At 41.2% G+C, this 144,179-nt stretch overlaps 1 protein-coding gene and 1 long non-coding RNA gene across 19 annotated transcripts in view; both read right to left on the bottom strand.

The window, feature by feature from the left end:
* Nucleotides 1–3,854, bottom strand: part of LOC115656880 — a 14,876-nt gene extending 11,022 nt beyond the window's left edge. Inside the window, exon 1 of the long non-coding RNA XR_004001777.1 lies at nucleotides 3,240–3,854. This is a non-coding gene — a long non-coding RNA (uncharacterized LOC115656880). The remainder of the gene's footprint in view (nucleotides 1–3,239) is intronic.
* Nucleotides 3,855–38,995: 35,141 nt separating this feature from the next.
* On the bottom strand, nucleotides 38,996–113,847 carry ZNF644 (zinc finger protein 644). Of its 18 annotated transcripts, XM_030574113.1 has the most exons (9): nucleotides 113,084–113,266; nucleotides 111,108–111,986; nucleotides 84,786–84,835; nucleotides 83,775–83,850; nucleotides 54,710–57,753; nucleotides 53,903–54,508; nucleotides 51,267–51,389; nucleotides 41,297–41,399; nucleotides 38,996–40,714 (listed from the first exon to the last, which is right to left on the bottom strand). In XM_030574113.1, the coding sequence occupies exons 5-9, from the start codon at nucleotides 57,720–57,722 to the stop codon at nucleotides 40,522–40,524; spliced, it is 4,038 nt and encodes a 1,345-aa protein (XP_030429973.1). In that variant the 5' UTR covers nucleotides 57,723–57,753; nucleotides 83,775–83,850; nucleotides 84,786–84,835; nucleotides 111,108–111,986; nucleotides 113,084–113,266; the 3' UTR covers nucleotides 38,996–40,521. The 18 variants fall into 18 exon arrangements, with proteins under 18 accessions (XP_030429973.1, XP_030429965.1, XP_030429971.1 ...); XM_030574105.1 differs by lacking the exons at nucleotides 83,775–83,850; nucleotides 113,084–113,266 and adding an exon at nucleotides 113,652–113,846; XM_030574111.1 differs by lacking the exons at nucleotides 83,775–83,850; nucleotides 113,084–113,266 and adding an exon at nucleotides 113,652–113,846 and having other exon boundaries at nucleotides 111,108–111,244.
* Nucleotides 113,848–144,179: the final 30,332 nt, after the last annotated feature.

The raw sequence follows: 144,179 nt of genomic DNA, 5'->3' as shown, positions 1-144,179 counted from the left end.
CAAGACAAGAGAAGTTGTTTTGGGTAATGGGCCCAGCCATCTACCTTTTCCACTTTGAGCCCTAGCAGAGCCATTCAGCCCCAATTGTCATTATCATATTGATTAAGTTCATCAGAGTGCAATTTTAGGTTTAACGCCAATGGATTGGGAAAGGGGGCAGAGAATTATCTAAGAAAAGCACAACATTCTCACCGCAGGGACGTTTCCCTGTTCCAGTTCATTGATGGAGTTGATTAAGTTTAAATGAAGCAGACACTGGATAAAAGTAAGGGTATTGACCACTGGGCAGGGCGGGCTGTGCTTGAAAAGGTCTGATACATGCAGAAAAGCAAGATTTGCTAAATGCTCTAATCTTCAATCAAATCTAACATCAATACAGACAAAGTTTGGTAATGAGAGATTCAATGAAGCATGCCGGAGAAAGAATTAATCCTCTTGGTCTAAACTGGGTTCAACTTTGAAGCCTGCTCCGAAGGAAAGACAGTTATCTAAATGCTAAATAAGAAACTTATTGTACTTTTCATGGCATGCTAATCTTTTGTCTATTTCATCTCTATTATTTGTACGCTCATAGATTGCAGTTGTCATGGTGATTATATCAAACCACTTGGAGCGGATGGCTGCGAGGACTCAGGGCCTCTATATAACCTTCAACCACACACACAAAAACAAAAAAACAAGGCATAGCAATTAAGCCCCTTCTGTCCGGCCAGCCAGACCCCCAATATTGCCCTGCGGGTACACGTCAGGAAATTCTTTACGCTACCAGCCGGGTAGCTAGCAGTCAGCCGGGCCCTGGCCACTAGCTTTCTTCAGTACAGCGATTTAATCTGCTGTGGCAGTCATACCCTTTTAAGCACCCCTGCTACCCCACCCCTTGGGAAGGGAGACCATCCAAACCAGCGAGATCGCTCCCCTCCACGCTCAGCCCAGCCTACGCTAGGTGCTTTCTGTAGGCTTGTCTTGATAAGCTTTTGATGTCACAAATCAAACACTCGCCAGGAGGTAGATAATGGGGAGTGTGATCTCCTCGATTTGTACATAGCTAGCGCTTTGCATCGGCTCTGCCTTGAACTTTTGGAAGGGAGAGTAAAACAAAGGAGCGGAATTTGACAATTGCCACTGAAAGTGGGGAAAGCGCCCGGACCAGCGGGGGCTGCAGGGCCGGTCAGTCGCATGGAGCACCACCTGGAGGGACGCAGGCTCCAGGCTCTCTAGGCCGGGCAGCCATGGACAAGAGGAATTAGGATTCATATATGCAAATACCTAGGGGCCGGCAGACACTTTAATTGAGAAAGATTGGAAGGCAGGGGGAGGAGGAAGCGGTGCGAGCAGGAAAGGGAGCTCGGTGAACGGCACTTGGTTCTCATCTGCAGACAGGCTGCTCGGGACAGCCGCAGGAAGCGCCGCGTAGTTTGTTGGCAAACAGCAAGCTCGCCTCTTCCCTCCGATCGCCGGGCGGGGCCGCGGCCGTGACAGACAAGCAAGCGACACCTTGCTGCTGCTATTGCAACTCCTGCGTCTTGCGGGCCTGATACAGACCCCCCTCGGGGAGGGGACCTGACCCGCAGGCCCACAGCTGCCACTGGCCACATAGGTGAAACACTGGAGAGATAAAATAGACCAGGGAGGACAGATCCGCTACATAAAAGATTGGCTAGGTGGGCAGGCCAGACAGGAGCCAGGCAACCCTAATCAGTCAGTCTGCACAGACAGATCGCCGAGAGGGATACACAGACAGGCAGATGCCTGGAGAGAAAGACCAGCCCTTGTCCAGGGGCACCTGCTCCCTATCTGCCCAGAAAACTCCGAGTCCAATGTCTCCCTAGGAATTTGAGGGAGTAATCAGGATTTCACTGCCAATGGAGGGGCGGGAGTAGAGCGACCAGCAGAAGGGCACGAGTCGTCCAGGAACTTCCCTTTGGTTTGTTTCACTATTATATAACCATTTGAGCGCACAAAAGGTAGTACCCCAGCTTTTATGTGTTTTACAAAAGTTACCAAATTAAGGTCGGATTAGGGCTCCCTCCAGGATTGGAGGAAGCTTTGAGGCTGGGAGCGGCAGACATAGCCAGGATGTGTTTATGAAAAGCTTAAAAAGTAATAAAAGGGGGGGGAGAGATTCGGAGAGAAAGTAACATATATAACTCTTATTAAAAGGAGCAGCGAGCAGGGCTGTGAACTTGAATAACTGTTTGAACTTTAATTTGTTCATTAACAGGATTTACCCCTGACTGTGAATGTTATTACTTCTCTAAAGGCGAGGTGCAAATGCAAAGCCATAATGAAAGAGCCTGGCAAAAAGTTAAATGCCTAGTAATTACACGTGTCTCATTGAAAACTTAAAATAATACAAAAGTGATGAAAAATGGAAGCTGGCCTGATATTCTCCCACTGTCCCAACCTTTAAACAATAGAAACGGAAAGCTTAAGGCTTCCATTGAACTTCCTCTCAATTCGAGAGCAACACACTAAGCTTGTGCGAATATAACAAGAGACCCACTGATCCTGCTGAACTCTAGGTATATTTAAAACGGTTATGTTTAAAAAAGTAAAAAAACAAAACCTTGGTCTTGGATTTTTGTTTTATTTTCCTTTTCCTCAGTGGGGGAAGTCTGTTTTATTCCTCTGTTTTAAGTCTTGAGTGAAACATGGTGTCAGAAGTCTGATCTAATCTGCATGTTTGTATCCTAAACAGGGCACATTAGCTCCTCTCTCCCCCATCACACCGACAGTAGATAAAACTCTGGAGATCTGGAATAAAACAAACTACTGCTCCTCTCAGAAGGTATGTGACTTTGTACTGATGCCTTTGCCTGTTAGCTCCGCATTGACTGTCTTTTCATCTGTCAGTTCTCTCTTTCCTGTTTTTGTCAACTGTTTTTGATATATTCACTTGTCATCTGCATCCTTCCTCAACAGGAACATGCAGCCAGGTCGCAATTAAATATACAGATACACGAGGTGTTAGCAAGATTTCACCCTCCCATCCGAATCAGAAAGCAGCAAAGTTGGCGGAGGTGATTGCCATGTCACTTTTTCTTTACACTTAAAATGTCTTAAAACTCGCCGGCAGAGCGCTGTGTTTGTTCTTCAGACACTTTCTTTTGTTAGTGTCCCTTTCGCTACCGAAAATCTTTGAAGTATTGACTTAAACGGCTGCTTTTTGGTTTTTAAACTCCAATGTATACAAGAGAGAGGGAGCGTCCCCAAAGAGATTGTCTACCAGCTACTCTTACCCATTCGCTTCTTCACAATTTTCTCCTCATCACAATCACTATTTGGAGAAGAAATAGTGGAGTCAGGTGGGTTTGAGGCTCTGTTCTCCTGATATTCTCCCCCTGGATATTATCGCTTGTCTTTACGCGCGTTGGAGGGGGATCAGCCGACGTGCTTCTGTTGTGCCTGGGAAACATTCATACAAAGTGTCAGAGGGGAACCCGCGCTTGCCTGATCTTAGCCCTCTCCTGCCATCACCCCCTGCGGGACTGGGGGGGGGGGGGGCTCTGCAAAGGGAAACCCGACTCAATGGCCCGTAACGTCTCCCTGCCCCGGCCCTTGGAAAACCTCAGGCCCGCCCCCGCCCCCGCCCCCGCCGAGCGGGCGAGTTAACACAGCTGTGGGGCCCGGGTCCCATAGCTACGGGTGGGAGGAGACACCCTCGCCCCCCCAGCGGGGCAGTTGCAATGGCTGGGCCTGGCCTGCAGCTCGCAGCAGAGGCCTGGGAGGGATGCCCGGGAGTAGAGACGGAGCCTCAGCGGCAGGGCTGCGTCCTGCAGCAGCTCAGCTCCTCCCCGAGGCTGGCGAGCCGCCCAGTCTGACGGAGCTCGAGCCCGCAGGCTCCCCCCCGCCGGCCCCAGGAGAAAGGGAAGGGCCCCGCCCCGCCCTGACGGAGGCCGCTCCCGGCCAGCTGAGGGAGCGAGGGAGGAGCAGGCCCAGCTCTTGCACGCACGCCGCGCTGGCGGGGGGATTTGTTTACGCGGGAGCGGGGCGGGGAGAGAGGCCTGAATAATTGATGTGGCGGGGCCCGCGCGCCTCCCGAGCTCTTTTCAGGGGGCGGGGACTCGTGTTCCCACAACACGCACTGCACGGCCAAAAGGAAATGGTAATGGCGGGGCGGCCAATTACAGCAATTAGCTCCCACCAGCCTCTCTCCCCGCATCTCCGTTCAACTGGAAACGCTCAGAAAGCAGCTCCTCCCAGGGGCTCCCCTGCCAGCCCCACGCTGCACATGCTCCCTCAGGCGTGGGTGGGTGTCTGCTGTTCGCCTCCCCCTTCTCTGGGCATGGGCGCCAGCGGGCCAGGCAGAGCGAAGCCACCTCCACGTGCAATGGGGAGACTACGGGCCCCAGCCTTTCAGGAGCCGCGCTGAACTTAACAGGAGGGCCATTAGGCCACGCGATGGACCATTGCATGGTGGGACCTGTGGTCTCCCATCAACTCCATGTCAAAAACTAGGGTGCTGTGGGGGGGCTCCTGCCATGTGGGCTATTCTTTACACCTCCACCACCCCTTCCCTAGGTTGTAACCAGGTACCAGAGGACTCTGCTATGCAGCAGGTTTTTTCTCTTCACCCTCTTAGAGCTTTTTTTCTAAGTTGAATAATAAGCATCTAGATATTTTCAAGATGAGCTGTAAACACACCCAGAGTTTACCAAATTAAAGATGCTTTTGTGAGTGGATGTAAACTATTATTTCCAAAGAAATGCCATATGGGAAGTGATGTGTGACAACGGGAGAAACAGAGTCCTGTGCAGAGGGCCCCTAGGAAGCCAATGCACCTCTGTCAACAAGGCTCAGGTGGCTTTGAGCGATGCACTGCCCTGGTGGTGGTGGTCTGCACAGGTTAACTTCCTAAGGATGTCCTACCAGCCAGCTCAGGCCTTTTTCCTGAGAGGACATATAGTGTCCTGCAGGTTCTGCAGAGCTGTTTTTGGGGGAAGGAACAATTCTGGGTCTTCTGACAATCTGGCATCTCCACTGTTTGCATTTATTTAGAATCATCTACCACTGGGGGGCTACTTATATGTTTGTACTACCCAGTATGTCCTTCATGAGAGTGAAGATGAAGCACACTGGTGGTACAGGAGCAAGCAACTGTTTCAAAATAGCTTTAAGGGCCACAAGAAAAGCAAAATATGTGTCAGGTAGAGAGCAGTAAATATTCCTTTTCCTGTACAGGAACAGCTGTGCCCAACCTTTATACCCATATAACTGTCTACAGTAGGGTGATGGTAATGTATTAACTATACTGGTATAGCTTAAGTGGTACCACCTTGTGTAGAGAGGCCTTATTTTTGTATTTACAAAAAAGCAGCTCTAGGGCACCATTACAGTCATTAGAAGAACACTTTTTTGGGGGTCACTATCCAGAAAAAAAATCCTACCATCCACAAACAAATTCCTTTCCTTCAGCCCCTCTCTAATCCCCAGTCTGCCTGATCAACAATCCGGCCCCAGGGAAAGCCTGGATATATCGATAGGATTTGCCAGGTGAGCTGAATGGCAACAAATGCAGACTCTACTTGACCCTAGGGGAAAGGTGGGTACCATAGCTGAAGGCTCATCTATTGAAGCCACTGACAATCTCTGATTTAAATCAGGAGCTGTAAACTCCAGTGCTTTAGCTGATCATAACTGTTGCATTATCATATGAAAATAGAGGTAGTTTCTAAAATATCCAGAACACAAGACACTATGGGTGCTGGAAGTCAAAAAACACCTTACACTACACCAGGAAACTAAATGGAAGCCAGTGCAGATCACAGAGAATGGGTATAATTGGCTTTATGTGAGAAGTACCATGGAACTTATAGATGGCTACATTCTGCACCAGCTGAAATTTCTGAATGACCTCAGCTACTGTCTCACATATCAGTAACCCAGTCGTTAGGTGACCGGGATCGGTAACTAACAAGGTCCACATCCAAAAGAGAAAGTCCCAACATTTTTTCCAAGCAGAGATGAAAAATGTGTCCAGTCACACCAGTGCAACTATCTGGATAGCTAGAAACTGCTGGAGTCCAAGTTACATACTTGGCTGACAAATGGCAGGCAAGTGCCCACAAATGAGGGGTCAGACATAGGCCCCAATCTTGCAGTGAACTGTGCATGTGCTGCTCCTTGTGCCTGCATGGAGCCCCATTAATGTCATTGACTGCCTGCATAGAGCCTATTGTAAGTTCAAGGGGACAAACCATTCCTTCTGTTTTTTTTCACAGCCTATGAGCATTACTTAAATCTGATAAGGATTTAACTTTAGCCAGATAACCCTCATCCAAAGGATTGCCAAACATTGCACTGGCTGGATTGTTCAACTCCAGCACACAGGCTTATTAACTGGGTGTAACCTACTTATTGGAAGTAGATCAGCATAAAAAACCTCACTAACTGAGATCAGACATCCTGATATTATCGGGACCATCCCAACATAAGGGCAACTATACCACTCCCCCCAAAAGGGTCCCTGTTTTTCAGACTTGCTATCTGGTCACTTTAGGCAGACTAGAATGATCACAGTGGTCGCTTCTGGCCTTAGAATCTATGGACCAACTATCTCCCCCAGTAGTCTCATATATACATTGAACAGAAGTGACAAAATAGAAACTCATGAGAGAATATCTGGGGCAGAGGAGTACCGGAAGTCACTCAGAATAAAACACTCAAAAGCAAACTTCACCTGCTTCCATTTGAGGTATCAGCAACACCTCATGGGAAAAATGTTTGCAGCTGATGGGTTTAACTGGGAGCATTTGCCACTGAAAGAGGAAGAGTTCTGGCAGCCAAGTAAGGTGCTTGACAATGGAGTATGGGATTTGGTAGGATTCTGCACACTGAAAAGTGATTGGGCTCTGGGAGTCTTATGGGAGGGTATATGTGAGGGGCTTCTTACTGAGATGAAGGCTTCTCAGAGATTGCAGGAGAGGTGTCATTGAGAATGCACTCTCCAGTTTCTTCTCCTTTTATCTCTGCCAAACACCACATTTGATGGCAATGGGAGTTTTGCTTTAGTAATATTGCAGGATCAAGCCCTACATAGTCATAACCAATATATTTTAATCCTGAGATATGCTATATCATCTGTAAAATTTTAATAAATATGTACTTTATAGGATACATCAGATAAATCATATGCTGCATGGTAGGGCTACATCAGTTCATAAAACAGTCTTTGCCACAGCATCTCAATAAAGCATTTAAAGGTAGGATGTCAATCCATGGAGTTCTAATCTTAATCTAAATACAACTGGTAAACTACATTTTAAATGTTTATTTCACAAATATCCACATTTTTAAATATTGGTAACTTAGCAATAATAATTACATTTTTATACTAGAAATGGCCTACAGCATAGTGACAAATATTGGCCCCCACAGTTGTAATTGGAGTGAAATCTCCCCCAACCTTTTTTTAGTGAAAGTGCAATAAGTGCACAAAACTGAACAAAATAGTATTTACTTCTTCTGCAAATAAAAAGTAAATGATTTTATTAAAACTGTAAAAATACCTACAGCCAGATTTGTAAGTTGTTTCTGTTATTGCGGATATTATTTTTTGTATATAGCTACATAAAACTGATTGGTGCTTTACAGGCAAATAAAAACTGAAGTCCCTGCCCTGAAGATCTTACAATCTAGGTAAGGATCATCTCTGTTCAGCCTGACTTGTGTAATTGGAGAGGTATTTATGTACCTGGGCAATTGTTGTCACTTATTTACCTGACAGATGGTAAAAGCTCTTTTGAACCAGGTGTTAACACAAATAATGAAGTTAGTGCAGATTTTGTCTGAGTAAGAAATTCAAGAGTGGACCATAATATGGATTGCTTCTGTGTGCCATGTCAGAGATCCTATCTGTGCTTCCATTTATGTGCTAAGGATTGAAGGGAGATTCTGAGCACACTGTGAACTACATCCTGCAGTTCTCACTCAGGCAAAATTCTCAGGATGGGAGGCAAACTCCCACTGGTGCAAAGACGACAGGATCAGGCCCTTTGATCTTTGAAAGAGCTTTACTTAGAAGCAATTCTGAGGGAAGACGGAGGAGACGAGAGTCTTTCGGCGAGCCCTTTTTCTTATTTTTGTATTTTTCTTAAATCAAACTATTTCATTAGGCCAGAGCAAACCGGGGACAGAAATTCCCCTGCATCCTCACTGTGTATGAAACAGTCTCGTTCTAATATGTGGTCGAGCACGGAACATCAAATGTAACGTAATAAAGAAATGATGTATAAAATACAAATGGACAGATTTCAGCCTCTCTCACTGACAAGTGTCCCCACTTCACTCATGAGCTTGCCAGAACCGCTCAATTTCGCTCTTGATCAGCCCTGACCTTCTATAGTCTACCTCACCTACAGATGAGGGGATTGAAAAGAGTAGGTGAATTCCGGTACCATAAATACTGCAACATACAGATAGTGATTTACGAAGATAATTAAGAGCTCTTGAATTTCTGGGCTACTATGGGTTTACCTCAGGATTATTCACGGATTTTAGTGACTCTTTTGTATATTATGAGTTAGTTTATAGGATGATTTCTGCAACCTATAATCTATTAAAGGGCAAAAACTACAGAGAATAAAGGATACAGATACATGTAATCATACAAATAGTATCTGTAAGCATTTCCTGTGGGTATTTGATAGTGAATGTCAATACTTTAGTCCCTTCTTTTTTCCTTCTTCCTTTCCCTGCATTTGTGGTAACTTGAATCTTGGTCTTAAGTCATAAACTAATTAGTATAGCTTTTATTAATTTACAGCGGGGAGCGAGAGAAAAGACTGGAAGGGAAAAAATAAAACCAGTTTTTATCGAATAGTTTACGGTAGCCCAATGATAAGATCCACACACCCACTCTTATGATCAGACAATAAAGCTGTAATTCATAATGGGAGGGAAAAATCATGATCGTTCTCAAAAGTCTATGGCAAATATAAGTCCCTTTTAACTCTCGCTAACCTGGATGGTAGTAAAGGATATTCGGTACTTACTCTCTTGTAAGTCCAACTGGCCTTCTCCAAATGATTCAAAGCCTTTTAATTGTGAGGTTTCTGAGTCAAACCTTCTTACTCTTTGGCTGGTGTAAGCAGATCACGAGCCTAATCGTGGTAGAAGTATGCAAATAGAGCGGCCTCTAGTGTTCATTCTCAGATTTACATTTCTGACATGGAAACAGCTAGTAACAACAAAACAACACATGGGGCTAATGCAGCTACTGGGCAAAAGACGAACAAGAAGTGACACAGAAACCATTCTACCAAAATGAACCGTGATATCCTTTTGATGGCTATAATTTATTCCGCATAGTCCTGGACTGAAACGATCAATTAGCAGCCTGAAATGCACTGTGAAGTAAATTGTCACACTCCCTATTACAGAGTGGTTATCATATATTTATAAGGTGGGTTTTCTGCAATCAGAGCCAACAAGGTGTTGAGTGATCAGTCATAAACGTAATTCTTCAAAAAAAGAAAAGCCCAAGTATTGTGTACTGAAAAGAGAAATCTTTGTGACAGATATTACACCTTTCCTCCAAGAGTGTTAGATTTTATCTGCGGACTGCAACAATGCACTAAAAATGGGAACCATGCTATTGCTAAATTGGGAGATTTCTATACATGTATTTAAAGGGCAGCCTACTCTGGCCGATAGTAGGGAAGATCCGCTGTCTTCTCTAGGTTCATAAGAAGGAAGACTGAAATGGAGAGTTTAATCTGTTGACGTGCCTCTAGCTCGCCCAAACCGGGTGTGACAGCTCTCTCTCTCCCATGACATGTTCTGTGCTCGCCTTCTCCACTGGTTCCCTTTTCCAAGCAACTACTTAGTAATTTGTGCTTTTAATGAATTAGGCCACAGATTTCGCTCCTATTGTTTGTTTCCCTGTAGCACGATAGTTTCATTTGAAAATAAATTAGCTTTTAATTGGAGTTGACATCTCACATTGTGAGAGCCAGGGGCAGGAGTGAATGAGCTATCACTGCCTTTTAGGGACATTTTTCTTATTTGAAATAAGCCTCATAGAAACCAAAGAGACCCCTCTGATCCAGACGCTGGGTGTCCTGCCAGAAGATGGAACGCAGGCCTCTGTGCAGGGGGTTCTCTGGGCCGGGCGTCACCGGTGTGACGGGTTCAGTATTGCAGGAGTCAGTCTTTCAAATTTGGGATATAACCCGGCTACAGCGTCACCTTCTCTCCTGAGAGCTACAGGCCGGGTTTCTTCCCCCCTCCACTTCCCCATAATGCACCTTCCCTGGTGCTGCTGACCGCCTAGCGGCGCAGGAGGGCCTGAGAAAGGAGGTCAGATTGCGCCTGGAGGGATGAGGGGCAGCTGCTGGGTGACCAGCTCTCTGTCACACCTAGAGCTTTTTGTCTGGAGACGTTTTTAAGCGAGTGATCAGTGGGAAATAACGGCCTACCCAGAGGAGCCGCGAGCAGCCTCCCCCAGTGCTCTCCGACTGGGGAGCTGCACCGTATTAGCATATGTATACTTTTAAATAGCACTTCAGCCAGGGAAATTGGCTGCAGCCCACAGCAGCGCCGGCTTTGGCCGAGGAGGCAGGTTGCTGGGACCACTGGAGGGCAGAAGCAGCGGATACAGGAGGGGCTGGGTGGCAAAGGAGGAGGCCGCCCTCAGGAACGACATGCACCTGGGACAGCAGCTTCCCATGTTCAGTAGGACCCCAGCCCCACTCCCTTGCCGTGCAGAGCTGTGAACAGGGCACATCTCGCAGGTCTCCCAAGTCTAAGTCAGGCGAAGGAGGTGCAGACACGGAGGCAGAGGCCTTCTCAGCCCAGTGTGGCTCACCGGAGGTGGAATTTAGCTTCTTAATGGACTTCAGATTACCAGCATCGCTAAACTCTCCCCTAATAGACTCGTAAAGATCCTCACGCTACCTTTCCCCCTTGCATCTGGAATTCGTAATCAAGAGCCCAATTTTGTCATTTGGAAATACTAATTATCTAATCACGCCACGCGACAGAACGCACTTGTCTGCCCAATTAGCTAGGACAATTATTAAAATTCGGAGGCCTAATGATGTCTCAATTTAATGCTGGCAAACTCGCGTATGGAGCAGTAATTAAAAGCCGCTCTTTGCCTCTGCCTTTAGGGCAGTGGCTGATTAGGACCTGTCAGAGGCTGTACTGAACCAAACCAGTCAAGCGTATTGTGCAACATGACCCTGCATTGTTAAGTGTGTCAACATATTAACCTGAATTCCCTTCAGCCCCCATAATCACGTTTGGTAAGAGGAAGAAAGGAGGCTACAATATGAAGCATTTTATTAAAAACACATACATGCTTTTTAATTAATGCTACAAGAGATCTGACGCGTTTTGAGCTACCAAGTGCTGCAAGTCATAAGACCAGTTCTTCCTAATTACCAGTAAAGGAGGGTTTATTCTTTCCCTTTCCAAACGCCTCCCTTCTGCTCTCGTTTAAAGAAAATGATCGGTCTGATGGAGAGTGTATTTTTTAAAATCCAGCTAGTTGGCTCGCAGTGATAAGTTGATTGCCAGTTTTTCTGTTTGATGAGGGGAACGCAAGCGACTCTGGGCTTCTGCGCGAATCAAACGGAGGGCTGGAGGCACAAAGAAAGAGCGGTTGGAAATTAAAAATCCTAATATTGGGTTAATTGCTCGCTATTGATTTTCGTTCCGTTTCCCACTTCGGTGCCTGATCGGAATTCCGCCGGAACCCCGAGACCGCCAAGACCCGGGCTGAGCCCAGAGGCAGGCCAGGGACTCACTCCGCTGGCGTGGCTGGGGTTACACTGAGGCCGCGCTCCGGCAGGGAATCCGAATTGACAGGGGGGGAGCGTGGCTGCGCTCCACAGAGCCAGTGGCTGGGGAAGGCCCTGCAGTAGCGACGCACCCTCTGATCCAGGAAGTTGTCCAGGCTGTGTCTGTGCGCACAGTACCCTGAACGTCCAATGCCCTCCTGCTGAGGGAGCGGCGTTTGCCCTACATCTGGGAACAGGCCTTCCTCTGAGCCTCTCTAGACGGCAAGCCGAAGTGCAAAGCTGTGTTTCGACTTGTTCTAGTGGCTGTCAGCATGTCTGCCTCTTGTCAGCAGCAATTGACTGGTCAGGTTCACCCTTGCACAGCAATTGTCACAGCTCATTGACAGACCAGTGACCCAGCCGCACCCGATAATGGAAAACTATTGATTTTTTGTAGGCTCCACGAACCTAAAACAAACAAGCCCTGTAAAGTCATCAAGTGCCTTGGACCCTGGTAAAGAGACAAAGTTCCAAAGATCTGCTGCACATCATGACAATTCACGCGTAAAAAATTAGTGAATACAACAATGAAGTGGACCTTTATCAGCTTGTTTCCCAAATAAACAATGATCAATCAATCCCTCTTTAAACCCTAAGGCTGCACCACTACATGTGCTTGTAGGCCAGCTGCAGTGGGGATTCCAGCTACCTTTTAACTGAAGAGATCTGTGTCTGTCTCTTCGGCTGTTAACACTTGCAAAGGAAGAACAAGCATAAGGAGAATGATAATAAAAACTGCACCAACCCAGTCTAGAACAGAGACCAAGCAATGCCAGGGGAATGAACAAAGACAGCACAGTATCACCTCTGTAGCCAATACTATCAACTTATAGCTGTAATCAAGCAGAAAGCTAGAATAACCAGACCCAGCTGTGCAGACCACATCTCCTAGCTACGGAGTCTGGTAAGGCAACGTGAAACTTTTACTTATTAGGGAATTGGTTCAAATGTGACCCACCTCAGGTAAGGCTTGGTTTTCAGAAGAGATGAGCACCCACAGGTCCACCTGAAGTCAACGGGATATGTCTACACAGGGATAAAAGACCCTAGCACAGCCACTGGCTAGAGTTTGCCTTGAGAGGGTCTTCTGACAATTAGGCCCTTGGTGTCCAGCTGCTCTTTAATGAATTATTGTTCTTACTCCCTACTGGAGAAATACAGACTATACAAAACCTAGGAGCAGAGCTGACAGGAGTGAACAGTCAGGAACAAATTGCGGGGGCCTGGCAAAATTGTGCTAGCACATAGAACATTGTGTGATTACGTTATATCTTGCAGAGGTGGGGAAGTGGAAGACATAGATCTATGAAAAGTCTAGGGGGAAGGCAACTGCATCCCTATCGCATAACAAAAGGCATCCCTGCTTGTAGCCAGTCTCAGCAGAGAAGTCAAGGATTGACTGAGCATGGCAAGTGAGCTATTCTCAAACTTGTTCAGGGGCCCATCCCTCTTCCAGGTGACAGGAGAGACACCAATAGGGAAGCTCACACTGCTGTGGGACTGGAGCTTTGCTTTGACTGCTAGGTTCCATCCTGTAAGGCACTAACTAAATGACAGTTAAGGGTACTCAGCAGCTCGCAGAATTAAGCCATTAGGATCTGATCCTGCAAAACCATACTCATGTGAGTGCTCCTCCCTCAGAGGCAGGGAATATGTCTCACTCCTGCAAGCGCTGAAGATCAGGTGTAACTTTACTCAAGTGAGTAGCCCTATTGAGTAAATTAAGTGCTTGCTGAAGGGAATAGTGTCATATATAGCTATTAATAACAAAGGATTTCATTCATCAGTATTTTAGAGATAATCAATTTGGGGTTCTTTTTAGTTTCTTCCGTGATTCTATGAAGTCATTCATCAGTATTGTCCATCTAGCATCTTTCCTAAGAAATCATTACTTTGGGGAAAATCTGATAGTTTAACAATTATCTGGTTTAAGATTACCTTATTTTAAAATCACAGAAATCATAGTCTATTCCTTTATAAATGTTGAGTAAATCATTCCTTTTATGAAGGAATATAGAGTAATGAATCACCTTTAGTTTCTTGTAGGCAATTGGCTGAACACAGATCTTGCATACACTTGCATAAATCAGGAGTAAGTTAGTGGAGTTAAGACAGTGTAATGCATAGGGGAGATGAGAATCAGGCAGGTTCTGGCTGGAGGCTACTAAGTACATTTTTGCAGAAGGTGTTAAAAGGCCCTTGAAAGGAGATAGCCAGAACTCTACTTGTTTCTGCTAAATGAAGCTTCCTTTAAAAAGAGAGAGAGAGAGAGAAGGAAACAAATATTTATCTTGCAGATGACATGATAAACTTAATTCAACACCTAATAACAGTTGAGACTTGAATAGCTTTGTAATCCTGGTTAAAAAAAAGTTAAAGTACCTTTGCAGGAAGGAAGTTTCTTTTACACCTTAACTATTGACCAGCCCCTATCACCAACACAAAAATCCATTCTGCAATAATTTTTCACTCATCTACTGTAATTTCTCCTTGCTGGTGTCTCTCTCTCCTGCCTCGTTTCCATCCATGCAAAGGCAGCTCCGAATATCACCTTTATCTCCCACCTTTGTGACAATGGGCCTAACCCAGCAATCTGCGGACTGTCAGTCAAGCACAGTAAGTCAGCATCTTGCAGGAAGCACTCAGCCTCTCACAAGATGACTGTCTTGCCCCACTTTTGAATTCTTTCTTATCTTCTTTATATAGTATTAAAACTTCTTCTCACCTTCAGGCAACTCCATAACACTAGTTCTGCCAACACCTGAGCCCTGACTTCCCCCTTCATCTCCATCCTCTCCCTACATTCCTCTCAACCCTCTCTCCTTAGTGTTCCCTTTTGGGCCTGATACTGTGAGGGTAGGTATGCAGCACCTGAGAACTGCCGAGTGCCATCAACTCCCAATAAAGTCATTGAGAGTAGAGGGCATCCAGCCCCGCACATAAAGGTGCTCAGGACCACACCTTTTGTCATAGTCTCTTACTATGAATTCTGTCATACTGGTCCCCTAATCTTGCAACACCTTCCAATTAAATACTCAATGCCTCTTCCTTCTCCTTGCGTCTATTAAGCCAACCAGGGATCGCCTCTATTCACTGCTCTCTGTTTGACTGCAGCGTACCCACACAGGCCTTTAGATAGTAAGATTGTACATAAGAACATAAGAACAGCCGTACCGGGTCAGACCAAAGGTCCATCTAGCCCAGTATCTGTCTACCGACAGTGGCCAATGCCAGGTGCCCCAGAGGGAGTGAAGCTAACAGGCAATGATCAAGTGATCTCTCTCCTGCCATCCATCTCCATCTTCTGATGAACAGAGGCTAGGGACACCATTCTTTACCCTTCCTGGCTAATAGCCATTTATGGACTTAGCCACCATGAATTTATCCAGTTCCCTTTTAAACATTGTTATAGTCCCAGCCTTCACAACCTCCTCAGGTACCACAAGTTGACTGTGCGCTGTGTGAAGAACTTCCTTTAATTTGTTTTAAACCTGCTACCTATTAATTTCATTTGGTGACCCCTAGTTCTTGTATTATGGGAATAAGTAAATAACTTTTCCTTATCCACTTTCTCAACATCACTCATGATTTTATATACTTCTATCATATCCCCCCTTAGTCTCCTCTTTTCCAAGCTGAAGAGGCCTAGCCTCTTTAATCTTTCCTCATATGGGACCCTCCTCAAACCCCTAATCATTTTAGTTGCCCTTTTCTGAACCTTTTCTAGTGCTAGAATATCTTTTTTGAGGTGAGAAGACCACATCTGTACACAGTATTCGAGATGTGGGCGTACCGTGGATTTATATAAGGGCAATAATATATTCTCAGTCTTATTCTCTATCCCTTTTTTTAATGATTCCTAACATCCTGTTTGCTTTTTTGACCGCCTCTGCACACTGCATGGACATCTTCAGAGAACTATCCATGATGACGCCAAGATCTTTTTCCTGACTTCTTGTAGCTAAATTAGCCCCCATCATATTGTATGTATAGTTGGGGTTATTTTTTTCAATGTGCATCACTTTACATTTATCCACATTACATTTCATTTGCCATTTTGTTGCCCGATCACTTAGTTTTGTGAGATCTTTTTGAAGTTCTTCACAATCTGCTTTTGTCTTAACTATCTTGAGTAGTTTAGTATCAACTGCAAACTTTGCCACCTCACTGTTTACCCCTTTTCTCCAGATCATTTATGAATAAATTGAATAGGATTGGTCCTAGGACTGACCCTTGGGGAACACCACTAGTTACCCCTCTCCATTCTGAGAATTTACCATTAATTCCTACCCTTTGTTCCCTGTCTTTTAGCCAGTTCTCAGTCCATGAAAGGACCTTCCCTTTTATCCCATGACAGCTTAATTTACGTAAGAGCCTTTGGTGAAGGACCATGTCAAAGGCTTTCTGGAAATCTAAGTACACTATGTCCACTGGATCCCGCTTGTCCACATGTTTTTTGACCCCTTCAAAGAACTCTAATAGATTAGTAAGACACGATTTCCCTTTACAGAAACTATGTTGACTATTGCTCAACAGTTTATGTTTTTCTATGTGTCTGACAATTTTATTCTTAACTATTGTTTTGACTAATTTGCCTGGTACCGATGTTATTGCTGGGATCACCTCTAGAGCCCTTTTTAAATATTGGCGTTACATTAGGTAACCTCCAGTCACTGGGTACCGAAGCCGATTTAAAGGACAGGTTATAAACCTTAGTTAATAGGGCCATGGATTGTGGGCCATGGATATTGCTCATTATTACTGTTGTCATATTTTCCCTGCTGTAACGTTTTATGTACAATTATGGCACCTCATAAAAATATAATAAAGACATGTTGGAACACACATGGAAGCTGAAGAGAAAAATAAAAGTGGAGCAGCCATCTAAGTTTGTTATCTAAAACGATGATGTATCTGATGACATGTTGCCAACCACCAGATCTGAAAAGGAAATGAACTACAATTCTGCGTATTTCAAAATACAGCAAACTAAAAGGAGCCCAGGCCGTGATTCCCCTTCACTTAAATGGTGCATTCATTATGGTCTTCAGTAGTTCTTTGTCCCCTGGCTTTTGATCATCTCCTCCCTCAGCACACTTTTTCCTCATTCAAATGATTAAGTTTAATTTAGGCAGTAGTTTTTACTGCCACATGATAAATCCAGCAGCAATGAAAGTAACTAACCAACTAACTACAGTAATTATAAGAAGGAAAACATTGTGTATTCTTGTGTCCCATGTGTGTTCTTGTAGCATTTGACTTTTCCATGATGAAGCAAATCTTAACTCAAACAGTAATCTCTTTTCTAGTCACCTCACACACTATGGAGATAGAGAGAGGGAATTTAAAATGGCTCAGTTCAGAAACTGGCTGTAGCTGTCCCTCTGCAAACACCTGCTAAAATTAACCATTAAAAGGTTTGCTTCAAATCACCAGAACTTCTAAAGGCAAATCTGACTTGTAACTAAATCCCTCTCTGCAAAAGTTTTCAATATGAAATCAGTCACCTCCATCTTTTCCATAAGAAAGAAAGAAAATATAATACAATCATTCATTTGGCTTTAAATGAGTTTAAATAGATACCATACAGAATCCAATGTCTTGGGCAGTGGCTTGCCAAATCCAACATGACCTATACATTTGATAGACATAGGTCCCCACCGTGCAACTTCTCCCACGAAGACTCCTGTGCCTATGGAGAGCCCTACTGTAGTCAATGGGGATCCTTCCATTGGATACAATTGCAGGACTGAGGCCTAATTTGGGCTGTGATTTTTGTAGGGATCTTGCAAAGCCTAGAATTTTTCTTTGCAAGGGGCTACTAATACTACAAACCCAAATCCCACCCTATCTTTATAAGCACATTTTGCTGTTAATCTCAATTACTCCTCTGGCTAGTTGTTGTCTATCTAAACTTCCCAGGATTTTTAGTAGAATTTTCTAATGCTTAATAATTACATTATCTTTTCTATATGATATGTTACAAAAGACTAATTTACTTCATGATCAATTTATGTTAGATTTGGGACTAGCCTATTAATCTTAAATTCTACAGTGTTAAATATTAAACTAATATGATCTAATTCTATACTTTCTTTTTCAGTGGAAGGTAAACATGGTTTTCATTCCTGAATAGTAGAAGATCCAGAGGAAGGCCAGCTCATGTTATTTTGATTTCATAAATAGCTCTCTATGCCTATAAAGCTCATAAGTGTAAACACAGATTTAACAAAACCAGGTTTATTCAGGTTCCTGTGAATCCAAATGCACAGGTTTAGTTTCCACAAAGGCACAGTGGCTCAGAGAGGTTACGTGATTTATACACAGTCATCACAACTCAGTGGAAGAGCAAGAACCAAACTTAGAGGGACCGAAACCTCCCAACACTATGGCCTTTTTTGCACTACTCAGGCTGTGCAAAGTCCCATAAAGCTGGCTAAATCAGCCCCTTCAAGATTCTTCTTGAGCAAGGAGAAAACCCACATGATGAACAATCATGTGCCTCTGTACCAACACCCTTCTCAGTCCCTGGCATAGGTAGCATGGTTGGTGTGCCCCTGTCCTTTGGTAATTTCCAATTGCACAGCCCTTTGGTGCCGTTGGGCTCTGGACATAATTTAAAATAGCCTTGAGACTGCTTTAAGTTGCACCAGAGAACAAGCCTGGATGGGAAGGAAAGAGAAGGGTGTAAAGCTGACATTTTCCCCATCCAGAAACTTTCTGAATACAGCTCTGGCCTGGCTCAGGATCAGGGTCTAGGAGTCTAACTTCAAAACATGACACAATGAGTTACTGTGATCCGACTGGCATTCTTCTTTGAAGTGAAGTATAAAATACAAAAGCTTTCATTGGTTAGTTCAAATCCCTGCTAAGAACGCTCCTGTTTCTGACCCCTTATGGAGCACTCTTAATTTAGTCTCACTGGGAGCACCAGATGCTCTAATTACATCATCCTTGTCCTTTATAAGTTCTATTAGACAACAAATGGGAACATTTTAAATTTAACATTGACAAATATTTTTAAATCAGATCAGCAACATTTTTTATATTGCAGCTCAAGAATCCTCTCCAGTGGGACTATTTTATGTTTTAACACTACCCAAGAGCGTTAGTGAGGAATTTTTAGGATGCACACACTTGTATGTTTTGAAAAGACTCAGGCACATAAGGCCATGAATATATCTTGCCCATCTGCTCCATAACTTTTTCTGTAAGGCTTATTTGTAGAACACAGGAAATGAGTTTTCCTTGGTCAGCTGTTGCTTTCCATTTTTGCTGAAATCACTTAATATGTTGTAGATAAAGCTCATTTCTGCATCAGCCTGTTTGATTTCATTTAAATCTAAATTAAATGGTTAGGTTAAATCTGAATTACTGTTATCTTTATCATCTCTTAATTGCGTGGAAAGGACCCATGAAACCTTTACATGTTATTTTCCTATAATATTATACAAAAGTTTAGTTTCCCTCCAATCAGATGTCTCAAATACAGTATGGCAAAATTAAAAATCACAAGCAGTGTAGAATGATCATTGCATTCTTAACCAGAGTTTTCATCACTTATTGAAGCTGCCCTTCTTTTGTCTTCATGATTGAACGATGTTCTTTTCCTATTCCCTTCTACACCCTCTGAAGGTATGTGAGCAACTTTTGAAAGTTAGCCTTAAATAAGGATTTTGATTAAGTGTCATCAGGAATCGCAGACGACAGGATGCATGGCTGTTGTGAGATAAGCACACATCTCAGGTGTGTGCTAAAGTGTAAGACTGAATGCCAGGTACCTTCAGCATCTGAGAAGTGCAGATTTCTCACAACCATTGCAAATCATGGAATGTGGTTTTTTAGCTATGTGAAGAAATGTGTGTGTGTGTGTGGGGGGGGAGAGTGCTAAGCCCTAGTTCCAAGAAGTGCGGCTGTTGTCCCATATCACGTGGGCTGAGAGCTTAGCTAGCCAACCTAATGTCTCTCTTGGTCCTGCCCATTTTATAGTGTTCATTATGCTGGGGAACGGATATGAAAAACAATGAAATACACTGGGAGAACAGTGAAAGTATAACCTAAAGTCCAGGGAGCTAACTTGGGGGTCAGAATGGAGTCAGCACTTCCAGCCATCCCCTCACCATCATACGTGCAGACACCTACACTGAACAAAACATTTTATAAACTGGATTTGCGCAAATAAAAGGAAGAAGAAGGTCGTATGCCTTCTGCTCTACAAACATTGCCATCCTCTGAGGACTACGCCGCACTTGAGTGCTAAGTTGGAAAACCCTTCCTGTTATAGCATAGTCAGGATAGAAGAGGATCTCCTAGTGCTCTCTTCCCCCAGTAATTCATTTGCACAGCAGAAGATCTAGCCCTTACTGTATTTCTCTTAGCCTTTCTGCCAGAGATTTTTTTTTTGTTAATTTAAATGATTAATTTACTCTGAGTATCTTGCTCTGACCATTACTTGTAACCAATGCTCACCACTGTCATCAGGAAATTCATATGGTAAATCCTTTGCCCAACTGGGATCAGAAACATCTCTTTCTGCTAGGAGTAAGTGAAGGAAAACTCATAAAAAATTGAAAAATACTTGGCTTGTGCAAGCACTCTGAATTTTGGCTAGTATACAGGGTGAAGGATCATTTAAGTCTACTCTGGTGTCATGTTTTGGCATTTATCTTTCTGTTTAATTATTTCTGAAATGTTAATTTTCTGTAATTCACTGGTTTTACTCTTAAATTCTCCTTTCACTTCACTCCTGCACCAATGGTCAATCAGTGCAATCTTACTTATTGAAGACAAGGCTGCCAGAATCTAGCTATTTCTTTAATAATTTTCATAAAATATGTAGGGTTAAAGGGTCCAAATATTCACAGAATGGCTTTGGTTAAGGCATTTTGCAACTACTAAAAACAGTATGACAAAATGAGTAATGAAAAGAAGTCCAGATCCTGGGAGACTGGAGTTCAAGTCCAGGTTTTGCCACAGATATTCTGCATCAATGATTCTCAATCGGTATGTGTACCCCGGTGGTACACAGAGGTCTTCCAGAGGGTACATCAACTTATTTAGATATTTGCCTAGTTTTACAACGAGCGACAGAAAGAGCACTAGCAAAGTCAGTGTGAACTAAAATTTCATACAATGACTTGTTTAGACTGCTCTATATACTATACACTGTAGTATAAGTACACTATTTATATTGCACATGATTTATTTTATAATTACATGGCAAATATGAGAAAGTAAAGCAATTTTTCAGTACTGTGCTGTGACACTTTTATATTTTTATATCTGATTTTGTGAGCAAGTAGTTTTTAAGTGATGGTAAACTTGGGGGTATGCAAGATAAATCAGACTCCTGAAAGTTACCATAGTCTGGAAAGGTTGAGTCACTGTCTTATGTTACCTTGAGTAAGTCATTTGGTCTCTCTATGCCTTAGTTCCCCATCTGTAAAATGGGGATCTTTCTTTACCTCACAGGGGTGATGTGAGGATAAATACATTAAAGATTGTGAAGCACTCAGATATTACAGTAATGGGGCCAGATCAGTATCTTAGAAAGATAGCAAGAAAAGAATGTCAACTACAGGCTTGATCCAAACAACTGTGGCACACTCACTTTCTTGGAATTAAGCATAGGTAGTTGGGGTGAGATTTCTGAGAGAGGAGATTGCTGTTTGGGATCATCTCTGTTCAAGGACTGGTGTACAGTATGTAAATAAACCCATTGTGCGCACGCGTGCACACACACACACACACACACACACACACACACCCTCCCTCCCCCCTGCCCTCTTCCACACAAAATACCCAGACTCCGCATTTGAAAGGCATTCAGATGGATGGTGGGTGAGGTTAAGATTGAACACAACTAAAACACCTCTGCAACCCATTAATGAATTAATAGTTTGGGTAGTGGGGATGGTCAGAACCTGAGGAATTACCCTTAATTTGATTTTATTCAACATGTGGTATACAGGGAAATCTTGAGTTTATGAAGCTATTGATATCTTTTCAAAAAGCTAGACTGGAAGTTACCTTTCTAAAAGAAATCAGTGCAGAAATAGAACATTTGATCTATGCCCTCTTTTTGTGTTTAAGCCCTATGAAGCCTGAATTCATAACATACCTTTACCAACTTCCTCATAAGAGCAAAACCCTTCTATGTGATCTACATAATCTAGTAAATGTTTTGTTCTCAATTATATCTGTAAACAAGTAAGTTTTAAAAAGCATGCATCCAAGATACTTTCTTTTGTTTTTATTTTTTTCACGACGTATTCCCACATAATATAAAATTAGGGCCATATTCAAGCTTTTGTTATGAGAAGATGATGAGCCTATGTTTAAGCAAATTTGGTAAGTCCCCTTGGGTTGTGTGTCATTCACCGAGCTGTGCTTACAGTCTGAGCCAGATGGCTGATGCAGAAGTCTTTTGGAAGAACACATCTCTACAGAGGATGATGTCGCACTGTACATGGTGGCCAGGCTGTCACTGAATGCAACTCCGTCACGGTATTTAAATCACATTAAAGCTTTCTTTTATTTATACACCCCCATGTGATTTTGTCTGGCTACATTCTAATTGCTAGCCTCACTGCAGTGCATTGATGTGCCACAACTAGCTATCTCTTTTTATTCTAGGGAATATGACCTCCATCTTCTGCATAGAGTATTCACAATCCTGTTGAAAATACTGTGACGAAGTAACTCACTCTTCTGTAGAGAGGTCAAGGTTTCAAAAACAAATGCACTATCTATTCTCCCTCAGCAATGGAAAATATAATGTATTAACTAGAAGAATTGTTGAAAATAAGATGTTTCACTGACTTCTGATGACTGATTTTATAAGAAAAAAAAGTCCAGCAAAAGTTAAAGGTGATAAGTAGTGTAGCGCTCTTCCATCTATTACCCACTCGCCTGCAGTCTGGATAGGGAAGGACTCACTGGAGTTTAAAAGAAAAGTAGAGAATGTAATAATCATGAAAGCAAAGGATGTAAATCAGTAGTCCAGTCCTTCATACATCTCTGCCATTGCTCTTCAATCATAGCCTGGAACAACCCTTGCCATTCCAGGCTCAGATCTCTCTTGAGTAATATCTCAACTATATTAAACTGTGTGTCAGTTCCATAATCTGTCCACCATTCCATAGCTGCCTATTTGAATGATACTCAAACTCATTTCAACTGGTAACCAAAGCAAAACTCCAGTGTGGTGAAAGGTCAAGTGTGTACTTACTTTCTCCTAGATTTTTCCTGTAAGAACAAAATTGTGGACAATGAGAATGAACCACAGCATAGGGCAAGTTCAGTCTAAAAAGTGAAAAGTTCAGACCTACATAGAGAAAAAGGGGAGCACATGTAGAGATCTCAGCTAAACAGTTATATCTGCCCCAAACCTAGACCTTTCATGAGAACCATCTTCATTAAAATCCACACAACTAATAGCTCTCTTGAGAGCAAGGTGCTAAAGAAGAAAATTCTAGCTACATGGGGACAGTTCCATAGTGGTGGCAAATAGAGATCTTTGTGAGATAGTAATCAATACAAGGCATTGACTGTATACAGACAGCACATGCCAATGATCCCAGGCAGCTGCCACATGGAACAGTTGAAGCTCTGAATACACCCACTTTAATGTTCACTAGGTTCACAATTTCATTTTGATTCTGGGGGGCTCAAACTATTCTATCTATGCATAGTAATAACAGTAACATCACTGGAGGTTTGTAAAATTAGGCCAAATTATTCAGATGTTGGGAGTCTGAAATGAGAGACCTAAATAAGTTGCCTGATTTTCAGAGATGCTAAGCCCTCACAGGCCATTTATGGGTTTCTGAGAAATCAGGACACTTTTGAGGTGGCTAACACTAGACATCCGAGTTTGAAAATTTTGGTCCAAGAATTTGTGTAGAAGTAAAATAAGTTGTAGATAAACTTGTGAAATCTGAGACAGCAGTGTAAGAAAACTTACTGCTTCAAATTGAGACAAGTAAAGAATCTGCCTTTTGTAGGCATAGCTGCTTTGGCAGTAGATATTCTATACATTTATCTAGAGATATAAATACCCTCCTTCACAATATGCGAACTACTTTACATTTCTAAGGCAACACAAAGTGCATTTCCTTCACATCTTATCTCACCATTCATAAACCAATCCAATGCCCAACACGTTAGAGCAAGTGTAGACTTCAAGCCAGTGCCCGCCCCTATTAAATTATGTGCCAGCTGTTATGTACTGCAAAGAAATTATGTTAAACTGCAGGTTGTTAGTTTTGTTTGCTGCTAGCAGTGGGGGGGTTCAGGTACTTCTGACACATTTCCAGATAAAATCTGAAATCACAGTTTAATTTTGTATGGATATTTTCCTGACATCTATTGTATTCATTTTTAACAGGTATATGTGCCATGATTCAGGCTCTTCAATATGTTTGTACACAACATATTTTCTTTTAAGTCTCTCTGTGAAGTTATCAATACTACCTTGCTTAAAAAGCTCGCCGGCTGCTTGCTCACAAATAATCATTCAAGTCAAATACTTCATTTCCCAGTTTTCCCATTTTAAATTGGACTTGTCAGCAAAGCATTTTGCTGTTACATTAGGAAACCAGAAACATGGGACAGGGAAAAGAGTATTCCATTCATGTGGCTTCAGCTCATTCTATGTAAAATAATTCAGCAGAAAAGATATTTCAATCATGAAACCAAATAGAAACACAAGTGCATTTTGACCATCAAGATTTGGGAGGAATTGTTACAGCTCTGGCCTTACTATTTCTGGTTTCTCTCATCTGCTCAAAAACATATTTAAACATTAACAAAGACACCGAGGATCTATTTATAGGGGAGACACCAACAAAAGACGGTTACCTTTTCCGTAACTGGTGTTCTTTGAGATATATTGCTCATGTCTATTCCACAGTAGGTGTGCGTGCTCGCTATGTGCATCAGTGCCGGAAGTTTTCCCCCTAGGACAGCGGTTCTCAAACGAGGGGTTGGGACCCCTCAGTGGGTCGCAAGGTAATTACATGGGGGGTTGCGAGCTGTCAACCTCCACCCAAATATCCTGCTTTGCCTCCAGCATTTATAATGGCTTTAAATATATAAAAAAGTGTTTTTAATTTATGGGGGGGGTCACACTCAGAGGCTTGCAATGTGAAAAGAGTCACCAGTACAAAAGTTTGAGACTCACTGCTCTAGCAGTACCCATAGGGAGGAGCGCTTCCCACGACCCGTGGGGTGGCGCCTCCATGGCATGGTATAAGGGACGCTGCGCTCTCCCCCCATTCCTCAGTTCCTTCTTGCCAGACAACTCCGACAGCAGGAAAGGGGGACGGGATGTGGAATAGACTTGAGCAACACATCTCGAAGAATGCCAGTTACGGAACAGGTAAGTGTCTTTTCTTCTTCGAGTGACTGCTCATGTGTATTCCACGATAAGTGATTCCAAGCTATATCTGTGGGAGGTGGGAAAGAGTTCACAAATTCTCAGGACGGAGAATGGCGCTGCCGAACCCAGCATCTTCCCTGGTCTGAGAAACAATTGCATAATGCGTGGTGAACGTGTGAACTGAAGACCATGTGGCAGCCCTACAAATGTCCTGAAAGGGGACATGGGCCAAAAAGGCAGCTGATGAGGCCTGCGCCCTCGTCGAGTGTGCCTTCACAATAGGTGGCGGAGGGATTTCTGCCAGGTCATAACAGGAACAGATGCACAAGGTGATCCAATTGGAGAGCTGCTGAGTGGAGACTGGCTGACCTTTCATGCACTCAGCCGAGGCAATGAACAGTTGCAAGGACTTTCTGAATGGCTTAGTCTGCTCCAGGTAAAAAGCCAGAGCCCATCTCACATCCAGCTCTTCACTGAATGCATTGGGACTTGGGGCAGAGGACCGGCAGAAAAATGTCCTGACCCATGTGATAAGTGGAGGCCATCTTCGGGAGGAACAAAGGATGTGGGCGGAGCTGGACTTTATCTTTATGAAACACCGTGTACAGGGACTTGGAGGTCACGGCCCTGAGTTCTGAGGCCCACCTAGCTGACCCTGATCGCAACCAGGAAGGCCACCTTCCACGAGAGGTGTGACCAGGAGCACGTGGCTAGCGGCTCAAATGTGGGCCCCGTGAGACGGGTCAACACCAGGTTTAAGTCTCACTGCGGGACTGGGGGCCTAACATACAAGAAGAGATGATCCAACCCCTTAAGGAATCAGCAAGTCATAGCATGGGAGGATATCATGTGGCCCTGCACTGGCAGATGGAAGGCCAATATGGCTGCCAGGTGCACCTTGACTGATGAGGGCACCATGCCCTGGGCTCTAAGGTGGAGGAGGTAGTCCAGAATGAGCTGGATCGGGCAGCCACCAAGGAAACGCCCCACTCCATCCTCCCATCTGGAAAATTGAGAACACTTTGCCAAGTAGGCTCGGCATGTGGAGGGCCATCTGCTTTCTAAGAGGATGCGCTGAACCCCTTCCGAGCATGTCCTTTCCTCCCTACCTAACCATTGAGCTGCCACACCATGAGGTGGAGTGCTACTAGGTTGGGGTGGAGGAGGCAGCCCTGGTCCTGGGAGAGCAGGTCTGGGCACAATGGCAATGGCCACAGCAGGGCGACCGCCAGGCCTGTGAGGGTCCTGTACCAATGCTGCCAGGGCCATGCCGGGGCAATCAGAAGGACCCAGGCTTTGTCCAGCTTTATCTTTTCCAGGACCTTGCCAATTAGCAGGGTCAGGGGAAAGGCACAGAGAAACTGGCTTGACCAGGACAGGAGGAAGGCATCGGAGATAGTGCCCCATCCCTGCCCCCCAAACAGAACTGGAGACAGCGACGGTCCTGGCGAGTCATGAACAGGTCCACCTGGCGAGTTCCCCACACTTGGAATAGTCTGTGCACCATCTCTGGGTGAAGAGACCACTCATGCTGAGAGGAGAAGTCTCTGCTCAAGCGATCTGCTTGCGTGTACTGGGCAGATGGGAGGCCTGTAGGCAGATGTCATAGGTTATACAAAAGTCCCACAGCCTGAGGGCTTCGCGGCAGAGGATCGGGCCTCGCCTTGCCTGTTGATGTAGAACATCAAGGCTGTGTTGTCCGTGAGAACCCTGATCACTCTGCCCTCCAAGTGCGAGCGGAAGGCTGTGCACGCCAACCATACCACTCTGAGCTCCTTGATGTTTATGTGGAGGGTCAGATCCTGAGCTGACCACAGACCTTGGGTCTGAATGTTTCCCACACAGGCCCACCATCCCAGGCCTGACGCGTCGAACACCAGTTCCCAGTGACGAGGCCCTGCCCTGAACAGGACCCCTGGGAGCATGTTTCTCATGGAGGACCACCACCGTAGGGAGGTGATCCCTGTCTTGGGCACCATGATGACTTTGTCCCTCCTGTCTCTGGCCTGGGAGAACTCCAAGGCCAACCAGAGCTGGAGGGGCCTCATTCTGAGTCTGGCGTGATGGACCATATACGTGCACGCCAACATGTGACCCAAGAGCTGGAGGCACGCTCTGGCTACTGTCACCGGAAACCTTGTGACCGTGTTGATGAGCCCCTTCAGGGTCTTGAACCTGTCCAGTGGGAGGGAGGCTCTGGCTGATGAGGTGTCCAGGACTACCTTGATAAACTCTATGCGTTGTACCAGGACTAACGTGGACTTCGTGTGTTTACTAACAGGCCCAAAGTGGTACATGTGGACAGAAGGAGCATCATGTGATCCTGCACCTGCGACTGGGAGCTGCCTTTGACCAACCAGTCGTCCGGATAGGGGAAGATCTAGACCCCATGGTGCCTGAGGTGGGCTGCCACCACTGACATACATTTCGTGAATACTCTGGGGGTCGCAGACAGGCCAAACGGGAGGACCGTAAATTGGTAGAGTTCCTGCTCCACCATGAAATGGAGGAAACATCTGTGCCCCTTGAATATATGAATGTGGAAGTACGTGTCCTGCAGACTGAGGGCAGTGTACCAGTTCCCAGGATCCAGGGAGGGGATGATGGAGCCCAGGGAGACCATGTGGAACTTGAGCTTCACTATGTATTGGCTCAGGCTTCGCAGGTCCAAGATGGGCCTGAGCCCCCCTTTGGCCTTCGGGATAAGGAAATAGCGGGATTAGTACCCCTTGCCTGTGAACTCCCCTGGTACCACTTTCACTGCTCCTAGGCCCAGGAGCCATCCCACCTCCTGCTCTAGCAGAGCCTCGTGTGAGGGGTCCCCCAGGAGGGACAGAGGCGGAGTGGTTGGGTGGGGAGGAAGTAAACTGGAGGGTGTAGCTCCGGGAGATGGTGTTGAGGACCCACTGGTCTGAGGTAGCGGCGACCACTCCAGGAGGAAAGCATACAACCAATTGGAGAAGGGAAGTTTTATTGACGGGGGATCCCTGATGAGAACTGGCAGGGTGCCTCGGGCGTCCTGTCAAAACCACCTTCTCCCCGCTTGCTTGCCCTTGGATGACCCAGGCTGGGGGGGCAGGCCGAGACTGCCTCTGTGGGCACCTCTTTTAGTCCCGCAACTTCTTATAAGCTGTCTCATATTTTGAATGGGTGGCCTGAGCGGGAGTCTCCTGTGGCTTGAACATATGTTTAGCCAGAGCTGGAACATAGAGACCCAGAGTCCGGAGAGTCATGTGGGAGACTTTCAGGCCATGCATCTTTGTATCTGTTCCGCAAACAGAGTTTTGCCATCAAATGGGAGGTCCTGCAGGGAGTTCTGTGCCTCACTGGACAGCCCAGAGAGCAGGAGCCATGACACCCTTCTCATGGACACCACGGAGGCAATGGACCACATGGCTGTGTCTGCTGCATCCGAAGCAGCCTGCAGGGTTGCCCTGGCAGCTGCTGTGCCCTCCTCCACCAGCACTTTGAACTCCTTCCTGTCGCACTCCTGGAGGGAGTCCTTTAACTTGGTCAAGGAGCCTCACAGATTGAACTCATACTGGCCCAGGAGAGCCTGGTGGTTCGCCACCCATAACTGGAAGCTCGAGGATGAATAAATTTTTCTTCCAAATGAATCCAGCCTCCTTGAATCTTTATTGTTCAGGGTAGGGGCTGGTTGGCCCTGCCGTTCCCTGTGGTTTACCGACTCGACCACCAGGGAGTTAGGAGCATGGTGGGCGTATAAGTATTCATGCCCGTTGGTGGGAACAAAAAACTTGCGTTCCACTCTCTTAGAGATGGGGGTCAATGAGGCCGAGGTTTGCCACAGGGCATTTGAAATTTTCGCCACCATTTTGTGGAGAGGCAAGGGCACCTTGCCTGGCGCCAAGGAGGACAGTACATTAACCAGGGAGTCCGAGGACTCTTCCAGCTCCTCTGCTTGGAGGTGGAGGCTTGATGCCCCCTTTATAAGAGTTCTTGGTGGGCCCTAAAGTCCTCCTGCGGGATGGAGGGAGGAGAGGCTGTAATTGCCTCATCCGGGGAGGGTGAAGAGGCTGGTGCGGTACTTTGCATGTCCACTGGCACTGGAAGGTCCACCACCTGGCCAGTTTCTGTGCACGGTGCCGAGGACGTACGTCCCACCGACTCCCTCCTCAGAGGTCTGGAGAGGGAGGCCAATGGTCCTTCTGAGGCTCTGGCAACTGAGCGAGCCCCTATTGGGGGCTGCGTCAGGGGCTATGGTGCCCCCTGGTACCATTGGGCCAGCCACGGGACCCAGTGACACTGCACCTGCTGTGGCTCTGGCAGAGCCGGCTGTTCAGCCTGGCTGGGGCCTGGCCAATTGATAGATGACTACGAAGGGAGGCCAAGCTGACATACGACCTGCTGCTGTCCCTGGACCGGGAGGAGCGGCGGCGCCAGGAGCGTTGCCAACATGGAGGACTGGTACCATTGATAACAGCTGCTCTGTGATCGGCTTTGGCAGGTGGACTTGCGCTGGCGATCGACGCCCGAGGCTGCGGAGGCAGTGTCATGGCAGGATCCTGGAGCAGAATGACCAATGGGAATGATGTCAATGTTAATGCCGTGACTGGGTGCAATAGCCTCACTGAGATGAGGACCTTTGGCGTCGACTGCCTCAGTCCCATCAGCGTTCGCTCCTCGAGGCGGAATGGTCCCGAGAGTCTTGTTCAGACAGAACCCAACCAGAAAGCCTGGTGGGCGTCGAGGGCAATCCACGTGGACTTTGCCCTGATGGTCACTGGGTGGCGAACGGAATCAGGAACATTCCCTCAACCGAGACTGGTACTGAGCCAGGGGTGACTGCAGAGATCCCATTTGTGGCTTGCTTCTGGACCGTGGGGTTGACATCAGCAGTGCTCCTGGTACTGGCATGGACATAACATCCCAGGCCGCCTGCAGGGCGTCTGGTGTGGAGGGCACCCGGACATCAGAGAGGCCTGCTCTGAATGGGCTGGGCTATTCCGCTTGACTTGAGTCGGATGCCTAGAAGCTGGTGGGGATCAAGGACTGCCCAACATGGGTATAGCCTCTGTCGTGGGTTTACTCCAGTGCTACGGCAAAGAAGGCCTCTTCCTAGCCTTCTTGGCATGCTCCGTGGATGGGGAGCAGTGCCAATTAGTCGATGGTGCCGAAGGGTCACTGCACACCGATACCGTAGTGCCAACTCAGAGCAGCACGCCGGAGCTGGGGTCAGCACCGACTCCATCAGAATAGCCCAGAGCCTAATGTCCCTTTCTCTCTTGGTCCGAGGCTTAAACAACTTGCAAATCTTGCAGCCATCGCTGAGATGGGTTTCCCCCAAACAGTCCACGTGCGAATCACTCACTTGCCTAGATTGCCTACAAGTGTTGCATGACTTAAAACCTGGGGCACAGGGCATGCCCCGGCCCAGGCGCTCTTGCTAAACTAAACTAATTACAGGTACCATACACTGAAAGAACAAGCAGTTTTGGGGATGAACGACAGCAAAGCTGGAGCAGAGTAGTTCCGAAGCATCGTCACTGGTGGCAAGAAGGAACTGAGGGCTGGGGTGGGGGGCAGCGTCCCTTATACCATGCGCGCCATGGAGGTGCGACTCCAGGGGTCAACTAGGGTGCTCCCCTACGGGTACTGCTAGGAGAAAAACTTCTGGCACAAGTGCACGTGGCGAGTATGCACACCTATTGTGGAATACACATGAGCAATCATTTGAAGAACAACTTTGGCTTTTAGCAACAAAGCACAATGAGATAGTGAAAACAGGTACTTACTATTAAGTTACAGGTGTTCAAACTACATATATCCTGTCAGCCTCTCTCAATATAACTAGGAAACAAACCTTTAGCTCTGAGGTGGCAGAGGTAAAATAAGACACAATAGAACAGGAAGAGAAGAGCACCAGGCCCCCTGCTACCCTCCCAGGCTGCTCTGGACCCAGAGCCATCCCATCCATAGGATGGACTGGGGCAACTGCCCCGGGCCCTCCGCTTTGTGGGCCCTGCGCTTCGGGGGGATGTGGGGTTCAGCGCAGCCAGGGGAGGGGTTAGCAGGGAGGCCTGGCGCTGGCAGCAGTGAGTGACCTGGCCCGCAGCGCACCCCTGTTCCACCCCTTCCCCCGAACCCCCACCCCGCCTCTTTCTGGCTTCCGGTCCCTCCCCCGAGCAATGCCGGGGCAGGGCAGAGCAAGGTGGGCTGGGGCCAGGTCACTCACTGCTGCTGACACCAGGCCCCCCTCTAGCCCCTGCATCCCCATGAAGTATGGGAACCCCCCCACCCCCGCAAAGCACAATAAGCTGAAACATTGGTGGAGCCAGGCGCACGTTCCTAAATATTGGTGAGCACGGGCACCATGGATCCATATAATTCGCTGCCTATGCCACCTTGTCTTTTATAGAGAGGGCTGCTTCCTACCGTTCAGTTGGAGAAAAGGACAAAATGGCAGATGTGTAAGAGAGAGACCTTTAAGAAGGAAAACAATACACCCAATAGGAAGAGGAGTTAGAAAGTTATCAGTAAGGGATCTGTGACTGAGGCTAAATACAATGAAGGGTTCCCACTAATTTGTTGTGACTAATCATTCACAGATTGAACCATAAATTTAAAAAATTTACAGTAACATTAATTCAGATGGCAAAGTAGAACAAATAGCTTCTATGATAATTTGGATTTAAAACCTGTATTTGTTCCTGGCACAAGCCTATTTCTTTATATATTTTATCTGGACAATCCAGGGCCACATTAGTGATCTTTGCCCTGTAAAGGCACTTGGAGAATATTTGAAGAGTCTGGGAAATTCAGCAATTTCATGGAACACAACAAAATAATCAGCAACTTTATCTTCTGCTGTTTCTCTCTCAGAAGCTGGGGAAAACCTAGCAAAAATTGTCTATGTCCAAAAAAGGACAAAGTTATTTTACATTCTGTAACTGGTTTTTTTAGAAAAGAGGTAGATGAAAGTCTGATTTCTAGTGAGTAGGGTTTATACCTGGTTGACATGCACTTCTTCATTCAATTAAAATGTAGCTTAATCTTGTTAACTCATACTCTGTCAGTCATATCTCTTACACTGAACAAGTGCAAGAAATCATTACTTTGGCATTCATTACTGCAGTGACTTAAGTTATTAAGTTGAATTTGAATGTTTCACAACGACATACATGAACATGATTTGTATTTGTAGCTGTCTAAAGGATCCATCACCAATACTACCTTGTGTAGATAACCCAAACATCGGAAGAACAATCACTGGCAATGAAATTCCAAAAAGCACAGATCATTACAATAATATACAAGTACAAAGATCAGTATACAGCACTTTCCCTAAAAAGTCACTGGGGGGGGAGGTGAGGCTATGTTGCAGGTCTCTCCCGTACAAAATGCCGCATTCAATAAGTAAAGATACAATTGTCTGTTAACTTTTGTCAAAAGACCCAGTTTTGAGAAGTTAAAAACATAGCTTTTTACTGGGATACAGGATGCTGAAATACACAATGCTACACATGCTATGGGATTGATTCAAACATTTTTGGAAGCGTAAGGGACGGGGGTCCAGCATTTTGCTAGCCCTTTAAGTCTCACTCGTAACAAAGTTGTTCACATAGGGGCAATTCCAAGGTGGATCAATCTCTCATAACTACCAGGAATACTTGTTTGTGATGTCGTATATATTAGGGAAATTTACCATGACCCTGTGTGTGGTCTCCCTAGCACACTTGTACCCTTGCCTCCATACTAGCGCTCCCAGTGATGTGTATCCATACCAAACAGCTTTGAATTGGACACTTTTCCAGCCAGGTTAACCACTGTCAGTCTCCACTGCCAGTGTGGGCACAAAGTCTGCTGCTGTAACACCTCAAATGCTGCATATAGTCCTCTTCCATCCCAGAGCATTCTGGTGGCCTGTTTGGTCTAGGTTCTGTGCTCCGGTGACTAGAAGTCAAGATGGTCAGACACCACTTACCTGTTCAAAGTTGCACACACATGGGCTGCAGATGCAAACTACTTAGACTTCAAATATCTTCTGCTTCAAGCACTTGAATATTACCTGCATGTCATAGAGGAAGCCTTCTCATAAATGGGCTGACAGCTGGCAGGCCCTGTTCTCAAGTCTGGGGAGAGGTGGAGATGCAAGGTAAGCTAGGCAACATAATTAGAAATACCCTGTTTTATGGCCAGGTGGTGGCAGAGTTTAGGATAACCAAGACTAGCATCCAATGCCAGGGGATTAAGGGCCTTAAACTACAATATAACAAGGCCAAGAGAAAATAGCAGTTAGTGAAAAACATGCTCATTTTATGATGAACTTGATTGGATCCTGGGCATTTGCTCCCGCAGTGAGCCTTAAGTGCTGTGAGTCTGCAATGAATCACTTTGTGGTATGGTTGTGAGGGCTCAGGACTGCCAGCAGGGAGGATCAAGAGGCTAAGGAAATGCACTGAGAGATACCTGATATACTGCTAGGATTACAGGATCTTTTTGGGGTGGACTCAGGATCCAAATGTGACTGGTGACCCAATGGGCAAGCCAGTTCTGTGATGGAGGAGTTGTGGAATCTGGGACCCTCTACGGGAGATAGGTAGCTCTTTATGATAAAGGTACCAGTGAGGGTGGATTTGGCAGGCTCAGTGGAAAAGTTCTCCAGATTCTTATGAATAGTGCCATTATTATTTGTGAAAGGATGGATATAGCCTCCTATCAGGGCAGAAGCGCCCACACTCTCTGCTCCATCAGTCTCCATTCTCCACCTGCACCACTGTAGCACAAGTAACAGCTGGCTGGATCCTTCCTAGCTCCCCCAATTCAGGCCCCTCAGAATTTCCTAGGTCTTGTAATTCTCTTGGCCACCATTTTAGCTGCATAGGGCATTGTTCCAGGTGGAAGCAGAAGGGCCTGGTTTGGCATATATGGCAGCTCACTGAACCAAGTCAGATGGCTGAACTTGGAAAGGACCAGTTGGGAAAAAAATTCAAGAAGTCACACAAACTGCAGTGTTAAAAGGCAAAACATAGGAACATTTTATTGCAAGAAGTTACATATTGTGCACTATGGCCAAAATGTTTCCATTACATTGACTCTGCTAGCCCACGTGCCAGGCACTGGCATCCACATCACATGCTGAGCTTACACACCTGAAATCACATGAAATTAGTCTGACTTTCTATGAAACACTTTCCTAAGCAGATTCTTTCTAGCTGTTTAGGTAATACCTTTAAAACTGTATAAAGCACAATTCTGGAATGTAACCAATGTGCAAGTAACAGTCCACTGATTAGTGGGGTACAAACTATAGTTTAGCAGAGAATTCTGTTAACTATAGCCCTTATTTCTTCCCAGTTTCTAATTACTGTTTCCAAAAACCATTCATAAGAGCAAACGCTTGCTATTCACCATCACATTCTACTCAGTGTAAAGCTGAATTTTCTTCTATATATGTTTGCATACTCAGGAAAAGGCTTAACCTATGAACAAGCCTCGGAAGATAACACCATTAATGTAAAAATAGTTTGGTGAATTCCACACTGCTCACTCTTCAGAAGTTCTAAGTTTTGAAAATCCTGGAATTATGCATGTTTCAAGGCTCCAACGGCTTCATGAACTTTTCATAAAGATCCACGAAGGCCACCATGGAGAAGCAACCCTTTCAGTTAACTGTATTCCTGAGCTTGTTTGGGAAGATGGTGGGACACAGAATGGATATTTGGATTCTTCCATAACAACTCACAAAATCCAACAGTTTAAATACCTTGATAAACTTAGGCACATTAGCAGCTTGATCACACACTCCTGCAATACACTAGGTTTTGTCTTGCACACTTTCACCAGAACAGCAACTTCCCTGGACTTTCTGATTCCAGACTGACTCTCTCCAGATGACTGGTAATGAATCTGGAGTGGCCAGATTCAACAGGATGATGACTACTCTTTTCCACAGAAGTCTAGCACTGCAGTATTGGGCCCTGGTCAGCATAAGAGTTCCAGAACAGTTTCTTTTTTCATCCCAAGGTTCTGTAGGTAGAGCTGGCCATCCCAAGTCACCAGAACAACTCTGTCCCACAAGCCTGTGATCGTGGTTCACTGGGTGCAATTCATCCAAGAGTTAACACACACAGCTATGCATGTGGCAAGCAGCAGTAAGTGCCTGATGTGTGTGTGTGTGTCTCTAGCTGTCTGCAGATATTGTCTGAACCATTTTGTCACTCTGCAGCAGCTCACTCAGATGCCTCCTAAGGGCTTGTCAAAAATTTGACTTTTCCCATAATTCTCCTGTGCTTCCCAGGATATTCTAGAAGTCCTTCCACAATCTGCCAGAAACAACTGCTTGCGAGAGCTGTACTAGAAACTAGGATAGTTATTGGGAGGTCAGTGCAACTACATTGCAGTAGAAGAGCATAATATAAGGAGACAAAGCAAAACTGCAACTGTCTTTAGCCTGAAACATGGCTAGTGTGGACACACTATCACTGGTGCTTACATGAGTGCAATTCAAATGGTTCAACTCCCTAGTGAAGACTCTGTCTAAAGCCTCCTAGGCACAGCAAACATGCAAAGATTCAACATCCCTATGCTCAGAGGACTGGACTTATGAATTTTGTCATTTAGCAGCCTCAGAAAAGGTGGCTAACAAAAGACAAACATTTTGGAAAATGTGTGTGGCCTGATTTTCAGAGGTTTTGAGTACCTGTAACTCCCATGGAAGTCCATGAAACCTAAAAGGTGGCACCTCTGAAAAATGAGACCAATCATCCTTATTGCCTGACATCCATGATAAACGATCCACTATAAAAATGTCTTGCACTTCACAAACACCCTATGCATCACCCCTCCCTTTGCTTTTCCTGTCAGTTCTTTCCAACTTTTTGAAAAGCTGTAATCCCTCTTCTACAAATCATATATTTTACCTAAGAAATCCAATAAATGCTTTTAACTGGAAAAAAAATCAGCCTGATCAGTTCAGGCTGAACATGGTCATAACACAAAAACAGTCCTTCACAAATGGCACCCTTCCTGGTGATCTCATCGGAGAGACAAGGCATGGGAACCCAGCTGGTTACCAATAAATATATTAAAGTACAGTAACCAGTAATGGCTATAAACAAAAGAAAAGGACAAACACTAGACCAAAATTCTCGAATTGGATGCCCAGCACGAAGAATCCATATTTTGGAACCCACATGATGTGGGCTGTGATATACCGAGCAACTTACTGAGTCAATGGAGGCACTGAAGTCAGTGGGAGCTGAATAGGCTGTGAATGCTAAGCACTTCTGAAAGTCAGACCACTTATTCAGATGCCTAAATATGGAATTAGGTGCACAAGTTTGAAAATTTTAGACTTCTCTGTGAAATGAAAAACGATGATCGATTTAACTAAGCCTGTTCTATCAGATTTTTCATTACCTCCATAGTACTGGAAATTGGGATTTATGGAATCTGACAGCAAATACTGATGGGGACCAAGACTCCCAGCAACAGTTACACTAGGACAGTAGAGAAGTCCTAACATCTTGGGTCAATAGGGTTATTTGAAAAAGACCTAAGGATAGATAATTTAATAAGCCACTTTTAGATAATTCATTTTAAATCCAAAGTAGATCCCAAGTGCAATGAATTTAACTATTCAAAGAGTGCTAAGATCTGCCTATACACCTCTACGCCGATATAACGCGACCCGATATAACACAAATTCGGATATAACGTGGTAAAGCAGTGCTCTGGGGGGGGGGGAAGGGCTGCACGCTCCAGCAGATCAAAGCAAGTTCGATATAACATGGTAAGATTTTTTGGCTCTCGAGGACAGTGTTATATCAGGATAGATGTGTATTTTTTAAAAAAATATATTAGTAGGAGTCCAAGATAAGCACAGCGGGATGCCAAATTTTGAGACAGATCTGGATTAGCAGTGAGGGTATAGCTGAAGAATTGTGCAGCTCTGGCTCACACTATGCAAAATTGTAGCCATTACAAACAATCATTTTCTCAAAATTTAAGGGCCTGATCCTGGAAGTTGCACAGCTCCTCCTTCAAGGATTATAGGACTTGACCCATATGCTCTTCAAACTTAACTTTAAAAATGAAGATGTTACATTAAGTGATTCACACAGTGATATTACATATTGCCTGAATGAACTAAATTAAATTCAAGTTATTTATCTTGTTGAAAACCTAGTTAGATTTTCTACTACTGCTACATTCTGCATGGTACGGTTTTACTCTATCAGCATATTTAGCAATGATAATTATCAGTGTAGCTTCACCGAATTTTTCATAAAGTTAACCAGCCACAAATTATGCTTAACATCTTTTTGTGAAAAGAATAAACAAATATTCTAATAAAACATTCTGAACTTTCAAGGCAATTTCATTGTCTTATCTAATTTACATTCATTTCTTATGAATATTTTTTCTAATCCACCACCTTACAAAGCAACTTTTCCACCACAAGAGCTCAAAATCCCACAGGTTGCTTGCAAACACCTACTTATTTTTCAGTATCCACAACTAAACCAGCTCCCATGCAGACAGAGACTAAGGCCCTGATCCCACATTGTCTAGTGTGTGGGTGTACTACTGCACTGAAGCAAAGCCCAACTGATGTAGATGGAGCTTTGCATGGGCACAGCAGTTCACCTGTGCGCTACACAATGCAGGATCAGTTCCTAACGGATAACAGACACTCAGTTTTACGATGAGATATAAAAAAAAATCAAGATTAAATGCAGTTTTAGTATATCAAACCAAAACACATGTAAGGAAATGCTCAGGAGTACTGCTATGAGATTTTCCTCTCATCCTAAAAATATCAGGAGGCAGCACTCTTTTTAAATAACAAGAAAAGCCCTACAACATTATAGTAGGATGTTTTTGTACCATACATCAACATATGTCAGTTATCCTATTTTAAAAAATATTCCCACCGCCAAAAATCCTTTGAATATTTTGAGGTATATTTTTGATTCAGAAAGGTAACAATATAATGGACATGTTAAAGCTTCTACTTATCCACAGGAAGGTTACACTAAGGCCATGGCTACACTGGTGCTTTACAGCGCTGCAAATTTCTCGCTCAGGGGTGTGAAAAAACATCCCCCTGAGCGCAGCAAGTTACAGCGCTGCAAAGCACCAGTGTAAACAGTGCCCCAGCGCTGGAAGCGTGGCTCCCAGCGCTGCAAGCTAATTCCCACGGGGAGGTGGAGTACGTGCAGCGCTGAGAGAGCTCTCTCCCAGCGCTGGCGCTGTGACCACACTCGCACTTCAAAGCGCTCCCGCGGCAGCGCTTTGGAGTTTCGAGTGTAGCCAAGCCCTAAGACAGTGGCTCTCAAACTTTTTTTTTTTACTGGTGACCCCTTTCACGTAGGAAGCCTCTGAGTGCGACCCCCCCCTTATAAATTAAAAACACTTTTTTATATATTTCACACCATTATAAATGCTGGAGCGGAGCCAAAGCGGGATTTGGGGTGGAGGTTAACAGCTCGTAACCCCCCATGTAATAACCTTGTGACCCCCTGAGGGGTCCCGACCCCCAATTTGAGAACCCCTGCACTAAGAATACATTACAATACCTCTCTAACAACTTAAGCCTAGATATATAGAGAGCTACTTTTGCAAGATATTAGCAAGTCCTAGTATGGAGTTTATTTCAACTTTATAAAAAAAAAAATCATCCTGACATTTACACCAATCAAATGTAATGAATCTGTGAAGAGATCATATTATGTTGTGAGTAAACGTATTCTACTCTGGATTACTAATGAGGAGAGTCTAATCTCAAGCAAGACAAATCAACTTCTCATGAACTGTTACTTCATACATAACACAAATAAGAAATGCTTCACATTATAGACACTTATATTTTGTTTAAACCTTTTTATTTAGAGATTTTTCTGGTAAGGAGATATACCATAGGAAAGCAATTTCATTGGCAGTGAGGTATGTATATACTCTACCAAAATACTCCTTGCTTTAACTGCTTTTAACTTTATTTACATATAAAGAAAATATCAATGCATATTCTTGATTTAACTACAGTTTTAGTTACCCTACATGAATAAAATGAAATGTTACTTGCATACAAAACTGATTTGTAGAGGAATCTGATTTACTGATTAAAAAATTAAATCACGTTTTGATGACAATTTAAATGAACAAACACAATTTATCATGACCAAGACACCTGCACCATATTGTCCATCCTCACAGCACATTTATTCAATAATTCCGCAAGTAGGTCCTCAGCATGAGCATAGTGTTACACAGTTTTCATACATAGAATCACATCCAAAACAAGTTCTAAAATTTAAATTGTAAACATTCTCTTCATATGTAGAAACATTTCAATGTGTTCAAATTTGTTAAAATGATCAAAAAAATTTAAACAGAATTATAAATGAAAAGTCTAGTCCTAAACCGTGTAGTGAGCAGTTCTTATTAGTACATTTCTACAGTGTTAAATAAAGTAGTACAGAGGCAAACTGTTCTGTAAGCAAGTCAGACTTTAAGTAAAACATCATAAGGAAACAAACTTTAAAAAAAATGCTTTGCAATAAAGAAAGTTGGATTTGAATCTACTATGATACAAAAACAAAGGGTAAATGACATCTTTGTTGACAAAGTAGGAGGTAGCATGGATGCACCACTTTATTGTCAGTGAGAAATGCAACTGAAGTAAAGAATACTTCCTTACCACAAATAATTTCCAGTACTATGTACATATTTCTCTTAGAAATATTTGTTTAAACAAGTTTCCCTCCACTTTTTAGTACAAAAAAGCCTCATATGATTTAAAAAAAACACTTACACACCTAGATGGAATAGTACTAATTGCCCTATTTGAATGAAACAGTCTCTTGAACTATGAAGTACATGATATTTAATGCCCTAAGTTGAGTAAGTTGTATTAGCGGTTCTTGGTATTATACAAAACACTACATACATACAAACAAAATATATCATTTTATTTTACTATGCAAGTGTGTTTTTTTTGTGTGTGTTTTTTTGTTTTTGAATAAACAGAGCCTTGATTCTGGTAACACTGCAGAGGGCATGGTTTGTTTTTATTAAAATCTGTCTATAAGTACCCATGTGCCACAATTTAAAAATGGCTGCTTACATGTAATGATCTTGTATTGATAGTGAACACAGTAACTGACAAAAACATAGTAAACCTTAAAAACACATCTGCCACCCTATATAAAATATAAAGACTACTTACTGTAACTGTTAAGTACTCAATTTGTTTTGATGTTACTGTAATTCACTTTCCCTACTTCTCTGGCTTTAGGATTTATAAACATAATTTAGTGTAGCAATATTTTTTTAAAAATGACAAAGTATTTCAAATTTACATCCAATTCAAATTTAAAAGGTTTCCTTGTTCTATGATGCTGCTTCTGCCATCAGTAAAGAAAATGAAGTTTCAGTAATTGCAGCAGGCTTTTTAAGTAGCGATGTGACCTCAACCATGCCAGCCCCAGTCCGTGGAAGATTTGCATTGACGATGTGTCTCTGCAAGTGCTTTATCCAGTCTTCCTGAACAGACAATGGTCCTCGAAAGACCAGACCACAAAACCTGTGCAAATTTTAAAATCATTCCATCAAGAAGATATATTAGCATTAAACAAAGTACAGGTCAGCAGACATTGCTAAGGATTAAGAATCATACAGAAAGTAAATTTTCTCCTAAAAGCTCATTTTAATATATTTTTTAGATTAAAACCCTAATAGTTTCATAGTTAATTAGACAATACTTAACTGTTTCAACTGACTACGAAGATATAAACACAAGATTGAAGTTTATACTATAAATTATACCTTCACATTTGTAATGCTATAGTTAATGACCCATTTCCATTAATAGGCTTCTGTTTGTTTTGTGCAGGGGAAGAACACTGCCCAAATATGAAATATGGAAAACACATTTTCAGGCAGGAGAGGGAAAAAAATCTGTTCCAAAATGTAAGACTATTTCAGGTTCTTTTTTGTTTAGGTTAATGTAATATTCAACTTAGTTGTTTGTTTTGCTCAATATTGACTTTTTAAATCAAATGCAGTTAAAATATATTTCTGAATATTCTTACGTAAAAGCAACAATATATAACCTCTCCCAGATACTGTAATTTCAGTTAACCAGTTATAAAAATCCTGTATATACCTGCATCGGAGTATGTAAACTTCATCAGCACTATGAGGTAATGGCAGCATTTTTTTCTTGCTTCCAGATCTTGATCTTGACTTTTTTTGCTTACAATCTAAGGCTAAGAAGGAAGGAGAACATTTTCCATATATAAAAAAGTTAACAATTAAAAGTTAGTCCTAAACCAAATAGAAATATTCAACAAACCTTCATTTATAACCATGCTGAAAAACCCATTTATTTTCTCTTATTGTGCCCTGTTAAATTGCCATCTAAATTCCAAAACTTTCAATTACCTTTCAAACTCAGAGAATGATTCACAAAGAAGCAAAGATAGTCTTTTCCTATCTTTGTTTATCTTAGTGTTTGTTCTCCTCTAAAAACCATAGGACAATCATGAAGCTAGATACATTTTAGTTCCAGCAAGCACTAGTAACTGTTATTGTGGAATTACCTGGAATTACCCAATGACAGTTTGAACTTCCCTTTCATTCTTGAAACTTTTTCGGTCATGGAAGATCTGTTGATAACTATAGTTCAAATTATGTTATAAAAATACAGTTACAGCTTCAAAATGTTAACACAGTCAAGCTAATTTGATTTAAATCCAAAACATGAATGAGAACTTCTGTCTGCAAGGAGGTCTTGTTTACATCTGCTACAACAGTGAGGAATGCACAGTCATCTGCTCACATCATTCAAGCGCCAAACCAAAGCAAAAGTTTTGGTCCTGTCCTGTCTCTGGGACTCTCAGCTGAAGCTTTCTTACCATTTGTCTATTCAATGGTTAAAAGGAATAACAAGAAAACAGGGATTATGAACCTCTGTGATAAAGTCTGTCAACCTATTACAAATGTATAGAGATGAAAGAGCCACTTGCTGTATCACTGTCTTATCAGGTGTTTGAACTATGCATGAAGGTACAGCATAAATACTGCTGAAGCATACCAGCATGTGGATTTAGAATTAAGAGGGGCTGAGCCCTCTAGGGGCAGAGGAAATAGAAGTTTGCAACAGAGGCCTTGCAAGGAAAAAAACTACATCAGCCATGGTTGGGAAATAACTTTAAACTGTACTTGACATTGTGTAATGATTTACACTTACCATGAAGCTAAACTCAAGGGAGAGTCTGGAGGCATGTGGAAACATTAACTACTCCTAAACATGAACACGAAACACTAATGACATAGAACTACCAAAGTAACAGTAATGGAAACGGCATCAGCAGCACCACGGACAGTCACTCTAGACCAGAGGTTCTCAGACAATGAGGCACAGGCACCAGTTGTCTGCCTTTTGGCCAGCAGTTAAGTGCTCCCAGAGCAGACCCAGAGCTCTGTCCTGCCTAGGGGCAGGGCAGAAGGGGCCAGAGCTCTGTCCAGAGGACAGTGCTGGGACAGTGGACAGCCAGGGATCTGTGGGGGAAGCAGCTTGCAGGGGCTCCCCTGCTCCACCCCCCCAACTTATCTCTGCCTACAGCAGCACAGGGATTCTCCTGATTCCCCATCTTTTCTCCAGTAACACAAGGCCTGCCACCCCTGCCATCTTCCCCATGTGCTCTGCTCACCAGCTCAGCTGGGGCTCGGAGATCCCCGGGGGCTCTCCTCTTTGGCTGAAGCTCCTCCGCAATATCCCAGGGGCTCCCTTCCATCCCCTTCCACCCAGCCCAGCCACATACCTGGGGCTCCCCTCCACTCCTGCCTCAGCCCGGCCCTGCAATATCCCCTCCATTTGCTACTGAGCTGCTGTTCATCCCTGGGCTGCAGGGCTGGATGAATTGGGCTTAGCAGAAGGGTTCTCTTTCCCCAGCTGCTGCAGCTGTTCATTTCCAGCTGGTGCCCCTATCATGACAGCAGCCCTTATGCAAAGCCGGCTCTTTGCTCTGCAGAGGCTATTGGCACTGCCTTCCTCTCCATCCCTGGTGCTGGAGATTGGCTGCTTGCGACAGGGAGAAGCCACTATGGGGGTTCCTGTGGCAGTGGGGAGCCATGGACCCTGCATGGTTCCTGCTCAGCGTGACACACCACCTCTCCTGTAGCACCAGTGCAGCTAGACAGTAACCAGCTGGTCCTGGCCAGCAGCAGCCCAGCTCAGTCCCAGCTGCCAGCTTAGTACCCTGATGGACTCCCTGCTTCACCAGACTTATGCAGAACTCACAGTGCTGGCGAACCTCTGACCTGCCCCCCACCTCCCACCTGCACTAAATGGGGGGCCCTGTTCCCTGCCTGTAAGCCCAGGACAGCTGGGGCGGTGTCACGCAGTCAATGGTGTTACAATTTCCTAAAATGTTAGTGCAGTTTTATTTTAGTTGCTACAGTTTGTATTTTTTGGAACATAACTGTGAGATAGCACGATAAATAATTTCTGCAATAAAATTAGTACTTTTGATACTCATATCCTTATTTTAACTATACTGATCACACCCTGCTACATTATTATTCATATTCTTGCAAAGTATAGGATTTTCAGTTTTGTGTTGTCACTGTAAACGATGGGGGGCTGGGAGGTGCAATTTTCTCTCTCTCTCTCTCTCTCTCTAAGCTTAGGGAGGCTCACTGTGACAAAGTTTGAGAATCTCTGTTTTATGCTGGTGTTTCTCAGGTGCAGAAACATTAAGATGTAAAATCCTAATGTTTGCATTCTCTGATATACCAGTCAAAGATAATGACACAAAGACAATAGCACTCAAAGCCGCCTCTGCTTACGCATTCATACCAATTAAGAGAAAAGAGAGAGCATCACACTGCACCTTTGCATTTTTTTCCTACCATGGGTGAATATTCTGGGGAGCAGGGGATCCCTTTAGATGGACACTTGATCTATAGGTTTTAATCCAGTGGGCCAAACTTATTTTTAGAGGCCTTGTCTTCATCCCTGATTCTGTCCAACAGAATAACTATTTAAAGATTTCTGTTCCGCTAATTCTTTCCAGATAGAACCTCAAGGCCATAGTGTTCAGAAGCTGCCACAGAAACTAGCTACTGACTAAGTACCAAGATGTTCCCTCTCCCTCTATCATCTTATTGTTGTGGAAAGAGAGTAAGGGAGAAGAGATAAAGAGACAGCTGCCAAGTTGCTGATCCCTTTTCTGGAAACAATATTATCTAGAAAAAAGACTAAAAAGCCAATAGAAAATTCACTGACACTTCTGAGTCTTGAAGGTAGGAGAGAATTAAATTCAGACTCCAAATGGGTACAAAACAGGTATCCAGATAGGCTTATTTACACAAAGTTGAAGGAAGCCTTCTATTAGTAGATGAGGCCCAATGGTGTTCTCTTTGACAGCGGCAAGCAAAGGGCTCTGGACACAAAAGGTGCTGACAGCAAGGACTTTATCAAGACCCTCTTGGAGAAAGTGAAGGATGTGATCAAGGGAACAGAAATTGGCCCTAATGCTTTATGGTAACATACAAGAACATATTCCATTTTCTATAATGGAGAGAAGACCATATCTTCCAAGCTTTAGGAAAGTATGAATTACACAGGAGAAGAAACCATTAAATTGGTGGCTTTGCCTTTACCAGACCACTGGCACCTTATCTTTGGGGAGGATCATAGGACTGGAAGGGAACTCGTGGATCATTAAGTACAGTCTTTGGCTATTGCAGGCAACACCATTCACAAATTTAAAACTAGTTGGGATGCTCAACCTCTCTGCTCCGCTAAGGAGTTTTGAGATCTTCAGGTGAAAGGTGCTCTCAGTACAAGGTACTAATTTTAATCACTTTGTGTCCTCTCATAGGTATCAAAGATCCTTTTCAGCCTCATCTATATAAATACATAAGTTTTTATGTAACCCTCAAAAATGCAGCATCTGAGCACCTTCCGCAAGAGATATAATCACCTGCACAGAGATATAATCTCTCCTCCCAGTCAGGAGGAACTGGGCTTAATTCATTCTGTATTTTTCCCCTTTTAAATCTAGTATTACTGATGGACATCTTGCTCAAAAAAGCAAGGTTTGCATTTTGCCTGGAAGGTACTGAAATTTATGGCCATCCTTCTCTCTGAGAAGGATGACAGGATACTTCTCAGAGAGGAGACAGGATACCTGAGGCCTGGATACCAGTGTGCCAGTAGAGAACAATTAGCATAAAAGGAGATCCATCTGGCAAGGTGAAAATAGTTCTACAACAATGGCTTTGCCTCTGTGGATTTTGCAGAACACCCCAGAGAGGAAAACTGGAGGAAACAGAGACCACAGCTCCATTAGATTGCCAAAGCATTGATGTGAGATCCTTCTGAGGTCAGTTAGCAGTTACAAAATCAATGACATTAAAGAACGTGAAAAAGGTCTACAAAGTGGCAGCACTATACGTGTAGCAGGCTCTAAAAACCAGAAGGAGGTCGCTCTTGTGAGAGAAATGCTTTGTGGCTCAGAGTCTCTTAGATCGGATTTCTCTGGATACAGACAGACTTCAAGGCTAGATTCCCTCATTCCCATCAAAAAATTGGACTCTTCTCACTCAGGCAAATACTCTAGTGTTTCAGCGAGGCTATACCATTCACTTGTGTCCTAATCCTAGCTTTTCTTACAAAGGGTTCCTGAAGGCTAGCAATTCTAGGACAGGGATGTGCAATCTTCTGAGAAAAACCTCCCTGACCATCCCACACTCAATTGGGCCCTAACATAGGAAAATGGAGTCTGGCATAATGCACCAAGAGAGGTGACTTTGCAATAGCCAGACAGGGATTTTACAGTGTGTAGAGGGAAGGAAGGAGAGAATGGGCAAGTAATTTTTTGCTGTGTCTAGTACACAGGCTCTAGATAGAATAACTCTAAAACACAGGACTGAAGAACTCAGCGAAGACTTCCAGTGAATGCAGCCCCTCTCACATAGAGTAAAAGGAGTAAGGTTGGAACATAAGGATCAGTCCACATGAAACAATAGTAACAATAGACTTAGAAAACAAATTTACAAGCAATTCAAATGTTAAAACTGGCCATGAGTTGAAGTAGCATTCCACACAACACATTTGTCCCCTTTTCTTGTGGTTTTTGACTTTGAGTACGTTTCTTTACTTTTAACAGCACAAACTAGCATGAATATGCTTTCGGGTCACTGTAGGAGAGAAGGTAAGACCAAAACTTTTGGTAAAATTTGACTGATGCTTCTGATCAACATTCAGATGATTCATTCTCCAAACAGACTGGTATATGAGTAACTGTAAAACTGTCATCAATTGCTAAAACTCAGGAGTAGTAAACTCACTTAAATTAAAGCCATGTGTGCACAAACACTTTTGATGCTCACATACTGTACTGACAGGATACTAAAACAAGCAGCACCAACTTAAGAATAACACAGTCTCACCCCTAGGTCACTTCTTCCAACCCAGTCCATGTTATGACCAAAACCGGTTATTTAACAACATCTGTCTGGTGCTTTCAATCCAGTTCCTAGTGGACAGTTTCCACATGACAAAGTAAAACTCCCACAAACAGCAGGCTCACTAACACTCAGCAAAGAGATAAAGAAATCTGAACCCAACCAGCCTCATGGAAATTCCTTAAGATTAGGGTGAGGCACATTGTCAAAGTGTATGGAAGCTCTGACTGCCACTACCTATGCCCATGTTGTGGACAGAGGGTATCAGTCTCCACAGCTGTCAACTATCACCTTTCATGAACACCATATTCAGTACAACAGTCTCTCTGAAAGAAGGCTTTTCCCTTCAACCTTGACTACCTGTTGTCTGCTTAGTTGCTGCTTCTGAAAGCTGTGTGTGACTGACTGGATTCACTGCTCACCAAAAGCTCCAATTCAGCATGGCAGAGTAGAGGAACAACCAATTTAAAATTGAAGATAATTGAACATCTTTGGAAAGATCACTTGGAGGAGCTCCAGTTCTGTTGAGAACACACTATTTAAAAAAGCATACACACATTAGGTAAACAGGCTGCATATACTCAATTTCACAGCACAGTGTCAGCATGGCAGGAAAGACTCAGTCTCACGGAGGTGGCAGATTAAAATGTATGCCCAATATGAGTGGGCAGCAGCATGGATTATGTTGGAAATTGTAACTAGTGGTTCTTCGTTGCACATCTTTAGATCCAATGAAATTCTCAGGCTGTGAAATAAGTGTGCAACTACACAACGACTTAAATTTGTGCTTCCTGCTAATCCACAGTCTCCAAAACAGGAACATTCTTTACTTCAAGTGCTGAAGCAAGGTCCGTTCTTACTAGGACTTCATTATTTTTGCTACAGAACATTTACTAGTATACTAAACTCAGGCAAGACTACAATTAAGTGATATATGTTATCATTTAATTGTATTTGTTTGCTTACTTGCTAATTGGCCACATTCAAATCATTTGCAATGTCTCTCCCAGTCATTAGGGCAAATTTGTAGGGTTTAACTATACATCAAAATATTTTTATCTACAGTAATTTTTATGCCAGGGAACTTTATTGTGTATTCCTCAAGATATTAATACATTTTCTTAAGTACTGCTTGATCAATTATGGATGTAAGACTGCAGAATAAAGACTTCCATTGTATTTCTTGCTCCTCCTCCTAGCTCCAAGGCCACTTCCCTTGTTACGTGCCTCACTGCAGCAGCACAGCAGAGAGCAGTAGCAGAGAAAGCATGCGTTATTTTCAGGGGAGCCAAAGGAACGGTAGGTCGGTAAAGATAAAAGAAAGGTGGAAATGTCAGGGTGCAAGAGAGATCAAAGAATCTTAGGGGACAAAGAGAAATTTGGGGAGGTCAAGGAGAGAGAAATGGGGGACTCTGGAAGATAAGACCTTAATAGGGAAAAACCAAGTGGAGAAAGATGTATTTTGAAGATGGTGAAGAGGTATGTCCTTAAAGTGATAGCGTGAAAGAGAAAACCTCTCATCTGCTCTGCAAAACACCAGAAGTAGACAGCAGTCCACTAACCCTTTCACCAAAATAGGTAGGAGGAAGAAAACTAGCATCTGTTGGGCATGGGGGATTAAACCAATGGTGCAAACTTGTGTTGTACAGCCTGAAAACTTGCACTAACTTCTGGAACCAGTCCAAAGTTAAATGTAGAATTTCACAAGCAAACTGGGTAACTGTGCACACAAATGCACCTAGGTCCTTTATGCACATAATTACAGTGAACAGTGGACCCATATTGCATAAATTAAGTTTGCAATTACACACTAAACTTAGCATAGCCAATGGCCTAACAAATCTTGGCCTTGCTTGAAGATTTGTTCCTTGAACTATTTTTCAAATATTGGCAGCCATATTTCATATTTTTTCTTGTTAAATCATAACATGTGGCGGCATAATACTCCTGTATTTTCTCAGCATGCAAAATTTGGTTACATACCCTGTAAGTTACTGGTTGTGAAACAGCATGGAATCTACTAGAAAAGTGATGTTGTAATAGTTAATATTGAAAATACGCATAGTCAAAGTAGTGAGAAAAACATTAATTGCCTAAAAGAAGGGTACTTAAACTAATGCAGCCCTAGGAAAGCTTTCATTTCTGCTTCAATGACTTGCATAGATGATTCTATTCTTTTATCCAATACCAAAGTATAAACAGTTCCCATAATAACTGCCACATCATATAAGAATTACAGCAATCATGTATGCATACAATTATGTAATTAGAGCAAGGACCTGGGACAAGTACTGAACTAATAAAGAATTTCTCTGATTAATATTTCTTTACAAAGATGTAAGGAAGTAAAAGAGTAAGTTCAGGGCTTTTTTAATATAGGAAAAATTACTAGATGGCTTTACACAGTTTAGAAGCTGAGGTCAATGAATTTCAGGGCTGAAGACCCCATATAATAATTTCTCTAAAACATAGTCATCTTCATCTAACAAGACAAGAAGAACTGGGATCTTCCCAATATAGGAGATGCTCAGTAATATCTGCACTCACACAGAGCCATCTCTTCTCACTTCTCAGAAAAACAGTAAGAGCACAGTGCTTGTAGTGTGTTATTATATCACTAAGACCTCATCCTATACAATGTACAACAGTGTAGATGATTTACTGGTACACTATGAATTGTCAGTTAATTAAAACCACAATTTTCAAAGTACATTTTGTGATCCATTATCCTTGCTTCGTTTATTCGCTTACCAATTGACAAAAGTCACTAATTTGCAAAGGTCTCCCAGTCACTAGTGAAAACTAGCAGCATTCTAGTATCAGTTACTGGGGATAAAAGTAATACTAAATACTGATTATGTATTCTAACATAATTCAATCTTCCTATACATCATTTTTGAGACATCCAACCCATGGATTTCCTCTAGCTGGTTTAATGTATCTCCTCTCTGTGACCAGATTCAAATTCTGCACTTAAAAATTAAGTTTCTAGCTCTTCCAGATGAGAAGAAAAACTTTCAAATGGGCAAATATAAATGAAGAACTACTCATACAGAGTTATCACTGTAAGTTTGCAGACAGCCTGAAACAGCTCTAAAAAACATGAACTGCCCTCCATCTCACAGGTGTTATATAATAAATCATAAGAATAATACACCTAGCTTTTATATAGAATTTTTCATAAGTAATCTCAAAGGACTTCATTAAGTTAGTACCATCTCCGTTTTATAGATTGGGAAACGGAGGCACAGAATGACCTGCTCAGTGTTACCAAACCAGTGACTCCTGTTAACTTTTAAAAATATTTAATATTTAATAAAAATATTTTAAAAGCAATAATTTCCAGCAACTTACATATGCAGTTGTACACCTATCTTGCACAATTATCATAATTTTATGCATAAACTGAATAAAAGCAGTAGCAAAGAGTCCAAAATCTCAAAAACAGCAGTGATGGTAAAGCCCGGTGCATCATCTTTTCCCCACTGAGTGACATGGCAAACAGTAACCTTAACAACAAAGTTAATTATTATGTAAGAGCTAGATTCTACCATGCAGTCTTCGATCAAACCTCCCATTGTTATCAGTGGGAGATCCACTGTGAATCACGGGTAGCACACAACTCAACCTTCATAGACTCTGCCTACAGACTAGAATTAAAAACATATCTTGGCCCTCTTCACAGAAAGTTTGACATCCCTGCTTTACATATGACTTGTACTTCATATAAATAGCAAGATCTATGGCTAAGAAAATGGAACACTACTTTTACCAAAGTTTACTTTTTCCTGTGCTTGTTTCTTCTTTATGGAGTGACAGACAGCTGCCTTCCCCAGTTACTTAGTATTTCTATTTCATGCTCTCCACCTCCCAATTTCCTTGATATCTTCCCCTTCTGCTCCGCAACCCTCATTCTGCCTCCTACTGTAGACCATACAGATTCAGATCACACTGACTTCAGTGATATTTCATGTAGCCACAAGGGGGTTACCTGCAGAAAGCCAGCTGCAGAACTAGGCCCCCGGATAATATTCCGGATCACAACATAAAATGGTAAGGGACACCAACCTGAAATCTAGTTTATTTTAATATGAATGATTTAAAAGTAGTGTCAGGACAGTACTACACTCACCCCATAGTACCACTACCAAATTATTTTCGCTTTGTGAACCACCAACACCAACAGAGAAAATTGTGAAACTGACTATAGACAAAGTGCTGTCAGATGCTAGACTGAAAAATTAGTTATTTTTCGCTCATCTATTTCAACTGTAGTACTCTTAAGGGCTATTTGTAATAGTAAGTAGGTAAAAAGTGTTTGGACAGGCATGATTTTTTAAAGCTGTCATATCCCTTTCATAAAAAAACAAATAGCTATTTTGATTTTGGGGTGAAGAATGAAAGTTGCTCAGCTTGCAGCTTTGTTTACATACCTGAAATGCTGGACCAAAATGAGTGAGTAAGAATGAAAAACAAACATGAAAAATGGACAACAGCAACGCCTATATGTTTACAAGTTGCTGAAGTTCAATTGTTAATTAAACTTGTTTACCAGAGAAAGCGTCAAAATTCATTTGGATTAACATATAAGTTTGTGCAGTCTGATGAGGAAAATGCATCATACACAAACTTGCTTTTACATCTGTAACAAAACATACCTGTCCCAGTCAAAAGTCCAGCACTCTTCTTTCGTGCATAAGCGCGTAAGTGGTTGGACAGACTAACAGCACTTGTAAACGTCGTATTGCAATGCACACACGTTCTAAGCTTCACAGGCATACCTATCATTCAAAAGAAAACTATAATCCAGTTCTCTCTTCAAAAAATGAAATTCTCAAAGCGTTGTAAAAAGTTTTCTGTAATAAAGATGTTTAAAATATATTCACTGCATTGATGCAATCGTTTAGTATATTAGAAGGATCCAAATTAACCATTATTAGTTTTGCATGTAGCGTTTAGAGCCAAACCATGTTATTTTGAAAGAAAAGAGGGGTAAACCTTGAACCCCCAAGCTTCTCTGGATTTAACACCTATTATCACTTTCCTGCAGATCTCCACAGTATGCAGATCACTTCCTAACCCCAAAACACAATCCTGTGATTTGAATAGCACAAATCTGTTGAGAAGTTTCAAAGCCTGCAACATTCCCAATAAAGAGAATTAAAAAGTCTAGTTGACAAAGTGGTAATTAAAGTGTTTTACCCACAAGACTGTAAAAGGCTCACTACTAAATTAGGCTGCTGATGAAGGCTGGGAGAAAAGGTGGTAAAACACACCACTGAACAGCTGTTAGACAAAACATTTTATTCAGTGCATTTTATGTTCATTACTTTGGATGCGCAATCAATAATGAAAGTTAATGATTTGAAGTTTTTTGCTAAAATCTTTGTGCTAAATAAATGATCAACAAACTAACATCTTATTTATCACAGGAAAGAAAACATAGTGAAACAATACTAAACTCCTCACTAACCAGACAAAGAAACCATTATAATTGGTTTCTTCTCAAATTTACTGTGATACCACATCAAAGTGCTTCCCTTCCCTTTGTCAAAAATACATTATCTTGGTCAATGATGTCAACTAATATTATAGAAAACTTAAAATATGTTAGTTTAAAAATGTCTAGAGCTATTATGTTGGAAAACTTCTGTTTGCAGGATAGAAAGAATCCTATAATCCAGCAGCCCACAGAAGAAAGACTGCTTTTCAGGCAAATCACAGAACGAGAATACCTGGTTGGTAGACAATTTTTTAAATTGGAGTTGTATTAAAGATATTTGAAATAACTTAATTTTTGCTTGATAAGCAACTTATGGTTATAGAGATTTTATTTTCTGTTTAACTCAACAGTCACAGGGAGTTAGTTGTCAAATTCTATTATCTTAGCCACAGCTAGCTCAAGGGCTTTGTTTATAACTATTAGTATTATGCAAATATATGTTCATTTTCACTTAATTTTTCAGTACAGCCAAATAGATACCATCTAACATTCAGAAGTGAATGTATTAAATTTGGCAAGCTATACTTCAGTATGTTTTTCCAAATATAGTGAAATCTGTCAAAGAGACAATTCCCTTATTAGGCAACTTCCTGTTTGAAGAGACCACTAAAAATACCCAAATGTACTGAATATAATTCTGTTCCACCTTTGTTAGGCCAAATTAGAAAGTCACCTTTGTTAAGAAACTGATTTTTGTCAGACAATTGTGTGGTCACTTAAGACAGATTTTACTGCACAGGCAAGTTATTTTTTAAAAAGGCAAACACACAGGTGAACAAGCATTGAGCACTGCCAGATAAGCTATACTGTACTGGAATACTGGCAAGAGAACCAGCAAAACAAAAAACTGTTAAGGAAATAAAATAAGAACCGATACTTCAGTATCTAGGATATTGCAGTACCAGAAAGCGGTGTCCAAACTAGGAGCAGAAACAGACTAGCTAGAAATTCTGTTTACACAAAGGCATTATCAAAGGATACTAGTAGAGTTTCCCTAATCAATGGAAACAGATTTTATTGCAAGAGCTACGTTAAGAACATTGTTCTAAAATGGGGCTAGAGACTATTGAGCAAGTAGTCAAAAATTACACAATTGTTTTATTAGCACAGTTCTCAGGGAAAAAAAAATCTTTGCCCACAACAGTCAGGGATTATGCATTAGAACCCTGCTGGCAATCACTGTGTTCAAACAGAGCTGTAACTAGCACAGTTCTTCTCCCAGGGTAGACAGGGCTAAAAGGAGAACAGCAGTTTCCCACATCAGCCACAATTATACAACAAACATGCATTACTTTATGCTGAAGAAGCATGTTTGCCTAAAATGTTGAAATTTTTCAATAATTGTTCATAGTTTTGAAATATTATGCCTTTGTAACACTGAGAATAGTTCTGTCAGCTTGGGTAAATCCTGTTTCTGTACAAGTTAGATTATTCTCTGGGAGGTCTAAGGGTTGCACCCAGCTACTTCAACTATTTTTGTTGAGGAGCAGCATATTTTGCTATCAAAGAGTGTACTTTTGTCTAACCTTTTCCTTAATTTCTGGCTCCTTTTAAATCACACCCCAACCACATGCCAAAAAAGAACTATTTTTTGTGCAAGAGAATTCACTAACGTTGGGCAAGTTACACTAGAAGTTTATTGCACTCTCTTTCCCCACTCAGTACTTTGCAAAGGAAACAAGAGTTAAATGAACTGTGTTCTAGGAAAAATATTCTACACCACAATAGCTTTGCTAATAAATGAAATAACTCTTTGGAAGCATAGTTAGACAGCTATAAACAGCCTCTTACCTGACTGCATAGTCAAGTCCATTCGTTGCGGCTGATACATCAATGGACTGTCTTCATTTAATGGAAGAACACATTTCTGAACAAACCTCTTCCGTGCAGTTTGATTATGGATCTTTTGAGAAGAGATATCAGGATTCCTTTCTTCTCCTAACCTTTTATTTTTCAGAAGTTCTATCAGTGTAAGTGACTGATTTTTTTTTTCATCATGTAGTACTGTTTTTGTTTCATCACATTCATTTAGGAAACTCAGACCTTCTTCCTCCGATGCAGACACTGAAATATCTTCAGTCTTTAGGCCATTACGGTATGCTTCAAGAGGTATAACATTTTGAGATAAAAAGTCATCATTTGAAGCAAGTTTCTGAGCGACAAATGGTCTGGGAATAATACGGCGACTGTTCAATGCCTTTAGGATTTTTTCATATTTTTCTTCATTTTGCATCATCTCATTTAGAACACAGATTGGAGACTTGTGTGCATCCCACTTGGTTTTGCCAAGCCTTTTCAGATGTCCTCGCACATGATTAGACAATCCAATTTTTGTATCAAACCAACCTCCACAGAGCTGGCATGTGTGTTCAGAAGAAGTTTCAGATTTCTCAATAGCTAAAGAGAGAAAATAATGATTTATCAATTTTTCCAAACATTTTTGAACACCTTAACTGTACTTAATGCTATAAACTTTTAATCATGAATACAAAAAACCCCTTTTTTAAAGGAAAGAAAACAATTCATCTTCTTTTATGATTAGCAGACCATTATATCCTCCTCTACCCCCCACTGCACACCCAAATTAAAAAATCATACCTTTTCTAACTCGTTTAACAGGGGTTCCTGTTCCAGTTCTTTTGAAATGCTGCATTTTGTCACTTGTCGCTATCTGCTCCGGTGAAACAACATGGCGGGCTTCATAGCTTAATCCAGCTCTGTGAAGGTGCCCACGAACATGATTAGACAATCCAACTCCTGTTTCAAATGTTGCTGGACAGTATGGACAGGACTTCTTCTCAAGTGATAAATCAGTCCAATGGAAAACTGAGTTATGCTTTGGCAATGCTGTTCCTACGTTTTCTAAATTTTGAGGATCATGTAATTCATGCAGAAAGTTACTACTCTCTGCATCTTCATAATACTCAAAATAAAAACCATCATTCTGCTCATAATGAAGAGAGGATTTATCACCAGCTTCTTGATCCTCCATTTTACCTTTGAATAAAGGGAATAGGTTTACATGATCCTGATTAATATCACTGTAAGATTCATCCTCCATAGACTGTGCAGTGTAATCACATAGTTCAACATTATCCCATGAACTTTCATCCTCCGTTTCATAGCTGTCTTTTTTTTCAGCAGAGTTAAGTTTCTGTAAAACAACAACAGTCATTTTATGTAGAAAATCTGGATAGCAATCCAAATCATCTCCTGTAACAGAGCCTTCCCTCTTAGACTCTTTAACCACTCTTTTTACAGCTACTCGCCTACGATCTTTATAGCCTTCTGGGCTTTTGGAATCAAGATTATGAGAATCCATCATAAAACAATTATTATGGGGACTATTTGATGATGAAAATAAATGTAAAGAACTAACAGAGCTGGACTCTTCCTTTTTAAAATGTAAAGGATAAGGATCACTAGATTTTTTAATCATCCTGTAGTTTTCATATTTGTGCCTATATAAATAATTACTGCTTGTTTTGACACTAGCTTTTTGTTTTGCTGCTTGATGGAAATATTTAGGTTTTTGGTCAATGCTATTTTTAATCAAAATAGTCTTGTTTGTAGAGTTTTGATTGCACACACTTACAGCTGACTGTGAAACGCTTTTCCGAGCCTTCTGTATCCTGTGGGGTCTCCTGTGAAGTTTCGCAAAGTTACTGGATTGTGAAGCTGAGCCAAATGATCTTTTTACATCTTGCTTTAGAACAGAATTCTTTGGAAATGTAGATGATTGTTTGATCAAATGTTTAGTTCTGCTACCAAAATCTAAAGGTTCTTCAATTATGCTGCTTTTCCTTTTTTCTAATCTAAGATGGCTACCAAATGGATCAATGCACGATGCTGGATGCAAGTATTCCATGTGTTTTTTTAAAATGCTTCTGGCTGATGTAGTAAATGGACACATTTTGCACATATATGTGGTTGACTTTTTTGATGAGCCTACATATGGATCTTTCCCTGAAGTCTTTTTCTGTGTTTTTCTCTGGGAGATATCACTACTGATAATTGAACACTTCACTACTGCTCCATGAGCAATCCCTCTATGGCATTCCAGTTCATTTTCTGTCACAGCCATGAAATTGCATTCCTCACAACAGTAATATCTTTTATCCTTTTCATGGGTTTTAGCATGTTGCACAAATGTTTTGGGACAATTGGTACCAAATACACATTGTGGACACTGTAATCGTGCACTTCTACCCTCATCCTGGAGTTCTTTCAACTCCCGGATTTCTTCCATCAGTTTCTGCCTTCTTTCCTGGTGAATTATCATGTGCTTAAGAAGTGAATTACGATCTCGAAATGTCCGTCCACATTCCCTACATGCATAGGGTCTTGGAACATTGAGATGACGGAAGTGACTGTTCCCATCCAAATGATACATCATATGCCTATGCAGGTGTTTCTTCTCCCTAAAATTCACATTGCACTTTGTACAAGGATAAAACGATGGCTCATCAGTACTGAAAGTAGATGGTGATTCTGAATCATTCTGTTCACATTTGTTTTTTAAAGTACTAGAAAGAAAAGTGCTAGTGTGAACTGGAGAAGTATCTTCTGCACATTTGTTAGTAGGACTATAAATCAATTGTTGGATAGCATCAACAGCTTCTAACTCCTCATCTGTTGATTCAGGCTTCACTTTTGTTAATGCATATTTCTGTGGTTCTACTACTTCTAGATCCTCACTCTGCTCTAAATAGTCAACATTTAGTAATTTTGATTTACTGGGAATATAATCTGTATCATCAAAACAGTCCTCTGTATAACGTGTTATCTTGCTAACATCCATTTTTCTTTTTCTCTTTTTCTCTAGACTTACTTTACAGTGAACTGGAGACTTCTCTATTGTTTCTTCATTTGTCATAAGAAACTGTATAAACTCTTTTTGTGGATCCCAGTTTGTATCATTTCCTGATCTGAAACCACCTGTACCTGAGGAAATTCCTGTTAATGTATTGACACAATCATCGTCTACTAGTAAACTTTTGCTATCCTCACACACTTCTACTTGGCTTATTAAAGTGCTATCTGATTTCACACTATTTCCTATAGATTTCTGGGTATCACAACCAACTGAAGCAGAGGTAGGTAGATTTTTAATGGAATGAGTCAGGTTCTTAGCCTGTGCTACATCAGGTAACAAAAATAACACTTGGTGTTGACTTGATTTCTGTGTTGTACTCTTTGCAGGCAACTGGAGATCATGTACCACTGGCAAAGTTAAGCAGGAATCTGTATGACCCACAGGTTGTCCAGTGGTTAATGAAACACTGCCTTTATTCATAATGGAAGTTTTAGTTAAGGTGGAGTGTGAAACTGGTCCATTAACAGCAGTTCCTTTAGGCAAGATAAAGTTTTCAGTAGAAACAGTAGGAGCACCAGTATGTATAAAGAGAGACTTCTGGCCTCCACTTAAGGCTTTTTCAGATCTGTCCCTTGACAGCTCTTCCGGCAGAGTCAATATATTGTTTTTCTGAAATGATGTTTCACTCTCTTGTGGTTTAGGAATGCCACTTTCTCCCTTGGAGATGAAATTGCTGTCATCTAGGAGTCCTTCTTTAGCACCAGTAATCTCAGTATTTATCTTTGAATCATCCATATTGCTGGTCTGTCTACTAAGCACATTTATACTAAAAATAAAAAGAAATACAGTAGTTAGACATGCACAGAAATAGCTGATAAAAACAGTTTTAAATTGATATTATTTCTGAAGCAATGTGCTGTATTATGATTGGCTGTTTGAAGCTGAAAAATCATTTTGACTGTGTTAAAAACAGTTCAGTCTTTTCATTTAGGAGATTCAGTGCAGACTGTTTTCTATATTAACTTGAAAAACAAAGTGAATCTAATGCTCCTCTCCCCCTAATTTGTGCAACGTTAAAGTTGCAAGATAAAGCATTAAAAACAAACTGAAAGTTCAAAAAGTTAAGTTTGAGATAACAAGATTAACATAGCCACATTACACAGCCTGTATACTTTATGATATATTAACATTAACATTTTCTAAGGAAAAGAAATAGTATTTCCTACGTATTTGCAATGGGCAGGCAGTAACCTTAATTTGTGGAATTTCCAAAAGTGCTTACAACCTGATCTTGCAGCCTTAACATCATTTCCCCCTTCTAATGTCCTACAGTTTGTATTTGTTTAAAAGGGGAAATATGGTGGAAACTGGAAGTAATTGGCTTTTGCAGCTTAACACCAGCAGAACTTTTAAGGCCCCCAATCCTGCAAACACACATTCTTAACTTTACTATGGGGAGTAGTTCCAGTGATTCCAGTGGAACTATTCAGAGTAGTAAAGTGGTTGTAGAATCAGGGCCTAAATACCTTGTTCCATATCTGTTGGGTGTGCACACCGTACAAACTTCACTGGCTTTGCACTTGTCAATTCACAGAAATTTTCTATTATATTCAGCGTGTAGTTTTTAATGGTTAGATCTTAATTACTGTATATACTCGTTCATAAGCTGAATATTTTTGGTAAAAAAGTGAGGCATCAAAGAGCGGGGGTTGGCTTATAAACAGGTCTACATGTGGCCATGGTTTGCCATTTCCAGCCAATGGAAGCTGCAGGAAGTGGCGCCACTTCCCACAGCTCCTATTGACTGGGAACAGCGAACCGCAGCCAAGGGAGCTGAGGGGCTCCAGGCCTGCAGTTGCTCCAGGTAAACAAAACATCCCGACCCGAAAGCGGCTTACCCTGTTGGGCCGGGAGACAAAGTTTTCCAACCCCTGAAATATAGGGTCGGCTTATGAAAGGGTCATACAGTTTTTGCTATTTTTACCTATCCATTGGGGGGGGAGGGGGGGTTATAAACGAACAGGCTAATGAACAAGTATATACGGTAAATCAAAACTAACTTTACAACAAAGTAAGAGCAATAGTGCTTAATGAGGATATTTGCAGGTAATTATTTTAAAAAAAACAGAAAAAAGGATCTTCACTAGTTTGATGTCTCCCTCTCCCCCAAATTGTCCGTTAGTCATCTATTTATACAATATTTAATCTCCTGATTAAAAAATGAACTAGTACATGCAGGTAAAAAAGGGTAGGAAAGTATTAACAACACAAAACTACTGAAAGTACAATTTATAAGTACATTAATGTGGATTACAAAGTCAACGGAAAGTTCATTTTTAGCTGTTTACTATAAAACATTCTAATCTACACATTAGTGGTTACAGATGTAAAACTACAGTTGGAAAAGAATAAAGGCTTCCAAGATCACGATGTTAGAATTATTTCAATGAATTTGCATCATCAGAAAATCAAAAGCTCCCTTTAGCATCTGCAGAGTTAATCAAGAGAACTTGTTCTGTATCTGAAAGCATCACCCACTTCAAGGTGTTTGTCGCAACAGACCTGACACTTACTATGGAACAATTTATTAAAACCTTTGTTCTGGTGGTCAAGGAACTCCCAAGTACCAGAAAGAAGAAAACAAAAACCTAATTCTAGTCTATGAGCATTGATATAAAACATGGAAAAGCACACTGAGTATATAGACAGACCTGGGTTATCTGAATCAGTTAATGAATTTAAATATGTCTTGCAAGAAAGAGGAGAAGTTGGGTGTCCGTCTTTCACTATTTCCTTATGCTACATAAAGTTCACCTGAAAGATTTTTCTCTCCTTCCTCCACATCCTTCCTCCTCAACTCCAAAAATATTTTTTCTTTTACTTGGTTTAACATTAGGATTTCCAACCCCATTTAGAATAGAACACTGTGGCAACTGGAGAGCAAGTGTAATATGACATCTCAAGGGTACAAAAAGTGAAAGTTAAGCAACAGAAAGGGAGAGTGAATTTTAAAGGTGTATCAAACAGGGCACCCAAAACTTGAGGCAGCCAAATTACCAAGAACTTTTGAAAATGTTGATCTTTGTTATCTGTTTGTTGTTAAACACCTATTTAACTTCAATTACTAATTAACATTTTGAATAAAGAAAGCCTCTATTAAAGTCATCACCTACACTCCTTCAATTAAAGCACCACAACAAACATTCCTGGCTCCTCCCAATGGTCCTTCAACAAAACCCAGGAAGACCACACCTGACATCCCTTTTTCTTAAAATTAAAATTAAAAATAGAAATCAAGCAGTAAGACAAAGAAAGCACACTTTTGTCTTATTAACAAATCAAAAACTAGTAAAATGGCCCCAGTGTCTTTTTTAAAAAAAATCCTTTATAGTTCACTCTAAAGACAATCTCCTTCTCCTAACACAAAGCCAGCCAATGCCAGGCCTCATGGAAATGCAGCTGCTATACTGCTTATATTGGAGCCAATTTATAGAGAAGGAAAACCACAGATTTACCAAGCCACACTTAATTTTCTCCCTCTCCCCCCCACAACACTTTTTTACTATCTTATTTTCCTGGCGCAGTTATTCTTCTAAAAACTAAACTGGGCTAAAGAGTGTGAAGAAGAAATGATAATACAAGTACTGCTGTATAATGAAAATAGCTTTAATTACATGCAATATATATCAAAAGCTTCTCTTCACTGTATCAATATTCAGAACAATTCCATTTAAGTAATACTCATATCAGTGTGCAGTCACAAATACATGAAGTATACATTAATGACAGAACATTGTTTAAACGGATTTATGCCATATCCTTAAGTAAACCTAACTAGATAAAACATCAATTTTTAATCCTTCTATTTCTCCAATTTTCAAAACTCTATTAAATGTTGAGATTAGCAAATTTCCACAGTAATTAAAAGACTTATAATAAGATCATATTCAATGTTATCACCCTAAAATGGCGATAATGCAGCACCCAGCAGGAGTCTTTACATCACATACACAAGTTAAAAATGGGTAGCACAAACATGCACTAAAAAGCAATAGTGCAAATGTCAGTTAAAAGAAAAGCAAACTCTAAGGATGCTCCACAGTTTCCCTGTCAAATTTCTCATGGAATAAGTATAAAATATTGAACTCTCAATCATATCATGTTATTCAATCATTCTGAAATAGAGTTTAGAGATTTCATCTTTTTTAGTTATTTATTCTGAAAAGATTTGTATTTTTTTCATCTTATATTCACAGAGGTAGACAAACGTATGTTCAGTCAATTTGAGAGCCTATATTAGTTTTTCTCAACAGGAAGCAATGTTGCTAACGAAGTGGTAAATTCAGTGTTAATGAGTGGCTTCACTGTTACCACCTCTTGAAGTAAAACCTTCCATGTTCCATGTTCTACCCATCTGTTCTGGTGTTAGGGGTTCAGAGAAAGAACAGACGCTTCCCATTTAAAGCTACTTCATTGGTACCCCCTGAACAGCAGGGTGGCAAACTGAGAATATCATGTCTGCTTGGAGATTGCAATCCTCATTATCAAAATGGTTTCCTGAAAACTTTCCACAAGTTTAGATGAAGACAAAACCATACTGTTGCACACATGAAATTGTAAATGCATAAAGACTTTAGTAATGCATAGAGAGCATTTAATTTTATTAAAATTATGGAACATGGAAATATTACAATCCAACCACCTCCAGCTAGAAATTTATTTTAATGGTATGATGAACAACAGTTTAATTATATCAGATATTTTTATTTTTCATAAATTACTTCAGGTGTTATACGTTTATGAAGATTGACAATGAGTCAGAAGAGGCTCGATGAAGACTATCAAAACTGACAAGAGTCTTTCCACAGACTTCAGCAGGCTTTGGATTAGGCCCACAATGCATATTACTCCAACAATAAGATGTATCAGATCATTTTAAGTTAGTTGTAGCATTTTTCCACCTATGAACTAAGTATTGGTGCCAATTAGCTGGCACCAAAGGATGAAGTAACTTTATGTTTGCAATGATTTTAAATGTCTTTTTGTGAGTGCATTGGGAGGCGGAGATTTGAGGCTGAAATTCAATACTTAAACCTATTGGATTATACTTGAATACTACAACATACAATCGCTTAGGATCACCAGATGTCCTGATTTTAGAAGGACAGTCCCGATTTTTGGGTCTTTTTCTTATATAGGCTCCTATTACCCCCCACCTCCTGTCGTGATTTTTCACAAGTGCTGTCTGGTCACCCTACAATCGTCCACTCTGATATCCTGAAACAGATGCAATAAAACAATACGCAGGGTTAGACGGTTTTAATAGTGTTCTATCCTGAGCTTTCAATGTCCTTATTTTTAAGAGAATGTTTATGTTTGAACCTCAAGAATAGTGACCTACTGAAGTGTAATCTGATCCAAAGCACTTTCAAAATTAGGTGCATCAATAGAGCAATTAAGATTTAGCCAAGATTGTATATTATTCTTAACATGCAGTCATAGCACACATCTTAAAAAACTTCATGCTGTACACTGTACCATGAAAGCATAAAACAATACAAACTGATCCAAATGCACAGTAGTAACTTTTAAATATACTTACTGTACTTGCACAGCACTAGCCACTTCAATATGTCAGGATTTAAACAATCTATTTCTTTGTAAATGCTGAATGTATATAGTATCCCTCCTCTCCCCCCATGTTAAGCATTGTCTCTTTTTTTCTAAGATAGAGAGCTGAGCTAGTTCAACTTTTTAAAAAAAGGTACGACTTCTGGCTAAAATCTTGTATAACAAGTCATTTAGATTGCAGCAATGCCTAAAATATGCTATGATTTTACAAACACAGAATGACACAGTCCCTGCCTTGAAGAGCTTACACAATATATACCTGCAATATCTGGCTAATAAAGACTGATAAATTACTAGAGCAGTGCTATCATCCAACTGTATATAAGTACTGTGCCAAATTCAGTTACATTAGCAGAAGTCTGGAATAACTCTGCTGCTCCTAGCAATCTTACTCCAGATTTACACCAGCACAACTATTTATTGTATTGAGTTACTCAAGATTTGTCCTAGCGTAGCCAAGAGCAGAATATGATCCATTGCTCAGCTAACCGAAACAGTTTGTCCCCCCTACTTTATTTATAAATGGAAATTTAAAAAAATAAAACCACTAATTCTTCTTAAATATCTTGTTTCAATATTTAGCATAAAACATCTCATTTTCTGAAAAATTCTAAAGAGTTCTGCAGCTATAACTGCCTGTAGCTAGATACTACAAGTCTTTTTAAAAAAAAAGTGCAAAGGTCAGATCTGTCTTCAAGATGACAGATCATCACTTAAATGCCTCAAGCTAATCTTATTGTCTCAGAAATCTCAAACATCAGTATTTTTGCAAACTATCAGCACTTGCTATAACACTCTTACTACACTACATCTTGAGGTTACCACAGAAGAAATGAGGTGATAATTGCATATTAACATAATTATTCTGTAATCCCTCTGAGCAAGCTTCCTAGGTCACTCAGTGATTCAGATTAGATGCAACCTTCTTGTCATCAAATCTATGCTGTCCACTTTCTGTTCATTAATAATTCTTTTTGATAGAAAATGTACTTAATTCCATTCTTTTATGTACATTATTAACTGTATTTATTACAAGTAGGTTAATATTTCTTGAGTACTTATTTCATAACAATAACCTTTGCCATGTAATACTGTCACACACCAAATTATAATATTGCTCTCATTCAAGGCTAGTTCACTACAGAGCTAAATATATTATACTGTTGCCTGCTAGCACCATTATAGTTAGAGGCTTGTCGATTTCTGTTATAACCCCTCTATTTTGTAGGCATTTGCAGCATACTAAAAAAAACACTGGAAATGAAAGAACAGGATTTAACCAAATTTGTAAAGAGCATAAAATGCTTTTCCACAGCTAATATAAATTTTCATGCAAAAGCTACAAGTAAAACATAAATGAGCTAAAACCATGGATCTTAAAGTCACATTAACATTAGACATTTTTAATAAGGCCATAGGGTTTGTTTGTTATTTTCTGAAACTCTGATTAAAAGGAACACTGGAAAGTAAGTGGCCCAAAAAATTGAGCCAATTTAAAGGTGAGCTAATTTTATTCATCCTGTTTATACAACATCAAAGAGAGAAAACAAGCCTTTCAGCATAGTTTTAACTCTATATAAGCCCAGCACACTGTTTTTTTTAAACAGATGTGCACAATCTTTTCACAGGAAATATGGATCCAACATTTAGCAACAGGAAAGACATTTAAAATTCTGCACCAAGTTTTCACTTGTGCCTCTGTCGTCACCCAAGAGTGAAGTCTTGAAGAGAGAAGACTGCTGCCTAACGTGTATCAACTGACTATTTTGAATGTACTTACTAAAATGCATAATTTTACATACAGAAGCTTTCATAGAGTAATGGTCTCACACACACACAACCCCATATGACTGGGAGACAAAATGGTAGAGCCAAAGCACAGCTTTTCATGAAATGAAGGGCAGAAATGGAAATTTTAGACTGCTGGCTCCTTGGTTCTGGGATCAGACAGGACCACAATCAGGCTAGTGGACGGGTTCAGTAGCCATGCTGAAGAGGGGCCATTTGCAGCCAGAAAGCATAAGCCTGAAGACTATCATTGAAGACAGAAAAGTAAAGGTAATGGGTGAGAGAAGAGAAAAAATGACCGAGATGAGGAGACACTGTTCTAGTCTGGAAGCTATTTTTGCCTAAAGAAAAAAGCATACAGGACAACTGGGGAGGAGGGAAGAGTCACAGCAGGCAAGAACTCATTACTTAGAGAATGAAATTAAAAAGATAGATAGGAAAAATAAAAAAATACAGGAGAGAAGAGAAGAATAAAAGATGCCCAGTTTTTGGGTTAATATTTTGTGTTTTATATTTTCTCTCTATATACCATCTTGATCAAAGTAAACTTTGAGATGACAGGGAAAAAGAACGTTAACCTTATGCGAACACGAGTCATTACTTCATATTGTTATAGCTGAGCATGTAAGAACTCATATTGTTTGAGGTGGGGTTGTTTCAATGAAGCTAATTGCCACGTCATGTTCAAGCACTGGTTTGGAACATGACTGAAAGTTTAAGACCTTTTAAAAAATGAAAGGGCACAAAAAGAAACAGTTATGACGAGAAATTGGTATTAACTGGCCAACAGTCAGCCTGGAGGGAGACAGCCTGCTCCACCATCACTAACAATGCTAGCAGAAGCCAGCCAATCACCCAGCAAAACCCAAATGGTGTAAAGCAAGAACAAAATCACTTGACTTTAAGTGGATTTTTGTCTAATAATTCTGGATATTCATATTGTTGGATATATAATAGACTATAAGTTTTAACTTGTGCTTCTGCAGGAACAGTTTAGCAGTTTCTGGTTCTCTGCCTTTTAGAGCAATTCTGACCGCTCCCTGAGAGAAATTTACTGTTCCTTATGTAAGGCTTCACAGTGCTCTCTCCCCTTTTCTGCTTGTACTTGCAAAGCAGATTGTTGAGAGTGTGCTCCCATACTCACGGCATAGCACTATGGATCATACCATCTCCACTGTTTGAGGGCTTGCCTTGTTTTAGAAACCCACATTTTACAGAATTCCAGTAAACGCATATGTGACTTTGTTTAGCACATGGTCTGATCCTCTTCTCCCTTGGCTACTAATGCTGAATTTAATCAAACACACACAGAGCATTCTACAACATTTAATAAAGGAGTAATGGAGAAAGGCTCCTTTAAGCTCTGAACAAAATGCTCTCTTTTTAAAAAGAAAGAAAAAAACAGAGCACCAATGGTTCTTCCTGATATTTACATGGATCGATTGTTTTGAGTATAGTTACTAAAATGCATCGTCTCCAGGGTGACCAGATAGCAACTGTGAAAAAACAGGACAGGGGGTGGGGGTAATAGGCGCCTATATAAGAAAAAGACCCAAAAAACAGGACTGTCTCTATAAACATGGGACATAGACTCATAGACTCTAGGACTGGAAGGGACCTGGAGAGGTCATCGAGTCCAGTCCCCTACCCTCATGGTAGGACCAAATACTGTCTAGACCATCCCTAATAGACATTTATCTAACCTACTCTTAAATATCTCCAGAGATGGAGATTCCACAACTTCCCTAGGCAATCTATTCCAGTGTTTAACTACCTGACAGTTAGGAACTTTTTCCTAATGTCCAACCTAAATCTCCCTTGCTGCAGTTTAAACCCATTGCGTCTTGTTCTATCATTGGAGGCTAAGATGAACAAGTTTTCTCCCTCCTCCTGATGCCACCCTTTTAGATACCTGAAAACTGCTATCATGTCCCCCTCAGTCTTCTCTTTTCCAAACTAAACAAACCCAGTTCCTTCAGCCTTCCTTCATAGGTCATGTTCTCAAGACCTTTAATCATTCTTGTTGCTCTTCTCTGGACCCTCTCCAATTTCTCCACATCTTCCTTGAAATGCGGTGCCCAGAACTGGACACAATACTCCAGTTCAGGCCTAACCAGCACAGAGTAAAGTGGAAGAATGGCTTCTCGTGTCTTGCTTACAACACACCTGTTAATGCATCCCAGAATCACGTTTGCTTTTTTTGCAACAGTATCACACTGTTGACTCATATTAAGCTTGTGGTCCACTATGACCCCTAGATCTCTTTCTGCCATACTCCTTCCTAGACAGTCTCTTCCCATTCTGTATGTGTGAATCTGATTGTTCCTTCCTAAGTGGAGCACTTTGCACTTATCTTTATTGAACTTCATCCTGTTTACCTCAGGCCATTTCTCCAATTTGTCCAGATCATTCTGAATTTTGACCCTGTCCTCCAAAGCAGTTGAAATCCCTCCCAGTTTGGTATCATCTGCAAACTTAATAAGCATACTTTCTATGTCAACATCTAAATCGTTGATGAAGATATTGAACAGAGCCGGTCCCAAAACAGACCCCTGCGGAACCCCACTTGTTATACCTTTCCAGCAGGATTGGGAGCCATTAATAACTACTCTCCGAGTACGGTTATCCAGCCAGTTATGCACCCACCTTATAGTAGCCCCATCTAATTTGTACTTTCCTAGTTTATCTATAAGAATATCATGTGAGACCGTATCAAATGCCTTACTAAAGTCTAGGTATATCACATCCACCGCTTCTCCCTTATCCACAAGGCTCGTTATCCTATCAAAGAATGCTATCAGATTAGTTTGACATGATTTGTTCTTTACAAATCCATGCTGGCTATTCCCTATCACCTTACCTCCTTCCAAGTGTTTGCAGATGATTTCTTTAATTACTTGCTCCATTTTCTTCCCTGGCACAGAAGTTAAACTAACTGGTCTGTAGTTTCCTGGGTTGTTTTTATTTCCCTTTTTATAGATGGGCATTATATTTGCCCTTTTCCAGTCTTCTGGAATCTCCCCCGTCTCCCATGATTTCCCAAAGATAATAGCCAGAGGCTCAGCTACCTCCTCTATTAACTCCTTGAGAATTCTAGGATGCATTTCATCAGGCCCTGGTGACTTGCAGGCATCTAACTTTTCTAAATGATTTTTTACTTGCTCTTTTTTATTTTATCTTCTAAACCTACCCTCTTCCTGTAAGCATTCACTATATTAGACATTCCTTCAGACTTCTCAGTGAAGACCGAAACAAAGAAGTCATTAAGCATCTCTGCCATTTCCAAGTCTCCCGTTACTGTTTCCCCCTCCTCACTGAGCAGTGGGCCTACCCTGTCCTTGGTCTTTCTCTTGCTTCTAATGTATTGATAAAGTCTTCTTGTTTCCCTTTATTCCCATAGCTAGTTTGAGCTCATTTTGTGCCTTTGCCTTTCTAATCTTGCCTCTGCATTCCTGTGTTATTTGCCTATATTCGTCCTTTGTGATCTGACCTAGTTTCCATTTTTTTATATGACGCCTTTTTATTTTGTAGGTCACGCAAGATCTCGTGGTTAAGCCAAGGTGGTCTTTTGCCACATTTTCTATCTTTCCTAACCATCGAAATAGCTTGCTTTTGGGCCCTTAATAGTGTCCCTTTGAAAAACTGCCAACTCTCCTCAGTTGTTTTTCCCCTCAGTCTTGATTCCCATGGGACCTTACCTATCAGCTCTCTGAGCTTACCAAAATCCGCCTTCCTGAAATCCATTGTCTCTATTTTGCTGTACTCCCTTCTACCCTTCCTTAGAATTGCAAACTCTATGATTTCATGATCACTTTCACCCAAGCTTCCTTCTACTTTCAAATTCTCAACGAGTTCCTCCCCATTTGTTAAAATCAAGTCTAGAACAGCTTCCCCCCAGTAGCTTTTTCAACTTTCTGAAATAAAAAGTTGTCTGCAATGCAGTCCAGGAACTTATTGGATAGTCTGTGCCCCGCGGTGTTATTTTCCCAATATATCTGGATAGTTGAAGTCCCCCATCACCACCAAATCTTGGGCTTTGGATGATTTTGTTAGCTGTTTGAAAAAAGCCTCATCCACCTCTTCCACCTGATTAGGTGGCCTGTAGTAGACTCCCAGCATGACATCACCCGTGTTTTTTACCCCTTTTAGCCTAACCCAGAGACTCTCAACACTTCCATCTCCTATGTCCATCTCCATCTCAGTCCAAGTGTGTACATTTTTAATATATAAGGCAACACCTCCTCCCTTTTTCCTGTCTATCCTTCCTGAGCAAACTATACCCATCCACACCAACATTCCAGTCATGTGTATTATCCCACCAAGTTTCAGTAATGCCAACAATGTCATCGTTGTATTTATTTATTAGCACTTCCAGTTCTTCCTGCTTATTACCCATACTTCTTGCATTTGTATATAGGCATCTAAGATACTGGTTTGATCTTGCCTCCCAGCTTTGCCCTGACCCTCCTTTCTCTCTGCCATTATAGCCCGTGCTCCCTCCTGTTTCCGACCCATCTCCCAGGTCTTGTTCCCCACTTACCTGTGGGGTTTGCTCACCTGTCCCCATCGAACCTAGTTTAAAGCCCTCCTTACTAGGTTAGACAGTCTGTGCGCAAATAAGGCCTTTCCCCTCCTTGAAAGGTGAACGCCATCTCTGCCTAGCAGTCCTTCCTCGAATAGCATCCCGTGGTCGAGGAAGCCAAAGCCCCCCTGGGGACACCATCTTCGCAGCCAGGCATTCACCTCCACGATGCATCTGTCTCTGCCCGGGCCCCTACCTTCGACAGGAAGAATCGAAGAAAATACCACCTGTGCTCCAAACTCCTTAACCCGTACTCCCAGAGCCCTGTAGTCACTCTTGATCTGCTCAGTGTCACACCTCACAGTATCATTTGTGCCCACATGGATGAGTAGCATGGGGTAGTAGTCAGAAGGCCGGATAATCCTCGACAATGCCTCTGTAACATCTCGGATACGGGCCCCTGGCAGGCAGCATATCTCCCGGGATGAACGGTCAGGGCGACAAATGGGTGTCTCCGTCCCCCTCAGCAGAGAGTCTCCAACCACCACTACCCTACGTTTCTTATTATCAGTGGTGGCAGCAGACCTCCCAGCCTTAGGGGTACGAGGCTTCCCCTCCTTAACTGTTGGGGGTGATTCCTTCTCTCTTGTATCAAGAGCAGCATAACGGTTATCTATTACCACAGCAGGAGGGTTCGCAGCAGGGGTGGAGCACTGCCTGCTGCCAGAAGTAACCAGCTGCCAGTGTCCACCCTGAGCCATCTCCTCCTCCACTGGTGTGTCAGTAGTCCTGTGAACTGGGACAGCTACGTCAGCTGTCTCCACATGGATACTGTCCAGGAATTGCTCATAGATACGGATGCTCCTTAACCTAGCCACCTCTTCCTGTAGCTCTCCCACCTGCTGCCTGAGAGATTCCACCAGTAGGCACCTTTCACATTGGATGCCACTCCCAGCCTGGATATCAGTAAGTGGAAATTGCAAGTTACAGTCTTTGCAAACCCACACCAGAATCTGGGTAAAAGCATCCATGCTTTGGTGCTCTGTCTGGCTACAGGCGCAGGTGGAAGAGACAGAAGCAGTGCTGCCACAGCTGTTGTGGGTCCTCCTAACCATCGTAAGCCTCCCTCTGTCAAACTCTCTCAAATTCCCGTCTGCAGCTCCCTGTCCGCTCTGCTCTGCTTTAAACAGAAAGGTTTTGGATGTGGCTTGGTTTATAGGTTCAGGGGACCAATGGGTCACAGATGAGACAGACAAGGGATCCCCACTCCCTTCCTACTCCCCTTCCAAACTCCCTTGTGAAACTCCCTGTTAACAGCTCCTGTTCACATCTGGTCACTCTAATCATCTGACACACAGAAGTGTTCCTAAAAAGATCATTCAGGCCTTCTCTAGATGTTTTTCATTTGTTTTGTTCATTGTAGAGTTTTGAAACAAGTATGATTACTTGTTTGGAAACAATTCCAACCTAACTATCACTATAATGAAGTGCTAAAATTAAGTTTTCCAGGTAGCGTGGTATGGCACTACTCAAGTCAGAGAGCAGAAACCAAGTCCTTGTATCTGGCTCCTTGAGTCAGCAAGGGTTGAAAGTGCTCAAGAAGCAACATAGTTGCAGAAAGAAGGAAAATGGATAATTGTTCAAGTCATTCAACTGGGACAATAGATCTATTAACACCGAGTGACTCTGAAATCTTGTAGTTGTTGTAACTTGGGTCCTTAAGACATATTCTGGCTTGCTGGAGGCAGTTTTCGCCGAGAGAAAGCTGTAGTGACGCAAAGTGTTCACACTATTCCTTCTGTTGGAGATATGCTGGGGGTGATCACAACCCACAAAGTGGGTAGTACAGTCATTGCAGGGGTTTTGGCACGGCAGCCAGGAAATGTGTCTATTCAGTACACTACCAGGACTGCGTCAATTAGCAGAATGTGAGAGATTAGACCCCAAGCACAAAATAAAACTGGCCCTGGTCAAACCATGACCAAAATTCAAACTGCTGGTGACCACTGGACTCCTCCCAAGGTGGAAATAATGTTTATCCTCACTAGGTGTTAATCCTTGCTGAAATGCAGTGGGCCTTGCTAGTGTGGAGAAGTGCAATTTACATCACCATCCAACAATCAGAATATATCCAGCCCACTTTTGGATGTGTGATCTCAGATTCAGAGAAGCATATCAAATGCATTTACTTGAATATGCACTCTTTCGTACCTGGGACATACAAATTATTACATTACATTTAAGTACAGCAGGGTCTTCAGAGTAATTAAGGCTAAAGATGACTGATCAGGCAAATTACTTTACACCATATTTGACTGCACGATGATCCAAATTTCTACCGAAACTATTTCTAGAGTATGTCACCTTTGCATCTAATTCTGCAACAAAAGCATCACATTTTGATGTATTAAGTTAATAGAAAATGATAATCTCAAAGCACTTTTCAGATAGACAATGCCTTAAGACAACACTCTTGTGAGGTACAGATATCATCCCCATCTTACAGAAAAGGAAACAGATTTTGCCTTGGCCAAAGAAGGGGGTTGGCAAAGGAGAGGAGACTGCAACTAGATGTGATTTGGTAACCAAAATCCTTTGAACAAGACAGAAGGCATTAAAAGTCAGATAGTTTAAGAAACACAGAAAAAGTGATGGAGTGCAAACCCCCAAAGTTTCTGAACTGGTAAAATATACCATATCCTCAGGCTCAGATCTTTCTGGAATGGCAAAATGGCTTTTCACTAACCAAACAACAAAAGAAATTCACCTTTCATTGAGGATATACATGTACAAATAAGAAGTCCCATGAATTTTTCTCCGTGCATCATTTTAAAATTAAAATATTTAAATAAGATAAACTAGTAATGAAAATGAAATCCCAGTTTCAAAAGTAGCACATCGATGCATATGGCAAAAATGTACTGTTAAAATATTGTTTCATGTATTATTCGTAGCAGTAGTCATGGATCAGGAACCATTGGGCTATTAAAAAAATCGTATGATTTCATTATTAACAGTAAGACTTTATAGTGAATTTAGTACCTATGAAAGATGCCTGATTGACAACACTGTAATCTGAATTCCTATTTTACTACAGCTTGGATGGCAACAGCGCAAGCTTCCCCAAGCCCCCAGAGTGTTCAATTCTGTTCTATCAGGGACCATCAGGTCTCCACATGTATTCAGTGCTTGATGACTCTACTGAGATTGCCAAAGAGTATCAATTGCAGGGGAATTTCACTAAAACTATGGCTGCACTAGAGAGCTTACAGCAGCGTAGCTATACCAGTACAGCTGTGCTGCTGTAAGTTCTCCAATGTAGCCACTCTAAGCTGACGGGAGAGAGCTCCCGTCAGCTTAGCTACTCCAGCCCCTGTGAGCGGTGGTAGCTCTGTCAGCAGGAGAAGCTCTCCAGCCAACATAGCATTGTCCATATGGCGCTTATGTCAGTGTAACTTATGTCGCTCATGGGGGTGATTTATTCACACCCCTGAGTGACATAAGTTAGGCTGACACAAGCGACAGTGTAGACATAGTCTAATTCTCACTAAGGACTGGGAGACCATATTTGAATCATTGAATTTTCTAAGCAGGCCATACATACAGCAATCAATGCAAGAGGAATTAGTGCTTCTATAAATGGCAAGATAGATGTCTGGAAATACTATTCTTGAAAGCATTTTTAATTAAAACATATAAAGAGTGGTTTCTTTAGAAAACTTGGAGTATTTTGTCTTACAAAGAAAATATTTACTTTTGGTCCTTATTCATTCGTAAGTAGTAAGAGACGTGGTATAACCATGAGTTTATAACACTAAGTCTCAGTATTTGGTGATTTTCTTAAAGCCTCAGTAGTTGGACTGCATGAAAATCTTGATATTTGAATGCTTAGGATTGGTAATATTGAAGAACATATCCCCATCCTCTTGGGACCATAAACTGGTAACCAAATTAGCTGTAACACAGAAAACTACTTCTAAAAGCCTGAAAAGAGAAAATCTAGCTGTTAAGTACAGCTAAAGCAGCTTTTTCAAAATAAGTACAATTGCTTTAAATTTTCTCCAGGAAACTCTCAACAAAGTCAGAGCCTTTAAAGTTTTACTGTAAAAAGAATGAATTCTTTTCAACTTAAGCATGTATTCTGTATGCCCCATTAAGAAAATCAAATTATTTGTAAAGGTAAGAGAGCCTCAAGCTAATCAACACTATGGATTCAGTTTGGAATAGTGAAACTCCAGAAACAGGAAATTTGCTCGTCTGCACTGAAACTTGTTTAGTATGCACCTTTGTCACATGACTATCTTCAAAATGAATATATTTTTGCAGTGGCAAATAACCAGCAGTTTCCTCTAGCTGTGATTCAACACTCATTAAAGCTGTTAAGTTTTTGCTTATTACATACTCAGTTTTAGCGTTTCATTTACTATTGTAGATACATCTGTTTAGTATAAATTTCAATAATTTAAAAGCCACATTAATAGATTACAGAACACGAACCCCATATGTTATACAAAGCTTCCATTTCTCAGATAATTTTTTTTTTTTTTTTTTTTTTTTTAATACCGAGAGCTGGATTTTTGTGGGGTATTTGTCAGCAACTGATCATCATCACAAACCAGCAAAAGAAATTAAGAACTCCAGTTCTCTCAAGAAAACAATATACCCCAAACAAGTATAATACAGTTTTCAAGACCATACAGACTATCTAAGGTCAGAGAGGTTATGTATATTTGGGGGAGAACTGGTAGAGAGGGGACACGCACATTTTAGTTTGATTTTTTTAGTCCTGAAATAAAGTGCTATTTTCCAGGACACAGTATATCCCAGCCATTCTTCCAGCTGCTTTGTGTCAGTGCTCTCTCCTTAATGTCTCTTCACTTAAGCCATGTCCACACTACCTCTTATGTTGGCAAAACTTATGTCACTCAGAGGTATGAAAAAAACCACCCTCTTGGGATGGAATCCTATGCACTGTAGACTTCTACCATCTCATAATTCTAATTCTTTCAGGTCTTACACTTAAAAAATGAGAGCATGGTGCAATGGAGACCAAACAATATGGATATCAAAGTGTCAGGGTGGCTGATTTATGTATCTCCTGCTTCAGTCCTCGCTATGGTGACCAGATATCCCAATTTTATAGGGACAGTCCTGATTTTTGGGTCTTTTTCTTATACTGGCTTCTATTACCGCCTCACTCCATCCCGATTTTTCACACTTGCTGTCTGGTCACCCTAGTCTTCTCATTCTGGTTTTTGTTTGTTTGTTTGTTTAATTACTTAATCTAAAAACAACATATTTGGGTTGACAGCTGCACAGCCCAGGATATTTTTTCTGAAGTTAGAAGAAAAAAAAGACCCCATTATTATGGGGTAACACTAATTAAGGTGAAAACAAGCTTTTTAAAGCATTTTCCTGTGTATTTCATTGCCACTGATACGCTGCAGAACCCACTCATTGACAAACTATGTTTCAAAATCTTAAGTTTTCATCTAAAAGGAGTTTTGTTCCTAGCCTTCATGATAGCAAAGGTAGCCTTTCAAAAGTGAAATGAATATAAATTATGTAGTGTTGTTGCCTTCCTCAGTTTGCAGGTGGTTTGAAGCAATGTCTTTAAGGTAGATAAGACCTGCCCCCCTGTTTGGCATTATGGCATATTATATTATAGTCATAGAAGTGTAAGGCTGGAAGGGACCTCAAGGAGCCATCACGTCCAGCCTCCTGTGTTGTGCCAGGGCCAAGTAAATCTAGACCATCCCTGCTTCTCTCACCTGTTCTTAAAAACCTCCAATGATTAAACCACCTCACTCAATTTCAGAATCAAAGGTCAACATTTTTTTAACTGTCACTGCTGATCATTTCAGTAGAAAGATCTAGCTAATATGTTTATCGCGGCAACTCAAACGACAGTGAATGCCAAAAGCCCCATTCGTCTCTATCCAGCTGCCAAAACATCTAGTTTCCCAATGATCCCTGATGAGACTACATGGAAACTCACAAATTTTCTTGTGTAGAGGATGTGTCATCCCACAGACAAATGAAGTGTTAATCATCAAATGGTTATCAGAGAAGTTGAAGGTTTTGAGGGTTATATTCTAATACTAAAATACAAAGATGTGTACAAAATACATCTAAGTACTGTTGAGACTAAGAATGTTAGAGAATTGTGAAAGCTGCCTCTTGCTTTCACGTGCATTCAAATGTTAATTAGTACTACTTTTAACAAAATTGACATTTGACTGGCAGAACAGAAACTTTATTTCTTCAGTATTTATAACGGGGCAGATTTTCAAGCATTTTCAGCACCTAGCAGTGCCCACTGAAAAAAAACAGGAATTGAACACTTCTGAAAAATCTGGCCACTTTGTTTGGGTGCCTAACCCTTCTCCTGAAATTCTGGTTCAAACTGCGGATGTGGAGTGCTTTTGAAAATCCAGTGGTTTTTTTATACAACACAACAGGTGGATATTTTAAAATATTGTAATTATTATTTGATTATGAAGCAGCTTCAAATGTTCTATGTCAATGGCACACAAAGAATAAAGGAGAATTATCTTCTATGTAGCAAAAATGTTTAGTCTATTCAAAATTTATTTTCCACCTCAACCCACCCCCCACCAAAAGCCTGACCATTCTCAAATGGTTTGGGGCTGGTTTGTGTTTAAGTTTAGTTCTCACCTCCATCAACTGTAACACTTTCTCAATATAAACTCTTGTTCTCTTCACTATTATTTCACAGACTTACAGATTTTTGAAGCCAAAAGGGACAATCATAATTTAGTCTGACCCCACCCCTCATCTAAACACAGACAGTAGAATTTTGCCCAATTATTCCTCTACTAAGCCCAATAACTTGTGGATGAACTAGTGCATAAATCCTAGAATGTCTTATTCAGTTTTTATTTAAATATTTCAAGGGATGGAGAATTTATCACAACCCTTAAACTGTTGGTTAATAATCCTTATTTAAAATTTATATCTTCTTTCCCGTTGGAATTTGTCCGACTTCCAACTTCATGCCACTGGACCTTGTTATGTCTGTCTATTAGAGCTCTCTCACATCAGAAATCTGCCCTCTTTTGATGTACTTGGCATGATCAAGTTGTCTCAAATATCTCTTCAATACCATAAACAGACGAAGCTTCTTAAGTCTCCCCTTGTAAGGTCTTCCAGACCATGAATCATTCTGGTCAATTTTGACTTCCATCCTTCATAACGCTTCTTTATTTGTACACTTGATTTCTCCTCCAAACCTCTCTCTTATGTTCCCCTCTGCCTAGATTAATTCCTTTCCTTCATGCTAATTTCAGATGCCGAAGCATCCTTTCTTTAAAAATCTAAAACCTTGATACCATATAATCTAGGTTTTCCTTTCCTCATTATCACCTGGCTCCTTTCATTCAGAATTCAAATATTTTTTATTTCACTTATGTCTAGAGTAACCTGCAGACTGATCAGTATTTTGGCTACAAGTAACTTTTTATCATTAAAATTCTATTTTATTAAGTATTTGCATTTCAAACCAAAATGTTTGGTGTAGACTTTTTTTTCTGCTGTCCATTCCTCCCTTCCAGTAAAATTCTCAACCTTTTCTTTCTTCCCTTTCTTCCCCCCAAATTGAAACTCCACATTTTATCAGTCCCTTGTCAAATTCTAGGTTTTAACATACATATATAGATATACCGGGGATTCATTCTGATCTCCATTACAACTCTACTTTAACGGATGTGCCCTGCAGGCTCAGATTTAATCTACAACTTTTACCCATTCTCAAATCTGGCATTATGCAAATTAAGGAATTTTACCCAAAAAATGTCCACTGATGCTACAACCAGATGCAGCCGCAGTTAAGTCTCCTGAGCAGGTTAAACCCTGTTTACTGAACACAATATTATAGGTGCATTTAGAAGATAATTATTTTACACAATGGCGCTATGAACATAATCACACCTAATATATTGCCCACCATCGCCTCTAGGTCTCTTTCACCATTAGTGTTTTCAAAGAGTGTCTCATTAAATTGCTCAGTTTGGGATTACTCCTCCACCACTGTATTAACTTGTATTTTTCCAACTCACAACTTGGTATTTTCTATTAATAATTCTAATATTCAAGGTATTTATTATTTCTCAATTTTATGCAATTTAAGATCTGTAAATTTCACTACTGCTCTGTGGATTATACCCTCCTCTAGGTCAGGACAGTTTACCTGGACTGCCTTCTTGATTTATCGTGTTTCAAAGGAGCCTAAGGGAATTAGACACCCAACCTATATCAGCTTCTAAGGTGATGCAAGAAAAGAATGCACTTTCTTCTGGCAGACTTATTTGTTTTTGTTTTGTTTATGGTTTTTTGATGGGGCGCACACAGCAACAGCCAATTCTAGTTCCTATTACAAGAGATGAGAATTGTCCCAACAGGAGGCACTTTTATAAGAGGGGGGGTTTCCTCCATCCCCTGCAGGTCCCAGCCCTCCAAACACACAGTCTTCATGAAACAAGCAATTCTGAAAGCAGTTTTCCTCCAAGCCAAGAAGTGCTGCAATCATTAAGGTATGAGGGACATCATTAGGAAAGGAACAGGTGAAAGTAGTCCGTGTCCCACTGTCTGGGGCCATCATCTCCAAAATATTAAATAAGTTATGCTATTTCAATTGAAGTAACTGAATGAAAACTTTTCCATTTAGGGAAATGTCATCATATTAGTAGTAAAATTACAGTAGGTTAGAATTCCTTTAAATACACTGTCCCCAATAAAAGTAAAACACTAAGGTAAATAATATGTTATTACACAATGAAGGGCACACCAGTTCTTTAGCTTTACAGTTAAACATTGCCCAAAGCTAACATTTAATAAAAACCACATCCCTTTAATTATACATTTTAAACATTCTAACTAACTTTTCTATAAAACGGTCTTTGGGACATAACAATTAAAAGCTTTTCTTTACGTTAAATAAAAGCCTCTTGCATTTCTGAACACATTGCCATTCTTTCCTATTTTAAAACAAAATTAATACAATTCCTGTATCCTCTAATCTGTAATTTTAAAGAGAATTAAGGCCATTTTCCTTTTGAAGCCAAGTACTGCCACCAAGTGGTGATCAGAATCTTTAACCAACAATTTGACGGAGTACACAAAAAACAGAGAACCGAAAACACTTATTTTTTCAAAATGAGCACAAAAAAATTATTAAAACTATGCAAGTAACTCAGGACAAAATGGATTTGAACATTTGCTTCATGTTCCAAAACTGAACTTTCCTTTCAGTCTGAATAATAAAGCTTTTTTATAATACTAAAGTAATCTTTTACATATAGTATTTTTTACTGTAGCCTTTAACCATTACTCCCATAGCTATGAACAAAAATAATTTAAAATCTTATATTTATACTGAAAGTTACTATTGTATGATAGAGCAGTTATATCCTGCAGAGTTACAGTAAATTTAATTTTAGTAGTTTGTTAAATTTTGATATCTATAAGAATTTAGATGTTAAGCTCCAGGAGACAGACAGTGTCTTCCTCTGATCTACCCACAGCAACAAGTATATTGTCAAAGTTTAAATGTCTATATCTTTCACTGGAATTAATGAAAGTCGAACAACTTTGAGAGGGGGAAATTGCCTTTTTTTATTATTATTTCTTACATTCCCTTACACACTTTCAAGAACATACTTTTCAAAGGACAATCCAGGCTTATATGTAAGGCTAGCACTCACCCAACCATTACTGAAACTTTTTAAAAATAGTCTTGAATTTCTGTATTATCCTCTTCTGCAACCTATACATCAAAGTAGTGTTTTATAGCTCTTTTCAGCAGATATTATTTCATGACTTCTCTTCAAGCTGTCTGATCATGCTGCTGCAACAACAGGCAGTCATATATAAGGCTTATTTTCACGGTAGTTACAGATTTTTATGGGTAGTGTGAAATTGAGTTCTCACAGCAGAAAACATTAATATTCAAAATTCCTTACAGCTTTTTGTTTACTGCAAAGTTGATTGAATAGAATCAAAATTATTTAATATTTATATTGTTATAGCGCCTATAGGTCACAACCAGGTTGGTCAGGAAATGCAAGAAATCAGCTCAATTTGATTCTTGACAAGAACATTTCCCAGATTTGTCAAACTTTGCAGTCAGCTTGTGCATTAGTCCAAAAGTACAAGTTCTAAAAGATTTTCATATAATGCACAGAAAGATGATAAAATCAGGAGCACAAAGACAGAGAATTTGCATGTCAACAGCATGCTGCCACAGAATGAACTTAAAGTACAGCTTCCCTACAGCCAACTTAAGAAATTTTTAATTCAATTTTACTGAAGTTTGTCATGGTTTTATAACAAGTTACACATCTTCTGATTTTTGGAATTTTTCAAAGTGAAGTTCCATCAAGCTAAAAAGTGAAAATTCTTTCTTCAATGTATACTGAAACATACCTAGCTACTTGTGATACTTTCTTTGGTTGATAGTGACCATTGCGATCATGAAAATTCATGACCAAATTTTGCCATTTTGCTCTTCGAAAGCAGATTTTTTCAAACTGAAAAAAATACAACCCTAGTCATATGTTCTGTTAAATATTTTATAGGTAACTGGATATTGTATTGGTATGACTGATAAACTTAAAAATACAATGAAGTAAAATTGATGATGTGAGGAAGCCATCCACCCTGCCTCATCAAGATCCATCTTCCCTAAATTAGGAATTCCTCAATGGGAGATGGAAATGACCAGCACTTTTATTTTCTTCTCTGGCCCCTAGCACACTACCAGCATGCTATCCTTTCCAATCTCATGATGTGCCTTTCAATAGGGAACCTTTTAAGGGCAAACCCTCCTTCCTCTATCCCACTCTACAGTACTGGACAATGACTGACATTTAGGGAAGTACTTTGCATCTGTCCTGGGGCCTGCTTCTTATGCTCCTAGCTCAACAGCTGTGCTCTTCAATGATCACGTGTATTTTTAATTTATAAACAAATGCCAATTCTAGGCAAGGCCAACAAAGTAAAGATTGGGAGCTAAGAATCTGGCAGTTTGGTGGGGGAGGGGAGGGTTCCCTTTCAGTATTATCCAACATACTGAATGATTAGGAAAGGAACCAAATATATTTTAGAAAAAAAATTGAGAACTATCAGATGTCCAATGTGCTAATTACAGTAAAAGAGGAATAGGATATAAGACAAAGGAGACAGTGATACATAAGAGCATCCAATGTGTCTCTTCATTGCCCAAGAGGGATTTGGACTATATTTAGTCTAAGGTAAAATAATTACATAAATCAGTTTGCTTGTAAAAATATTTCCAACTTACTAGACCAGATACTTCAGTTCTCATACACACACAATCTAGCTGGAATCTTCCAGAGGAAATAAAAACACATGTATTACTTTAAAGTGTTTTTTTATTGCTCAAGTAAATGAAAAGTTGGAAATTTGGAATTCTACAACTTCAAATTACAACGATCAAAACGTTAGGATACATGAACACACAGAACACTAATTGTTCACCAAGTCCATTCTCTGTTTTATAGTAAATATATCCTGCTATTTAACAAGTATACCAAGCTAAGTATTTTGATGTCATTACTGTACATTGTATTAGGTAAGCCAAATCTGAGACACAGACCTAGGAAAGAACAGTTAATAATCTTCAGTAGCAGTGGTTCTTCAAGAGGTGCTGTCCACATTAATTTCACCTCTGGTGCGCATGCACCATGCGCTAAAGAGCCAATTCTTTTTGGCTAGCAGTATCTGCTGGAGTCACACCTGTATTATGGATGTCCTCGCACTCTCCCCTCATCTCCCTCCAGGGCATAAAGAACAGAGCTGGCCCAGCTATTTCTCATTTCCTTTAAGGATACAGAATTCTGTAGCTAGAGACATGAAAAAAGCAGGGAAGAAGGGCAGGTGGTAGAAAACTCTGCAGAAACAGGGACTCAACAACAGGCTGTGAGCCACAGCCTGGTCCTGGCCATTTACAACCAACAGGGACTGCAATTGGGGAGCTCTGTCTATAGCAAGGGATCCTTCCCAGACAGCAGAGACCCATGCCAGTCCAGGAACGTATTTACAGGTCTTGTGTGTTTGGTTTGGGGATTTTTGCAGTCTTGTTCATCTGCCATTCAACCATGGCCCACACCACACCCCTCTTCTGCATGCTAGCCCCCATCCTCATACTCTTGCCTCTTCCCTTTCCCTCCCACCAGCTCCCTCTTCCTTTCCTGGTAACCTCCACCCCTCTACAATTCTTCCTACCACCTATACCTACTCTTTTCCTCTCCATCAAAATCTGCCCCCTCCTCCCGCCAGCACAAACCTAGGTCCAACATCCAATTTGTCCTCCTTATCTTTGATGACATTTGCCACAATCCTGACCTTCCCTCCACCCTCACCATCACCTCCACCCTTCTTGTACTACCATTCCTAACCTCACACCCATACCCCCCAACCACAGCCTTTTCTTGCTGTCATTTCTTAAAAGATCAGTCATTCAGGATCTCTTCCCTCTTTTGAATAAACCTGTATCCGACCCCTCTCCTCTCCCCCTCAGATTGCTGTCAGCTGCCATCCATTCAACTCCTCCGCATCAGCCTTCCCCTCTGATTTCAACTCCTGGCTCTTTCAATTCCTGGCTCTCTCACTTCCTCTCTTCTCAGTCTCCCACACTCATCTGCAGCAACTTCAGCTTTTGTGTTGATAACACATCTGACCCCTGAGCTGCTCATTTCCTTACCCTCACCTCTTCATTTGACCTACAGCCCTGATTCAGTTCTCCCATTCACCAAAAGGGCCATTCACTTGACATATCTCCAGACAGTGGCCTCTGCTGTTGAATTCTCCCTCCCTGACCATCACCTTCTCTCTTTCAGCACATCCAACAGCCCCCATGTCCTATCACTCTGCTTTTCCGTGATTTCTCTCCTCTCGCCACACCCTTCTGAATAACTCTATACACAAACACAAATTCAACTCTATGATGAGGTCTCACAGATCTACCTCTCCAGACCTGTCTCCTTCTGTCCAACCTAAAATCTTTGCCCATCTGTTTAGCTTCTCTTCTTTTATTGATATATTGTGCTCTCTGCACTGACAATATCGATGCACCAATCTATCAAAAAAGAAAAGAAAAATCTCCCCCCACATTTAAGCTATTAATACACTGTACCTGTATCTACCCTGTAAATCAGGAAGAAAGTGGTTAAGATAATCATTATCAGGCATGAAAATTAGAGGTAACAAGGGGCCCAAAAGATTTAAATACACACTATATGTGGCCCAACAAAAATCGTCTCCCCATTCATGGTTCTTCTATTATAAACTCAATCTGGAAAGTAAAGATGAAAATCTTTGTGGGCATAGTTTTGCAGAGTTCCGATTGTTCCACTTTTCGAATTCCGGCTTGAAATTGTCATCAGTCCCAGTGTTAAACATATTCACGCCACTATGATACACTCCTACCTCTATATAACGCTGTCCTCGGGAGCCAAAAAATCTTACCGCGTTATAGGTGAAACTGCCTTATAGCGAACTTACTTTGATCTGCTGGAGTGCACAGCCCTGCCCTCCGAGCGCAGCTTTACCGCGTTGTATCCAAATTCATGTTATATCGGGTCACGTTATATCAAGGCAGAGGTGTATTGGAAACATTCTTCTCTGCTAAATATTAACATGATACAATAACCCGTCTGTTTATACTGTTTCCTCCAAACAACAGAAGATCACACTATTCAGCCCAGAGTTGCTTACTTCAATACATAAACCTACACCAGTAGACAAATTGACATTTCAAATTTGTAGGACGTGTTCTCCTACAATCAGTGCTGTTAGGCCCATACCTGTGGCTCCTTCAGAATCTTCGGACAAAAGAGGTGAAGAGACAAAGCAGCTCAAGCCTATTTTAAAATGTACATTTCAACTTATTTTTAAAGCAATCTGAACTCATTTTAGGTCTATATATTAATCACAGATCAGAGAAACAAAGCAAGTTCAATATGTGTAAACCCATCCCATCCAAAATAGCAAGCTACCCATTATTTGGTTCAAAGATTACATTAGTTGAATAGCGAACAGAAAATGGGATGTAGAGCCTAAATAGTCAGATAAGTGAAGAAGCTTCTGTACATACAATGCCATCATGACCAGGTTTCAAGCACAGAAAGTTCCTTGAGAAATGGGTCCTTAACTAAAGCTGCCATGCTTTAATAGGCCAAGCAGTAATGCAAAAAGTAGGCCAAGTAGTATGCAGAGAGATTAAAATTACAGAGGCTCAAATTTAATTTCATTACCACAGAGAACATTTTCTATAATCTTGACTTTATAAATCTATGTTTGTAACAAATTGATCTCTAAAGACTGTAGGTATATTTAGGTCTAAAATGGAGTAATGTCTCTAATAACGAGGGACAGTTGAGTGCATGGGTAATTTTTGGTAATGGAACCTAGCTATTATTGACCAGTGACCCATGTTTCTTAAGTCACCAATATATGCAGATATCTTTCAAACAGCATAGATATCTACAAACGTTATTCTTGATACAACCCAAACTTTTTTGTACTCTGTCTTCTGTGGTGTTATCTACACCTGTCCCCCCAATTCCTCTCAAGCCACATCAATTTGTTCAAAATCATGCAGCACACTTGACTTGTTTGGCCCAGGAGTTATCTTTAGTTTAAAAAAAATAAATAAATAAAAAAAATCGACCTGATTGCATGCTTTATTTTACCATGGGATTTCCCACTTGCTGCACAGTCAGAAAGGATTTGCTCTGACACAGCATTCCATTCCAGCATGTTTCAGAATACATAAATGGCCCTGGTCATGCCCTAGAAAAGAAGCTTCTCTAACATGAGTCTTGGCCAAACTCCTAATACTCAACCCCACTGCCTTAGACACTCACCTGTTTGGTCCCTTAATTCCCACCGAGCAACCTCGCAAGAAGGTGAGGACACCTTTGATTGCAAACTCCTATACACCTAAAAATGTAAAAAGGAATGCCAACTGATAATCGAAAGAGGTTTTAAAAAGATTGACTATGTGAATCATTTGTTCTTCAAAGTTAAATTTGCTTAGCAAACTTTAATGGGGAATAGAGGGAGAGGTTTTCTGACCACAGAAATCCTCCACAAACAGAATGTCAAGCAATAAAGAGAGGCCCAGAATCCAGCTTTAGTTAGAATTTCCTTGATCTGAAAATATTTATTGTGAATTGTTCCTTTTTGGCAATGCTGCAGTGAAAAAAAAAAAGCTCCTTGAGAACATATATTTTGCAGTTATCTGAGAATGCCCATGTAATACTCTGAAGAATATCAATGCTTTATAGTAAAGTCCTTACTAGCTTGTCAGTCAGTCTCATGCCACCTGATACAGTCCCTGAGGACAGGAAAACCAAAGAATATAGGTAAACCTGATGTCCTCTGGTATTTCATTTTGTAAAACGTTAAATGTTCTGGTGGCCACTCAAATTTTTGATCTACCAGTTAAGAGAGCTATGAACTGAATTAAATCTGAAATACAAACCTAAACAATACTTCTGTAGCACAGCAAACTACACTGGCAGCATTTCAAATCATGTGAACAATTTGCAGATAGAAATCCACATGAATGAAGTCTTCATTGTTTTTGGTTCTCCACAGCTAACACAAGTGCAGGTTACTTTCTCGGCTATGGATCATTTGACAGATTTGTCATCATAATGTTAAATACACAGTCAACACAGAACAGCACAAGAATTTCATTTTTTTAGACCTCAGAAGAGGAAAAATAAGCTATTACAAACAAGTAAACATTCACTTTAACTTATTAATTTATTCCAATTTCTGTAAACCGGTGTTTCTGGCTATTTATAAGTAGGTATTAAGAGATAAAAGATTTGCTACATACCACTTTTATAAGCTGGTTTTCTACTTACCGTTGTCTGTTTTATTTGTATCAAGCTGTGAGGTCTGATTTAAAACAAACCTGCAAAATAATAAAAAAGTTAAAATCTTAGAGTCATCATACTGCTTAGGATCCTGTAAGCATTTGATGACAGATCAGCAGAGCACCAAGTGTGGAGTTTATACACATGGAAGTATTTTATCTTGCCCCAAGTTGTAAGGATCAAAATCCAAAGGCACTTTCCCTCTCACATGCACAGATATCAAGATGACTGGATAACTACTATAATTAAAAAGGTGAGGAGAGACCCTGAATATCTACAGACCTGACACTTGATACAGTAACAAAAATGTACACAAGATATTTCTTTGGTAAACTGTGTGTGCAGAGCAGGAAAATCACATTAAAAAGTCAGGGAAACCCCCTTGCCAACATCTTCAATGTCTGCTAAGCTATTTCCCTGGACTGCACCAAGCAGCAAACTGAAAGAATAAGTTCAATACCTGGATGTAAATGGAAAATGGGATGAAATGCAACATGGGTTTACCAAAGGCAGATCACGCCAAACTAACTTGATATCTTTCTTTGAAAAGATCTGACTTTTTAGATAGAAATGCAGTAGATCTAATCTATCTGGACTTCAGTAAAGCTTTTGATACAGTCCCACATGGGATATAATTACACCTCTACCCCGCTATAACGCGACCCGATATAATACGCGCTTTAAAGGGTCCAGGGCTCCAGCTGCTGCAGGGAGCCCAAGGCCCTTTAAATCATTGCCAGAGCCCTGCTGCTGCTACCTGGGGCTGCGGCAGCACAGCTCACCAGCAATTTAAAGGACCCGGGCTCCCCGCAGTGGCCAGAGCCCTGCCGCTGCTACCCTGGGACTGCGGCAATGGGGTACACCGGCAATTTAAAGGGCCTGGGACTCCGGCTGCTGCAGGGAGCCCCGGGCTCTTTAAATCACTGCTGGAGCCCTGCTGCTGCTACCACGAGGCTGCAGCAGCGGGGCTCCACCGGCGATTTAAAGGGCCTGGGGCTCCTCACAGCTGGAGCCCTGGGCTCTTTAAATCACCGCTGCAGCCCTGCCACCGCTACCCCGATATAACAGTGTTTCACTTATAACGCAGTAGGGATTTTTGGCTCCCCATGACCGTGTTGTATCGGGGTAGAGGTGTAGTTAAACTGGAGTAGATAAGGATTAGTACAAGAATTGTAAAAGACAAGTTGTGCCTAAAGGAGAACTATTGGGCTGGAGGGTGGTTACTAGTGGAGTTCCTCAAGAGCCAGTTTTGGGACTGATCTTATTTAACAGTTTTATTAATGAGGTTATTACAAATAGTGGAAGACTGTTAATGAAATTTGCTGATGACACAAAGTTGGGAGGCACTGTCAATACAGGAGGATCAGAATATTGCAAGAACAATTTGGATGACCTAGAATATCGGTGGGATTGTATAACTGAGTTGCCTATGATGGTGGGGGACCAGACTCAGTGGTCAAGGGAGTTCCAGTCCTGAGTCTTATACCCCTAAATCTAATGTTTAGAGCTTTAGCCAGTTACTTGCAAGGTCAGGAAAGAATCTGTCCCCTCTCCCCCATGCAAATGCATTCTAGGGGGGTTGTTCCCCCCCCCCTTTAAAACATCAAAGATGGTCACATCTGGAGATGGGACACCAGACAGGATAAGCTTGTGCTCTAAGACAGAAAAGAGAATTCTCTTTCAGATGCTCAGTCAAACTGATTGCCATATTTGGGATCAGAAAGAAATTTTTCATAAGGTCATATTGGCAGGGATCTTGGAGGATTTTTCACCTTCCTCTGCAGCATGGTGACCTGGATACTTGCTACAATCACCTCGGTATATCTCAACAAATCAATTCTGTCATTTCAGGGGCTTTTCAGTCCCTCCTGTTCTCTGCTGTGGCACACAATATTTTAGTCTATAATACTTTATTCTAATCCAGGTTATTGTGCTCAATACTGGGTGGGGGTTAGTAATATACAGGAGGTAAGACTAGTTGATCTGGTGGTCCCTTCTGGGACTATGACTCAGACTCTATTAGAGAAGACAAGGAAGCAAGTGGGGAAAGTGAGAATGATTTTTCTAAACCACTTCAGAAGAATCATCAACCTTTTTGAGACCAAGTGCTGAAGGACATCAGAGCTGGGCCAAACTAAGGCCTTGTCTTCACTAGGAAAAGTGTGTTTTTAAGGTGTTGGCTAACACCCCTTAGTTTTATTCTTGACCAGTTAACCTGTTAAAATCCTAGTATAGACCAAGCAAACTGTAGTCTTAACATGTGTTAGTTAACATGCTTTAGCTAACACATTAAAAATACACCTTCCCCCAAGTGTAGACATGGCTTCAAAGGGCTTTGGCTTCGCTGTTTTAGTTAAGGTGCTATAGATAAGTCACCTCTCTTCTCTGTTCATCCCCTCCAACCAGACTCCAGTCCCAAACTACCAAGTATAATTTTATGAACCCCTGTGATTTGAAACTGGGTCACATCTCCTTAAATCCCATTTTGGACTACATAGATGAAACAATTCTAACAAAAGAGCTGTAGACAGAGTTACCATACATCTGGGTTTTCCTGGACATTTCCTCTTTTTTGATCCTCCACCCTCTATCTGATCAGATTTTTCAAGTAAGAGGAAATGTCCAGGATTTTTGCAGAGCAGACATTGCAGCTTAGAAAGAGCTGGCTTCACATCTGGATTGGTCCCTGCATTGCAGCCACCCGCTCCCATTCCCCCCCACCCAAGCCCTGGCCCCTAGCCCTGAAAGTGGAAGAGGCAAGGAGGCACTGATGGACAACTAGAGCTGTGTCCGAGGCCTGCACCACTGCCCCCCACGTCGAGAGTGAGGCTGCAAGTACCCCTCCCAGTACACATCTCCTCCTGCATCCCCAATGACTCCCCAGTACTCCCAAATACTCCCTTCTGGTACCCATACCCTCCCACCCCCCAAATACTCATTCCTGTACCCTCCAAATCCCCTTCCAATACAGACACCTCCAGCACTCCCCAAATACCTCCTCCAGTACACACACCCCTCCAGCACCCCCCAAATGCATCTCCCAGTACACACATCCTTCCCATACCGCCCAAATACCACTTCCCAGTAGACACCCCTCCAACTGTACCTTTTCCTCCAGCTGCCCCTTCCCCCCCCCTCTCTCTGGCAGTGTCCTCTTTTTGGGAACCTGAAAGATGGTAATCCTAGATGTAGAGTAAATCAAGACAGTACTGAACTCAAAACATTCCAATGTCAATCCTATGGCTTGACATTGTTACGGCCTGTCTTCACTAAGAAGACAATTGAGTTTAAAGGTGACGAGCAATATTTTTAAAAATTGAAATTATAACTTTTGCTTCTTTTATGCTATATGGAGGAAGTCCAGAAGGCTCTCTCCCTTTTCCCCAGCTTTATATTCTACCTTTGAAATGCTGATGTCTTGTCAGATAATATACTCTGGTTTCGCTAGTGGGCCTTTGAGAAGACTCAAGGACATATGTGTGAGCTCTAACATCTTGACTGGAGAGCAAAGGTGTGAAATATTTAGGGATGACTTACCCAAAATTATAAAGTAAGTCACTGAAATTAAATAAAAACACAAAGCCAGAGTTTTAAGGATGTGTCTTTACTTTGACACTTTGGCTTTTCCTTGGGTGTTGCCCCTAATCTCACTCCCAGCCGCACAACTCTCTCACCTGAGTTTAGTTATGCTTTAAACCTAGGCTAGCTGGCCTGACTGGTGAAGATATAAGCTACAGCGCAGCTGCTGCTGCTTTCACTCAGGCTCGTAGCCCAGGCACTTTGCAGTGAGAACACAGGCTAAATCTCTCAATTGCTGAGAGTCCTCTAATGTCTTCCCCCGGTTCCCCCTGTATGCCCAGAAGGACAGAAAAATTCTCCCACAATTCACTGGAAAAAGAATAAAAAAGACAGGTTCAATTTACTATAGCACAAAAAAACATGGGCTGTGCCCCCAGAAGTCCTAGCAACACACACTGTTGAGGACACATTCACTTGGGTACAGCTTTGTAGTGTGGCTGCTCACACCAGGCTATGCTTACCTGGGTCCTCATACACAGGTGCTGAACGCCTCAGCTAACTCTGCAGTGAAGACATCCCTTTAGGATATGTCCACACAGCAACTAGACACCCGCGGCTGGCCCGTGCCCGCTGACTTGGGATCATGGGGCTTGGGCCGCAGGATTGTTTCATTGCTGTGTAGACTTCTGTACTCCAACACCCTCCTTACTTTTCAGTTTTAGAGCTCGGGCTCCAGACCAAACGCAGACATCTACGCAGACATCTACACAGTAGTGAAGGAGCCCCAGAGCCCAAGCCCCACGAGCCTGAGTTGGCTGCCATGGGTTTTCTTTGCAGTGTAGACACACTCTTAGACAACATAAGTAAAAGTCCCTTTCCACTCAGATCCTTCATGCGCCTGGTTCTTGTGATGTCCCCACTTTGAATTCTCCAATTAGCTCATCGTAATTCCCTCAAGGATGGACAGAATTTTATTCCTAATGATAAAAAAGAAGGAGTGGGGGAGGTGGTTTTTTGTTGTTATTAAATTTAAAAACTTTTCAGGCCTTGATATAAAGCAGCAAAAAAGGGAACCAGCCTCCTCGCCTTGCAGGTTAATTGTAACAACTCTTATGCTCAACTGTGGCCCAAACACATTATTAGCAAGTATGATCCAGCCTGTGTGGATAGTGAAATTAAGTTATAATCAGATTTTTAAAATGCTTTAGCCCAAGTCTCTTGCTTTCATAACAAATGTATCTTACACATGCAGAAGCCCAACAACTTGCATTAAAATAAGACGACACTAAAGTAAAACTTTGCACTTTGGCTATGTCCTCAAAGAACCACAATAGCTCCAACCATGTTTCCCTGACCAGTGCAAACAGGAATTTTTATTGCTAAGAACCATACAATAGAATACTGCCCCCTTGTAGTCAACAGCATGGATTTACCATTCTCACAATCTTCAAATCTTTTGACCACACTTCTTAGGGAAACATTAGCAATAACTGTACTTAAAATGTATCTGTAAGTAGCAGGTTTCTGATCTAAATGTGGACAGAACATAGTTCTCTGAAGAAGTAGAATATAGTTTAGTTCTCAAATTAGCCTATATAAAATAGCAAAATAAGGCATGTAAAATTAAACTGTATGTATTTCTCTTGGGGATTTCCATTTTCCTTATAAGATAGAACAGCTTCTGCAGTCCCCAAATCAGTAGCATATTAGAAGCCTTTCAGGAACAAAATGAAGTACTATGTCTGTAATATACTGGTATAATACTACAGTTGGAATATTAAACTAGGAAACAAGGAAGAGGTCTGCAGAGAAATAACGGTAATAAAAAAATCCAGAAAACACACCCCTACAAGCTGGAGAAAACAAAAAACAAAACAAAAAAATGCAGGATTCCCAGCAAACAAAGACAGATGTTTTAAGCCAAAAATAAAATCTGTAGTTTACCAAAAAAATAAAAGACTATTGTTCACAAATTGCAGTCCACAAAGTGGTGGCTGGTCAGACAGCAGTTACCAAAAAACCCTTTTCCAATATAAGGATCCCAAATAAGGAATTGCTGTGATTGTCACCGGGATGTTTAGAGATTTAAGGCCACTGCAATGATCTTCTAGCCTGACCTCATATATAAAAGGTCAAAGAATTTTATCCAGTAATTCCTGCATCAAGCCCACATCCTGTGGTTCAGCTTCAGTATATTTTATAGAAAGATACCTAATCCTGATGTAAAGATTTCAAATAATGGAGAATTCACAACAGGTCTTGGTAAATTGTTCCAAAAGTTAATTTCCTTAATTTTAAAAAATCTGCATCTTGTCTCTAATCTGAATTTCTCTTCTTTCACTGACTCTTATTATGTCTTTGTTTGGTATTATCAGATATCTCCCTGTCTACTTACTTACAGGCTGTGATCAAGTCACCTCTTAACCTTCTCTTTGATAAGCTGGCAGTTTGAGTGGAAAGAGAAGTGATCCCTGCAACTGTGAATGGGAGGGGTGGTAATTCACAAATCTCTCTCTACTAAAATCTGTTTCATGCTATGAATTTTTGAGAAGCCTTGGACTATACTATTGTGGCCTGTGTAAAGGCTACGATGAATCTGCGTTGATTAAATAGAAGCCTGCAATGCTCCTGTCAACACTTTATATTTTTTCTGAGGGAATCATTTATCTTCATTTCTGTTTATTCCATTAGGAAGGAGCCCTTTCCCAAATGAATTCTTGTCATTTGCTAAGGAATCTACTATTGCATCCACCAGAGATATTTGCAATTGCTGATCCTAGGTATACACTACAAACTTTTTCTGAATTATATTGATCAGAGATGTGATGAGGTGTGATTTTGACTGACACCGCTGAGCTGGTCAGTCAAAAACCCTGATCATAGACACAGCTATATCAGCAAAACTGCACTTTTGCTGGTATAACTTATTTCACTTGGAAGGAGGGAGTGGCCCAGAATAAGCAATAATAGGAAAAACAGTTTTAACAGTATAAACTAGACCCACACTATATGTTAGGTATGACATTTACACTTAGTAGGATGCTCCCACTCCAAAAATATAATTTGAGAAATGCAAGTTAAAAAACTTTTTATCAGAAGGAAAAGATTCACCATGTTCAAATTCTGGCTTCCACTTGTTGCAGGCCTGAAGTATTAGAGTCTTACCATCATCTTAAAGAAATCTGAAGACCTTAAGAACTAAGGTCATAAGGATTGGGGGAAAGAACAGAGCATGTACTCACCAGGAAAGTACTAGCTAAATCCCAGCTTCCCCACCTAGGGAAGTATGAAGTATATAACCACCTCATGAGGCACTCCTCTTCACACTTACGTAATTACCTTTGACAGGGATTGAAAAAAATAGCATTTATCTTAAACCAGTCATTTCTGAGTCAGTTACTACAGCTGACTCAGCTGTTGGACTGAGTATGTGTACTCATCAGATTGCAATTACCAACATAGGCAATCAGCAAGGCTAACTAGCTCTATATGGAGGTACACAGCTATATGGTTCCAGTTATGAGTCTGAAATTACTTTATCCACATTCAATTCCTAAAACTAAAACTAGTACTCAGGGTGGAGCAATTTAGATCATCAGTTTACATCATGATTTGAACACGATTTTTTAAAAACTGATTTAAATCAGGTTGAGGCTTTGTAAAACTAACATGATAACCTGTGCTACTGAAATGTAAAATTTATAAAGAGCTAAATTAAAAATGCTTTTTTTAGGGCTGTCAAGCAATTAAAAAAATTATCGCGATTAATCACACTGTTAAACAACAACAGACTATCATTTATTTAAATATTTTTGGATGTTTTCTACATTTTCAAATATATTGATTTCAATTACAACACAGAATACGTGTACAGTGCTCACCTTACTTGTAATCAAAAATAAAAATATTTGCACTGCAAATAACAAAAGAAATAGTATTTTTCAATTCACCTCATACAAGTACTGTAATGTAATCTCTTTATCATGAAAACCGAACTTACAAATATAGAATTATGTACAAAAAAAACTGCATTCAAAAATAAAACAAAGTCCACTCAGTTCTACTTCTTGTTCAGCCAATCGCTAAGACAAACAAGTTTGTTTACATTTGTAGGAGATAATTCTTCTTATTTACAATGTCACCTCTAAGTGAGAACAGGCGTTCTCATGGCACTGTTGTAGCTGGCATCACAAGATATTTACGTGCCAGATAAGCTAAAATTTCATATGTCCCTTCATTCTTCAACCACCATTCCAGGGGACATGTGCCCATGCCGATGATGGGTTCTACTCGATAACAATCCAAAGCAGTGTAGAGCAATGCATGTTCATTTTCATTATCTGAATCAGATAACACCAGCAGAAGGTTGATTTATTTATTTTTTTTAGTAGTTCGGGTTCTGTAGTTTCCACACCAGTGTGTTGCTCTTTTAAGACTTCTGAAAGCATGCTCTACACTTCATCCCTCTCAGATTTTGGAAGGCACTTCAGATTCTTAAACCCTGGGTCGAGTGCCGTAGCTACCTTTAGAAATTCTCACATTGGTACCTTCTTTGCGTTTTGTCAGATCTGCAGTGAAAGTGTTCTTAAAACAAACAACATGTGCTGAGTCATCATCTGAGATTGCTATAACATGAAATATATGGCAGAATGCGAGCAAAACAGAACAGGAGACAAACAATTCTCCCTCAAGGAGTTCAGTAACAAATTTCACTAACGCTTTTTTTTTTTTTTTTTTAACAAGCATCATTGGCATGGAAGCATGACTTTTGAAATGGTAGCTGAACCATGACGGGACATACGAATGTTTAGCACATCTGGCATGTAAATACCTTGCAATACCAGCTACAAAAATGCAACGCAAATGCCTGTTCTCACTTTCAGGTGACATTGCAAATAAGAAGAGGGCAGCATTATCTCCTGTAAATGTAAACAACCTTGTTTGTCTTAGCGATTGGCTGAACAAGAAGTAGTACTGAGTGGACCTGTAGGCTCTAAAGCAGGGGTTGGCAACCTTTCAGAAGTGGTATGCCAAGTCTTCATTTATTCACTCTAATTTAAGGTTTTGTGTGCCAGTAATACATTTTAATGTTTTCAGAAGGTCTCTTTCTATAAGTCTATAATATATAACTAAATTATCGTTGTATGTAAAGTAAATAAGGTTTTTTAAATGATTAAGAAGCTTCATTTAAAATTAAATTAAAATGCAAAGCCACCTGGACTGGTGGCCAGGACCTGGGCAGTGTGAGTGTCACTGAAAATCAGCTCGCGTGCCACCTTCAGCATGCGTGCAATAGGTTGCCTACCCCTGTTCTAAAGTTTTCCATTGTTTTGATTTTGAGTGCAGTTATGTAACAAACAAACAAAAAATCTACATATTTAAGTTGCACTTTCACAACAGAGACTGCGCTACAGTACTTTCTATGAGGTGAACTGAAAAATACTATTTCTTTTGTTTTTCATTTTTACAGTACAAGTATTTCTAATAAAAAATAATACTTAGATTTCAATTACAACACAGAATACAATATATATGAAAATGTAGAGAAACATCCAAAATATTTAATAAATTTCAATTGGCATTCTATTGTTTATCAGTGTGATTAAAGCGGCAATTAATCAGAATAAATTTTTTTAATCGTGATTAATTTTTTTGAGTTAATCACATGAGTTAACTGCAGTTAATCGACAGCCCTAGCTTTTTTATTTAAATGCCAGGAGTAAGCTATCTTATTTAAATTTTACAAAACTGCTAGAGGCAAAACAAACTTTTGAAAATTAAAACACTGATCCTGCAAGCACTAAAGGGGGCATGTAACTTCATGAATTAACCCATTGACTTTAATTGGACTACCTGATCTTAAAGTTAAGCATGTGCACAAAAGTGTTTGCAGTATCAGGAGCTAAAACTTTATTTCTCCAGAGGCCTTTGGCCTCTACATTTGCTCAAGAAACCTTCCCTTATACTACAGAGAAGAAAAACAGACTTAGACCAGGTCTACACTATAATCTTATACTGGTATAATAACGTCACTCAGAGTGTCAAAAATTCACAGCCCTGAGCAACATAGTTATCCAGACCTAACCCACAGTAGAGATTACAATGGCAGCTATATCAATGGGAGAAGCCCTCCCGTCAGATAAGTGTAGATCTGCCCTTAGCTTCCTGAATCTGCTGCTAGATTTTGCCAGTCATATGAGCTTCTGAGTCTAGAAGAAAACTAATCTCAGAAAAGTTGCATTTATTCCTTTTTCCAATCACCCTATTCGAAGAACTTATTATACACATGCAGAGCTCCCCAAAACCATGGTCAGGCTTGCAATCTCTCAATTTTCCAGTCTTAGAGAAAGTTTTTATTTGCTGACAGTCCTAATCATAGATGGTGAAGCAGTTCAAAAAGATGCCTGACAAGCACAGGAAACAAACAAAACTGATAGTAACAAAAAACAAAACAAAACAAAACACACCACCACCCAACTTCACAGCCTATACAGTCCAGACAAATAGATTACAAGTCTCCACATGCCAAAAAAGAAAACAAACAAAGCAGTGAAGAATTGTGTCACTCAGTGAGAGGGGAAAAAGTAATTAAAGGAGCTAAAATGAGGAGTGAATGAAAAGATACAGAACAAGAACATGTGCTTTATCAATTAAGATGCTTACAGGCATGGATATTTATTCCAAACTTCTACAATGCTAGTAAAATGACTAAAAGAGCCCTCCCTCACGTCAGAAAGAAATAAATCCCCAGTAGACTGTAGACTCTTGGATGGACACACAGAATTTACTATTAAAAATATAAATGGTTATTTTTTCCCCTCCGCATTCCTAAACAAATAAAAATATTCAATTTTATGACATTTCTGTTAGAGATGGTAGGGGAGGAAAGAGAAAAGAAATCAAATACTATTCTTTTAAAAAACTGTTTGGTCAATATTCAGTCAAAGCAATGAACAAGTAGATGACTGAACTGTAACTGTACATATGAAAATAGCAAGGTTTTGAAAATATTTTATGGCCTCAAACCCTTACCAGATTACATATGCGTATTTGTTATTTGAAAGTTTACTTACTCTGCAAAAGGAAAATTGCCATGATTGGTGGTAATATTCCACAGAGTTAACCCAGTATTTGGTAAATAAAAATGTGTTTGCCGCCTCTCGCTATGTCAGTGTCTGGTATCTCTTACAATAAGAACTACCATGTAGTAGGATTACATCAAAGATACAAGAAGCAATGCAATTCAATTCTCTACATCTACCTTCTCTTCTGCCATCTTAAGTTACAAGTTAGAGATATCACACCGATACTCCGTTGTACATCTTTCAGCACCACCTTCCACCTTAATTATCTTGACCAAGTAAACTAGCTGTCTCAATTTCCTTCATCTATATATCTCAAAACTAACAGCTTCTCTTGAACAAGGAAAGCTAACTCAAACATAATGCAAGTTTCTCTTTCCATTTCACTCTGATCCACAAGTTGCTTCCACTATACATAAGCTTGGCATCATCCTTCGCCCTAAACTTCTTTTAGGTCTATGTGTCAGCAAAATCTCTCCAACACATTAGCAGTACATGATACTGGCATGATCTGTCACCTGCTGAAATTTTCTGTTTAAATTATAGAAAATTCCTTTTTCGATAGTATCACCAAGATTTTATTTGAAAAAACTGCATTTCATGCTTTGTTTTTTAAAAACAAAAGTGCATAAGTCAAGCTTATATATTCAAGTTTAACTTTTCCATTTCCTGACTTGCAGGTTTCACATTTCAACTTTAAAAATAAGTTGTTGTTTGTTTGTTTTTTCCAGAAAAGGGAAAATGCATTTTACTTATAATTGTTTGAGATCTTAAAACAGTTATTTCTTCATCAGGAACTATACTTTCACCAGGTGCTTAACCTATAAACTTCAATCCATTCTGTCCCAGCTATGCAATAAGATACAGTCATGTAGAATCCTTCCTGTTTCAGCTGCAGGATCTGGCTTAAAAAAAAAAAAACACTAGACATTTTGAGATTATTTTAATATCAACAATGAAGGCTTTGTTGGATTAAAACCCACTGAAGGCTCATTCTTTGAAAAGTGGGATTACATTCTAGATACCAAATACATTCTGGAAGGATATTGAATTTTTTTCAATATTACTGAAAAGACAAGACTTTCCTTTTGGGATGTTGTTTTCATCTGTCATTTTACAACGTGGAACTAGAAATAAATGTTTCTCTACAAAGAATGAATGATTGGTTTACTAAAACTATATTTAGAACAGTCAAATATTATTAAAAGATTCTAAGAATTCAAACTCTGAAAGAGCAATCCATTTACAGAAATGTAATTATAAAATAAAATTCTGACAAAAATCAAAGTTTATAAATAACTATATGTGAACATACATTCCCATTAAACATCTCTTTTCCTGAAAGGCAGGCCTTATAAAACATTTCAAATGCTATATGAAACGGTACATTAGGAGTCAAGCCATGTTGTGCTGTAGCAGCAATGATTTCTAGTGGCCATTTTCTTTTCAGTTCTAATACTGTGCCAATTCCAACGCTTCTTGCTGCAATCTCTGTTTAAACCCAAAGGTGGCAATTGCTTTAATGCATGGTCTCTTCAGCTATGTATACTCAGATCCCTTCTTCTTTATCTTCTTAAACCTAATGTACATTCTTAATTGTATTTCCTAATCACATATTACATACCTGTATTTCATATGTAAAAATTATTTGGGTCAATAAAAGTCTAACTTACTACATTTTGTGGACTAGTTTGCATCACACCAGTCAAAACTGCAAGAGAATTAGGGCAGAATGATGGTTATCTTAAATCTATGGCCTACAAATAAAAAACCAGTAAAAAAAAAAAAAAAAAAGCCTATTGAAAATTTGAACTAGACAAAGCTGAAATTTCAAGACAAAAGCATTGCTACAACATAAACAGAATTGAGTACTACTATAATGTAAACTGTATTATCTTTCCACCTGTTTAGGTCCTTATATAACTGCACTACTGTTCCCCAAACAACAGAGTACCTGAAGGACAGTAAAAGCAGGGAAAAGTAAGCTACTAAGGATGTTTAATTAAATGTTTATTGCACTTGTTTTTATTAGGAAAGATTTTTAGCCACCAATTTATATATGTGCATCATAGCACCACTATAGTAAGAAGTGATTATTAGAGAAAATACATCCACACCAATCCAAAGTACTGCCTATAGAACTGGGCATAGTAGATCGAAAACAACAGAGTCAAGCTATTGCAGTTTAGTAATCCAGTATATGTGTACACTACTACAAAGGAGACAATAAACAGAAGCTGGAGAAAAAGAAATAGGAAGGCTTAAGTAACCATTCGCTTAAGAGAACATAATGGCATCTCCAGCAAAGTAAATGTGTTTTAATTACAAAAATGCACGTAATCTTTGTCTCTCATTTTATCTTTCAAAGAAAATTTGTAAATAAGGGGCAGGAAATTAAAAACTGCAACTACGGCCATGTCTATACGTACAGCACTGCATCGGTACAGCTGTACCGATACAACTGTGCCACTGCAGCGTATCTGGTGAAGATGCTCTATGCCGACAGGCGAGGGCTCTCCTATCAGCACAAAAAAACCCACCCCTGCTAGCAATATAAGCTCTGTCAATGGGAGAAGCTCACACAAGCGCTTATGCTGATGTAATGCATGTTGCTCATGGACATGGAATATTCACACCCTTGACAACATTAATTTTTGCCAACAGAGGCTATAGTGTAGACATAGCCTAAGATTCCATATCTAACTCAAGCAGACTTGACTTCTCAATATGGTGATTTAGAAAGACGAAGTCTATTGTCGGTTTCTCACCATCTTATCTTTTAAGGATTTTTTTAAGTGTATTAGCTGTGCATGTGAAAATGTTGGTTTAAAAATTAATTTTAAAATTCGACAAATTTTACAAATTGAATAGAAAAATGTGACCTAACACACTTGAATACAAGAAAGATTAATATAATTCACACCTTCAATCAATTTGGATTAACTTTCCTGAGTGCCCCCTCTAGACAAGACTTCAATTTTCACTCATTTCCTCTACATAAACTACTCCAGCAAAAACCAGAACAAATTCAGTTTTACTACATCTACAAAGCAGTTACAAAGCTTGTCACTGTAAATAATGTTCCAGAATTCCAAAACATAATGTGTAATTTCAAGAATCAGCTATTAGATAATTCTTGACTGAGAAAAGTATTATTACAACTGTTTTGTCCAAACATAGAGAGCAAAGATCTCTAGGATTTTACCACTGTCTATAAACAGTTTTAAAGATAGCCTGCAAAAAGAATGTTTTTTAATTGGACTTGTATAAATTCTGCTTCTTTATAAATTCTATCTGGTCTTCTCTAGTTTTACATGAGGAGATGCTAAGAATATGTTGAGAGTTCCATCATCTTAACTGAAAAGGTGCAAGTGTTAAAGGTTTAAACAGACATCTTTTATCCAAAAGGTTAGTCACTGAGGTGAAACAAGTGTTGAGTTATTAAACAAGTCAAAATCCCCTCCTCTCCTCTCAGCTACTCAACTTTCACCATTGTTTCTTGAAATATTATTTCACAAGTCCCCCAGGTGTCACTGTTTCTAAACCTGACGTTAATATTGAATAAATCATGACTTTTTTTATATATCACAAAGTGATAAAAAGGGTACAAGCCCATTCCTTCCCATTTTGCAGGCCACTTTTGAAATAAAGATGTTAATTCCCAGCAAAGGTTTAAAAAAAAAAAAGTTGCAGAACAGTAAACCAAAAGGATCAGCTTATACTGTTATAGCTTATTTCCATATGGGAAGGGGAATAAGCTATCCCAATATAAGGCATCTTTGTATCAGTATAACTGCATCCACAATGGGGGCTGTTACTGGTATAAAATCAAACCCTAACCAAAATAATTACATTTGTTCAAAATCTGCACATAAAGCAGTACAACAGCATCTGAACAAGATTTGTACTAGTTTAACTATATTGGTTTAAAAAAGAATTGTTAAACCAATGCAACTTTCCCCATGTAAATAAGAACTACATGATTATATCGTCTCAAAGTCTAAAAAGAAATGTCAGATGAAGACAAGATCTCAGATTCAAGCTTCTGATCTAGTCATTAACAAGGAAAAACAAACAGGATGAAGTATTATAGAATTTAGACATGCAAGAGATCATAGAAAGCCATTGAGAAGTGACGGTCACAAGATCCTGGATCCTTTTGTTCCCCATTAACTTGCATCAAGATAAACTAAAGACATTTAAAACTTTCTGACTACTACTTTTCTATATAAGTCATTGCTGTACTCACTATGTTGGATTGCAAATAGATGATCCATGAGACAACTGTTCTATTAAAATGTGGACCTTCTGTAAACATTTGGAAACCCTTACACTAGATCATTTTGCCCATCTCATTGTAAACACAGGATTGTTTTATTTAGTACATTTTCTAGTGTTTTGTCCAGAATAGTTTTAGAAGTGTTGAAGAAAGGAAACTTCTACCACTTCCTTTGGAAATGTATTCTACTGCCTATACATTTCACCATCAGGTAGATTTTCTCATTTTCTTAATTTCCTCCTAATTCATATTTATAGTGCACACAATTACAAAATAGTGAAAGTTTCTCACTCTTGCAGTGAGCTTCACAGAGTCAGATCCCTCTACCCAGAGAGTCTCTCTGACATCAGTGGTGCTCCACGCAGGGCAGAGGTCTTTCTGGGGAGAGTTCATTGGAAGATCACAGCCTAAATAATTCGTCTCCCTCTTTAGTGTTTACACCTTTCAAATATTTGTAGGCACTGTACCCTTCACATCCCCTTTTGCTAAGTCATCACTTAAACAAGCTATACAAATTTAGCTCTTAATTTTTATTCAAATTAATCCCTCCAGCCACATGACAATAGATGAACAACAAATTAACTCTCTCAACTTTGCCAATATTATGTTTAGTTCTGGATGTCAAATTAACATAATATTCCAGGTACGATTGTGTGAGTTTCACAGAGTAACTTCCCTCTCTGTTCCATGATTCCTTTTCATATGCAGCCAAAAATTGCACTGGCTTTTTTTTTTCCTGCCAGCTTATACTGCGAGCTCATGCTGTCCAGCTTGCTTTCCATTACCATAGGTCTCTTTCAGAATTAATGCTTCCCAGGTTTCTCCCCACTATTAAGTATTTGTTTCTGATAACTTTTCCTTCCCCATGTATATAGCTTGCATTTTTTCCAAGTTACAGATATTTATATAAGAGCTACGTTTTGGTGAGGAAATTGATATCCCTCTTCCAATTTCTACATGATAATATCCCATGATGTGAAATTTACACAGGATGTTTCAAAGAAAAACATCATTGAGACAGGCTAGACAAGAGACAAACTTTCACATATTTCTGGCTAACCAGAAGGCAAGGGGCGGGGGGGGGGGAGCGGGAGTAACTGGATAAGCAAAGAGAAACTTGTCACTTATTGGATTAAGGGAGATAGCAACACATACCAAAAGAACTCTGCTAGAAGTATGTTTCAAATTTGCTTTAGCTAAAATTGACAAAAATCCAGAACAGATGGGGAAAATCATAGATTTTGCACTTTATTTTAGCTGTTCCCAGAATAAACCAATTAACTTCAGAATACAGACCCCGATGCCAGGTTTTTAACTGGAGGGAAAGTGATTCCAGATGAAGAAGTATTTAGGTAGAAAATATTCCACTATCTAGTGGAGAGTACCTTGTCCTACCAGTATATAGTTTATGTAACCTGTGCCAAAGGGCCCAGAACCAAGAATCCTCTTAAAACAAACCAAAATGAGCACTCAGATTAAGAGAATGGGCAACACTCACTGTCAGTGAGGCTTTTGACCACCTAAGCTTTAAAAATTGACTAAAAAGGCCAATTAGATGATGGTTCCAATTAATTTATGCAGAGACAATATCTGAAATCTCCACAGTCAGTACCCCTGAAGTGAATCCAATCCTTACAGGACACACCAGGACCCATAAAACAGGGGAGTTCATGGGAGCACTAATGTAGCAAATATATTGACTGACAGAAAGAAGGGAAAGCGGCCACCTTTTTAGTAAAAAATCTGAATGGCTTCCCTTTTGCGATAGGAACAGCAGAGCCAGCTCCTTTCCAACAACAGAGAGGAAACACCTCTCCTTGTCCGGACAGAATTCTGATGAGGAATGGGGTACAAGATGGAGGAGTTAGAGGCAAATTGCCCAATGACTAATTAGAAGGCAAAAGAGGAAAAGTTCTGAAGGGCAAAGATAATGAAAACAGCCTCAGAATGGCACGATGGCCTAAAATGCGTCTAGGTCTTCTGCTGGCCTTGAAGTTATCACCTCAGTATTTTCACCTGGGAATTTTGCAGCCCTAAGTTTGACTGTTAGTTTGTTAGTGTTACAGCACTACAAGTTAGGATTTTCAAGGGTAAACATAGCACTCCATATTAGTTTCTGAGTAGGGCCCAGAAGTATCATATCTGATACAGAATGCTCAGAGAATGCTTCAGAAAATTAATCCTTCTGTTTAAACACTTCAGGGATGTAAATACCAATAAATAAATAAATAAATAAATAAATAAATTCCAAGAGTATCTGGAATGTATCTTAAAGCGGGTTACATTGTCAATCTGAAACCAGAAATCATTCTGAATATTTTTACATTTCCCATTTATTTAACCTCAAAAACCTTCTGCAGAGCCAATGAGATACTACAGTTGCTATCTATAAGTCTGGTGAAGGAAGAATACAGAAAAGCTTAAGGAATGTTTAGACCAACTGAAATCAAATCTCCTTGAATAAGTCAAAAAAGTGACATTGGGAGGACAGGCCAACTTCTTTAAATCTTTTTCTGATTTAAGAATATTATAAACAAAGGTATAGCAAGGGAATTAGTATGCCACCTGAAAATTTCTTGAAGACTGACAATATTTAGAAAAGAAGCCGACATCAAAGTGTCTTTTTCAACTATTAGTTAATATTGCTCCCAGGTGTGCATCCTTAAGTTTACCATCAGGCTCTGTGTCTGTGTCAGAGGATAAAGGACAAGACTCTAGAGAGAAAAAGAAGAGAGGTAACTATCTTTGAATTAGTAGTGCTGTCCCCAGATGACATTCAAGTGAAACTAAATTTGAGCAAAGAATGTCACTGACAAATGCTTGTGCTTCAGAGCACCACTTTTAATTCTCAGTACTCTCCCAATTAAGCTGATCCTTAACATTAAGAATTTTTCTTTAGTCGATTCCTTAGATGACACAACCTACTTTAAGACTAAGAATTAAGGCTAATGAAGCTGTATGAACTGAAAAACATGAAGATATGAGCATATGTTGTTTTAGTTTAATTTGCTGGGTCCTTGAATTTGTTGTAAGAAGAAACTCTGAAAATATGACCTGGAACAATACTAAAAAACAAATGGGAAGAAGACCCTCAACATAAAGAAAAGTTTGTTCAAATTTTCAAACACAGTCTGGTCTGAGGCAACAAGGAAACTTCTTTTGAAACAGCTCCTCTCAAAGCTATTTTTCCCTCTCCTAGATTAGCTTAGAACCTCGTTCCATCACCGTCATTTTGAAAAAGCTCGATCTGAGGTGCCCACAATACTGACAGACTACTTTTAAAATTCTTCCAGGTCTATCTGCACTGGGTAAAACCAAGTTAATGTACAATGTATAAATAATGTTCCACTAGGTCAACTTTCCAATAGTTTGGCCATCCAATGTTAAAAACCATCTTAGAGCCCAGAATTATTTTTAAAACAAAATTTTAACAGCTGAACTTACCAGCTAAACCACATCAAAACCAATTTAGCTGAAACAGTGTTTAAACAGTTTATCAATTCTTCAGCTGAGCTATACAGTGCCTTAATACTTCCTCACACATCAATCCTTCTAATCTCTTGGGGTATGGCTACATTTGGAATTTCAAAGCGCTGCCGGGAGTGTAGTCAGAGTGGCACCGCTGGGAGAGAGCTCTCCCAGGGCTGCATGTAAACCACATCCCTTACGGGTGTAGCGTACAGCCTTGGGAGCCGCGCTCCCAGCGCTGCTGCCCTGATTACACTGACGCTTTACAGCGCTGTATCTTGCAGCGCTCAGGGGGGTGTTTTTTCACATCCCAGTTGCAGCGCTGTAAAGTGTGAGTGTAGCCAAGGCCTTGGTCAACTTTGTTATACTTGTCCAAATTCTCTCTAGTTTCTTTCTAATATGAACTGCTCAGAAATGAACAAATTAGACTGTACCTAGAATAATCATTTCAGTTTTTACCTATATTCAAGAGTTAAGACAAATTAACTAACAGTGTGAAGTTAATACGAATAAATTAAAGCATATTAGTTCACTGTGGAAGATTGACTGGTAACTTCCAATGCTACTTCCCCCAGGACCCTCAAACATTTAAAACCTCCTGATTCCAGGGCAGAGCTAAGGCAGCGCACAAGTGGAATCAGCCTTCTCAATCTCCTCCACATCAGTTAGACCTAAAAAGAATCAACACTATGCAGCCACTTTCCTTCTTGGAGGATCAGGGTTATTATCTCAACCTTTTGACTTGTAGGTTATTAGTCCATTAGGGGCCAATTAAATTTGATCACTACCAACAAAGAAAGCACGCTGCAGGGCCCCTTCTTCTGGCTGCAGAGAGCTGAACAAGGCTCCCTCCAGGCCCATTACTCAAGCTCCAGAGACTGACTATGCAGGATTTGGACTGCAAACCTCTTCTTGGTACTATGCCCAGGTGACAGATCTAACAACAATAAATATACTAAAGATTTAGGCTTTAAGCAGGAATCACTAGGTGAAATCTGGTAACTCATGTTATACAGGAGGCCAGATTATATGATTGTAATGGTCCCTTCTGGCCTTAAAATCTATGAATGTACTGAAGTAGCTGTATGGTATCTTTGTAAATATTGTGACACTTCAGTTCTACCAGAGTTCAGATGGTGTCTTCCAAGTTCTGTTTCCAATACTGATTCCAATGCACAAATATAAAACGTGAAGCAAACTGACTGGGAAGCAGTACTGCAGAAAAGGATCTAGGTTATAGTGGATCACAAGTTGGAATGAGTCAACAGTGAGATCCGATGACAAAAAAGGCAAATTTATTCTAGAATGTATTAACAAGCGTGCCAGATGTAAGACATGGGAAATAACTGTTCTGCTCTGGTCAGCGCAAGTGATGCCTCAACTGCAGTACTGTCTCTTATTTTTGGGCACCACACTTTAGGAAGGATGTGAACAACTTGGAGAGTCCAGTGGAGAGCAACAAAACTGGTAAGAGGTTTAGAAAATATGACATATGAGGAAAGGTTGAAAGAACTGGGCATTTTTAGAGAACACTCAAGAAGGGACATAACAGCATTTCAAATACATAAACTGTTTTTATAAAGAGGACAGTGATCAACTGTTCTTGTCCTACCCTTGGTGGACCTAAAGAAGTAATTGGCTTAGTCTGCAGCAAGAAGATTCAGAATAGATATCAACAAGTTTTTCCTACTATAAGGATAGTTAAGCACTACAACAGCTTACCTAGGGAGGTTGTGGAATTCCTGTCATTTGAGGTTTCTAAGAACAGGTTAGATAGATGAACACCTTTCAGGGATGGTTTAAGTTTCAGGGATGGTTTAATCCTGCCTCAGTATAAGGGAGTGGTCTACAGATGACCTCATCAGGCTCTATAGTTCTATGATTCTCCACCTCCAACCCACCCATTCTTTATAACTAACCTGGGTAATTCACCAATGCCTTCTTTCTTTTTTCTACTTCAGGAAAGTTGTCACAGTACAGTATCAATCCCTTACCGACTACTCTTTATAAAAATGCAGTCTATCTGGTTATTTGTTTTTCATTTCACAGAAGACAGGACAAAGTTTTGAAAACAAGTTTAGAATTTGTCAACTTCAGTGCAATGTTCTTATAAAGTGTACTAAATCTCTGATCAAGTACAGCAAAGATCAACTTAGTGCCTTGATTGAGGCCAACCTAATTAAACAAGAGTAAGGGAACCAGGAGTTGCTAAATGCAGGAGGACAAAGTACACACACAAACATGGGATAGAACTGGGAAGAAATAAACTGCAATAACTATTGTTGCCATCCACAGATTCAGTGCACCAGGGTGCAATGCATAAGCACAGAGCGGGACATGATCCCTCTCCCCTCTTATTTTTTTTGCTTTTTCACTCAGACCAGTCCTGGCAATGTTTACACAGTACTAGAAGCATTTTTGTGTGAGGACACAAACCTTGTCTACATTAGTAAAATTTTCTAAAAATATCCCACTATGCCTAGAACTGGTCCGAGTAACAAGAGGACAAAGTTTCATTGATATGGTGGTATAAAGAGGTCCAGTTGTAGGAACCATGTCTATACAAGGGTTCCACTCATGCCAGTGGTAACACTGGATATACAATTTTTGGTAAAATTCCCTAAAAGTATACAAAGCATAAAAACAGTGAATTCTAACAAGTGAGGCACTGTCCTGAAAAGTTTGAATAAGGTAAACTAGATGCAACTGGTAAGTAGAAAGCTTTTCCTAGTGAACATGAGTCAAGTTCTCTCTCTTGCAGCTTTAAGATTTCACTTTAAGAAGTTTCTAATCCTTAAGGTTTGCAAAGAGACTTTCAAATACGAAATGAATGTACATCAGTTCATTTTTGATTCTGCATAGAGCTCCAAATCTGCTGTCCATTGTGGCATTCTAAACTGCCACAAAGTACAATTAACAAGACTGGTCAGTTATCATTCCCTTCCAACAGCTACAGCAGACAGAACTTAAAATTTAAACAGACACCCTTTATTCAGAAGCTAACACAAAAAATGGAGCCCCAAAAAGGGTCAGCACAGCCTTCATGCTACCTCAAGTTGTTGGGTAGGAGTGCAGTGTGCTTTGGACAGCTCCTAGGTAAAAATCCCAGCATCCTCCCTTCCCAGGAGCTGGACAACAAAAAGTAGCTAAACTTTTCACCAGACAATATAAGGATCATCTTTTCAGTTTACCACAAAATGAATCATTTTAATGTTATACAGTTTGGCTTTGTTAAGGAATACCTCATTTTTCTTCCTTTTTTAACATATAAAAGTTTAATAATCCACATGTACAGCAGAGGACATTACTTAAGAAACACTAACACATCTAATGAAAGCTACAGAATTTACACCTCGTTTTGCCCTGTGTTCAGTGAGCCATAGGTCTGTAAAGTGAGCTATTACCATGTAGAATTGCCAATTACTGATCCAAAAATCGGTGCCCCTACAGAAAAGCTGGGATAATCCTGACTTCATCAGTGACTGTAAAACAGCTGAAGGGCAGCAATTCTAACTCCTCCTCCCACAAGGCTTTCTGATTAATATCCTATTTGCTTGATTTCTTTTGCATTTGGAAGTCCCATAACATTATCCAATTGTGGCTTCATATAAATAGTGGTAACTGAAATTTATAAAAATAAGTGTCCCTCAAAATAATTTGACAATATATATTTGCTTATAAAGTCAATTTGCATCATTTTACTTCCCTTATTAAAACTGAGTAAGGGAAATTGCAAATTTGAACTGCACGACTACATTTAAAGAATTGCAATTCCATTTTTAGAAAATTTAAACTTTTACAATGTCATAGACATGTCACTAATTAGTTATTTTAGGCACCTTGGAAGTAGTCACCCATACATTGACACTATACCAGAAGTTCTAGCAATCACAGAACTGGAAGGTTCTAGTCCAGTACCCTGCACTCATGGCAGGACTAAGTATTATCTAGATCACCCATGACAGGTGTTTGCTTATGGAATCTCTATCATTGGAGATTTTTAAGAGGTTAGGCAATTTATTCCTGTGCTTAACCACTCTGACAGCTAGGAAGTTTTTCCTAATGTCCAACCTAAATCTCCCTTGCTGCAATTTAAGCCCATTGCTTCTTGTCCTATCCTCAGAGGTTATGACGAACAATTTTTCTCTCTCCTCCATGTGACAACTTTTTATGTACTTGAAAACTTATGCCCCTTCTCAGTCTCTTCTTTTCCAGATTAAACAAACCCAATTTTTTCGATCTTCCTTCATAGGTCATGTTTTCTAGACCTTTAATCCTTTTTGTTGCTCTTCTTTGGACTTTCTCCAATTTATCCACATCTTTCCTGAAATATGGCGCCCAGAACTGGATACAATACTCCAGTTGAGGCCTAATCAGCGCAGAGTAGAGTGAAAGAATTACTTCTCGTGTCCTGCTTACAACACTCCTGCTTCTGCATCCCAGAATGAGGGTGGGGTTTTTGTTTTTGCAATAATGTTACATTGTTGACTCATATTTAGCTTGTGGTCCATTATGACCCCTAGATCCCTTTCCACAGTACTCCTTCCGAGGCAGTCACGTCCCATTGTGTATGTGTGCAACTGCTTGTTCCTTCCTAAGTGGAGTACTTTGCATTTGTCCTTATTTAATTTCATCCTACTTACTTCAGATCATTTCTTCAGTTTGCCCAGATCATTTTGAATTATAATCCTATCCTTCAAAGCACTAACAACCCCTCGCAGCTTAGTATCATCTGCAAACTTTGTAAGTGTACTCTCTATGCCATTATCTAAATCACTGATGAAGATATTGAACAGAACTGGACACAGATCCCTGCAGGACCCCACTCATTATACCCTTCCAGCTTGACTATGAATAACTAATAACTACTCTCTGGGAATAAATTTTCCAACCAATCTGAACTTCATACTGATTTACTCCTAATATTAACATTGCCTTGTCCTCGTATGAATTTCAAGAAATGCTGAAAGACTAAACATATCATCATTCATTTGGTCAATTACACAAGTAATTGTTAAAACTGCTCAAAATCAAAAAGTAATTCTAATTATTTACAGATGGAGCTGGTGAATTTAGTCATTTCTAAAGTACTAACTCTGATTCCATAAATATTAATATCATGCTTATGCCAGTTTGAAAGGAAGTTTTAAATATTATCAAGTTCACTAAGAAACATTAAATAAACTGCTTAACATTGGGTGTAGGCAAAAACAAAAATGCATACTCACTGTCAAGCCAGTTCTTCCCCCTTAAACCTAAGTGGCAATAATAAACTGTGCTTATTCATCACAACAGCTGCCGTATACTGCTAAACAGCCAAAGTGCACACAACTACTCATTTATCTTACACTTCAAGTAATATAAATCAAGGAATCAAAATAAGTGGATTTCTCTTATTCAAAGAACGACTATTTAAATTTGAGTATTGTCCGATTCTGAGCAAAACACAACTCATACTCAGATCTAGGATGACTGCTACAAACTGAATAACAAGTAACATTACTCTTCCTAAAGAATATGTACTCATGTCAACAATTTGGAAATCTTATATTAAAATCTATCCAAAGTCACTGATCAGTGCCTTTTCTTGGCAGGCAGCAGGAACGGATTAACCATGAAACGAACCGAGGTGGCACAGGGCCCCCAGTAATGGGGGGGGTGCGATGGGGCAAAATACAGGACAAATATCTGACAACCAGCATGAGTCCCAGCTGCTGGCGCAGCAAGGCTCAGGCAGGCAGGCTGCCTGCATGCTGTGGCCAGTGGCCCCATGCCACTCCCAGAAGCTGCTGGCTGCTGGCACATCTCTGCGTGCCTCTGCTGGGGAAGAGGGACGCAGCTCAAGGGGCGCAGAGATGTGCTAACAGCAGGGCTAAGGTGGCTCCCTGTCCGCCCTCCCTCCCTCCCTCCATGTCACTTTGCTCCTGGAAGCAGCCAGCACGTCCCTGTGGCCCCAGGCGCGTCTCTCTCTGCATGCAGCTCCCACTGTCCAGGAACTGTGGGGGTGGCGCCTGCAGGCAGCACCACGCAGAGACCCCCTTGCCTCCCCCACCTAGGAGCCGCTGCTGAGGGGTGTGTGCGCCAATTGCTTCGGGGTCCACCACACCCAAGGTAAGCACTGCCCCCCTCCCGCACCCTAAACCCCAGCCCCAGCCTAGAGCCCGCACCCAGCACCTGAACTTCCTCCCAGAGCCCACACCCCTCTCCCCTCTTCCCACACCCCAAACCACTGCCCCAGCCCAGAGGCCACACCCAGCACCCAAACTTCTTCCCTGCACCCCAAACCAATTAAGGTACCTCACTTTTTTTTCATTTACTTCCCATTACTTATAATATAGGGGGAGGATGAAGAAAAAAAATGAAAAAACGGAGAGATGAGAGAATGTTCTTTTTCTTGGCTGGGTCCCAAGGGAGGAGCTCCCGACAATGAAGCTGTGTATAGGGTCTCACTAATTTTAAGTCCGTCACTGGCAGGCAGCTGTCATCTCAGAACCTAATCAAATCCCACACAAAAAGTATTGCTGTATCTATGGTAAAATTCCATGAATTAGAAAGAAGTGAAGGAAACTATATTGAATATGGCAGCACACAGCAGAGAGAGGAGGCATACTCCTATGGCCTCTGAATAATACAAGTGTGAAAGTCCTGATGTAAGTAGTACACACACAAATGGAACAGCAAACATTCAGAAGTTTTTTAATGTTAAGGGTAGCAGCATGTTCGGACAAAGAAGTGCATGAAAAAGGAGGCTCTCTCTCTCCCCACCCCTTTTTTAAAATGGGGAAAAGGCATTCCTTCAAAGATACTTCATGTGATTTGACATCCTTTTAAATTCATTTTTAGGACCACCCAGCTTAGCAGCATCCATCTGAGAAACAGCTTATATGTAAAACATATTTCTGTGCAATTTTAATTATCCACCCAAAGTTTTACATACCTGGCCAATAACCTGAAGTACTTTTCTATAACTAGGACATGCCTACAAGAGAAAATTGTACTGGCTTAATTAAAAAAAAATGTGATTTAAAACCAATTTATAGTTGAATTGGTGGAAAATAATAGGAACACTTATTTTGGTATAAAACTATCTTATGATTTTAAATTGATAAATCTATTTATGCTAACTCAAAATAAGCAGCTCTTAAACTGAAGTAAATGTCCACACAGTGGTTTGCACCAGTCTAAATCAGTTTTAAAAAAAAAATCAATTTAAGCTAAACCAGTCAAAATTTTCAGTTTCATGCCTTTGGAAAAAAACAATGACAGTACTGTATTTCTACCATAGTCTACAAATAAAACTGCCTTATGTTCAATTTAATTTAGCTCTTTCAAAACACAAAGTTAATACTGGTTACACTACCTTGAGATACCAGGCAGCAAAACTTAGAAAGATGCCCCCTCCTAAAAGCATTACTTATTATGCTTATTGTTGAAGACAAGGAATTCTTTTCTTCTTTAAAAACCAACAATGAGGAGGGGGAAAGGTTTGAGTTCCACAGAGTCCACATACTCTCGTTGTGCCATAATCAATAGCAACTCCCATCTGGCTACTGCATCGGAGGTCCAAGTATTTTCACTGAATCCAACTAATTGTGAAAATAATTTCTTCATGAAACTGTAATGGGAATTATGTAGCCACTCTATACTTTTTTCCCCCCAATTTTAAACTCAAACAGCTTTTGCAAGTCTGTAAGTAAGCCTATCAGTGCTCAAAATTAAAAACCTACAGGTCAGTAACTGTATAATTAATACTGTCCATCACTTTAGCATTTTTTCAAAGTGTGTGTTTTCTAGTTTTGAAGAACTTGAAGCAAAAATGCATGCACATTAGTACATTTGGTTTATACATACAGCTATACGCACAAATCTTCTTGATGATAAAATGCAGTCATCCCTTAAATTCAAGAAATATCCATAAATAAATTCAGAATGCAGTTATTTCAAAACGGAAAATATTACTACCATTGTTCATTATCCTGTTTATTCAACTGCTGACGCTACCACTCTGACATATGTTCCAGTCAAGTGTTACATTGCTAGAGAAGACATGTAGGATGCTCAAAGTCATCATCATCTTCTCTTCTGACTACCCAGGTCAACTAAATGGAAACAGCAGAGATAGGTTTCAAGATAACACTGCAAGAAAACATTTTTAACTCAAAAACTTTATAAGTACTTTGTATTGTTTTGTAGATAGCATCTAGCACTACTGAATCTAAACGATTTATAGATATTGCATATTCTGCAGAAAATTCAGAAAGTAGGAGAGGGAAAGGTGTTGCACTGAAATCAGAGGAAAAGCACTAAATGCAGAGTTTTATATTAAAATATATGAAAGTCATACAAGGAGAATACAGACACAGTGTTCTGGCTTTCCTTTAGTTATTTCCATTACAAGAAAAGAAATTAGTGAAATTAGTGACCAATTTATTTTTGCATCCCTTCTCTCATACATGTTTATTTGAGAAACAGAATGTCACTTTTTGACGCAAGACAAACATCCAGTTTTAAAAGCTTAATTGGGATGGCTGTGGAAGTAATACATAAATTAATATTCTGAAGTTGATTGCAAATTCTGGTTGTAATTCATTAATATTTCTACACCACATCACTTTACTATCTTATTGACAGGTTTGCAACAACAGCTCTGATTATAAGTCAGTGTAATAGGACTGTCACACTGCACTGCTCTTCCATGCACTCTGCTTAAACTCTTCTCCAGTAAGGGAATTGCTGAATTCTCTCTGCATCTAAGTGATCCATTAGCAGCTTTTCAAGATTTATTTTCTCTGTCTAATCACTCCACTCCTGCAGTCTTCAAAATCAGCTCATCATGTAATCCTGGTAGTGAAGAATTTTATGCAGAAGGGTTAAATTAAATTGTGGAAGTCTTGAAGCATCTTACTCATCTTAGTGTAGTAAGATTCTTCTGTTTAAAATTATTTCATATCTTGAACCAAACAAGTAATTTAGAACCTACTTTTAATGGAAAAAATATTATGAAGAATTCCTGACATAAAGCTACATACAGCTATAATCCCATCATGGAGTTTGATTCAAGGGTTGCTCTCATGGTTTAGGTCCTCATTAAGATACCCAAGATAAAATGGTTGCCTTGGCTGGGTGCATATGGTTTCTAATATGCTTCTAACTACTAAATTCCATGACGCAGCCTTCATAATTAATTTAACTGCTAGAAAATCAGAATATCACTTTTCAATACTGCAACTGAGATTTTGCTTAAAGTGTTATTTTTCTGCAACACCAATGGGAACCTATTTGGGCACATTTTTATTAATGGCATGTCCTATCTTACAGTCCACAGAGCCACAATGCATGCCTTTTCAACAGGCCTAAAATAGATATAAGGCATTGAAGAAAGAAAACTTATTTTGGGATTTTGAACAAGTTGCACAATGGCAAAGGGGCTTCAACTTAAAATTGTATCTGGACTCAGATTTTTTTTGAACACCTGAACGACTAACTTTTCCTTACCTATTGTAAGTTATCTGCATATTGTGAAGCATGTGCCCAGAAGACAGTGACGACGCCACCATATTCATAGCACAGGCTTCTCAGACTCCACAATGGGCCACAAACTTGCCAGCTTCAGTAACAATGACATCCGTTTTGCTGACCTCCCGGCTTCATGCAAACGGGACAAATGTTGGAACAGACTTAGCACCACACCCAAGTGGGGACGCCACTCTCTGCCACCATGACCACGCACCCAGCTGGGCACGGGGTGTGGCAAGCCCCACTACACTGCCATGCCTGGGCACGGGGTGTGGCACCGGAGTTGGCAGAACCCACCACGCTCATTTCCACACCCAGGGACATCGGGCCTGTCAGACATCACTAGAGTGACCCCAGCTTCCTATCCAGTCACCCTCTGGGCGCCCCAGCGGGGCCCTGGCACCACTGGATCGGGGCTTTACCTCTCCTCCCCGCGCCCCAGCTTCCTCTCGGCTCTGCCGCCCGGCAATCCCGCGCCCCTGAGGCGACGCCGGGCTCCCCCAGCTCCTCAGCGCCTGGCAATGGCGGCGGCCCCGCTCCCCCTCCCAGCTCCTCGCTCACTGGCTGCGCCGCTTCATGTGACCGAACAAAACCCTCCTCAGCTCAGCCCTTTGTGTCCGGCCCGGCCAGGGCAGCGGGGAAGCCGCCCGCTTGCCCGCGCGGGGCTCCGGGGGAGCCCGCTAAGCCCGGCCGCAGCGCCGCCTCCCCGGCTTCGCCTCTGCTCCCCACCACCTACCCTGCAAGGGCGGCCGGGACCGAGTCCCTTTGCCGCACCAGCTCGGCGACGGCGGCGGCCATGTTCCCCGATGCGGCAGGATGGAGGGGACGCCCCCGAGCCGCTAGGGCAGCCGGTTCGCCCCCTCTCGGGTGTCTGCCCCTGCCCGCGACCGCGCGTTCCGCCCTTTCCCCGCGCGCCCCCTCCCGCAGAGAACCACGCTCCCCTCCCCCACTGTCAGCGCCGGGAAAAAAAATCCATAACGGGAAACTCACGGGCTCGCCAGGGTGTGCGTCACACCGCGGTTACGTCCCACGCTCAGCGTCATGACGTCACCGCGCAACTTGCCCCCCACAGTTACATTCATCGCCCTCTCCCCTCCTGTGGGGAAGAGGCACGCAGGCGTGTAGGTTTCCCGCTCCAGCGCATCGTAGAGCCCCACCCTGAGGTGTCAGTGGAAGGCGCACAAGTGCCCCTGCTCGAAGTGGGTGGTTGTGGAACGTGGCTCTAGGGGCTGGCACTAGGGGTGCCGCACTCCCCGTGCACTTTGCCAAGAACCCAGCCAGTGCTCACGCACAGGGCGCGTTACTGTAGCAGCCAAAGGCTCCAGCTGGGATCAGGGCCCCTAGGCACTGTAAACGCACCTCATAAGAGACAGTCCCTCCTCTGGAGGGCCCAATCCTACTGACTCTGAGGGGCGGAGCCCTGTGTCTGTGTAGATCCTCCCTGAAGTCAAAATGCAGAACCAGTTGCAGGACTGGGGACTAAAGGGGGGTGGGGGGATTAGCAGTAGTAGCTAGGCTTTACTGGTAGGGAACCAAGGCACATTGCTCAAGAGTTTGTAGATTGTTCTGCATGTCAAACTGACTTTGGATATCTCACCTGTCACACAGCCAGCTCAGCCAATGGCCCACAAGGCAGAGTGAGATCTTGCCCTGGGGAAAGTCCCCTCAACTGGGAGAGCAGCAAAGAATCCTGTGGCACCTTATAGACTAATAGACGTTTTGGAGCATGAGCTTTCGTGAGTGAATACCCACTTCGTCAGATGCATGCCTCTATAAACTGTCACAGGATTCTTTGCTGCTTTTACAAATCCAGACTAACACGGCTACCCCTCTGATACTCAACTGGGAGGTAGGAGAATGAGTTGTGGTCTCTCCTATAATGGCTGCTGTTTATATTTCTCTGCACATTGGAACAGCTGTTGTGGAGTAAGACCTCATACCTTACCCTAAAAGGCAGCTCTGTGTCATTCCAGACTGAAGTGAGCTGAGTGGTTGTACCAGGGCCCAGCTAGGAACAGAATCTGAGATTCTAACAGGGCAGCCCCAAGTCTTACCACCGAGTTACATGGCCTTTCAGCTCTATGAAGTTGGCTCCCCTGTCTGTAACCACTCAGCCTCTCTCTGCTCCCAGAGCCAGGAATAGAACCCAGGCATCCTGATCGGGACTCTGGAACTTGGGGCGTGGACTGCAGTAGCACCCTGGCTAAGAACACATGGCTTCCAACACATGCAGGTTTTCGATAGCTGTCAGCACCCCCACTAGAAAAATAGTTGCAATCCTCTGCCAGAACCCTCCGCCACAGATCCCTTTAGTGACTGGTCTACATAGAGGATCAATTACTCCTTTTGCTCAAGTAGTACTGTAGACATCTGTGCTGAACGTTCAGGTTCAAGGCTAGCCAATGCCCCATGTGGGGTGACAGAAATTTGTTTCCTTTTTTAAAAACAAACAAACCAAGGTGTTCTTATTCACCCAAGGAAGAAGCATCCTTAGCAACAGAGTTTATAGTTTAAAAACACTGTAATCCATCATCGATAGTGTGACAAACAGCAAACCTCATCGGCATGCATCACATGTTCAGTCGCTTGCATCGTGCACTGGCAACGGTCAAAGGTTGAAGAGGCACCTGCAGGGCTGAATTAATCTTTTGTAAGCCCTGTGGCCCCTTTCCTGCTCCGCTCCAAGGCCCCATCCCAGCTGGGCCTCTTCCCACTGAGGCCCACCCACTGCTCGCACAGGTAGGAGCAGTCGGAGAGGAGCATCCACTGCCAAAACCAAAAGTCAGTGCCTGTGGTCTGCTACAGCAGCAGCCTCTGGCTTGCAGTGGATTCCATTAGATACAGGGTTTACAGTTTGCTTCAATGACTTTCAGAACCACCCCCCCCCAAAAAACTTTGTTCCAACACCCCTGCACGTTCCCCCTGCCCTATTAAAATAAAGCTGCCCCAGCCCTACAAACAGCAAGAGAGAGGCATGGGCCAGGTCTGGAGAGTTGCAGCCCATAGGATAGGACTTGAGGCAGGGTTCACCTTAGGCATAGTTTGACTTCTAGATTTGGGGGAAGGGGAGGAACTCCAGCCAGACTAAGGGGGCTGTGGGTCTGTGTGTAAATTTCACACTGCTCCAGGCTTGCGGTGGGGGAGGGGGCAACCCCACAATAGGTTTACCAACTTTGGTTGGACAAATTCCTGGAGGTTTCATCACATGATATTATCTTTAATTAAAGATTAATCTTTAATTCCTGGAGGGTGGACAACCCTACCCCACAGGCTGGACAGCCCTTTCAAGAGTACTTCCTATACAGGGCTAGCATTCCTTAGGAACCAGAGTTACCTGCACTCTATCATCCCATGGCATCCTCTCACTTATACAGATGAAAACTAGTTACATCAGCCATATAGGTTGAGACAGTAAGATTGGAATGAGAGTTACCCACATGGCTGAGGCCCTCTGCAGTTTGTATCCTGCTTGAGTGATTTTTTGTGTCCTTCATTTTGGCTCTTCCAAGGGTGATCATATGACCCGTTTTGGCCAGGATAGAATCATAGAATATCGTGTTGGAAGGGACCTCAGGAGGTCATCCAGTCCAACCCCCTGCTCAAAGCAGGACCAATCCCCAACTAAATCATCCGAGCCAGGGCTTTGTCAAGATGGGCCTTAAAAACATCTAAGGAAGGAGATTCCACCACCTCCCTCGGTAACCCATTCCAGTGCTTCACCATCCTCCTAGTGAAAAAGTTTTTCCTAAACCAAACCTAAACCTCCCCCACTGCAACTTGAGACCATTTACTCCTTGTTCTGTCATTTGATACCACTGACAACAATCTAGATCAGGGGTCGGCAACCTTTCAGAAGCGGTGTGCCAAGTCTTCATTTATTCACTCTAATTTAAGGTTTTGCATGCCAATAATACATTTTAACCTTTTTAGAAGGTCTCTTTCCATAAGTCTATAATATATAACTAAACTATGGTTGTATGTAAAGTAAATAAGGTTTCAGAATGTTTAAGAAGCTTCATTTAAAATTAAATTAAAATGCAGAGCGCCCTGGACTGGTGGCCAGGACCCAGGCAGTGTGAGTGCCACTGAAAATCAGCTCGCGTGCCGCCTTCGGCACCCATGCCATAGGTTGCCTACCCCTGATCTAGATCCATCCGCTTTGGAACCCCCTTTTAGGTAGCTGAAAGCAGCTATCAAATCCCCCCTAATTCTTCTCTTCTGCAGACTAAATAATCCCAGTTCCCTCAGCCTCTCCTCATAAGTCATGTGCTCCAGCCCCCTAATCATTTTTGTTGCCCTCTGCTGGACTCTTTCCAATTTTTCCACATCCTTCCTGTAGTGTGGGGCCTAAAACTGGACACAGTACTCAGATGAGGCCTCATCAATACTGAATAGAGGGGAATGATCATGTCCCTCGATCTGCTGGTAATGCTGCTACTTATACAGCCCAAAATGCCATTAGCCTTCTTGGCAAGAAGGGCACATTGTTGACTCATATCCAGCTTCTCGTCCACTGTACCCCCTAGGTCCTTTTCTGCAGAACTGCTGCTTAGCCACTAGGTCCTTGTCTGTAGCAGTGCATGGGATTCTTTCATCCTAAGTGCAGGACTCTGCACTTGTCCTTGTTGAACCTCATCAGATTTATTTTGGCCCAATCCTCTAATTTGTCTAGGTCCCTCTGTATCCTATTCCTACCCTCCAGCGTATCTACCACTCCTCCTAGTTTATTCATCTGTAAACTTGCTGAGGGTGCAATCCACGCCATCCTCCAGATCATTAATGAAGATATTGGACAAAATCGGCCCCACAACTGACCCTTGGGGCACTCCGCTTGATACCAGCTGCCAACTAGACATGGAGCCATTGATCAGTACCTGTTGAGCCCGATGATCTAGCCAGCTTTCTATCCACCTTATAGTCCATACATCCAGCCCATACTACTTTAACTTACTAGCAAGAATACTGTGGGAGACTGTATCAAAAGCTTTGTTAAAGTCAAGGAATAACCCGTCCACTGCTTTCCCCTCATCCACAGAGCCAATTATGGAAGGCAATTAGATTAGTCAGGCATGACTTGCCCTTGGTGAATCCATGCTGACTGTTCCTGATCACTTTCCTCTCCTCAAAGTGCTTCAAAATTGATTCCTTGAGGACCTGCTCCATGATTTTTTCAGGGACTAAGGTGAGGCTGACTGGCCTGTAGTTCCCCCAATCCTCCTCCTTCCCTTTTTAAAAGATGGGCACTACATTAGTCTTTTTCCAGTCTTCCAGGACCTCCCCCAATCGCCATGAGTTTTCAAAGATAATGGCCAATGGCTGTGCAATCACATCAGCCAACTCCTTTAGCACCCTTGGATGCAGTGCATCAGGCCCCATGGGCTTGTGCTCGTCCAGCTTTTCTAAATAGTCCCGAACCACTTCTTTCTCCACAGAGAGTTGGTCACTTCCTCCCCATACTGTGCTGCCCAGTGCAGAAGTCTGGGAGCTGACCTTGTTCATGGAGACAGAAGCAAAAAAAGCATTGAGTACATTAGCTTTTTCCACATCTTCTCTCACTAAGTTGCCTCCCTTATTCAGTAAGGGGCCCACACTCCCTGACCTTCTTCTTGTTGCTAACATACCTATAGAAACCCTTCTTGTTATTCTTGCTAGCTGCGACTCCAATTGTGCTTTGGCCTTCCTGATTTCACTCCTGCATGCCTGAGCAATATTTTTTACTCCTCTCTGGTCATTTGTCCAAGCTTCTACTTCTTGTAAGCTTCATTTTTGTGTTTAAGATCAGCAAGGATTTCACTTCATCAGCTGGCAATAGCAAACGGGACAAATGCCCACTTTTGTCAAAAACGTGGGGTGTGGAGGAACGTGTAGGGAGCAAGCAGAGATGCCAGCCCCATGCAGGGGGGAGAGTTCCAGTACACAAGGGGCCGCCAGGGTCTGAGCAACCAGTGAAAGGCTCATGCGGGGGACAGGTCTGGCAAGTGGCTGAGGCCAACGCCTCGGAGGGGATAGGGGTAGGGGAGGAAGACGGCACTCGGGCCAGCCCTGCACTGTGTCCCATTTTCTCTTTGGGAAGTATGGTCACCCTAGCTTTTTGTCAGAGCTGCCAAGTTTTGTACAGCTCCATGGGCAGTGGCACTGGAACAATTTGTAACGTGGGGTTGCTGAAAGCCATTGAGTAAAACTGTAAACTCTGTACATGATGATAATCACTTTAAGTCAGGGGGTGTTGCTGCACCCCCAGCACCTCTAATTCCAGCACGCCTGCCCATGGATGACAATTTAGGCAAATTATTGAATGAGCTAAATTGCATATAACTTGTAAGCAAACTCCAGCTTCAGCAAATACTGTGTTTACTTAGTGCTTGTGTAGCCCCAGTGAATTAAGCTCTGTGTTCATTTATAGGGTGGAAGCAGGTAAGCATAGCTCTGCCAGCCTGCCTCAGCCCAGCTCTGTGCAGAACTTCCTCTAAAGGGAGGACAGACAGTTCTATCTGTAGCCCACCAAGCTCCTGATTTGTGAAATAGGCACTGGAACTGAGATTCAAACTCATTTCATATGGGGGCAACTGAACTTTTAATCTCTACTGAGTTAGGCTGAATTCAAAGTGGAGGCCTGCAGTCACCTGAGGCACCCAGCCACCTGCTAAGTTCTGGCAGTTTTGGGTACTTACAAAAAACAGCTCTTCCACTAGTTGCACACACAAGTAACAAACATATTGCACACACTACCCTCCATCTTCAAATAATTCCTATAATGTGTGTTCCAGCCTGTTCTTAGAGGGACAGCTCCAACTAACTAAAATACAGCCACTAAAAATACAACAAATATTAACACAACAGCCACATTCATCTCTAAATATATTATTTTGCAATATAAAATCATTTCAACAACTATTTGAAGATCATCACATTTGCTCACACATATTACCTCCAGGATCAGTTGGCAGGTCTGATCCCATAACTTTAAGGAGTGGGGGGGGGGAGGTTCGGTGGCCTATAATGTGCAGGCTGGTCAGAGTAGCTGATCATGATGGTCCCTTCTGACTTTAAAGTCTATGAGTCTAAAACATATTAAACTCATTCATAGTGGCAGATTAACAAACTAATTTTAAATTTTAATGCATTCATTTTTGTAGAGGAAGCCCCTGAGGGAAACTTGGAACAGGTCTAAGCTGAAGTATTTTGAATGAAAAAAGATTGCAACTGTATCACACACACACACACACGAGGGAGAAACTTTATAATGATTTTTTTTGCATTTATATAGCACCTTTCATTCCCATAGGATCTGAAACACTTTATTAACTATAAGCAAAAGCTTCCCCCCTGTAATGCAGCTGTTCACTGCATCATTCTTTGAAAATCTAGTTTGTAGTTAATACATTTCTTTCAATAACAAAATACTCCGCTGCTTTTGTATACATGCAAACAGAGAAAAAGACAGATTAAAACTATAGTTTGTCAGATAGACAACAATTTAAGTGGATGTGACTTTCAAAATAGCAATGCATTCTTATAAAATGGACAACTTGTATAAATCTCCTTTACTTCCCCTCCCCATTCATTCCTTAGAGCTTGTCCTTATCACAAACTTGGTACATTAACTAACTTCTCCTGCCACACAATTTTCAAAACCGATCCTACCCCCATTTTGGATTAATACTTTGATGGTGAAAGCATAAAAATGTATGCAGTGTCGCTGTAGCCATGATGCTCCCAGGATAGCAGAGACACAAGGGGGGAGAGGTGAGGTAAGATCTTTTATTGGGCCAACTTCTGTTGGTGAGAGAGACAAGCTTTTGAGCTCTGTGTAAGCTTGAAAACTTCTCTCACCAGCAGCAGTTGGCCCAATAAAAGATATTGCCTCATCCACTTTGTCCCTCTAAAGCATAAGAGGACATTTATGCAAGGCAGCTAAGAGGCACTGCAACTGTTGTGTGAAAGATGCTGGTGTCATTGGTTGGGGTTTGCCATAGAAATTTTCTTTGCAAATTTCAATGCAGGAGGGTCAAATGCATTTCTGTGTTCTTATCTGTTCCTATGTAGATAAATTACTAATTTTACCAGTTCCAATCCATTCAACAACTTCATGCAATGGCCATTCCCCCACCACCGCCACCTCTCCAACAGCAAATAAGAGGTTTCTATAGACAGACATTATGGAATAACTTTAATTTTAGTTAACTGGGAGATTTTTATTTCACTTAAGAAACTTAAAATTTAAAGGGGAAAAAAAAGTGTCCTTTTCTGAGAATTTTTTTGAGCCACCGGTCTCTCTGCTGTTGCCCTGCCTCCCTGATAAATACCTTTTTAAGAAGAGTGTCAAACATTTAAAGCAAAGACAATGCTATTGTCTTTTTTTATGAAGCAAACAAAAAGTTCTATTTTAACTTAAGTTTAGTCCCCATTTTCACAATTGGTCACTTATATTTAGATGTCCGTGATAGGCATCTTTTGTCTTTGTCAATTACACTTTTGCACTTCAGAGATGTAATGGTGCAGATATAAGGTACAGTAGAAAATTACAGAGATCAGATCAAATTCAAACCTACTTCCAATACTTGGAATCCCAGGGATTCACAAGTTAGTCGTAAAATAAAGTGCTTCTCAGTAGCAGGATTTCTAAATATTATTTGCTTGCCATTGCAAGTTACCTTTAAAATGGATGGTTTGACAAGGTATGCTGAAAAATAAAAGATTCCTAATATTAAACAATAAAGATAATTGCCATTTTAATTTGCTGCTTCTAGGATTTTGTCCTTGAGTGCTAGGACAGTCTGACAATATTTCCTCCACACTGAATCTTTTCCCACTGTGACACTAAACTAGTACATTTACAAAACACTATTTTGTAGTAAACATTAAATGTGCAACTGGAACTCCTATAATTCTGTGATGTTTTTGACCTCTTCAGTGGGGACTATCATTATCCGCCACTGAGTGCAGAGGAATGGCTTCTGGACTTCCTGGATGATCACTTTCTTCTAGCCCACATTTTTCTGCTTCACACACCACAGTGGTATCTTACTATTTTAAGTCAGTGAAGTAGTATATTTATTTTACCACAACATTTATTATTTTCTTCACAACTATTAGTTTCTAAGGCTAGGAAGAACTTTAGACACTTGCTGATCCTCAACAGGTTAAGCCACCATCTCTTTATCTCTTTGCCTCCTTCTGAAAGGTCAGCCATACCTTGAGCTACAGGCAGACATTTAGGAAAATTAATCCTAAATAATTAAAGATGTGGATTAGTTAAACTTCATTAAACCCCTGTGTAGACACTCATTCAGAATTAAAGTGGCCTTAATTCAGTTTAGCTTAATTTGCTTTCCTGAGTATCCCCAACTAGACAAGCCCTGAGAGACTTAAGCTCAAGCATGGGGAAAGGATGGCTGATCTTTCAGAAGGAGCAAGAAGGTTAAGAAATAGAGAAGAATTGGTGACTCAACAACTTGCTGACCCTCAACAGCAGGCTATTATACTTATCTCTTTTCCTATAAGAGTTCAAGGAGAATAGGAAAAAAGAGATGCTATACTTAATTGACTTTCTTTAAAACAGTATGTTGCCTTGGATAAATGCCATACTTGCATCACACAGGAAGTATTAATGGGAAAATATGCTATGAGCAACAAAACTAGTCTGTTGATCAATGATAATTTAGTGGAAAAGGAGAAAAGCGGTGGTGTAAAGTGAAAAGAAAAAGGACGACAGTAGATGAGAGAAAGGAAACAAATATTTCTGTTCCAGATACAAATGACTGAAAACAAAGCACTGAAAAGAAAGACAACTTTGGGTCCGATCCTCAGCAGGTATAAATTCTTGTAGCTCCAGTGAAATCAAGTTGAAGAACTGATGCATTGTATATTACTGCACTCAAACATGAAGAGTGGCTACTGTAGGAAAGAAGTTGGTGCTCACCAGAACAACTGAGTGGTTATGATTCTGGACACTTCTGGTCGACCTTCACTAGTTAGTTGCTGTAAGAAAGAAGTTGCACTTCCTTGATTCAGGGCTGCCCAGCTAGGGTTGCACAGCAGCAGCCCTAGTTAAGGGCTGTAGAGAGCCAGGCATAAAGAAGCTCAACTCTGCCACACACCCCTGGCACAGTAGCCCTAACATCCTCCTCCTTTCTTTATGCCTGGGGTGGTGACAGCTGGTGTGGGAAGCGAAGAGCCACGTCTGTCAGTTATATACACAAGTAAAGATTTTCCTGCACAGGGAGAAATCTCAACTGGCCTTTTCAAAGTAGCTGTAGCAGACCAGAGAGTTGGCCTGAGGTCTTCTTAATGACATTTCTTTCATAGATTTATCTTCAAAGGGATTTACCATGTGCTTTACCATCATCTTTCAAAATGCACAGAACCTCTTAGATGGCATCTTTACTTCCAGTTTATTAGTTTCCATGTAGTACATAAGCAAGAAAGAATTCAAACTTCCCTCTTCTCGCCATAAACTCCTGCTGTTCTGCCCTCTCGTTCATATACTTGTATTTTGGGGTCGCTGTTATTAAATCAGCTGGACATGTGTCCTATTATTCTGATGTTTATTCTTTGCAGCATGCAAACTACAATTATATCTAAATACCAAGCAATGAAAAAAATATTTTATTAGTATTAATAGTAAAGTACTGAGGTGCTTGTTTTGTCTTCAGGTAAGATCACAGCAACAGAAAATCTGTTTGATATGCCACTATCTTCTGTTTTGTTTCTTAATTGTAAGGAGTTTGTTTTTGATCAAGACAATTAATTATGAATATAGCTGAATTTTTTAACAGAGATAAAGCTTAGAAAAGCTACAAAAGCTTTTAAAATATACAGTATTGTGTATATATCTACAATGTATGAAAAGCGACACCTTTATAATGGAAACTTGAAAAGAAAAAAAAAAGTTACCTAAAAGAAAAATCATAATTTAAAAAAGATTTGAGTACAGCATATATCATATGCATGTGCAATAATCAGCATAAAATATAGTGGGTTAATATACATAATTTCAATGTATTGGTCATTATAAAAATCTATGAAGAGAAACAGGTCCAAGACATTGGGAATATAATTTCTCCTTTTGTGGAATCAAAGCACTGACAGAGTAGAGATCCTTAAAAACACCAAAAAAGAGATTGAGAAATCAAAACACATAGTTATTAAATGGAAATGGTATTACCTGAGGATTTTCTTTCTGGGACTAACCTCCCTTCTAGCCCACACTATTTGGTTAGTTCCTTTCTGAGCAACTACAGGAATCCTGGGCTTGACCATACCCTTACACCCACCTGCTAGAAGAGTCTCTCCAGTGCTGTAACCAATGCTGAATTAAAACATTTCTTTTATTAGTAGAGCAATCTAAAGTTCTATCTATTTGGAAGGTAGCAAGCAGCAGCAAGAGCAAGAAAGAGCAGTAGAGATGGAGAAATAAAACAGGTACAAGAGAAGAAATGTTTCCCTTTCTGTAGGGATTGTAAGCAATAGATAATTTTAGGGACACATGCTTGGAGCATGTTCATGCTGAAGGAATTTTCAGCAAAGGACTGCAGGTCGAGTCTATGATATTTGATAAAGATATGGATGAAATACAAGTAGAAGCCACATAGGAGTTCTGCCATGGTTCTGATCAGGGAACACAATCCTTTAGAAAATTCCCACAGGAGTAGAGAAAGTTGGAAAGCATGATGGGGCCATGGAGGAAAAAGGGGTAGACTGACTCATTTTACCACATAATTTAACATTTAAAAGCTGTGAAGTAAAGGTAGGAATGCTGTCTGCGCCACCAGTTTTGGTAGGAGAGTAGAAGGGGTTTGGTCAAGTCCCAGAGCCCTAGGGCTAAGACTGAACTGCAGAGATGTGTAGCCCAAATAGTCCACAGAAGCAGGTATCAGTATCCAGAACAAACCTTTTCGGTAACCAGCAGCAGAGGTGAAACATCCACTGAAGAAAAAAGAAAAAGTCAGATACCCACAATAACATCACTAAAAGGTGGTCACAACATTCATAAATATGCAGCACGTTCTTCTGAGCCCTTTCCTTCTGAGGATGAAGCCCACCTCTCCCCCTCCCCATTCTAAACTTTGCTGATGACCGCCCACCCATCTATGCTGATAAATCCTCTATATTCATATTATGCCATTCCACAATGAGAAGTTCTTTTTTCAGTAAGTTATAATTGTATCATACTTGGCTTCTCTCTGGCTCATCCCAGATTTCCAGGCAAACAGCCTAACTATGCTTTCTGAGGATTGTAGGATTTCAGTGTTATCAATGGGTTGCTATCATCCCACAAAGAAAGTGTGTCTTGTGTATAGGATATAAAGGCAAGTTTTACGCTACATTGCTATACTTTTCAGCATGTCACATATGGGAGCATAAAAGACTTGATTAAAAGCTTGTTGAAACCATTGTAAAGACTCCTATTGACTTTAATGAGCTTTTGATCAAGCTCAAAGAGGAAATTTTAGCTCTATTTTTTTCTGGTAATTGAAATCTACATTCTTAAAATAGCTTTAAAATAATGACTTCAATATACTGAAATGCATGTGTGATATATATCTACTGAACTTCCATTAGACAAAATAAAGTCTGAAAGATCTGAGAGGGTTCTTATGTTATTTTACTTTGTTCTTAATTTTGTCCCATCTGAGCAGTCAAGAAGAGACTGGTTTCCAGAAGTACGCTGTGATGTTGCACTCTATATGATTTTATAAATATATGCTAATGAGTGAATATAATGTAACTGGAATATGCTTTATGCAAAAGGTCTCTTGTAGGTATCATTACAAAGCTTATAGTCTACTGAGTGTGGTCATCCTATTTGTATAAATGTATCAATTTTGTATCTGAAACCAGAAATATAAAATATAACTCTGAGGGCCTATTCTAATTATGCAAAGTGTGAGCCATTAATGGTTGTTCAGATTCTTAATGGCTCCCATCAACCAGGACAATTCACTGTGGGTGGCTCTGTTTGCAGGCACACCTTCCTGTGAGTCAGGCTGGGAGGAATAAAGGCTTGGGGTCTTACCGTGACATGTAATCATGTCACCTGAACTAAAACCCATCTTTAATCTAGTGTTTCCATTGAGAAGGTTTTCCATAGAGGGACAAAGAATTCCCATCTTATGCAAAATATATATAAATGGGTGAAACAGAACAAAAGGGAGAGCCATCATGAGGAATCCCCTAGCTACCACCTGAGCTGGAACAAGAGCTGTACCAAGGGAAAGAATTGTGCCCAGGCCTGGAAGGTGTCCAGTCTGAGGAAAAAACTTACTGAAGTGTCTCTAAGGGTGAGATTATCTGTATTCAGTATGATTAGACATAGATTTGCGTGTTTTATTTTATTTTACTTAGTAATTCACTTTGTTCTGTATGTTACTTCTTGGAACCACTTAAATCCTACTTTCTGTATTTAATAAAATCACTTTTTAATTATTAATTAACTCAGAGTACGTGTTAATATCTGGGAGGGCAAACAGCTGTGCATATCTCTCTATCAGTGTTACAGAGGGAGAACAATTTATGAGTTTACCCTGTATAAGCTTTATACAGGGTAAAACAGATTTATTTGGGTTTTAGACCCTATTGGTAGTTGGGCATCTGTGTTAAAGACAAGAACACTTCTGTTAGCTGCTTTCAGGTAAACCTGCAGCTGTTAGGGGACGTGATTCAGGCCTGGTCTACACTACACATTTAAACCGATTTTAGCAGCGTTAAATCAAATTTAACGCTGTACCCGTCCACACTACGAGGCCCTTTATATCGATATAAAGGGCTCTTTAAATCGGTTTCTGTACTCCTCCCCAACGAGAGGAATAGTGCTAAAATCGGTATTACCATATCGGATTAGGGTTAGTGTGGCCGCAAATCGACAGTATTGGCCTCCAGGCGGTATCCCACAGTGCACCACTGTGACTGCTCTGGACAGTAATCTCAACTCAGATGCAGTGGCCAGGTAAACAGGAAAAGCCCCGCAAAATTTTGATTTTCATTTCCTGTTTGCCCAGCGTGGAGCTCTGATCAGCACAGGTGGCAATGCAGTCCCAAATCCAAAAAGAGCTCCAGCATGGACCGTACAGGAGATACTGGATCTGATCCCTGTATGGGGAGACAAATCTGTTCTATCAAAGCTCCGTTACAGAAGACGAAATGCCAAAGCGTTTGAAAAAAAAATCTACAGGCTACACAGTGCTGCGTGACAAGCGTAATGGGAAGCCAGAGACTCAAATGGACGCTCGTGGAGGGAGGGAGGGGGTACTGAGGACTCCAGCTATCCCACAGTCCCCAGCAGTCTCCGAAAAGTATTTGCATTCTTGGCTGAGCTCCCAATGCCTGTAGGTTCAAACACATTGTCCGGCGTGGTTCAGGGAATAGCTCGTCAATTTACACCTCCCCCCACGTGAAAGAAAAGGGAAAGAAATCGTTTCTTGACTTCTTTCAATGTCACCCTGTGTCTACTGAATGCTGCTGGTAGACGCGATGCTGCAGCAGTGAAGAGAAATATCCACTCCTCTCCCCTCCCCGGTGGCAGACGGTGAAGTAGGACTGGTAACCATCCTTCTTATCAACCCGTGAGTGCTCCTGGCTTCAGATGAGGCTGGCCGGGGGCGCCTGGGTGAAAATAGGAATGACTCCCGGTCATTCCTAGTAGATGGTACAGAACAGCTGGTAACCGTCTTCATCATAGCAACTGGGGGCTGAGCTTCCCCCTCCCTTTCATGTGAAAAGAAAAGATTCTGTACTGCCTGGACTGTCATAGCAGTGGGATGCTGGCCTCCTCTCCCCCACACTGCTTGATGTCCTGCCTGGACTATCATAGCACGGGGAGGCTGCCTCCCCCTCATTTTATGTCACTAAAAACTCAGTGTTTTTTATTCCTGCATTCTTTATTACTTCATGACACAAATGGGGGGGACGCCACGGTAGCCCAGGAAGGTTGGGGGAGAAGGGAAGCAACGGGTGGGGTTGTTGCAGGGGCATCCCCTGTGAATGGCATGTAGCTCATCATTTCTGCGGGATCTGACACAGAGCAGCTGTACTCTCTGATACACTGCTTCTCTAGTACATTTGCCCCATATTCTAGGCAGGACTGACTCTATTTTTAGAAACCATAAAGGAGGGATTGACTCAGGGAGTCATTCCTAGTTTTGCTTTTGCGCCCCCAGCCGATCTCAGCCAGGGGCACCCATGATAGCAGCAGACAGTACAGAAGGACAGATAACCGTCATCTCATTGCCAAATTACACTGGCAGCAGATGGTACAGAATGACTGGTAACCATCTCTGCTATCATGCAAAAGCAAATGAATGCTGCTGTGTAGCGCTGGAGTATCACCTCTGTCCGCGGCATCCAGTACACATACGGTGACTGTAAAAAAAAAAGCTGAACGGGCTCCATGGTTGCCATGCTATGGCGTCTGCCAGGGCAATCCAGGGAAAAAGGGCGCGAAATGATTATCTGCCATTGCTTTCCCGGAGGAAGGAATGACTGATGACATTTACCCAGAACCACCCGCAACAATGATTTTTGCCCCATCAGCCACTGGGCTCTCAACCCAGAATTCTAAGGGGCAGTGGAGACTGCGGGAACTATGGGATAGCTATGGAATAGCTACCCACAGTGCAATGCTCCAGAAATTGACACTAGCCTGGGACCATGGACGCACACCGCCGAATTAATGTGCTTAGTGTGGCCGCGTGCATTCGACTTTATACAATCTGTTTTATAAAACCGGTTTATGTAAAATCGGAATAATCCCATAGTGTAGACTTACCCTTAGAACTGGGTCTGGGTTTGCAGCAGGCTAGCAAGTCTGGCTCAAACCAGGCAGGGTACTGAAGTCCTCAGTTGATAGGGCAGAAAAGCAGGGGCAGAAGTAGTCTTGGCACATCAGGTGGCAGTTCCCAAGGGGGGTTCTGTGATCCAACCCATCACATATGCCATACACTTGGTGGGAGAGAAGTGAGGGGACATGGACACAGGATAATCTTTCAAAGTTTATTTTTATTTATAGTTAATTGAATAAAGATGGATAAAGAGCAGAGCTAGCTCCACTTTCATAACTCTAGGCAGGGCCGGCTCACAACATTTTGGCACCTAAGGTGGGGAGCTCAAATGATACCCTATACCCCCTGGCTTGAACCAAAACTTTGAAAGGTCTCAATTCTGCCTTCTTCCTGTTCTACTCCTCTCATGGTACTGCTCTTCTATCTGCCCCAATAAAGGAGAACTAACAACTTAAAATGCCTTGTTCAAAAATTTTAAGTAACACTTAACTTTCAAACACCTGAACAGCAAATGTAACTTTTCTTGTCTGTGTAGTAAACACTGGCATTTTTATCTGTTTGAATAATTAAAGTGGTGCTTTCCATGCCTTCTTGGTTGCAAAGATTTGAACTGCTTCCTGAAGGTCCACAGTCTGGACCAGCTCATGCTCTGCTGAGATGGTTGCAAGGCCGACCAGCCTCTCCTGTGTCATTGTGGAAGTAGATGTGTTTTTATTAACTTCATCTTGGAGAAGTTGCGTTCTCCACTGGCAACTGTTACAGGAAATATTAGAAGTTTGCCCAGAGCAACAAAAGCATTTGGAAAGAGGGTGGTCATCTTATTTGTGCATATATATTCCAGAACAACCTTTGGAGTTGATCCTGCTGAAATGTATCTTGAAAGGGCTTTCAGTTCATCACCTAAATCACTTCCACCAATATTGTGCATGTCATCATGTATCAACACTGTTTCTAGTCCCTGCATTGCTGGTGCAGGTCTTCTTCAGGTATACTGAGGAGTTTTGGAATATCATACAACATCCTGAATATACTGTTGTGTTCCTTGGGCTGCATGAAACATTCTTCAACTGACTGTATTGCACAATCTAGCACCTGGTTAAAGAATTCAACTTTGAATTGTTGTTTGGAGTCCCTTATGGAATTATCCCATGCCTCATAATCAAAATGTCTTCTTCTTTGGTGACTCTTGTATTGAATGGGTGGGAAAATAGCTTCAGTGTGAAGTTCCTCTGCCAACTTCTGTGCACACTTCAGAACGTTTTGAAATCCCTCATCTGACCAATAAGACTGTAGGTATGACTTTGCTTTGTCCAGTTGTTCCATTGCTCCAAATATATCAAGGTCAACACCTTGGAGTCTCTTGCTTACAGCATTTATTTCAAACAGTATCATGCCGCAACACTAAACCACACAGAAATTTGAAGTTATGTATGTTTCTGATTATTCCATTTCCTTCTGCCACTGTTCTCCCACGAACAGATCCTGTCATAGAATTATCCTCCTTAATGGCAACTATGGCATCATCTATTTTCCCAATTTGGTGTTTGATAGGCTTTATTGCCTCCACTCGACTTTCCCATCACATGGCACTCAGTGGTTTCAGTGTCAGAGAGGATGTTCCCAGATGTTGCTTCAAAATCTGCCATCAATGAGTTGATGCAGAGAAAAATACATAGATGCTTTGAATTACATTAAAAAATTCAGCAGTCTCACTAGAAGCTGATGCTGCATCACTGACCACCAAGTTCAATGAATGAGAACTGCATGGGACAAAAAAAGCACGAGGGTTTAACTCTCGGATCCATGTCTGCATTCCTCTGTTCTTTCCTCTCATGTTGGCATCATTATCATAGCCCTGACCTCTCATGTCAGCTATTGCAAATCCCGTATCTTCCAGCTTTTTAAGAAGCACATGTCATACCAGCTCCTACAGTATCATCAATGTCAATAAACTCTAGAAAATGCTCTCTGACAGTCACCATTGCAGGACATTTTCACTCTCTGACAGTCACCATTGCAGGGACATTTTCACTAGGTTCTGTTGTTGTTACAAAATGTACCATTAAAGTTATTTGTTCCGTATGGCTGATGTCAGGTGTGCAGTCCAGAATAACACAGTAATATCTTGCTGATTTCAGATCTGCCACAATCTTCTGTTTTTCCAAGGTAGTGGTGTGTGTACATTTCTTGGGTGATGACTCTTCTTAGATGCTCCTGGAGTACAGCATCAAACTCAGCCGTCAGCCCCACAATTTTAAGGAACAAAGTATCAGAGGGGTAGCCGTGTTAGTCTGGATCTGTAAAAGTAGCAAAGAATCCTATGGCACCTTATAGACTAACAGACATTTTGGAGCATGAGCTTTCGTGGGTGAATACCTACTTCGTCAGATGCACCCACTGACGAAGTGGGTATTCACCCACGAAAGCTCATGCTCCAAAACATCTGTTAGTCTATAAGGTGCCACAGGATTCTTTGCTAATTTTAAGGAAGTTTCCATTGTTTGGCACATACAACTGATCTGAAGTGCCAAGCAGTGCTAGGTTTTGGGTAGCAAGCATTCTCACAATGACAATGAGCCTTTTCAGAACATTTTGCCAGTAAAGAGACTCTGATGCAATCTTCTCCTGATGCTGATCATCTATGGTGGCCTTCAACCTTAGTCTCATCTCAAGCTCTTTCCACCTATGGAATGCTCTCTGGTGATTTGCTGCCTTCTCACAGCATGCCAGATTTCTAGCCAGATTTTTCCAGTCCTTTGTTCCTATAGAACCCAATGTGGCTGGAACATTAGACTGGAAGAGTTTGCAACAAAAACAGCATGTGGCAATCTGGTTTTTTGAGTACATAAGCCCTGGCCTCTCCACTTTGTCATCGTTGGGGATTTCATGCCAGTAATGTATTGGATGGAAACTTCTATTTTCATTGTCTTTGGGGAACATGAAGTTTTTCACTTGCTGTGGCCCATGCAGTACAAGGAAGTCCCGCAGGCTCAAGTGGGTCCACAGTCCTGGATCATCTGGCTTAAGGAACTAAACTCAGCAGCAGCTGTTTCTTGCGCCTCCACCACACTTTTCTCTGATCTACACTTTTCTTCAGGAATGTGCATAGTTACATCCATTTGAGATGGAGATATGGATGCTGCAGTATCTGCCAGGTCACCTACACTCTGACTAACTGGAAGATCAGGCATCTCCTCAACACTCACATCCTCACTGGGGCCGGAAGGCTCACCGTGAACATTTGTGTCTATGGCTCTCAGGAGAGCTCCTTCCTGCTTAGATAGAAAAGCTTCCTTTGCTTTCTTTCTTTTTCTAAATGCTGCCCCAGCGGGGTGTTTTCTTCTTTCACTCATGACTGCTGCCTGTGCCAGCTATAGTGGCTCTCAACACTCAGCTGAAGGGGACAAATAAGCAGGCTGGTAGCAGGGCCTGAGTGATATCAGTGTCTTAAGGGCCGAACTGACTCCTATTACTACAGCTGACTGCCTGTTCTCCTCAAGTGGGTTCAGGGAAGCAGCAGGAAACAGGAAGCTCCCTGAGAAGCTGGTGTTAATCAATCCAGGCTACTGGGAGATGGAGATTCCACAACCTCCCTAGACAATTTATTCCAGTGTTTAACTACCCTGACAGTTAGGAACTTTTTCCTAATGTCCAACCTAAATCTCTCTTGCTGCAGTTTAAGCCCATTGCTTCTTGTTCTACCATTAGAGGCTAAGGTGAACAAGTTTTCTCCCTCCTCCTGATGACACCCTTTTAGATACCTGAAAACTGCTATCATGTCCCCTCTCAGTCTTCTCTTTTCCAAACTAAACAAACCCAATTCTTTCAGCCTTCCTTCAAAGGTCATGTTCTCAAGACCTTTAATCATTTTTGTTGCTCTTCTCTGGACCCTCTCCAATTTCTCCACATCTTCCCAGAACTGGACACAATACTCCAATTGAGGCCTAACCAGTGCAGAGTAGTACAATCATCATGGTAAAGAAGAGGCGAGTAAGTGTTGTGTTTGGGCTGCTAAATTTTCATGGCAGTTCTGCAAGGCTGGAATACTGGGAATTTTTGTCTACAAATATAGTCTGTTAATGACTTGCATCTCAAGCAGATGTTTTAATTTATTAAAACAAATTTTTTTCACAAAAATTACCATTCATTCATTCTTTCATAGTGCAGCAGAAAGCTCTTTGATGTTACTAATCACATAACTGAACAATGTGAAAAATGGAAACATTTCTCATTCAGGCTTGAGTGAGAAGAGAATGAAAGAAAAACAAAGTTTGCAGTAGTAATGATTAACAGAAATGGGACTACTTGCTTAAATTCAAGGCAGTTTCTTAGGGCTCTCACGCACCCTGAAACAGGTAACATGCATGGTCACATCCAAGATCTTTTAAATAACTTAGGCCCTGATTCAGCAAGATTCTTAGCACTTGTCTAACTTCAAGCATGCAAGTTATCCCATAGACGTAGTTATATAATCTTGAAAGGAAAAAAAAAGGCAATATAGCAAAGAGAAGGTTACTCACCTTGTGTAGTAACTGAAGTTCTTCGAGATGGTTGTCCCTGTGGGTGCGCCACTTTTGGTGTCTTGGCGCCCCTGCACTTCTAATTGGAGATTTGTAGTAGCAGTGCTCCGGCTGGCCACACACGTTGAGCAGCCATATTGCACTACTCCAAGAGGTCACCCCATGCATGCAGCCAACCATCCCCCACTTCCTTCCCTACGCCACAGGATCAACATGAAACTCTGAAGTAGAGGGGAGGAGGGAGGATAGTGGAGCAGCCACAGGAACAACCATCTTGAAGAACCTCAGTTACTGCACAGGGTGAGTAACTTTCTCTTCTTCATCTTCTTCTTCGAGGAGTGTCCCTCTGGGTGCTCTACTTTAGGTGACTGTAGAGCAGTGCCCCTCAGTGGAGGAGAGGGGCTTCGGAGTTGATTTATGTACGGTGGAGAGCACCAAGAGTCCAAAATGAGCATCTGCAGCTGACTGCTGTTCTAGGGCATAGCGTTTAGTGAAAGTACGGGGTGATGCCCAGGTAGCTGCTTTCAAAATATCAGTGATGGGTACATCTTTGAGAAAGGCTATCGATGTGGACATAACTCTAGTGGAGTGTGTGCGGAGTCCGGAAGGAGCTTGCAGATTGTATTTTTGGTAAGATAATTCAATACCGTTAGAGATCCATTTAGAAAGTCTCTGTTTGGAAATGGTTTGACCTTGTGACCATGCTGTTGTGGATATGAATAGTCTGGATGATTTTCTGAATGTTTTTGTTTTCTCTGTATAGAACACAAATGCTCTGCACACATCCAGCATCTGAAGGGACTCCTTCCTGATGTCGGTATGTGGCTTGGGGTGAGTAAATGGGTTGGTTGAGATGGAAGGGGAAGGCGACCTTGGGTGTGAATGTAGGATGTGATTGTAGGACTACTTTGTCCTTGACGAACGTGGTATAAGGTGGGTGTGACATTAGAGCACCCAACTCTCCCACTCTTCTTGCTAAGGTGATCGCTACTAGAAAGGCGACCTTCATGGATAAGTGCAGGAAAGAGAAGCTCACTACTGCTTCAAAGGGTTTGCCCATGAGGTCATGGAGAACAAGGTTGAGGTCACACATAGGGGTCTGGTCCCTTACTGTGGGATAAGTGTTCTCTAGACCCTTGAGGAAGTGCTTAGTCATTGGAAGGGTGAAGACAATGAGTCTTTTTGAAAGGACCTGCCATGGATACAGCATCTCTAAAAAGAAAGAAAAAAAAAATAAAAGTTGTCTCTGTAATTTAGATGGTAAAAGTTACAGGGTCTTTCAGCTTATAGACACTAGAGAGAAGCTCCCCCCCCCCCCGCAAAATACAATTTAAAATACTTCCAGCAAACTACACAGTTGCAAATACAGAAAACAATCAAAAGACTATAACCGCCTTTCTACTTAATACTCACTATTCTGAATATATAAGAGACTGTAGCAGGGAGATTGGCAAGAAACCTGGTTGCACGTCTAGTCCCTTTCAGGACTCAGAGAGAACAAAGCAAAACCCAAAAACCACAAACAAAGGCTTCCCTCCACCGAGATTTGAAAGTATCTTGTTTCCTGATTGGTCCTCTGGTCAGGTGTTTTTGTTCTCCGTTTGTTAACTCTTTACAGGTAAAAGAGACATTAACCCCTTAACTATCTGTTTATGACAGGAGCCGTCTCTGACTGGTATTGAAAGTCTGCAGGTGATGCAGCATTTGAAACCTGGAGATCCAGGCATGTCGGAGAGGCTGTGTTGAATAAAGAATGGGAATAGTCCCGTTCTAATGTCTCTTTAGTTGTTAGGCGATTGCCCACCTGAGTCAGGGAAAAAGGGAGAAAAAAGTTGTTTTTTTTAAAAGGTAAAGAAAAATGAAAGGAGAAATTAATAAAAGAAGGATAATAACTGAGAAAGGGCTGAAATAAGAGGAATATCTAGAGTTGTTAAGGGTGCTGCTGTCATTCCAACCAAAGCCAAAGGCGGTAGAGAAGGAACTGGGGACGGTTGGCTGCGCACAAGGGGTAACCACTCAGAGAAGTGTGAGGCGGCTGCTGTGCGCACGTGGCCAACTGGGGCACTCCAACTACAAATCTCTGATTAGAAGCGCAGGGGCAGAATGACATCTAAAGTGGAGCACCCACAGGGACACTCCTCGAAGAAGAAATGGCTATTGCAGCCAGGGATGGGGGTGGGGAAAATCAGAGTTGTTTCCACAGAGAGTAAAACACTGATCAAGTTCATAAGATAGAGCTATCTAAATAGTGAATGGCAGCCCACAGAAGAAAGGCTGGAGTCTAAACTCTAGGATCCTGCAAAGTGGGAGGTTCCCAGACCCTGAGTTCCAGCCCAGCCCAGCCATCTACATAGCAATTAAAGAGCCCCTGAGCCAGAGCTCCACAAGCCAGAGTTGGCTGGCATGGGACAGCCAAAGGTATCTAATTGCAGCGAAAACATACCCATTCTGCCCTCCCATGTGGGATAGCACTAGCATAACTGAGCACAGAACATGGCCTGCAGAATTGTAGTGTTCACTGTGCACAAGAAGGAAAAAGTTCAATGTGACTTTCAGATCTCAGGTTGAGTTTGCAGCCCATTAGAAAACAACATTTTGCTTCCCAACATAGATAATCTGATGTGAAGCCATTGGGACACAAACATGGAAACTCACAATGCCATTTTAATTGAGTTGTTTTCCAGAAGACAACATGAGAACTAAAATGCAAGTGATCTTGTTTGACTTTAATTGCATTTTAGATTCAACACTACAATCTTATGAAACTCTGCAAACTTCAGGTCATTTTTTAATGATTAAAAAGGATCATTTGTTCCCAGTGAACCAAATCAAGCCCTGGTGTAACTCCATTGAAGTCTGCTGTTCACTTCAGTGGAATTGTGCCAGGGATGGATTTGACCCAGTATCTTAAATCACAGACTGTAGATGCAGAATTAATAATGTAGTTAACATTGCTATATTCAAACACTCCCAAAGACACAAAGATGTGCATTTCATATTAATATTTTATATGAACTTTGTGTGTACATGAAAAATGAGTAAATGGAGGGACACAAGGGTGTGTGCAGAACATGTGTATCGTGTGAAAATTACAACTGAATCCTAGTTAAAAAGAAAAAGGCATAAAACCAATGACAGAGGTGATGTGTAAGAGGGCTCTGGAGAGCCTAATGGAGTTTGTCATAATTATGTATTATACATATAAAACACAACTTGCAGACTTTCAAACACCATACCCAAACAGTAGACCACCTACAAATGAGATACTCAAACCTCCAGGTGTTTCTAGCTTTATATACTTAATGGTAATTCAGGGTATGTTCTGGTCAGCATTTGTTGTGATTGCCCTGTATTTGCTTTGGTGTAATTTATAGATGTGCTGAGCAGTAGCGTTTGGAAGAGAGAGTGCCCCCTAATATACTCTTAGGGTTGTCTATGCTTGAAATGCTACAGCAGCACAGCTGCAGTTGTGTCACTGTAGCACATCAGCGTAGACACTACCAACATTAACAGGAGAGATTCTCCCATCAGCATAGGTAATCCTCCTCCCCAAGAGGCAGCAGCTAAGTTGACAGAAGAGTTCTTCCATCAACCTAGCACTGTTACACCAGGAGTTAGGTCATCTTAACTGCCGCTCAGGGGTGTGGATTTTTCACAGCCCTGAACAATGCAGCTTGGTTGACCTAACTTTTATGTGTAGATCAGGCCTTAGTCTGAAAGAAGTACGTGTTGTTTGGCCACCCTATAAGTAAATGGAAACGCATTCAGAAACAGAACCCTGCTCCTTCAAAGGGATTCCTGCATGCAGATATCTACACTCCGGTAGGCCCCTTTGTAGAGCTCAGACCTTGTAGCAGACTTCACTCAGAGGCCAGCAGGCCTACTGGGCAAACCATGGTTCAATAGTCCCCCAAATATCATGATGGCCTTGTCAGGCAGTCCACAAACCTGGCAGCCTAGCTGCAGTCTGTCATTCCCCAGTGCTCCCTGAAGTCTCCCACCAGACAAGTGGGGGGAAGATACGGCCCCTCTCTCTCCATTAGGTACCAAACTAGCACCGAAGGTGGAAGAGGCAAGGAATATCTCAGTCAGTACTTCATGATACACCAAGCCAGCCTTTTCTGGACCACTTTCTACCTCCCTGCTCTCTTCCGTTCGGGGAATGGTCACAACACTCCCCCTCCCCCCCGCACACACACCCTACTCCATCCCAGCAAAGAGTTCCCAATCTCAGCAGTTCAGCTAGTCAAGTAGGTACACCCCAGCTCACATCTCAAGGTCCAGTTATTCTCTCTTGACAGGAAAAAGGATGAAGCCTCTGACCACCTCCTGGGGTCTTAAGCACAGTCCAGACCCTTCTCATGTTGATCACTCTGTTTCAGAAGCTGCACACTGTTTTTGTCCTTTCAGACACCAGACAAGCATTCCATCCCCACCCGGTCCCCTTTTAACAGATCCTCCATTTGGAGCATTGTCTGCAGCTGCTATGCTGGGGAGGGGGTCCATTTGGCCCAGTTTTGACTCCTTCACTCCCTTAGGGTTTATAGACTTCACACCAAGGCTATCACAGACCTACAAAAGCACTTATAAATATACAGAGGGGTAGCAGTGTTAGTCTGGATCTGTAAAAGCAGCAAAGAATCCTGTGGCACCTTATAGACTAACAGACGAAGTGGGTATTCACCCACGAAAGCTCACGCTCCAAAACGTCTGTTAGTCTATAAGGTGCCACAGGATTCTTTGCTGCTTTTATAAATATACACTTAGCTGGGGCACATTCCTGCATTTGGAAGGATTTCCACATGCAGAGTGGCTATAAGACTTGTCCTATATGCTTATGAATATCATCCAAGCTGTTTGGCTGCTCCTGCATCCAAGCTGGTTTTGATAGCTCGTAAGAAAAGTTTAGGTAAGAAATAACCTGAGCACGATCATTGGTATCATTCACCTGCCAGTGTCTACACTGTCTCTCATTTCACAATACATTTTTCTAGCTGGCTGCTGAAAAATTAGAAAAAAAAACCCTTTCAATTTTGTTTACCAAAACCCCTCTCCTTATAATAAAAATGCATTTTATATGAGAGCTAGTTGTCTTTCTATCTAGAGAGGGAAAAAACAATTTAAATTACCTCTAAAATTATATTAAATATCTTTTCTCTATATAAAAAATAATTACTTTAATGTCAGATCTCAACCTCTTCCAAGGCTAGAAAAGTGGGAATCTCCACCTTTCAGTGGTATAAGGCTTCTCTTTCTCTTCCTCGCTCTCTTCTTCCTTTCTCCTCTCCGCTTTACAGGTGATATGCTTTATAGGCCCACGCCACCATATTTTCTTGTGATAAGGTCCACCGATAATATAAGGCCTAATACTACTATAGCCAAAGGTCTCGAGTTCTGCCCCACCTAATGACTGTGTACTGTTGTGTGATCACAGAATCGTAAAAATCTTCTTGGTTTGTAGGGGGACACCTCACGCTGCTCTCAGGTAACTATCTCTGGACAGCTCAGGAGGTAGCATAGGCAGTCAATGAAACATGGGAAGGAAAGATGGCATTGTGACTGGGCATCAAGGGATTCTGTGTTGCACATCTAAGAAGGACAATACAGAATTAATAGCACAAGCTGTGGGAGACCATGACAGCTTGAAACCATCTTTGCATCCTCTTGGTCCGCTTCAGGTGCGCCCACTACAACTTAGACAGCCCTGAGGGCCACCTATGTTACAGCAGCTCCCAGGGCTGCCCTAATGGCTGGAATTGCCCAGAGTCTCTGCAGAGCTACATGCTGTGGCCTCATGCTGACATTCCCCTCCTGTCCTCAAATTCAGCCCTACCATCAGCCCCCTGTGCCAGAGCTTGCAAGTGGGGAGGAATGAAGGGGGGTCCAGGGAAAACAATCTTATGGCTGTCTTCCAACAGTGACTGTACTGGGGGAGTCCTCCCTGGGCCAGATGTGGGGCTTTTGGGACCCCTTCATATTGCTCCAGCCCTTTCACTCAGCATAAAGGGTCCAGAGCAGGAGTGAGATTCTCACTTATGAGATCAGAGGCCTGATTCTCCTTAGTCCTGCACCTTATGTAGTCATTTACACAAGCACAAAAGGGGTGTAAAACTCCACCAAATCAGAATGGTAGTGTTTTGCACACAGTTTGCATTCATTTTGCACTGGTGTATATGATGCACAAGATTCAGGGCAATGGAGAATTAAGTCCCCTGTTTCTTCCACTGACTTTCCATGTGACCTTGGTCAAGCCACCTAAATGATCTCTGCTTCAGTTTTCCCTTCAGTATTATCCTCAGTTTATAGATATTCACATGGTATTCTGAGGCTTAGGGTATGTCTACATTACAGTGGCAGAGCCGCAGTGCTGTTGTAGCACAACTGTCCAGATGCTTCCTACATCAATGGAAGGGGATTTCCCATCAATTTAATTAATCCCTTCTCTGAGAGGCAGCAGACAGATCAAAAGAAGAGTTCTTCCATCAACCTAGCCACATCTATACTGGGGGTTAGGTTGAACTAACTGTCACACAAGGCAAGAAATTTTTCACAGCCCTAAGCACTGTAGCTAGGTCATTCTAATTTTTAGCTGTAGACCAGGCCTTACTACCAAATTTTTAAAGGTATTTTGGTGCCTTAAAATGCAATTAGATACCTAGTGTGATTTTCAAAAGCACCTAGACACTCAGACCGCAATCCTCAAAGGTATTTAGCCACATAACTCCCATTGATTTCAATTGAGTTAGGTACTTGGGTGCCTATCTGCATGCTTAAGCACCTAATACCAGGAAGCAGGGCCTGCAATGGAGCCTGTAGTAGGCTGCCTGATTGGCAATGCTGCTGGATAGGGTACACCACCTGATCCTCTAGAAGAGTCAGCAGACCAGCTCTTAAGCCCAGCAGCAGTTCAGTGGCTGCTCAGAGTGTTTGCCCTGCTCCAGACAACCTGATCCAGATTCTTAGCTGGAATTCCTGATTTTGCCTCTGACTCTTGGCTTTGACACCTGGTCTCTGACTCCAGTTCTGAGATTTGCTCTGATTCCTATCTTCTGACTCTGGCTGTAACTGCCCATGCCCAGCTCACTGACACCTACATACTTTGAAAAACTGGCCCTTAATTATTAAATGCTTGTAAATGCTTTGAGGCTCCTGGATTGAAGGTGCTACAGGAAAGTAAAATATTGTATGATTGTAATGAAACAGGAGGAGTGATTGATATTCTTCATGTACCTATTCCGTTTTCAATAACTATCTGCTAACGGACAATCAGTAGCAAAATACCAAGACTAACACAAAGCAGGAGCTAAGAAAATGGAGCGGTGTGGAAAAGATGGACATAGAAAACAGGGGAGGTTGGGGTTAAAAATAGGGCTTGGATGGCAACGGGGAGCTTGATATTTTGTTCGTGTTTTTCTTCCCCCCACTACTTCACCTATTGAATCACTCCCTTCTACCCATACCAGATTGTGTTTACGCTCTAGATTTCACATCATTTTTTTCCCCCAAAATGGAAAGTCATGGACCTCTCTCACACTTTAACTAAAATAAATGTAATATTCTATTTGGCCAAAAAATTTACATGAGTAGAAAGATCCCTGAAGTCATATTAACTGCCTGCTACTTATCACTGATGGGTATTCTCAAAGACAATACTCCTGTTTAATCTTTATGCTCTCAACAATAACCCTTCTCTCTTTTGATCAAGTGTTTAATTTTCTTGAAAGATTTTCTTTGACTTTAGTTATTATTGGAGGGGATTTTAACTTTACCCCAACTCTTTATTGGCTAAATCTTATATATCCACTGTTTCAAATAGAGGTATTTCAGTTTATCTAAGTAAACAGTTCAAGGATTTGATCTTGACAGGTAGGTGGAAAATTTCAAACCAAAACAAAATTGAAATAGCATTTTCTTTCCCATCTCAGAATAGAGTTTTTAGACTAAAAATGACCTGTAAGTGTATTGGAATAAGAAATTGATAATATTATAGAGAATATTCCAGTGTCGTTGCAGTTTTTACCAATCAGAATGACAGCACTGTATGTGAAATTAGTTAACCAGTTATTTTATTTCATCTGCAAATGATCTATGATAAACAAGATATAAGAGGCAAAACAAAGGGATGTTTTGATATTAACTATATTCTAACTTTTCTAGATTCCCCACTGAAAATAGGTATCATTTCTAAATTCTCTTTATTTTTGTATGTTAGAACTTTAAGAAATAAGGTGAGAATGGAAAACATCATCACCTCTGAAATTAGCAAAGCCAACCCCTGCTCCACTGTGCCCCAAACTCTGGGAGACTACCCTTTTCTTAAGAATTAAGGAGTCCCAGACATTTCCCACCTTTACTGTGTCTCCAAGAAACCCATAGGAATTTTAGATCATGGACAAATATTTAATGTATACAGTTCCACAAATCTGTTCTCAGTTATGAAGCTAATGATATGTAGATGGGCTCTTAAATTTGGTTTCTCTGCTCTGTATCCATATAGCAATTTATTAGCCTTAGTCATAGAACTTGAAGTGGATATTAATGGAAACTGAGAGCCCCTTGGTCTGCTCCCTTGAATTCAAAGGGAACTCCCTTCCTTGTAAAGGTCTCCCTTGGAGTTCTAGGCTCCCAAAATAAAACCAATCCAAGCGCCTTTCACAAGGGGCCTTTCCTACATCACACAAACAAATGCAGTACATTAGTTCAATTAACCTCCTCCTACCCTTCCTCAATTATTTTCTACTATTTTGATAATGAAGTTTCTATAGGATGGTATTGGAGGGATGCAAAGGCAAGGATAGGATGCAAATCTTTTAGGTGACTAAAGACTGACTAGGAATTCAGTTGAACAAAAGATACAGCTGAATGAGCTGGTGTTTACTGACCCTGCAGGAAAGAAGTTGTGATGGATGGGAGCTTTGACTTTATTATTCTAAAGTCTGTATCTTAGAATACTTAAATGGAATAATTAAATGGAGTTTTACACATACAGATATGAAAACAAGACAGGCTTAAAAAAGAGGACCTACCAGCCTTGAGCATATCCCTTTAAAAGTCAGCTAATTCCTCATGAGAAACGTTGAGATTGACTAGTGTTCCAGCTCTGTTTCCAGTGGGACAGCTGCACTCTGCTACGCTGTTTCCTTTCCCAGTATATGAGAGTAGACTATGGATCAGCAGTACCTATGGGGAAAAAAAACAGCAAGTAGTGTCCTTAAAAGAGGTAGAGCATCAGGCTTAAGAAACAGGGTGCTTCTCTTGGCACATCAGTTAAAGTTGCCAGCATCTGCTTTTGTGCTAGCAGCAAGATACATTTGCCATAGCCATACAAGTTCCTTGCAGCTTTTGAGTTTATACCCTTTGCCTACATATATAAATATTTTTTCACAGTTATCACTTTTTAAAAGTCCTAGTCAGCCTTAGCATAGGACAAATGTTCTCTAACACTTTATTTTTCTAATCTCAAAGGCTCAGATGAGATGTGCGGAGAATCTTTTCATACTGTCCTTCACACTTACATTTGAGTTTTCTAGGCTGAACAAGCCATAGGCTGTTGCTCTGAAACAGAGGACATTAATAGTTCAGAAAAATAAATCCCAGCAAATTAATCACCATGCTTCTTCATGGGCCAAATTCAAATCAGCAGCCAGCGTGTGAGGCAGACCATCTTTGTACACACAGTCTGACTGATAAGGATATTAGTCATTCATTAAGTCTGACTTTGATAACTGAGTCCTACTCTGTTAATAACTTGTTACCAAAGGTCTCTCAATGTTAATATTCTCATGAAAACTGACCATTGGCAGATACAAAGTCATGTATTGGCTGTCTGATTCCATCAGCAGCCTCTCAAGCCACTCTTTGTCAGCTAGTCATCCTCCTAGTGAAGATGTATCTACTTCATGCATCTTGCTTTATAACCTGTTTTATTGATTCAAAAACTGCATTAAACCCATAATCATCACACCAGAATCCAATGTAATAATCAATGAGAAGTCAGTGAATTCCACATGTATTAGAGACCCAAAACTTTGGATAATTCATAGTGCCATCCCTTTCAATAATGACCCTCGCCTTCCCTTGGAAAAGCTATTTGATATCCACAGATAAAAAGTGCCATGCAAGAGCTAAGTATTATTTTATCATTATTTAGCAAGTTAGCCGGCTCCTAGACCTCAATCATCCCATTCGTTATAGTGCAGCGGGGACAGGAGAAGGTGGAAGCAGTGCTAAATGTAGGCCAAAAGGATGCAAAGTGCCTCAAAACTCCTTTGCTCTATTGCTCCTGTGAGGGCAATAAATATAGGACAGCTTTATAGCACTTAGTGCTCTGGAAGCACAGAGCAAGGTGAGTGGCTTCAGGACAAGGAGATGTGGACAGATGAGAAACTACACTATGTTCTCTTCCCTCTCCCCCAACAAAGCATGCTCAGAAAAGACACAAATGGAGTGTAAAGTTAAGCACAGTTCAGCTTCTCAGTTGCTCAGATACTTGGTTAATGATCATGCTATAAGAAGCTATATAGAATAGAATACTTTAATTTATGGAGTTGACAACATGCACCACAACAGCCATGGTGGCTCTCTAGGAAGTTGCAGTGAATTTCAGCATAAAAAGGCAGCAAATACCAGTTCTTTTGGTTACCTCTCATTCATCTCCTTCCTTCTTACTGGGTAAAATCCTGGTACTCCTGAAGTCAGGATGTAGCCCATTAATAGGGAAGGAGCTGATGAAATCCAGCCTCATTCCTTCTCTTCACAAATCCCACTAGCTACCAATAGTTTTGGTTTCCTGGATTCCTGCTCTTTATAGCAGTGAGTGACTGCAGGATGCTGTTTGAATCCCCTTTATTTTGCAGTGTTTACAGGCAGTGTGTGTCAGTGATGTATCTATGCAGCCTGAAATAAATAGCGGTTGCTTCTTTCAGTTACCAGTTATGCCCCAATAAAGAGAAAAGGTTACATTAGGGGAGATAAAAGAAAAGAGAGCTCCACTTACAGGTTAGCTTCAGGTATTACTGAATGAAGGGCTAGCAACAAAGTAATTGCATGATTGTCTTATTGTGAGAATAGTATGTCAGCTCCAGGCACTTAACTGGTACCCAGGGAAACCACTGCTTTCCCTGACCAAGCATTCCTCTTGGCCATGTCTGTGGTCATACTATGGCATTTCAGTAAAGAGTGCTTTGTATAAGCAGTATTTGCCTCACCTAACTGTGCTG

This window comes from Gopherus evgoodei, chromosome 8 (genome assembly GCF_007399415.2).
Source record: "Gopherus evgoodei ecotype Sinaloan lineage chromosome 8, rGopEvg1_v1.p, whole genome shotgun sequence".
NCBI classification, from domain to species: Eukaryota; Metazoa; Chordata; order Testudines; family Testudinidae; genus Gopherus; species Gopherus evgoodei.
The sequence above is the reverse complement of the archived record's forward strand: the minus strand, read 5'-3'. Positions and strand labels throughout refer to the sequence as shown.

What these genes read in the sequence shown, in the direction of transcription:
- ZNF644 (XM_030574105.1), bottom strand. Translation starts at nt 57,722, where the DNA reads ATGGATGATTCAAAGATAAATACTGAGATTACTGGTGCTAAAGAAGGA. An exon ending in TGTTAAACGAGTTAGAAAAG is followed by an intron (nt 54,509 to 54,709) that starts GTATGATTTTTT and finishes TTCTCTCTTTAG; the next exon opens with CTATTGAGAAATCTGAAACT. An exon ending in GTTTACATACTCCGATGCAG is followed by an intron (nt 40,715 to 41,296) that starts GTATATACAGGA and finishes AAATTTGCACAG; the next exon opens with GTTTTGTGGTCTGGTCTTTC.